At 38.1% G+C, this 135,116-nt stretch overlaps 1 protein-coding gene and 1 pseudogene across 1 annotated transcript; one reads left to right on the top strand and one right to left on the bottom strand.

Moving 5' to 3' along the window:
* Positions 1–5,559: 5,559 nt before the first annotated feature.
* Positions 5,560–9,087, bottom strand: LOC149187199 (1-aminocyclopropane-1-carboxylate synthase 7-like). The gene is made up of 4 exons (XM_089412760.1): positions 8,894–9,087; positions 8,463–8,594; positions 8,174–8,334; positions 5,560–6,766 (listed from the first exon to the last, which is right to left on the bottom strand). Exons 1-4 carry the CDS (start codon positions 9,080–9,082, stop codon positions 5,659–5,661), a joined length of 1,590 nt encoding a protein of 529 aa, XP_089268886.1. The 5' UTR covers positions 9,083–9,087; the 3' UTR covers positions 5,560–5,658.
* A 5,592-nt stretch (positions 9,088–14,679) lies between these two features.
* On the top strand, positions 14,680–81,816 carry LOC149187198 (E3 ubiquitin-protein ligase UPL7-like; annotated as a pseudogene).
* The last annotated feature ends 53,300 nt before the right edge of the window (positions 81,817–135,116 follow it).

Raw genomic sequence — 135,116 nt, 5'->3', positions numbered from 1 at the left:
GTTCTTTTGGAATTGATCTTCTTTAGAGAAGATTGTTTATCCTTGCCCCTTATCATATTGTTTCCAACATTGTGAATGGACTTATTGGGAGTGTCAACATAGATTTTTGGTGTAGCAGTGTTTCCAAACTCCTCTCGACTTTTGTCCTTGCTCTTTGCTAAGATTGGAGCTTTTAGGATTTTATTCAACTTCCTTTCTTGGTGACTTGGGATTTTCATATTCTTTGTATGAATTCTCACCCATATAACCAAGATTGGTCTTGTCATATGGTGGTCTTTGACAGCTAAGAATAACATCTAGGATTTGAGAGCTTTTCATGTTTTTGTTGAGATGATCTAGTTATTTCCTTAATGAGACAATTTCTGCTTCAAGCTTCCGAACAAATTTATTTCGTTTCTCTTAGTTGAAATTTCAACATTTCTTCCACTCTTTATGCTTCCTCTTTTTCAGTTCTGATGAAGATTATTTCCTTAGATAGTCTTTTTTTTCTTCTTCCTGAGGTTATTAATCTCTTTTAATGCATTGATGAGCTATGCTTCAAGATCCACTATACCTTCAATGCCTTCTTTTACATTTTCTTTTTTCTCTTTTGATTTGTTGATGTTGGATTCTTCATTTGTGCCTAGAAAAAAAAATTCTTCTATCATCATCAAAATCATATTCTTCTTCTTCAAATAAATCATTATCCTCTTTGGAGTAAAGAATTTTCTTTGTTGAATATTTTCCTTTGAAGACACTCTTTTTGGGTTCTTCCTCATTATCATTGTCTTCCCTAAAATGAAACTTTAGCAAAATGTCCTATCTTACCGCAATTGAAAGATATGAGAGGTAGCTTACCTTTGGATCTAAATCTTTTCTTTAGTTTTCTAACTAGTTGAGCCATTTCTATATCGGAGCAATCACCAAACTTGCATTTTCTTGACTTCCTAGATGCTTTAAATGTTGCTTCTTTATGTGATGATTTTCCCATCCTCATTTCATATGAAATGAGAATTTCATGAAACTCATCCATTTTTAGATTCTCCAAATCCTTTAATTCTTCTACGGAATAGACTTTAGCATCAAAAAATTTGAGGAATATACCTCAAAAACTTTTGAACAATTGTTGTTTCTTCAACTTTTTCATCGAGTTCCTTGAGAGAATTAACCACTTCATCTACTCAAAGAAAATAAGCGACAACATCTCCTTCATCATTCATTTTCAAGCTTTCAATTATCTCTGAAAAGTCTAAAGCTTTTCCTTATTTACTTTGTCATCTCCTTCATGGTTGCTTACAAGCTTGTCCCACATCTCTTTTTTTATTCACATTGCATAAATTTAACAAATTATGAATTTGATAGACCACTTAAAATGGATTTCACGGGTTTTACATTGGAGGCATGAGCCTTTCTCCCATCTTGATCAAATGGAGGAGAAGATGTAACATTATATCCATTTGTAACAGACTTCCAAACTTCAGCACCAAGAGACATCTAGTGGGTTTTCGTTATTATCTTCCAAAAGGCAAAATTTGTTCGATCGAAGAAAGGAATTTTGACTTATGCTTCTCGACTGGCCATGGCCCCTGTAAAATATTATTGTAGTTGTTAGACTATTCTTGAAGAGTCATTCTCTTATACCACTTGTTGTAAAATACACAGCGATACTGAAAGGGGGTGTGAATCAATATCACCCAGTTTTAAGTAATTTCACATTATTAATCTGAAAAATAAAATCTCATCACATAATCTATCATCAACACAATGCTTGAACACAAGAGTTAAAGTGAGAACCCAAAATTGAACAAGATATGCTCTTCAAATAGTCTTCAATTTATTACAACTAGTTCTGAGGACACTAATCTTTTGTAAGCACCAACATATAAAAATAGCAAGCTCCAACCCGTCAAGAAAATGAGGACACCGATCCTTAGTAAGTGCCAAATTAAAATTGTTTTACTATTCAAGAGACACTATGTAAGCTTATAACTTGTTGAAAAGAAGGTTTTCCCTCCTAGTAACTTGTACCTAACTCAAACTAAAATTTGGCCTCTACAAGGACTGTTACTCGGTCTCCAACAAAGCCTGGCATCCAACCAAAATAGTTCTACCATTCAACCTTTAACAAGGACTGCAACTTGGCCTCATACCAAGACTACAACTCGACATCCAACCATGATTGTAACTTAACCTCTAACCAAGACTACAACTCTGCCTCAAACTAGGACAAAAACTTAGCCCCAAACTAGAACACGTCCAATAGAACTCGGTCCAACAACCCCTGAAATTGGCCTCCTTAACAACAAAACTCAACCTCCTCAACAAAGCCTGAATTTGACCTCCTTAACAATAGAACTCGGCCTCCTTAACAACAGAACTTAACCTCAACAGACCTCAAACAAAATAGAAACCCTTCCCAATAATTATACCAAAAACCCTTACACAAAAATATTCTCCAACTCGACTTCACTTCACTTTTTGTTGGTTCATGAGGTATGAACCTCAAGCTTGCTCCTTTGCTCTCCTACAGATAGATCTGAATGCTTTAGTGGTGGCTAGAAATGTTCATTCTCATGCCTATTTATAATGCAAATAGGGTCTCAGGCAAGGCCAACTTGTCCACTGGCTGGGCCTACTTGTGCAACTGGAAGAATGTATAATGAATACTCAAAAAAACATTTATCCTCAACCATGAGGAGATAGATGGTGTGCCATATATCATTGGAAAAGTCTCAGAATAAGCTTTCCAATCATATATCTTATGATCCCATTTGAGCTATATAATTTGAGTAAAAAACCTTCAAATATAGGGTATCCAAATGGGGCCAACATGTACTTTGGTTGGGTCATCTTGACATAATATTGCATATGTCCTCATTCCTATGGAATTAGAGGGAGTGTCATATATTGTTGGAAAGGTCTCAAAATATGCTATTTGACTATATATCTTTCTCTTTCATTTGGACATTGTTTGACATCAATAACAAACATTTTCAACACTGGGCATCTGTTATTATTGTAAAAAATTGCAAAAAAGAAGACAACTTGCAGTCCAAGAACATAGATTTTGGTGGATCGGTTAATTCATTACGTTTTTCGATTATCTTAGCATTCCTCAAACTAACCTCGAGAGCAGTAGAAGGAACTAATTTCTGGACTTTGGATAGATTTAGTTTGACTGGATAGATTTAGTTTGACTCTAAAGTTCGGGCTTTTGAACTTCAACAGGAGTAAGAGACTCGTCTCCTTTCTTATTTTCCCTTAGAGTCTAGGAACACCACAAGGATGTTTATCTCATTATGCTCCTTTAGAGTCACACAAGGATGCAACACTAAGAAACAACCTTGGGAGATACAAGTGTACTACCCCAATTTGTGAAATTAGTACTTCAGTAATTGGATATCTAATTTGAGTTGCAAAACGTAGCCTTAATTGACTTTGAATTTGGTGGGAGAAATGCAGAAACCAAAAAATGTAGATATAAGGCCTCTTTAGGACACAATCAACTTTTTGCAAGAAGAAATATACACCCTGTAATTGAAGCACAATCAAGCAATTTTGAGCATAACATAAGTTATGGACATAACAATGGAGCACTAGTCTATGATTCAACGCTTGAAAATGAGATGACCAGTCCTTTTCAGCAAATTTAGAATCTCCACTCATCGCTAGCTAAAGGATTAACAAAACCAACATATTCAAGCAACGAGAAACCTACTATCATAAAACTACTTCAATATAAACCAAAATGAAAACAAGAAAGAAGATGGCTCCTCAAAATAAAACTTATTTATAAACTGATTTTGCAAGTTTCTTCATGTATTTATCCCTATAAACATAACAAAAAACCAAAAAAAAAATTATTAAATATTTAAGAAAAAAAGGCTCGTGCCATAAAATCTTTATCTAATCCAAATCTCAAATTTCGAATGATCCTCTAAATATAATAATTACATATAATATACCAATTTAAAATAACAAAAATTTAATTCTTATTTTTATTTTAAAAAATAAAACTAAAAAATAAAAACAAACTTTAAAAGCTAGAATTAAATTTAAACTTAAAATAATCATAAATTTTATAATTAAAATCAAAATTATACAAATATATAAACTTTCCCCTACTTCCCTTTACATTATATTATATATAATTTCCAAAATAATTTATATATCACTATAATTGTATATTCATTTGGCAATTACATTATATTTTATATTAGAATATGCTTCAAAATAATTTTAATAATTTTAATATTAAATTTCATATTATAATTCATTTTATTGATTTATTTTTTTGTATATTTTATTATGATAGGTTAATATTATAATCTATCTTATTAGTGTTTAGAGACATATTCTACAACCCAGTATGACCCCGATGTGTAAGTATGTCATGTCCTCAAAAACTAATAAAAATATTTTTTACTAATGTCGACCAAAACATTAGATTGAATCTTAAATTATATATAACATTTTAATCTTATTAATGGACTAAGATTAATTATTAAAATATTATCTATAACTTTTTAATCTTATTAATAGATTAAGATAAATTATTGATAAATTATTAAAATGTAACTATGTATTATTATATACGAGCTTAGATCCATCTTAAATTGGATCTTAAATTATATACAACATTTTAATCTTATTAATGGACTAAAATTAATTATTAAAATATAACTATGTATTAATATATACAAGCTTAGATCCATCGTTATCGTGCCCAGGGAGGAATCAAATCCCTGGAGGTGCAAACATTTCCTTAAGTTATACACTCCAAAAAGAATGTTCACACCTCGAGGGATTTGATCCCTCTCAGTGCATCATAGCTTTGGTGTTAAATGGATCTAAGCCGATTTAATTTGCATACTAAACCATTTCAATAAAAATAAAAATAAAAAATATTATATTAATGACATTGTCTCACAATTTTGATTTTGTTTGGATGGCTAGAAAGATTTCAAAAAGTGTTTGAATAATTTTTTGATAATGAAAATAGATTTAGCACCATCAAAAAAAATTATATTTTATCGAAATCCCGCCCCAATTTCCAATATTGTCCCAGGGAAATGGTGGCTAGTACACCTCTATTAATTTAATTTGAGCAATATACCAACCAATAAAAAAAAAATTGGTGAACCATACAATTATCATGGGAGTCGTCTATCGAGGCCGAGGAATTACCCGGATGGCCAAAAGTGGCCGGAATGCGGGCAAAAAAATTTCAAAAAATCTTGTAGTGGCAGTGTTTGAATCGTGTTTTTGATGGTGGAAATGGATTCAACACCATCAAAAACTTCTAGAACACCTAAAATTTTAAAGTTTAACAATTATAACTTGGATTTACAAAAATCCTTGCAAGGTTTTCTCTAAATATGACCCGAATCTCCATAACTTTTGAGACAATTTCTCCAACCAATTAGACTAAGGCATTATCATATAACCATTCCATTCCATTAATTTATTCATAGTACTCGGTACCCCTGCCAAATTTATTCATAGTACTGCTTATATTAATTTAATTTGAGTAATATACCATCCAATATAAAAAATTAATTTGAGTAATATACCATCCAATATAACCATTCCATCAATTTATTCATAGTACTGGGTACCCCTGCCAAATTTATTCATAGTACTGCGTACCCCTGCAAGACAGTTGCTACTTTACTCAGATCAGTTCTCACTATCAGACCATCCGGCCAAATCAACTAAAAAATGGTGAGCGTGCCCTGTCCTTATCGCGTGGGATACGGAACAAACAGCAACTTTCATGGCTGCTTCTGTAACATAGGATGTTAGAGACGCACACACACCGTTTGAATGCACGTCCATCGATCTCATGAACGAATCGTCAACGTCAATCACTGACTCTCTTTCACTGAAATCAGATTCTTCGTGACGACCATCTGCATGCAGGCGTATTTGCTGAGTCACTTTCCTGCTCTCCATGAAGAGCTGAATCCGATTCAACGATTCTTCCAGGGTCTGATCAGTCATATTAGCAAAACAGAACCTAAACCACCCAGGCTCACCACAGTGGCAAGAAGATCCTGGAGAAACATTCAACCCAATCTCTTTTAAAATTATCTTCCACAGTCCAATTTCTCCTTCCTGGTCAGGAGATTCTAGAAGATTTCTGAGATCCACCCAGCTGAACAAACCAGCGTTGCTATTCAGACAATTAATGCCAGCCACGCGCAGTCTGGAGACCAACATTTCGTGTCTGGTTCGCAGCCTCTTACTATTCTCTGCTAAATATTTTCTTACAAATTCTGTGTCAGAGAGCATCGCAGCAATCAGATGTTGTGTCTGTGAAGAAACCAAGGAAAAACTGGACATTCTTCTAGCGGCTGTAACCACTGTATCGTTGTAAGAATAAATGACTCCGACTCGAAAGCCCGGTAGTCCCAGATCTTTCGACAGACTGTAAACAATATGAACAAACTGGGTCTGAGATATTTTATTGGTGGCTAAAATTTCTGCAATGCTTGTGAATTTTGGAGATGAAAAGACTGATCCCGAGTAGATCTCGTCGCAGACAAGATGAATGTTCTTGTCAGACGCAAAGGCAAGTAGTTTTCTCAGAGTTGTGGCGTCCATGGTGGTTCCTAATGGATTTGAAGGGTTTGTTATCAAAAGGCCCTTCACTTTTATATTTTGAGACCTGGCCTGCTGATAGGCTGCTTCAAGGGCAGGTATCGTTATTTGAAAGTCATTAGAAATGCTGCACTGAACGGGTATGAGTTCCACTCCTGTGCGCCATTTGAGATCCCTATCAAAACTGCAGTGAAAATATTCAATTAATTATAAGTTTGAGATGTCATTTTAAGAGTAGATTAAGATAATCTAGTTAATACTATCATGCCTTTGGGATTCTAGCTAATAGAGATTAATCATTTTTGGGTAGGTCTGAACGGTGGGGATTTTAACATTAACTCATAAGTTATATGATTTACATGGTACATGGCATTTTTTTGGTTGGTTTGATGAGTGGGGATTTTAATATTAACTCATAGATTATAGGATTATTATGATATTAATTTATAATATGGTAATGGCCAATTGGACTGTTTTTATAAAGTAATGATTAATTATAATATATTATTATAATATGAGAAAGAAAAATAGTTAAGCATGGTAGATTCATTTTTATTTTAAAATTAAATTTTTTAATTATTTTGTATTTTGTATTTATTTAATATCATTATAAAATTAGTATAGCTATATAAATTAAATTGCTACATAAGTAGATAAGTTATAATCTATAAATCAAAATACTTATTTTATAATAAATTTCAAATTGATAAATTAAACAAATCATAAAACGAATAAAATTAGAACTTTATTTTAAATTTTTATTATTAATATGCAAGTTAAACATATATATATTTGAAAAAACATTCTTATTTGTGGAGATTTACTTCTATTTTATCGTGGAGATTTGTAATTTATAAAAAGGCTAAAATAGATTTTGTTAAAAAACCATGAGCCAAATGCCATAGCTTATTAATATGAGATTGCCAAAAAACATCGCATCTCATATGAAACTTGTTCAACCTTTAATTTGTGTACACTATTAAGAATACTTTAAAATATTTTAATTTGTGTACACTATTAAGAATACTTTAAAATATTTTATGGAGATTAAATCCCTACTATCAACCTAATAATTATTTATAACTAAATTAAACTTTTATAAAATCATATTCCAAAATAGACATGTCTATAGACATAATTACCATACAAATTATCAAATAAAAACTAGAATCAAAATATCAAATAAATATTACTATAAACATAATTACCAGACAAATTATCAAATAATAAATAGAATCAAATTATCAAATAAAAAAAATGAAAATTAACTGCATTTATTTACACTTATTAACACTAACCAATAAAAAATGACATCAAATTATCAAAATATCACATAACAAATTATGAACCTCTTATCAAAATATCACATAACAAATTAAGAACCTCTATAAGCCTATTTACTAACAAGAATCAACCTCTATCAACCTATTTACTAACAAGAATCAACCTCTGTCGACCACATATTATACCCACATTTACTAATAAAATCATCGGCGAATGTAATGTGATTGTTTTAATTATTGATAAGTTGACATCAGCCTGGCACTCCTAAAATCAGATTTTAAACAACAGTATACATAAATGAGTTTACCCTGGGTAATAAGGCGTTGGCACCAGAAAGGCTTCTCCTGGATCAGCTAGACAGAATATCAACAACTCGTTGGCTGCAGTTGCTCCTGCAGTGAGAACAATTCTATCGCTTTCAAACTTTGCCTTTCCTCCTCCAACTTCTTCCATAAACATTGCAATTGCCTGCATCAACAATTCACCATAGTCAATCAGCTTGAAATCCACATTGAGACTAGCACAGTATCCTTTAAGTGATTACCAGAAAAGAAAATCACCAGGTAGAGAAGATGTCAATAGTTACAAGTCTCTACCTTTCTGCAAGCAGGGAGGCCATGGTAATCTTGATAAAGAGCGATTTCCTTAAACCTTGACAGCCCTTCCTCTGCGCAAATCGATGCCTTCGGATGCGCAAGTAGCCAACTTTCCAGCAAATCAAATGACAGCTGCAAGTGATTTCAAACATTGTAAAATGTTATCCATCGCATATGTGTATATGAAATTACAGAATATGAATAGATATAATATAATTTTCTCTCTTGTATGGTTGCGAGATTAATTTTTGGAAGAGAATTGTGTTTTTGAATTTAATTTTGTTAATGTTTTGAATTTCATTTTATATATAATAATGATGGACATTTTCGATGATAAATAGAGTGTCCACTCAACTTTTAGAGTAACTAAATTCAAAAACACTTTTTTTTTTTTTTCAAAAATTCACCCAACAATATGTTATGATATTTACCTGATTCTCTGCCAAGCCCATTTGGATAATTCCAGAAGGGTTTTTTGCAGGATGGTAGGGATTAGCGTCATACTCCTTCCAGCCATCAAAATAAGGAGAGTCTTCACCATGGGCTTGAGACGTTGCCAACGATGAAAGGCGGGCTACTGTTGCAGGGAACTGACAAGTGGCTTCTTGATTCTGTTGCATTGTTGGCCCTTGTGATACCTTAATCTTGAAATGCTATTTTCTTTTGCTTTTATAGCTCTCCAGCTGTCCAGTGCGCAGCAGCGTCATTCATGACGATTGCATGACAAATAGAAATGTGAAGAGACTAAAAGTTGAACTCAACGGAGAGAGAGTTAGATTAAAAGAATGTAGCCCCGTTTAAACTTTTTCCGCTTCCATTTTTCTTTTCTTCTTATACCCTTGCGGCACACGGCATCGACTGGAAATTATTCGAGGTCCAAGCATACTTTTTTTTTAAGCTTCTCACTTTTCCGAACGTATAGACAAAATTTTTCGAAATGTTTAAATATTTTATGGTTCTTATCCGAGAAATTGAGGTTCATATTTAGAATCAAGCTCCATCCTAAAAGTGCGAACAGATTTATTTCCAAATCTCAGTGGGCCTCAAGTAGTAGCAACCCCTGATTTGCGTATTCAGGATTTGACATTTTGACCATACCCATGAGAAAAGGGTTTGCGTTATATCCGGAGGCGCCCAAAGTTTCTCTCTCATACCGCTATCTGCTCCTCAGGTACAAGACACCACAATCGTCGAGCAAATCGTCATTGTGTTGGTGTTTGACTACTGTTATTAATAATAACAAATTATATTTCGCCTTTGGCTACAGTTATTAATAACAAATGAGTACCTCTGTGCAGATATGGAAGGTTTTAGTCCCTCTAATGCATATCATGGGATCAGACCTCAAATTTTCTAAAAATAACGTATTCTCAATATTACCGTTTTTGCATTTTTGGGTATTTGTTCAATTTTGTTGGTCAATTTTGTTTTGTGTTGAATTTATTTATTCATTTATTTTAACATACATTTTAAATAATCAAAATATATAATATTATTAAAAAAACATATATCTATTTATTATAGAGTTTTAATGAGTGGGCTTAATGGTTAACATGTGTTTTCTCCTAAGAGCTTATAGGTTCAAAACCAGAGCGGGTAGAGTATGTATGCCTTCATAGACTTAGCAGTCCAATTGTTGGGCGAAAGTGGGTACCTTGTCCCATAAACAAGGGGGTCTCATTTGTTGGGCGAAGGTGGGTCCCTTGTCCCACAAACGAGGGGGTCTCATACACCAATTTAATGTTTTGTTTGTCATACACCAATTTGGTGTCTCACTTAGTGCGTGACCTTAAAATTAGATAATAATAATAATACTTTTTATCTGAAGTTTTATGCAAAATTATAATATTAATTTTATTTATACTTTATCTTTGAATTCTACTTTGTATTTTGATGATAATTAGATTCTCTATTGAGGGTCATCAAGTGTCATGAACTCCATGTGAGTGCCTTGATATGGGTGTGAATGAGTTAAGAAGGGATATAATATACTTTTAGGATGGTATGGTTGTGTGCTAGATGAAGGGGTTCACTCAAATAGTTGCTTGCTAGGTGAAGGGGTTCATTCAAATGGTCGCCTACGTGGTGAGTTATTGCGAGGTTTGATCCAGTATAAGGATTGAATTGCAAGAGGCCTTGGAAGGAAAGCCCAACTTACAATCCACCTTCAATCCCGCACTTAAAATCATTATGGTAGAGTTTACAAAGATTAGGAGAATCATTAACCAAGGTGGTGGGTGAAGCCAAAGACTTGGATCAAACTTGCACTTAAAATAACTATGACGAAGTTTACAGAGATTAGGAGAATCATTAACCAAGGTGGTGGGTGAAGCCAAAGATTTGTGTTGACAATATGAATTTGATGCAAGAGCATTCTTCAAGGTTTATAAGACCTAGGAGTCTTATCACGCATTTACTAAAGGGAGTGGGTTCCCTTAATTATTTATTTATTTTCCTAAGTTTATTTTGAGTTTTAAAGAGATTGGAACGTAATTTGATTAGTAGGGAATATCTTGTGAGTTGTAGAGATCTCAGGAATGAATGAGTAATCCTAGGAAGAACGAGGATTTTAGGGATTTGAAATATCTAATTTAGGATTTTGTTGAGGGAAAAATGGAGTTGAAAAGATACTTTAGTAGAAAGTGAGAGAATTGTGAGATCAGAACTAAAATGGTTCATGAATCCTTTACTTTTATATATTGTAAGCTTTAGAAACATTTAAGAGGTTTTTTTCAATAAGAGTTCTTCCTTTTGGGAAGAGAATTGGAGGTTAGCTATAGGTTAGAAAGAGTAGTAGAGGGATTTTATGGAAAAGAACTAAAACAGTGGAATGTGATGGTTTCCTTTGTAAATATTTTATAAATACCAAAACAGTGTGGATTTGTATATATCTGTGTGACAATCGGGGTTTCTTCTCTTGAATAGTTGAATTTGTGCACTGATAGCGAGAGTCTGTGATTATTAATTTCCTAATTGGTATCTTGTTGTATCTCTGTAATTTATACGCATGAATGGTCAAATTCCAAAGGTTTTAGATTCCCCGTGGAATGATTGAACTTTTGTTCCTTATGTTTTGAACTCACACGATTCTATGTTTGTTATGTTTTGATTATGTAATAATCCTTTTGGTGATAGAGGTTTATGTTGGTAACTACCCTTGGCTTGGTGGTTGGATGTTTTGTAAACTCATGTCTGGTTATTGATTAGCCGCAAAGGAATAATCGTGACAGTCTAAAATCTGGCAGATTGAAGATAATCGACAGAAATTGTGTGAATTCGGAGGAGTATTGTGGTTGCAGAGTGCAAACTGGAGTCAAGGTAAAAGTGGCGGATGAGAAAGAAATTTGGCAGACTGCTAAAATTGACAGAAATCGCGGGGAAGCGATGATCATCCGATCAGAGGAGATGGACGCATATCATGTCATAATATGCAAGCATGTTAACATTTTAAACAAACGCAATGTGGTTATTAAAAAGAGTTTAAGGTTCAGAGTGATCAAGCTGTTTGTTTAATGGGTGGTCGGACGCACATCGCTTTCGAAAGTGCACATAGGTTAACGTTAGAAATGGACGCAATAAGGTTTTATACAATGGGATTAAAACCTCATTGAGTTCCGGCCATCAAGACCGTTCATTGGTTGATTGATCGGACGATAATCACGCATGAACATGTGTGTGGTTAACGAACCTGTTGTGACACGATATGTTATCAAAGAGGATTAAATTTCATTTGAATTCAGGTCATACAAGTCAAATAATCATTTCATTCCGTCTGTGTTTAAGCATATTGCATGCGAGAGGAGTCACAGATTGTGTGAACTGCGATATGGAAAAGGATTTTTGTCAAGGAAACCATGGGTCACTGCAACGAAAGCATCTCGCGATAAAAATTAACCATACAATGGGGCCATAACCCACAGGTCGAGAAAGATGCGGCTTTGCTGCATCATTTTTGGTATCAGAGCTAGACTAATGCTCTATGGAGTTTGTTCAGAGATTGAATTTTATTCCCAGCAGGTATATAATTTGCATTATAATGGATCTGATATAGAGGGAGAACAGGACACAATGATTCATGCATAGAGGAAACCTGAGATGTTGCAGACAATGAGGACTTCAACATTTCATCAAAGACAGATTGTGGAAAAGATTTGAGAAAGACAGAATCAGGTAGAGGTTGTGCAGGTTTTAAAATTTCAATGATATATATGAGAATGCAAAGTAACAACAGATGTTCCAGCAAGTAGCTATGACAAAGAAGCGAATGAAGAAATTGCAGCAAATGAAGTGAATATGGATGTACTCAGCAAGAAAAGAAATTTAGTTGAAAGAAGAACTGAAGTGTAGACAGTGAAAAGAAAAGCAGCATGTGTATTTCCCAAGCCAGTGAAAGGTTAAAGAGATAGATCATTTGAATATCTCTTAGGTATGAGTTATATTTTGATGTCGGTTTCATTTGAATTGTTTTATAGGGAAGAGAGTGATAGCAGCAACACACAGTAGTAGACTGTGTAAAGAAAGAGAGGAGTTGTGTTAGTGGCAGTGAACCTAAATATTCCAGCTAAAAGTTGGACAGGGAGGATAGTTAAAGTGTTCTCAAGAGAGGTGAGTTGAGGATATAAGCCTAAAGAGAGCAGAAGAGAGTGCTCAAGAGGTTCCAGAGATAGAGAACCAGTGTTTACCAAAAGACCAAGTCCAGAGAGGGGATTGGTGAGGTAAATGACAGCAGGGAGGACTTGTTGTTGCAAGAGGCTTAGTGCAGCTCATAGTGAGTGAGGAACTCATAGAGTGAGATGAGAAAATGACTACTGATAGTCATAGCAGGGGTTCAGAGAGAAGCCACAACAGAAGAAAGAAAGGTGCCAAGGCAAATGGCATATGGAAGCAGTTGACTGATGAAGAATATGAGAGGGAGAAGGCTGAGATAATAGTCCATCTTGAAGTACTGATGGAACTATTACAGAGGAATGAGAAAGACCAAAGGTATGGTTGGACTATGAAAAGAAAGAAAATAAAATGGAAGCTGCTGCAGAGACAGATAAAGAGGAGAATGTACATCAGATTAAGTGAGGAACTCAGAGCAGCTGAGTTAGAGGTGAAAGATAGCTATTGTAGACTTGAGCAAGAGGTTTACCTTGTTGAGGAAGGAATCATTGATGATTTTCTGAACTATTGGACAAGTTCGAATCAACAGAGAGATGTAATGATTGAGACATCAAAGAAAGAGGAGCCTAGTGTTTTTGAAACTAATGATTTGTGTATGTATGCAGGTAGTGAACAACCTTTAGAAGATATGTTTATGCAGGTTGCTGAAGAAATGAAGCTGTTAGAAGAGATGGTTGTAATAGAACAGTTTTTAATTGAACATGTGTTCAAAGACACTAAAGATGGACAATTGTTGAAGACTAACATGGAAGTTGAAGATGATGAGTCCAGTAAGACTTGGCAAAAAGATGGCAGACAATCTGAAGACAAAAGAAAATTGCAGATTGCAAAAGGAGAAGTAGAAAAGAGGTATGAAGATAACCTTATGACAGGAGCAAACAAGAGTATATGTGCAGTACAAACACTTGAGGTAATGGGATTATCTCTTCAATTTTTATTCAAAAATTATGAACCTATATTGATAGTTAATGGGCAAGAAATTGTCTTGGGAGGATATAATGAAGCATTAATGGAAAGGACTCTTATTAAATATTGCACTATGGAAGATGACAAAACAAAAATTTATAAGGAGAATTCAGTCCAAGGAGGTACAGTTAATCCATTAAAGGTTGTGAAGAAGAAAGGAAAAGAGGACAATCAGGAACTTAAAGAGAGGTTGATAGAGATTGATGCACAACAAAAAATTGAAGACAATGTTATTTGTACAAATTGCAAAAAGAGTAAGGGTGAATGTAATCAACAACTTGGAAAGAGACAGGCAATCTCAGAGGATGAAGGCAAGGATGCTTTCGTGAACTATGCATTTGCAGTAAGCAGCAAAGGAGTTCAGTGGAATGTGATATTCATGGTGTTGACAGTAATTTTTACTGTTGTAAAAGGGACTTTACAGTGGAATGGAAAATTTGTTGTATATGGTGATTTTGCTTCCTGTATAGGAACAAAGAGAACTTTAGGTTCTAAAATCAGAGATTGGTAGATTTTGATTGAAAAGAAAGAGGAATGGAAAAGGAAACTTAGTGGCTTACAGATTTGTAAGGAAGAAACACGAAGAATGAAAAGGAGTGTGAAAGGAAGGAAGGCCAAAGAGAAGAGCAGAGAACATAATTCAGAAATTAGACAACATTCAGGGCAAAGTAAAAACAAAGAAGACTATTTCAAAATAAGACAATATGGAGGAGGATATGACAAGTTTGACATGTCATATGTGCATCAAGAGGATGACAAATCAGAGAAATTATGGAGCAGAATTAATGGAACATGTAATGTATTTTCTGATTTTGAATTATTAATTGTTGAATGTGGTTTTCAGGATGAAGGACAAATTGCTCTTGGAGATATGTTTATTTGTGCAAACATGAAGGAGTATGTAAGTTCCAGAATTGCAGAAAAACAGTTTTCCTTATGGACACAAGAAGATGGGAGAAAGCAACTAGTTGGCTCAAAAGCTTGGAATAGAGGAAGGAGAGTTGGCATAGCTCTTAAACAAGTCATTGCAGAAGAGAAAGAAGATTGCAAAAGATGTGAAATTACAGTCCATGAACAAATTTTGTTTTTGATACAAAGAAGATTTGAATGTCAAGAGTCTATCTTGAGTTTGCAATTGGAAAATTGGGTGAACAGTTCAGTTAAATTTAATATGAATATGGAGACAATTGAACAAGGTTCAATAACTAAATTATTTGCAGCTGGTGGACAATATGTGGTTGAAAGGTTATATGTTCTTGTATCAAACAAGAACCAATCTTCTTTTGAAATTGAGAGGGTTCTACTCAAGCTATTGGATAGGTGGATGATGAAAACTACAAAGGTGATGAGCATGAGAAATTGTCAAAGTCAGCAAGTCAAGGAAAGATGGAAGGATATACAGGACAACATAAAGGAAATGGTTTATAGACAAAAGAAGATGCTGGTGATTGAGTCAGAAATCAGAATATACAGTCAGGTACAAGACAATGGAAAATACATAAAGTTGGAGCTCAATTCTATTGAGATGATGACAAGACAGCAACAGACAAAGGAGCAAAAATTTATGTTGTTTGAGGAGTTGTTTATGCAGGATATCAGCATCAAAACACTATGCAGTGGAGATGCTCATGACAGCAGAGCACAAGGACATCCACAATACAGAGTTTGGCATCCAGGAGAAGGAGAGGATGCAGCAAAAACACCTGCAATTGGAAAAGGTCAGACAACCAATTGGAAGATGAAATCTGATGAAGTTTACAACAGAGGAAGTGGGAAGACTCATGAACAGGAGTCCATGAATTATTTCAACCTGGGGAGTCTGATGCAGGAGCATTCTTCAAGGTTTATAAGACCTAGGAGTCTTATCACACATTTACTAAAGGGAGTGGGTTCCCTTAATTATTTATTTATTTTCCTAAGTTTATTTTGAGTTTCAAAGAGATTGGGATTTAATTTGATTTTTAGGGAATATCTCATGAGTTGTAGAGATTTGAGGAATGAATGAGTAATCCTAGGAAGGTTGAGGATTTTAGGGATTTGAAATATTTAATTTAGGATTTTGTTGAGGGAAAAATGGAGTTGAAAAGATACTTTAGGAGAAAGTGAGAGAATTGTGGGATCAGAACTGAAATGGTTCATGAATCCTTTTCTTTTATATATTGTAAGCTTTAGAAACATTCAAGAGGTTTTTTTCAATAAAGAGTTCTTCCTTTTGGGAAGAGAATTGGAGGTTAGCTATAGGTTAGAAAGAGTAGTAGAGGGATTTTATGGAAAAGAACTGAAACAGTCGAATGTGATGGTTTCCTTTGTAAATATTTTATAAATACCAAAACAATGTGGATTTGTATATATCTGTGTGACAATCGGGGTTTCTTCTCTTAAATAGTTGAATTTGTGCACTGGTAGCAAGAGTCTGTGATTATTAATTTCCTAATTGGTATCTTGCTGCATCTCTATAATTTATACACATGAATGGTCAAATTCTGGAGGTTTTAGATTCCCTGTGAAATGATTGAACCTGTGTTCCTTATGTTTCGAACTCACATGATTCTGTGTTTGTTATGTTTTGATTCTGTAATAATCCTTTTGGTGATAGAGGTTTATGCTAGTAACTACCCTTGGCTTGGTGGTTGGATGTTCTGTAAACTCATGTCTGGTTATTGATTAGCCGTAAAGGAATAATCGTGACAGTCTAAAATCTGGCGGATTGAAGATAATCGACAGAAATTGTGTGAATTCGGAGGAGTATTGTGGCCGCAGAGTGCAGACTGGAGTCAAGGTAAAAGTGGCAGATGAGAAAGAAATTTGGCAGACTGCTAAAATTGACAAAAATCATGAAGAAGCGGTGATCGTTCGATCAGAGGAGATTGACGCATATCGCGTCAGAACATGCAAGCACGTTAACATTTTAAATGGATGCGATGTGGTTATTAAAAAGAGTTTAAGGTTCAAAGTGATTAGGTCATTTGTTTAATGGGTGATCGAATGCATATCGCTTCTGAAAGTGCGTGCAGGTTAACGTTAGAAATGGATGCGATAAGTTTTTATACAACGGGATTAAAACCTCATTGAGTTCTGGCCATCAAGACCATTCATTGGTTGATTGATCGGACAATAATCGCACATGAACATGTGCATGGGTTAATGAACCTGTTGTGACCCGATATGTTATCAAAGAGGATTAAATTTCATTTGAATTCTAGTCATACAAGTCAAATGATCATTTCATTTCGGTTGTGTTTAAGCATATTGCATGTGAGAGGAGTCACATGATTGTGTGAACTACGATATTGATAAGGATTTTTGTGAAGGAAACCATGGGCCACCCCAACGAAAGCATCTCACGATAAAAATTAACCATACAATGGGCCCATAAACCACAGGTCGAGAAAGATGCAGCTTTGCTGCATCGGAATTGGTGACTTACTCACTGGAAGCTATGGTATGACTAGTTGTTTATGAGCTTTCCATTAATTGAGCATTGGGTTATTTTCTTGATGTGGAGTTTCAAGTAGCAATGTTCGTGGTCTTTGGTTTACCTCTCCCTATATTTAAAAGTGAATATTCACATACTAGAATTCATTGGAACAAGGTCCAGGCTCCATGTGGGATTATGCTTTGATGAAGTATACCCCCTAGATGGTAGTCTCTAGGCATGAAGGTGTTCATTAGAATGGTTTTGTGCTAGATGAATGGGTTCAGTCGAATGGTTGCTTACTAGGTGAAGGGTTTCATTCAAATGGTCACAAGCTTGGTGAGTTCTTGTGAGGTTTGATCCATTATGAGGATTGAATTGTAATAGGCCCTGGAAGGAAAACCCAACTTACAATCCGCCTTCAAACCCACACTTAAAATAATTATGGTGAAGTTTATAGAGATTAGGAGAATCATGAACTAGGTGGTGGGTGAAGCCAAAGATTTGGGTTGGCTATATGAATTGGTCACTTACTCACTGGAAGTTATGGTATGACTGGTTGTTTATAAGCTTTCCATTAATTTTCTATCTTCCAAGTGTTTATCCTCTCCAAATTTATTGGTTCTTTTATTAGTGTTTCCTTATCTCTAAGTTGTGGGCGATTCTAAGCATTGGGTTATGGGCTTGATGTGGAGTTTCAAGTAACAATGCCCATACTCTTTGGTTTACCTCCGACTCTCTATTTAAAAGTTTTTACTCACATACTAGAATTCATTGGAACAAGGTCTAGGCTCCATGTGGGATTATGATTCAATGTGGTGGTAATCACTTTGTCTCTAGTTAATGTTTTTTAGGTTTACCAATTTTCCTTTTAAGTTTCTAGCCATGTTTTATCAATCGTTGGATTTTCTTCCTATTGCTTGGTCTCTTGCTGGTTATTGGCTTGGTATTTCTATTTTCTCCTTAGTCCCTCTCCTTCATTGGGGTAGTCGCATAGGTCTATGCATTTTATTTGGAATTTATTGAAGTTTTTCAAGTGGTTTGTCAAACTAGAGAACTGGGTCTCGATTCCTTGAATTGAGCTAGGTTTTTTCCTCCTATGTGTTTCATTCTCTTACTCTTGTCTCTTTTCTTATTCAATTTTATTTTATGGGTTCTTTCCTTTAGCATGACATTTCAAGTTCTTGTTTTTGTACCCTTTTCTCTATTTTCCCTTTTAGTATGGTGCATCACATAGTATCATCTAGTCGTAGAGGAGGTAGAAGGTGCATAACCACCCCTCAAATCCGTCTCAAAACACAAAAAACTTTGACCTTCAACCTCTCAGCCTCAGGCTCAGGCTATTGTTCATTGCTCCATGGCTTGTTTCATGGGAGTTATTCCAAAAGAAGTTCGCAAAACTATATTAGAGGTTAAGGAGGAGGTTCATTACAACCACAAATTCATTCCATATTATCATGTTGATAGGGAAATGACGAATTGGATTCCCACTTCAACCCAATCATGCCAAACTTCTTACATGCAAATTATCAATTTTATTGACATATAGAAACTCTTATGGGTAGGGCTCTCATAAAACGATTAAATACACATCAATAAATTTTAGTGTGCATTATAGAGATGATGGAAGTGAAGAAGTTAGACAAGAAGGTTTATGTTCTAGCCAAGAGGCTGGCAAACCTTACATTCACCCCATATGAAGATGATAGTGATCCTCCTCCATCAACCCAAGTGGACTTCCTACATGATGATATGCTTAGGTGAGCCACGCTTTATGTTATGGTTTTATGTTGTGACATTGTTTTAGTGATGGCAGTGAGTTTTTGGCAAAGCATTTCTGTTAGTTTTCTTCACAGTTTAAATAATAAAATTGTGCTCAATATGTAATGTATAAATTTTGAATTTTGACTATTGGTCTAGTTTCCAAAGTGGTAGACCAATAGCACATGAAAAAATACTATGCACTTCTTTTTAAAATTAATATCCAATGCCCCTTTCTCACACTCCAATTTATGCCAAAAAAAAAATTAAATCAACTAGTGTCATGTTATTAAATTCATTGTCTTCACTTATTTTATTAATAATTTGTTAATAAAATTAGTTTTAAAATCTAAATTTAAATTAAAAAATAATAGCATGAGTGATAGCTAGTTTTCTGAAATTACATTCACCAAAAATATATATATATATATATAAATTAACTTACAATCATTTAAATTTATAAAAATATATTAGATATACATTTAAATTTTAAATTTATATAAAATATGAAATCATTAAATAATATTTTTATTTTTTCATTTATTAAAAAATAATTTTATGAAAATAATTAAATAAAATGTAAAATACAAAATATAGGTCATTCATTATCCGCCACATTGTACCCAATACAAAATTTTGGGAGCTTTGAATACGCATTTGCTACATAAATATAAATATAATGTTAAGTGTAAAGGTTTTAGTAATATTCAACATATGAGAGCCATCATTTCTCGTTTGACCACCTTCGCATCGGTGTACTGGAAAGTTAATGAGTGATAATTGTTGCTTCACGTGATGCGAAAAGTTTAAGAATTTTCCCAACAGGACACCATTATAGGTAGTAGTTGGTACATAAAATGATATTTTTGACTTAATTATGTTATGGTCGTAGGTTTACTTACTTTAATGTATTAAAAAATAAAAAAAATAAATATAAATTAAGATTATTACTAAGTAATGGAAAAAAATATATGTTTTTTAATTAAAAATATCTATATTGTTTATTATTAATGCTATATATTATTATTATTATTAGGTGATTGAAATAAATTATATTTTTAATTAAAAAAATTTACTTTGCTTATTATTAGTAAGGAAATTTAACTTAATATAATAATAATCCCATATTATATTATTATAATTATATAGTTCGTTAAGGATTTCATGAAGTCTAATATGTCCTATTAAATTATTTTAAAAGTGAGAAGAATGTTAAATTATTTCAAAAGTGAGAAAAATATAGTGTATGTTGAAGGTGGATATAATGTATATATTAAATTATTTCATTGAATTGCGCTCTTCTATGAATCGTGCAATGTGAATGGATTGAAGACGACTGCTATCGGCATTGATGTCGAATCTCATCCGTGAATCGGGCGAACTTATCATCAGAGCAATTTTCCAACCCAACCCAACCCCGGTATCGCTACTCCTCCGGTATGCAAGTATATAAAAGATTGTATTGAGTAAATCGATTAGCCGGAGCTGGGCTCGGAATAGGTACGTCTTTGACTACTGAATCCTCTCGTTTTCAGTGTCCGTTGCCTCCCAATTCATGAGAAGAATATTAAATTATTTCATAATATAGTGTAGGTTGAAGGGTGGATATAATGTATATATTAAATTCAAATTATAATGTATGTTATTAATGTATGGATTTATTTGATAAGATAAGGTATGGTTATTAATGTATGGATTTATATTAAGTAAGGTGGATATTTTAATTTGATTTGTCAAATTTTAAGAGGCATTAAATTTTTTGAGGCACAAATATTTTAAGAGTAAAATAATTTGAGAAAAGATTTGTACTTCAATGGATTTCATTCATCTTTATGTTTAACATGTCTAAAGTTAAGATGGATTTATGAAGGTTCAATCAACAGTGGTCTCAAAATCGTACTACAAAAAATTCAATAGATTTTTTTTGTCATCGGTAACCTAAATAGTACTATCAATAATGTCTTTTCAAAAGTTACATGACAAATAAGGTACCATCAATAAATTTGTTATGTGTCATCTCTAACCTAAATAGTACTATCAATAATGTCATTTCAAAAGTTACAAGAAGTATAAGGTACATATTGGTATGCGTCATCTATAACCTAAATAGTACTGTCAATAATGTCATTTCAAAAGTTACATGAGGAATAAGGTTAATAGCGATCAAGGAATAGAATGCATACAATTAATATGAAGCAAATTACATAATGATGTTCTCAATCTATATTCTTGAAAGTTTATTATAGTAACATATGAACCTTTCCTATCTTTTGATATTAATCATATGAGAAATGAGATTCAAAATGGTGAGCATTCAAGCCTTTAACTTAACATGTTGTACTAAAGGTTGTATCCTACTTTACTTTCTTTTCAATAATAATAGTTGTTTTATTCCAACATACTGCACAAACCAATGAAATCAATTTTATCCATTGTACAAATATTGAAATCAATGCCGTATCAAATGCAATAAAAAACTTGCTAAAATTTTATTAATTTTACAAACATTGAAATATGTGCCATATAATGAAATCATCATAAAACATTGAAAACAAGTTTTCATCTAGTATACAAATACCAAGATACACTAAGAACAATGCAACAAACAACTTAGTCAATTGTACAAAAACTCAAGTCCATATGGATACCAACGATACAAACACTAAAACCAATGCACTATCAATTTCAAGCATTGTACATCTCAACATTAACCACATAGGCATCTTTGTTGGTCTCTAATTTTTATATTACTTATTTTTTTAATTTATGAAATAAATGCACTAAATCATTCTTCACAATATCATCACTAAAATCAATACATTGATAAAAAAGAATAAAAAAATATCAAACCAAGAGCTCTTACCCATTTTCACCAAAGGATTAATTTCCAATGATTCTTCCATCTTCATAGGAGTGATCTACACATAAATAGTACCAACAAGGGAGTTACAATTTTCTCCTTTACTCACCCTAATACTAAAGGTAATGTTATCTCTAAAATATAAGCTACCCTTCAACCTCTTTAGTGTACTTACAATGAATTCATTACATTAATCATATTAGATTGTATAAGCCATTTAGAAAATTTTGCTCTAGGATATGATTAATTTTCTTTATACGTTATGTGAAATTAAATGTTTCGATATATATTTACATCTCAATTTCTAGTTTGCTATTTTTTTTGCTTAAGAAATTTCTCTAATCTTATACACTCACATTTCCAGTAACTAGTGCACCTCTAAAAATATTTCCAATAGTTAAATTTGGTGATTGTCAAATGTCATTAGTCATATACGAGGCGAAAATCTTTAAAATTCTTCAAAGATGTAAATATCCATTGTAAGACATGTAACTGTATATTGAATATTATATAAGAATTGATATGAGATGATTACAAATTAGAATGAAGGCTTGCTTATATACCCTAGGGAGTTGCCATTTCATGAATGGTCTTATCTCTAAGACATGCCTCTTCATTGCTAACTAACTAACCATTAGATAATTAATTATTATTTATTATTTTTAATATGAATTATATTCATAACATTGTCTCTCTCTTCAAGAAGTTTTTCCCTCAAATCTTATTGAGAATATCTTCTCATCTCTGAACTTTGATCTTCGTTGATACAAGATGATATGATGCTCTAAGTGATAGAAAAAAATTTCATACTGAGAACGAATCGAACCATCCTAACTTAATTTTATGTGGAATCTTTTGATCTCTGGAAATTTGTGATTAATAGTTATCATAGGAATGGATTCTGCAAACTTTAGTATTCTTGGGAACATAAATTTGTCATTTATGTTATGAGTGATAATGGTACATAGATTGATTGGCAAGTCTGCTCTTGTAATTCAGATGTCGATAAATAGTTATCCTGATTGAACTTTCCCTTATCATGTTAGCGGTTGTTTCATGATTTCCTTCAGGCGTTGTTGTTGAGTTGGCTATTGAATCATCACTTGGAATGTCTATGTTTGAACTGAAACTTCTGCATGTGTCTTCACTTCAGTAGGTTTATCCTTTGCTTGAGTTACGATTTTGACTAGATCAGTATTTGTTTCTTTATCTGCAACTGGGATTAAAACGACTGGAGACTTTGATATTAATTCTTGAAGTTGTTCTAATTTGTCATTTGGTGATTTCGTGTCACTTTTATGCTTCTTTATTTGCGTAAGTAAGGCTTGGTTATGATTCCTTAGACGTGAAAGTTCACCATTTTCTGAATCATTGACTTTGTCCTTATTATCTTTCTCTTTATCTTTTAAATTTTTTATTTGCTCTAATAATTTTTTATTAAGGTTTTTAGGCACAAATTTTCTTTTTGTTTTTCTAATAGATTCTCCTTTAGTTCCTTATCAAAAATTTCATTTTCTTGTTTTAGTCTTTGTTTCTTAACCTTGGACCTTTTTTATTTGTGAAAGTAATTTCTCATTGTGTTCCCTTATATGCCAAATTTATTCGTTGCTTTCTGTTGATTTTTCATGAAACTGATCTTCGAGATCTTTATTTTTTTCTAATGCTTCATTCTTTTGTTGAAGCTTTGCAATTTCTTCGTTTAATCTTTTTATTTGTGTCTGAGTATTACCTTGATATTCTTCCAAAGTAAACAACCTTTGACATTTTGGACAAGGTATTGTGTGATTTTTAAAAATCGACAAATATTGATCTTCTGTTGGACAAAATGGACATCTTGTCCAAATTGTAGAGCTATGTATGGAATCTATAGTTTCTTTGTTCATCTTTGAATTAGACTACATTTATTTTTTTTCTTCAAAAATGGACTTCTTTTGTGTTCATCGATGAGCTTTGTGTTTAATGATAACCCCTTTTTCTTTAGTGAATTTGAACACATTTATGGATTCTAAAAAAAAAATCCATATCTTTTATTTTTATTTTTACTTTTTACTTATAATATTTTTATTTTTGGTTTTAGTTTTATTCTCAACATTTTTTTTCTTAAACTCTCTTCTTCTTTTTTTATAATTTTTTGTTAACTTTCTTTTTCTTTTTTTACTTTATTTTGTTTATTTATTTATTTTTATAAACTTTTGTTTCTCTATATATATTTATAATTTTTCTTTTCTTTTCTTTTTGAAAAGTTACAACCCTAGTGAAACGTGGCTATTCACGTCTTTGGGGTATAATATAAAATATATGTCTACTTATGTGCCTTTGACTTAGTTAATTTTCTCCACTTAAAAAGTCAAACTTAGCATTCACATAAAGGGATTTTGTATTCCTTTTGTTCTTCTTTTACCTTCAAAATACCATGGGAAATTACAATGGGTTGCTAAAACCACAAGCTTGTCAACCACTTAATGAAGAATCAAGTTAAACTTATCTACTCTTCCTTCTCTTACGTATAGTTTTACAGATATTTAGAAATATTCCCTTTTGACGTTATCATGAACTTTTATCAATAATGTAGAACCTTTTTATATATATGAATGTTCTCCTTCAAAATTTACATCGGACTATTTTTTTTTACTAGAATCATTGAAATGTCAACGACCAAAGGCCTTATTATTAATTAATTAATTTTTTTAAATATTTTATTTTATAATTAATTTTCATATATATATATGTGTGTGTGTGTGTGTGTGTGTGTGAGGGGGGGGGGGGGCAATGGCTTAATAAAAAATGGAGAAACTCCAACTCGTGTAGAAAAACGTGTGTGTGGGGGGGGGGGGGGGGGCAATGGCTTAATAAAAAATGGAGAAACTCCAACTCGTGTAGAAAAACGCTTTAGTTGTGACGACAAGTTAATGGCCAAAGGTTGGGATCGAAGAACATGGCTCTGATACCAATGCAACGACTAAAAGTCGTATATGCAACAAAAATATTTAAAATACTTCAAAGATGTAAATGTCCATTGTAAGACATGTAACTATATATTGAATATTGTATAAGAATTGATGTGAGATGATTACAAATGAGAATGAGGGCTTGCTTATATACCCTAGGAAGCTACCCTTTCATGAATGGTCATGTCTCTAAGACATGCCTCTTCATTACTAACTAACTAACCATTAGTTAATTAATTATTATTGTATTTATATTTATATTTATTATTTTTATATGGATTATATTCATAACAAAAATAGATATTTGATTCAACCAAACTAGATCTCAACCACATGGATTATTTAACTTAAATATTGATTAAAGTACAAAACATTGTCAGAATTATTTAACTTAACTATTGATTAAAGTACAAAACATTGCCAAATACATATAAAACATAATTTTTTTAGGGCCACTTCACATTGCTAATAAATTTAAATTATTGATGGACGTTATTTCTTGTTAAGTTCACTATCTAGTCTAGGTTATAGAGTTTTGTTTGTATTTCATGTTTGATTTGTGTTACATTATTTCCAAGGTCTATTGCTCATAATTTTCATTTTAGTCATTGACTTATTGTTTCCATGTCCATCGATCAACCAAAGATTTATGCTTTCTTACTTTCCATTTTTTTAAATAGGTTGGGGTCATGGACTTTTTTAGGTTTTAGATTGCTCCTTTCGTCATTTCCTAAATGAATGCATTGAATTATTTTCACTATATCATAATTAAAATCAGACATTGATTAAGAATAGTAATTAAAAAGTAAGAAGGATGGTCATGGACATCTTCACTAGAGAATTAATGGCCAAGCTTCTTTCATCCTCACAAATTTACACATCAATCTCACAAATTAGGGAGCTACACTTGTCTCCCTCACTATCCCTAAGGATAAAATGACACTATTACCCCTAAATCCTAAATGGCCTTCCAACCTTTTACCATACTTTCAATAATTTCATTATGTTAACTTCATACTTTTAATAGTTTCCCGGAAGGTGCCATCATAGATAAAATGCATGTTAAAATCATAGATGAAGGTACAAATGGAAGTTGTTAATAGAATATATATTATAAGAAGTTCTTATTGAGAAAAAAATATAATTGCAAATATAAGTTTGCACAACACTTCCCCAAGGGTTAGCTCAATTGGTTGAGTCTCAATTGTTAAAGTACCTTTGTTATTGAGAGGTCACGAGTTAAATTCCCTCGACACTCTTGCGGTTAGGCTTAATGGTTGAGCCAACATGAAGTGATCACTTTGTGTGGATCTACCTAGTATAAATATTATGTGGACGTAGCGATCACCAATCTTTGGAGTTGGTTAACCACATAGAAAAAAATAAGTTTGCACAACAACAACGAATAAATTATTATAATTGTAAAGGAAAGTTATGAAGAATTCTATTGCACAATCATATTTCAATCTTGTAATGATCAAATTGTTCGAGCCTTATGGATACTTTCCTGAGCAAGATGTTTACAAGCAATTCACTCACTATTCTCTGATAAAAATATGGTCAAAATAAAAACATGTATTTTGTCTTGCTAACCATTATCCAAATCTACCATAAGAAGAGTCATATCCAACATCACTCACATTCACTCCATAAACATACCCTCATATTTTCCAACACCTTTTTATAATGTAATAATCTAAATGTAGCTGTTTGAAGAGAACCCTCCAAAGGTCTTGGTCGTTTAGAAGTTGCATTTAGTGGTAGTTTTGATACATATTTCAAGAAGTTGTGCTTCAAAATCACCTTTTTTTCAAAGGTAGTTTTTCGACATCTTGAATTTTCTTAGTTATAAAGTATCAACATCTTTTCTTTAATTGTTACATTTTTAATTTATTTTTTTTATGTTTATTTTTCAATGACATTTTTTCTACTTTTTTCTTTGTTCCAATTTTCCTTTTTTTCTTAACTTAAAAAATTACAATATTAAATCTTTTAAGAATAATTCATCAGGAACAATATCTAATAAGGTTTTGTAAATGGTGTATCAGTCTATCTGGGCTTGATTGTGTGGAACACTCCATAGTTAATCACACTTAAGCCAAAGGAGTCTTGGGATATGTGACTCCCTAGGAAGTATTAGTTACAAGGTGCAAGCATTGAAGGTGATGATTGTTGTTATGTAATTCTTTTTTATAGTTTCATTTCCATTTTTTTCATCCCTATGGGCATCACCTGATATGAAACATGCTAAGTGGGTTACTCAAAATCATGAGAAATTTGTTAGTTGCAATTAATACACATGGATATCGATCATATATTATTGACTTGGTCTATACAAATAATCCCAAAAATGATACCTCATGTTTTGGACTGCTTAGATAAAAGAATGAAGGGAGCTCTTACTGAATAATTCAAAAGGCACAATACTTGCTAAATTTTTGGTAAATGGGGTAGCAAGCTAATTGGGCTCGATTGTGAGGAAAACTCTATAGTTAAGCACATTTGATCGAAAGGAGTCTTGGGATGGGGTAGCCTTTGAAGAAGTCTTGGTTATTGGGTGCAAGCTACAAAGGTGAATTTTTTTGTTAATGTGTTCATTTTGCTAGGTTCAATGCTACTCCTTCATCCCTTTGAGTATCATCCAAAATAATGTGTGCTATCCAAAATCATGATAAATTGGTCAAATGCAACTAACACTCATGGATATGGGTCATTAACCCCTTATTGCTTAAATAAAAGAGTGAATGGAGCTATAATAAATAACTCATACAACACAATATTTGATAAGGTTTTACAAATGGGGTGGCAATCTAAGTGGGCTTAACTATAGGGAAAACTCCATAGTTAAGTGTTATTGATATAGAAGAGTCTTGGGATGGGTGAGCTCCTGTGAAGTCTTGATTATCAAGTGCAAACTACACATGTGATAATTGATGCTATGGGATTCATTTTCCTAGTTTCAATCCCACTTTATTTTCAATATTAATAATTGTTGTATTCCAACATAATTCACAAAACAATGAAATAAATGTAGTAAAGGGAATTTTATCCATTGTACAGACTTTGAAATCAATGCTAGTATCAAATGCAACAAAAAACTTGGAAAAAAATATTAATTTTACAAACATTGAAATATGTGCAATATAATGAAATCAATCATACGAAGCATTGAAAGCAATTTTTCATAGTGTACAAATACCAAAATCAATGCACTATACTAAGAGTAATGCAACAAACAACTTAGTCCATTGTACAAGCACTCAATTCGATGTTGATATCCACAGTACAAACACTAAATCAATGCACTATCAATTTCATGCGTTGTACATCTAGCCATTAACCACATAGGTATCTTTGTTGGTTTCCAAGTTTTATATTGCTCAATTTCTAATTTATGAAATCAATGCACAAAATCATTCTTCACTATATCATCACTAAAATCAATGCATTAATAAAAAAGAGTAATAAAAGGAAAAATGAGGGTTGTTAGGCATTTTCACAAGAAGGATTAATGTCCAAGGCTTCTTCCATCTTCATAGGAGTGATTTACACATAGATATTACCAACTAGGGAGCTACACTTGTCTCCTTTAGTCTCCCTATTGCTATGTTAATATTATTTATAAAATATAAGCTACCCTTCAACCCCTTTAGTGTACTTACAATGATTTCATTACATTAATCATATTAAATTTTGCAGGCCTTTTACAAAATGTTGCTCTTGGATATGACTAATTTTCCTTAAATATATCATGTGAAATTAAATGTTTCTATACTAATCATAGCATGCCTGCCTCAAACCATCATACCAATCATAGCATGCGCATGGAAATCAATGCACACTATTGGGTACCAATGTCCCACAATGGCCCTACTCCTGAAGTGCTTTACCAACATATTGTTGCTTGTTCGAATTTCTTTCACTGCTGCTACTAATTCTTGCAATAGGTTTCAATCACCCAATTAGGCATTTTTGTGCTTGCTGTACCAAGAGCATAACTTCCATTATATTAAAATAAATTGAAATAACTTCAAATCATACCTCATTGGTAGCTCGTCAATAAGGTACACTTGCAATCCTATTTACTTCCTGTCACAACAATTCAAGCTAGCATCATTGACCAAATCATCATCTATAAATATATCACATCAGGTTAGCTCAAAGCACAACCATCATAGATCAAAATCATAAATCACATGTAACCATCTTAAACCAGAATCATAATTCACATGCATAATAAAACTGAAATAAAATGTTGATACTTATCCTATACTCAATCCTTAGCTTCTACCTTTTTCTTTATTCTGTACACACTCTGGATCGGTTTCCACACTCGACAAACACCTAGTGCCTTCTCCTCAACCATGTTCACATACACATAGTGTGCATCACACACATACAACCACACAAAACATACAACGCCATGCAATACATGCACCTATACCTGACATACAACACATACACCTACACCCAGTGTACAACACAACACAATACATACATCTACATATGGTGTACACTACAATATAATACATACACCTACACACTGTAGGTTTTAACCCCGTACATAAATTACCTGCATATGAATTCTAAGAACTAAAAATAAACAATGCAAGAGCATAACACATAAAACACATATACACAGAGATTTTCCCCTGGATCCCAAAACCAGGACTACCAGATTGATTTTTCATTATATTCCTTTCAATGTTACAATACATATATATATACATGCTGAAGGATCCAATACCATGGACCGAAAACTATCGCGCCCAAAACCAGGTGCGAAAACCATGCACAAAACTATAGGTAGGTTCGCCCCACCTAATATAGGGTCCAAAAAAAATTTCCCCAAGGCACTGCCCCGGACCCCATAGAGGGGGCCTAGTCATGGAAAGAATATAACATAACCCAACATTCTCCCACTTGTTGTTTTCTTTCCACTGGGGGCCACAGGAGAGCTTAGTCATTTATCCAGCCTTGCAATGCCCATTGTTTCTCTACACCAAGAGAACTTATCAAAGCTCACAGATTTTGTCAATGCATCTACAGTATGCATCTACACCTTTTTGTCTTCTATCGTATCCCTCACAAAGTGATACTGAACATCAATGTGCTTTGTCTTTGAATAATAAGCATGGTTCTTTTCCAAAAAAATTGCACTTTGGTTGTCACAGTCTATTCTTATAGCTCCCTGTACTAACCCCATACTTGAACACAATCTCTGCAACCAAACTACTTCCTTGCTTGCATGAGTAGCTGCCATGTATTTCGCCTCTATAGTTGATAGTGCCACTACAAATTATTTCTTACTCATCCCACTGACTGCACCTCCAAATAGGTTAAACATGTACCACTTGTAGATCTTCTCTGATCCAGATCTCCAGCCCAGTATGCATCAACAAAGCCACGAGTATCCAAAACTCTGTCCAATCCTAGTCTTCCTTGGTAGCACAAACCATAATCACTAATGCCACGCAAACACCTGAAAACCCACTTCACTGCTGCCCAATGCTCCTTCCATGGTTTTGACATAAACCTACTCAATACTCTTACTGCATGTGCAATGTCTAGTCTAGTATAGGCCATCGCATACACCAGACTACCGACTTCACTTGCATATGGAACACGGGACATGTCCTCTTCCTCTTCTTTTGTCTTGGGATACTATTCAGCAAATAACTTTACACCTACAGGAATAGGAACCTTCACTGGTTTACTATCTTGCATATTAAACCTTTGTAGTATTGTCTCAACATACTTCCTCTGGTTTAACCGGAGCTTTCTCTTTGCCTGATCTCTTTTAATTTCCATGCCCAAAATATAGTTTGTAGCACCAAGATATTTCATGTCGAATTTGGAGGACAATTGGGTCTTCAAATCCTGGATAATTTCTTTGTCATTTCCAACCAGCAAAATTGATGAGCCTCATCATTGGGTAATTATATGGGCCTTAATTAGCCTTAATTCACCTCCTAGCTTAGTCAAACCAACTATTCTCACAATTTATTGCATACTTTTGATTATATTTTGTTTATGAGATGAGTTAGAGTTGGATATTTTTCTTTGTGGTCTAATGTGCATGTAATGCAAGAATAAAGGATAAAAGCAAGGGAAAATGTAGGAATAAAGGATAAAAACAAGGAACTGTGGAAAAGACCTTGGTCAAAACTCGAATGGGACAAGGGAGAGGAATTATAGGAGTTAAATCTTCCTCATTTACTACCCCTCCATTCGAATATCCTCCATCATCTTGGAGTGCAAACAGCGAAATCATGAGGACTAAAAGACAACCGAGCAAGTGAAAGTGACAGAAACCAGTTTATCTTGAGTGGGGAGCCAAGCCTCCCTAATGGGAAGGAAGTCGTTGGATACTTCAGATGTATAAGTAGAGAGGCTTAGGACCTCAGTAGGATTGGGATTTTTATTGTAAAACTCTACTTTATTTTTGAGCTGCAAGACTTGTGACAATTTTTTTATGTAATCCATGGTTTTTATAATAAAGATGAGTTCTGTTTTGAGCCAGCACTGAGTTAACTCAGAGGGCTGAAGATCTTGGGTTAGGGCCCAACCCGAGCAGCCAAAGCTCCTCTTTATTGTACATGTATGCTAGCATAGATTTCTGGTTCTATTCATTTGCTTAAGTAGCTGCATTTCCATTACAGCAGTATAGCATAGATGATTCATGGTTTTCTGTTTATTTGCTTAAGTAGTTGCATTCCTCTTACAATAATGTCGATTAGATCGGTTGTGCTTTAGTTTACTTCCATTTGTTCCTTCTTTCAATTCACATGTTAGCTAAGAGAAAAATATCACCATAAGGTTGTCCGCAGGTGTCTCGGCCTCACCTCCTCCCTCTGGGACCATGACTTGAGGAAGGGACCCTTCAGCAACCCCAAAAACATAGGTTTCTAGTTCTTGCATGAGCTTTGGAGTTTGTTGTTTGACACAGTTACTTGTTTCATTTCACTGCCATCGTTTTCCATCACTCTCGGTCCACCCTCACCCTCACTGGTTTTTCTGTCATTTTCATTGAAACCTCCTTCAACACGTTCTTCATGCATAATCCCCTTACCACCCGATCCACAACAAACCTGCCCAATCGTCGTCTAATTCATTAGTTTATCCAACTGGCACCTCGCGTGAAGTCTTCCACCTACTTTATGCGCTTTAAATCCCCATCGTCGATCTTCCTCGCCTGATCCAATGGCTATTACATCACCTCAACACTTTATGTGCTTTAAACCCCCACCTTCGATCTGCCTTGCTTGATCAGACGACTATCATGCCACCCGATCGCCAACTAGCTTCACTGATATCCACCGTTGATCTGTCTAGCCTGATCTGATGGCTATTGTGCAATCTCGTGTGGATTCTTGCACGACTGTTATCTACCCGAGAGCACGCAAGAAAGGTGGTTTTCTCGTGCTACGTGTCGCTCAGTTAGGCTAATCGCGTGAAATTTAGAAATACATCTTACAACTTTAAGGGCGCGCGAGAAAGTGCTTACCACTTTCAAAACCCGCTCCATCATTTCCGCACATTTTCTTCCCGCAATATGATCTCTTCTGTCCATCCTCTAGTTAATCCTGTCCATCCATCTCTTGACTTAATCTCCGCAATAAGATCTCTGTCATTCATTTCCTGTTAACCCTGTTCGTTCATCCATTCACTTAATTCCTTGCGATAAGATCTTCGTCGTTCATTTGCTTCGTTACCCTGTTCGTCCATCCATTCACTCAATTCCTCACGATAAGATCTTCGCCGTTCATTTGCTTCGTTATCCTATTCATCCATCTATTCACTTAAGCCCCTGTGATAAGATCTCTGCCATCCATCTTCTGTTCGTTGATCGATCCAATGGTCCCTATGCACCACTCTGTCCTTACATCCTCCTTTCACCGATTTCGATCTCCGACCGCTCTTCTGCTTGAAAACAGATTTAGTTTAGTTCCTTTGCTTACACCTTAGTATAGTTTAATGCTCTTTACCTATGCAACTTAGATAGCAGAATTAGGTTAGTGTTGATTTAGCAATTTTGTTTAGCATAGTTGTTTAGATGGTTAGTTAGGTTATGGTGTGGTTTAGCATTACATGTTGTTTTCTTCATTATTGTAGTGGAGTAGATCTCTCTTAGAATAGATTTTCTCTTCTTCCATAAAAGAATTAAGCTTCTTCTAACCCTATAGAAGTCTAGCTTGGAACCCCTAGGGTCTCTTTCCAGACCAGTAGTGAGAACAGGCAAGACCTTCACTTTTACTTGTGCATATAGCACTGTCACCTCCAAGTTTGTACGAACCCCGGGTTGATAAGTAAAGTTGGTAGCCCTGGGAGTTGCAGCATTCTTGTTGCAATACCTAGGCTCATCACCTTTTGGCGCCATTGTCCGGAAGGTGTCTAAGTAGAATGTGATTACTGCTTTCTTCTATTTCTAGTCTCCAATTTTCTTCCATTAGTTTATTTCTACAAAAGTAATCTAGTTTCTTCCTTTCTTTCAGTTGTCATTATCTGCTTTCCTTTGCATTCTGCAAGTAGAATTTCAACTTAGCAAGTAGTTTCTTTGTTAATAGCTTCCTTTCTTTCATTTGTCATTATCTACTTTCCTTTTCATTCTGCAAGTAGAATTTCAAGTCAGCAAATAGTCTTTTTCTATCAGTAGTCTTCCTTCAATCAACAATTTCATTCTACAAGTAGTTTTTCTTGTTAGTGGTTTTTCATTCAATCAACAATTTCCTTTCTACAGAGTACTTTCTAGCTTAAAAATGAAAAAATATTACAAAAACCAACCCAAAAACATTTCCTTTCATGCCTCGTAGGAATAGGGACAATTCGGGGAAATTCTTGTCCAATACCCCCTCTGCATCCAACAGTCAACGTTCTCTCTTCTTCAGTGACAGTGAATTGGAAGACCCTTTAGGTGAGCAACCTTACATATTTGAGGAACCTATAGGGGAAGAAGAAGAGAAAGAACCCATTCCTACTGAACCAATGGCTGAAAACTGAAATGACAGAGGAAATAGAGAGAGAATTGAGGGTGCCTTCCCCATCAGGGAGACCAATGGGGACACTAAGATGAAGAATATAAGCCCCTCTACTCTACCTCATTTCCATGGCTTGATTACAGAGGGCCCTAACACTTTCCTATTTGAGTTTGTTGTTATATGTCGAACCTATGACTATACAGATGATGAGAAAAAGTTAAAATTGTTTCCATCTACCCTCAAGGATGCAACATTGCGCTGGTTCATGGGTTTACCTGGAGATAGCATCACAAATTGGGCTTAGATGCAACAGGATTTTAACAACAAATATAGGGACTACTGTAGGTCAAAGGACACTAAAGAAGAGATTTTCAGAATGACCATAGGCTAAGATGAATCCTTAGAATACTATGAAGAAAGATTCTAGCTCAGTTACAAAAGGGCCAGGTGCACACTTGACCCTGAGTCACTAAAGTTGGTCCTGCTTAGAGGAGTAAGGGAGGATCTTCTGGATAATTTACATATGATAGCAGGAGGAGATATCTACCAATTACCCTATGAGTATATTAAGACTGTCTTTAGAAACCATTCTAGGGTAACGAGGAAAAAGGGTAGGGGTAGTCAACCTATGGACAGTACATCATCCTCCAACTAATCCATCAAGGGTGAAATTGGAAATATGCTGGAAGATTTCAAAAGTGATATGTTGCAAACCCTTGCCTTGCAATTGGACACCATGAACATCAAAAGGAAGCAAGAGGAAGCAGAAAGAGCCCTAGCCATCTTTTTTCCTAGATGCACCAGGAGGCATCCTAGGAACGAATGTCCATTGAACTGTATTAAGATTTTCTCAGCCTATGAAGAAAACTACTCCACAGGCAAGTGCCCTTCTTTACCTGGACTCAAAGTTGTATATCAAGGAGCTGAAGGGGTCACTAAGCAGATTTGCTACATCAACCAAAGGAGACCTCCTGGGCCTAGACCATACCAGCAGGGTATGCAAGGGTCATCCCATGCATATTACAACCCCAACCAAACCACAACTATACCTTATTGGGGACCGCCTGCTCATCCTTCCTGGTCTACACCCTCTCCTTGGTCCTATACATCTCAGTATCATTCCCAGCCAGCCAACCAGTCATTTCAACCTTATGTTCAGCCACAACATCAGTGGAATACCCCACTCTAGGGGTGGAGGCCCCAATTCAACAATGTTCCAGCCCTATTGCCTCCACCACCTAACCAACCACAACTCCTGCACTCTGCTCCACCCAAGCAACCCAAGATGCCTGCCCAGCCAAATCCGAACCCAAACAATATGCAAGCTCAACAAGCCTATAGTGGAGAGACATCATACCCAGCTTATGATGTAGAAATCCAAGAGATCAAGCTAAGATCTAGGAGAATTCTCCCTGATAACCAACCTCCCTCTCCACATAGGGAGGTTGAGGAAGAAAGAGAGGAAAGAAACCTTAAAGTAAATCCACCCTTTCCTGGGAGATTAACCCAACCACTCTAGCCTACCCCAGAAGAAACTAAACTTCTAGGAGAATTGAAAAATATATGTGTAAAGATTTCCCTTCTCCGGGCAATCAAAGATGTTCCCATTTACAATAATTTGATTAAGGAGAAGTGCTTCAAGAATCCAAGAAGAAGAAAAAGGGATGCCCCTACCATTAATGCCATTGGGAAGTTATCTGAATTAATGTTGGGGCGGATAATGTGTCCAAAATAGTTGGACACTGGAAGGCCTGTAGTAGATGTGCACATCAATGGCACCATTATCCCACACACTTCGATTGATCTTAGGGCTGCCATTAATGTGATGACCAAGGACACCATGCTCAAGCTCAACCTCCAAGGGTCATTGAGGAAGACCACAATAGTTCTGCAACTTGTAGACCATTCCACATTCGCCCTTGAGGGAATTATGGAGGATGTGATGGTCTCCATTGACTCCTGGGAGTACCCTGTAGATTTCCTAGTTCTCCAGCCTAAGGTTAAGCTTATTGGTTACCCTCTCATCCTTGGGAGGCCATGGTTGGCCATAGTTGATGCTTACATTAGCTGCAGAGCTGGGAATATGACCATCAAGAATGGGCATATGTCCAAAAAGTTAGTCCTATACCCTCCTGCTCAACCTACCCTAGAGCATGATTTACCTTTATGGTTGGAGGAGGAGGAAGAAGATGAGGTTTATTCTGCCCAACTTTATGCTTTGGAAGAAACCATAGGAGGAGGACAACAAGATGAGGATGACTTAATTGAACACTTACTCCAAAGTCCAACTCCTAGTTCACTACCATTAGAAGAAGAAGTAAGGGAAACCCAGAACAATTATCCAATTGACTTATGCTTGGTCAATTCCAACCCACTCCGTGTCAAAACCATAGAATTCGGCCCAGAGAAAACTTTGAAAATTAATCCATCTCTGTCTACTCTTAAAGAGGAAGAGTTATGCAACATGTTGAGAGAAAACCTAGAAACCTTTGCTTGGAGTTACAATGAAATGAAGGGAGTACACTCCTCAGTGTGTACTCACCACATATACATCAAAGAAGGTTGCAAGCCAGTCAAGAAACCATAAAGGAGGATGAATCCAGCTCTTAAAGACATAGTCAAAGAGGAACTGCAAAAACTGCTAGATGCAAGATTCATTTACCCTATCTCTGACAGTGAGTGGGTCTCTCCTTTAGTGTTAGTTCCCAAGAAAAATGGTAAGTGGAGGATTTGTGTTGATTATAGGGAGTTGAACAAAGCCACAAAGAAGGATCATTTTCCCCTACCCTTCATTGACCAAGTGTTGGATGGCCTAGCAGGGAAGAAGTTTTTTTCCTTCCTAGATGGATTCAGTGGGTACAACCAAATCCAAATCTGCCCAGAAGACTAGGATAAGACCACATTCACCTGTCCTTGGGGTACTTTTGCCTATAGGGTCCTTCCTTTTGGCCTATGCAATGCTCCTGCCACTTTCCAAAGAGCAGTCTTGAGTATTTTTTCTAAATTAGTACATGATGCAGTGGAAATTTATATGGATGATTTTACACCTTATGGTTGTGATTTCCAAGAAGCCCTGACTAACCTAGGCAAGGTATTACACAAATGCATTGAAATGAATCTGTCTCTCAGCCCAGAAAAATGTGAATTCTTAATGACTGAAGGGATTGTGCTAGGTCATTCAATATCTCAGCAAGGACTGCAAGTGGACCCAAACAAAATAGCAATCATCCAAAGGGTCCCACCTCCACAAAAGCAGAGAGATGTCAGGAGTTTCTTAGGGTTAGCTGGATACTACTAAAGGTTCATAAAGGACTTCAGCAAGTTGGCCTCTCCTTTGTTTGGGTTGTTGGCCAAAGATTCTGAGTTTATATGGTCAAAAAGTTGTCAAGAGGCCTTAGACATTCTAAAGGGTAAGTTAACCACTGCACCAATTCTCAGAGGCCCAAACTAGGCCCTCCCTTTTCATATTCATGCTAATGCCTCACACAAAGCCATAGGAGCATCCTTAGGACAGGAAGAGGAGAAATTGCCCTATGTCATGTATTTTACCAGTAAGAACCTGTCAAACGCTGAGCTAAATTATACTGTGACCGAAAAGGAACTCCTAGCCGTTGTGCATTCATTAAAAAAATTTAGGAATTACATTACATGCTATCAAACATTTGTGAATATTGATCATGTTGCAATCAAATATTTAATGAACAAACTAGATGTAAATGCTAGAATTATAATATGGTTGCTTTTATTACAGCAGTTTGATCTAACTATTGGTGATAAGCCTGGTAAGGAAAATGTTGTTGCAGAATTTCTATCTAGGATGAATCTGCCTACAGGTGAAGAAGGAATGGTGGATGACCAGTTACCAGATGAGCATTTGTTTGCTATTTCAGTTCTCTCCCCATGGTTTGCTGATATAGAAAACTATTTGGTATCAGCACAATTTCCACCAAACTTGCCCTCCAAAGAAAAGAGCAAGATAGTTAGGAAGAGTGCCCCCTTCACCTGGATTAGGGGCAATCATTTCAAACTTGGCCCAGATCAAACCTTGAGAAGGTGTGTAAGGGAAGAGGAAGTCTTTGACATCCTTCTGACCTGTCATGATGGGCCTTGTGGAGGTCACTTTGCAGCAAAGAGGACAGCATTCAAAGTGTTTCAAGCAAGCTATTATTAGCCTACTCTTCATCAGGATATGAAAAAGTACATTAGTCAGTGTGATCGGTGTCAAAGGATGGGAAAGCCTACTCCAAGAGATGAAATGACCCTACAACCTCAAGTGAATTTCGAGCCATTTGACAAGTGAGTCATGGACTTTATTAGGCCTATCAACCCTTATTCAAAGCAAAAGAAGTACATTATTGTGTGCACTGATTATTTGACTAAGTGGGTTGAAACCAAGGTGATTAACGTAGCAACAAAGAGAAGGTGGCTGAGTTCCTAAGGGAGAATGTATTCTACAAATTTGGGTACCCTAGAGAGCTAGTCACAAACCAAGGCAGTCAGTTTACCTCAAGCATGATTGAAGAACTGCTCAGCCATCACAAAATCAAGCATAGGACCTCCACTCCTTATCATCCACAAGGTAATGGGCAAGTGGAGGTGACCAACAGGGCACTGGAGAACATCTTAACCAAGGTAGTGAGCAACAATAGGAAGGATTGGGCAGAGAGACTAGTTGAGGCCACCTAAGCCTATAATACAACATGGAAGACCACCACTAGATTTACACCCTATGAGCTGGTCTATGGGAAAAAGGCTTTGCTATCCATTGAGTTTGAATATAACACATTGAGGATGGCAGCCCAACTAGATTTGGATCTTAGTCATGCACAGAAAGAAATATTGTTCCATTTGAATGGCTTGGATGAATTTAGAATGCATGCCCTCCTACATACAGAGATAGTTCAGCTTCAGAGGAAGATCTGGCATGACAAACATATTAAGGAGAAGCAATTTTAAGAGGGAGATTGGGCATTGTTATATGATTCTAGTATAAAGACTTCAAGGGCAAGCTAAGGACAAGATGGCTCGGACCTTATGTGGTGGAAAGATGCCATGATAATGGTTCAGTGCAAATCATAACTATAGATGAAGAAGCCATTCCATTGCTTGTTAATGGACACCGATTGAAAATGTATAAGAGGCCTTTATTAAAACAAGAGTTCATTGACAATATCAATAAGACAGTGATGGTAGTGGAGCAAGTTCCAACTCCTCCCTCATCAGGGCACTAAAAAAGAGAAAAAGAATAATGATTCAGGTGAAAACCTCCATGAGGCGCTTGAGTCCCATCTTTGGGTTGAAAACCTCATAAGGAGGCCCAAGGATGAGAAAAAATGAAAAAGAGTAAGAAGATCTCTGGGTGAAAACCTTCCTTGAGGCGCCCAGGGAAGATATCTAGGGTGAAAACCTCTCTGAGGCAACCTAGGTGTTTTTCAAAAAAAAAATAATAATAAATGAAAAAAAAAATACATAATTGTTATTTGCAGTTGGGTGAGAAATACAATCAAGGAGCAAAGAGAAGATCTAAAGGGAACCCTGCCTCACATATATTCATCTCCCCCACTCCTTACCATGCATCCCTCCATTAATTCCATTGTTTTTTTACTTCATTGCTTCAATTTAAGGTGAAGATTGTGTTTTCTACAGGATCCCCTATACTCCTATAGGATCCCCTGAATGGTAGGCTGGTTAGGTCCCCAAAATTCATTCTATACATGATCTAACCCCTCACCTCATTCATTACCATCATCCCTGCACTCACACACACTCCTACTCCCTATGTCCATTTATTACAACATCCTCACAGCACCATCTAGCAACATGATCAAGAAATTCTAAGGGAGACACAAAACATTGCCAAGTGGTAATCTAGGAGCTACACAACAGTAGCAGCATCAGATCTGCAGTCATAGACCATCAAAAGATGGTAGAGGAGGAAGAAGAATGACCATGCAGCAAATGAACAACGCAACACCTCTGATCCTCGACAAATTGCAGCATGGCATCGATACCACTGGTAAGTATCCCACTCACTCACTCATATGCATCATTTGATCAAAAGTTGTAAAGGTTACGAGGTTGTTGTTTTGTAAGTGAAAAGGTGACTAGTTAACTTGGCCACCTTCGTTCAGTCATCACATACAAAGCAGGGTGCCCTCTCACACATGGCTGCAGTCAACTCAAAGAACAGAGGAGGAGTAGGACAAGAAGTGGTTAACTATGGATTTAACAACTGTGGGAGCTGATTAAAAGGAGTGGGAATGATGAGGTGGCATAAAGGGAAACAAAACATCATTTGCATACATTCATGCATTCCACCTCCTTGAAACTCCCTCACTCAAGTAGCTCTCATAACTCTGGCCACCCATTGGAAGCAAGGATCCATCGTTCTCCAAGATAATTCCTACAAGAATAGTCTACAGAAGCAGTCTACATGATACACAGGGGAAGTCTACAGGATAGGAAAAGAGGGGTTCAAGAGGGAATATCAAGAGAATTGTCCACTGCCACTATTCTAAAGAGGGAGGATCTAAAAATCCATCCCCATTTACAAGCAAATGAACTAGAAGTCCTCTAAAAAGCTAGTGGATTACATACACATGAAACTTTGTTTTCTCACTAATTTGCTCATTCCCTCACTCCATACAATAGAATCCATGCCACTATTATAGTTATAGGTCTCACTACAGATCTCACCCCAGAGTTCATCAGTAGGGTCACCACACTTTCCCTAGGAATTGCATGGAGAAAAGAAGACAAAGCAGATAGTCAAGTGGTAAAAAGGAAGTTCTTTTTAGAAGGTGAAGAACGCACGGAGGATAAAAATGGAGTAAGGAGGGACAGTCTACCATACCCATGGAGTGAGGTAGGCTACCAACTCATCAAATATATCTCATATGAGGATAGATACAGTGTTGTTTATGTCTACCATTTTAGGATGCTTGCAGAACTAAGATTTGGGGTAGAAACACTAGTTCACCAAAGACTCTACATACCATATTTCTTGATGCAATCACTCATATACTCCAGCAACAAAGTAAAGGAAGGTAATTCCCAACAGTTGGCTTACCATGGTTTGATCAGAATCCTCATTGAGGATGCCCTCCAAAACCTCAGGATCCCTATAAAATGGTCAGTCTTCAGAGACTTACCAGCAGAGGATGACATCAAAATCCTCATCTATGATGTTAGTCCTGCTGTCAAAGAGGAAGAAGGCATTGAAACAGAAGTGGGAAGAACACAAGGAGGAGTCACCCAGGGTGTCTCCAAAGGCCCCTGAGAGGACAGTTGTAGGAAAAGGAAAACCACCTAGCATGTATGGCTAGCCTCTCCTTGGAGGCTATCTAGTGTAGGATGCCAGCTAAATCCTATGCTCTTTACCTCAAAGAATAATGGCTACAATTTCAGATTAAAACACTAGCACAAAGGGTCACCATGCCATTTCAGGACTGCAGGCAGTTTATTGATCTTTGTTATCAAAGTGCACTAGAGGATAGGGCCAAAATGGTTGATTTTTACTTACACAACATGGACCTCACAGACATGAATATTTTGGATCGTAATGCAAAGCTAGGAGATCTACAATTAGTGGCTTTGGCATCATCGATGAACCATGAGAAGTCAAGGGCTCCAGAGATGAAAAGAATATTGGCCAAAGAGCAAAATGAACCTATTTTCATCAGAGTTGAACAATCAAATCCCATGGCCCTAATCAGCACCCATAATCTAATTACAAATGATCCTCAACTGGCACCTAGATATCTTACTGCCCAAGAGCAAGCAATTTCACATTTCGAGGATATGTTTAGGCTGCTAAGAGATGATAATATACATGCCTGCTAAAGGAGATGGAAAACACTGCCACAGAGCTTGAAGATCAGAGGATATCACTCTCCTCAAAGTTTTAGAGAGGCACTCAACAGGACACCTATGTATAAGCAATCAATGCAAAGGTTGAAGGTCAATTGGATAGGCCTAAAACTCAGTGAGGCAGTGGGAAGAAGTAGAAAGGAAAGCAAGCTTCTATAAACAAGAAGAAGAGACCACACCCGAAGCATGGGATGTCAGAGAGGCTACTAGATCCATGAAGGACATGGACATTGACTAAGTTGCTCAGAGGATGAGCAACACTTTCAGTAGGGAGGTGATAATGAGCCTCATCATTGGGTAATTATATGGGCCTTAATTGGCCTTAATTCACCTCCTAGCTTAGTCAAACCAAGTATTCTCACAACTTATTGCATACTTTTGATTATATTTTGTTTATGAGATGAGTTAGAGTTGGATATTTTGCTTCGTGGTCTAATGTGCATGTAATGTGGGAATAAAGGATAAAAACAAGGAAAAATGCAGGAATAAAGGATAAAAACAAGCAACTATGGCAAAGACCTTGGTCAAAACTTGAATGGGACAAGGGAGAGAAATTATAAGAGGTAAATCCTCCTCATTTACTACCCCTCCATTCGAATATTCCTCCATCAGCTTGGAGTGCAAACAACCAAATCATGAGGACTAAAAGACAGTCGAGCAAGTGAAAGTGATAGAACCCAGTTTATCTTGAGTGGGGAGCCAAGCCTCCCTAATGGGAAGGAAGTTGTTGGAGACTTCAGATGTATAAGTAGAGAGGCTTAGGACCTCAGTAGGATTCATATTTTATTGTAAAACTCTATTTTATTTCTGAGCTGCAAGACTTGTGACAGTTTTTCTATGTAATCCATGGTTTTTATAATAAAGATAAGTTATGTTTTGAGCCAGCACTGCGTTAACTCAGAGGGCTGAAGCTCTTGGGTTAGGGCCCAACCCGAGCAACCAAAGCACCTCTTTATTATACATGTATGCTAGCATAGATTTTTGGTTCTATTCATTTGCTTAAGTAGCTTTCTAGTTCTGTTCATTTGCTTAAGTAGCTACATTTCCATTACAGCAGTATAGCGTAGATGATTCATGGTTTTCTGTTTATTTGCTTAAGTAGCTGCATTCCACTTACAGTAGTGTAGAGTAGATCGGTTGTGCTTTAGTTTACTTCCATTTGTGCCTTCTTTCAGTTCACAAGTTAGCTAGGAGAAAAATATCACCATAAGGTTGTCCGCAGGTGTCTTGGCCTCACCTCCTCCCTCTGGGACCATGACTTGAGGAAGAGACCCTTCAGCAACCCCAAAAACATAGGTTTCTAGTTCTCACATGAGCTTTGGAGTTTTTTGTTTGACGCAGTTACTTGTTTCATTTCACTGTCATCGTTTTCCATCACTCCCGGTCCACCCTCACCCTTACTGGTTTTTCTGTCATTTTCATTGAAGCCTCCTTCAGCACGTTATTCATGCATAATCCCCTTACTGTCTAATCCACAACAAACCTACCCAATCGCTGTCTGATTCATTCATTTATCCAACTGCCACCTCGAGTGAATTCTTCCACCTACTTTATGTGCTTTAAATCCCCACCGTCGATCTGCCTTGCCTGATCCAATGGCTATCGCGTCACCTCAACACTTTATGCACTTTAAACCCCCACCGTTGATCTGCCTCGCTTAATCCGACGACTATCACATCACCCAATCGCCAACTAGCTTGGCTGATCTCCACCATTGATCTGTCTAGCCTGATCAGATGGCTATCGTGCAATCTCACACGGGTTCTTGAACGACCGTTATCCGCCCGAGAGCACGCGAGAAAAGTGGTTTTCACATGCTACGTGTCGCTCAGTTAGGCTAATCACGTGAAATTTAGAAATACAACTTACAACTTTAAGGGCGTATGAGAAATTGCTTACCGCTTTTGAAGCCTGCTCCATCATTTCCGCACGTTTTCTTCCCGCAATACAATCTCTGTCATCCATCCTTTGGTTAATCATGTCTGTCCATCTCTTGACTTAATCTCCACGATAAGATCTCTACCATTCATCTCTTGTTAACCCTATTCATTCATCCATTCACTTAATTCCTCGCGATAAGATCTCCACCATTCATTTGCTTCGTAACCCTGTTCATCCATCCTTTCACTGGATTCCTTGCGATAAGATCTCCAACGTTCATATGCTTCATTACCCCGTTCATCCATCTATTCACTTAAGCCCCCGCGATAAGATCTCTGTCGTCCATCTTCTATTCGTTGATCGATCCAATGGTCCCTATGCACTACTGCGTCCTTATGTCCTCCTTTCACCAATTTCGATCTTCGATCGCTCTTCCGCTTGAAAAAAGATTTAGTTTAGTTCCTTTGCTTACACCTTAGTATAGTTTAATGCTCTTTACCTCTGCAACTTAGATAGTAGCATTAGGTTAGTGTTGATTTAGCAATTTTGTTTAGCATAGTTGTTTAGATGGTTAGTTAGGTTATGGTGTGGTTTAGCATTACATGTTGTTTTCTTCATTACTGCAGTAGAGTAGCTCTCTCTTAGAACATATTTTCTCTTCTTCCATAAAAGAATTAAGCTTTTTCTTACCCTGTAGAAGTCTGGCTTGGAACCCCTAGGGTCTCTTTCCAGACGAGCAGTGATAACAGGCAGGACCTTCATTTTTACTTATGCATATAGCACTATCACCTCCAAGTTTGTATGAACCTCGAGTTGATAAGTAAAGCTGGTAGCCCTGGGAGTTGCAACATTCTTGTTGCAATACCTAGGCTCATCAAACATATCATCCACATACAAGACCAGATAAATAACATGGTCACCAATTAATTTAAAATAAACACAGTGATCTACTTTGCTTCTGGTGAAGCCAAGTCCCCATATAAATGTATCAAATTTCTGATACCACATCCTTGGTGATTGTTTTAGCCCATACAAAGACTTCTTTAACTTGCATACCAGTTCTTTCTTACCCTTCACCGCAAAACCTTCAGGTTGCTTCATGTAGATCTCTTCTTCCATATCCCTGTGAAGAAATGTTGTCTTCACATCCATCTGTTCTACCTCAAAATCAAAAGCAATAGCAACAGATAAAAGTAGTCTAATAGAAGCTACCTTGGTAACAGGAGAAAAAATATCACCAAAATCAATTCCCGACACCTAGGAATAACTTTTTTCTACCAACCGAGCTTTGTATTTCTCCACCTTTCCTTCTGCATTTTTCTTCTTCTTGAACACCCATTTGTTGCCAATGGGTTTCCTTCCAACCGACAACTCCACCAAATCCCAAGCCTCATTTTTTTGCAAAGATGCCATTTCATCAACCATGGCCTCTTTCCAAAGTTTTCCATCCTCTGAATATACTACTTCCTTCACAGTTTTGGGATCATCATTAATAGACAAAGAAAAATTTGAACAGAAAGCAAATGGACTATACCTTTTTGGCTGCCTTCTTTCTCGAATTGATCTTCTCACAACCGAAGTTTGTGGCTCTTCATCTTTTGATTCCTCTTCTGTTGTAGAGTCTGATTCTTCCTCCTTTAGCTCAAACTTTATCTTCTCAAATTCCTTTGATGGGACTTCATGTTTAATAACATTTTTCACCTCTCTGAACCCCACATCTCGGCTATACACAACCTTCCTTGTTACTGGGTTCCAAAGCTTATAACCCTTTAAACCATCCTTATACCCAATAAAGATGCACTTTTTAGATTTACTATCCAACTTTATTCTTTTCTCCTTTGGAACATGTACATATGCATCACATCCAAATACCCTCAGATGTGAAAGAGAGGTTTTCTTACCAGTCCATACCTCTTGTGGAGTCTTATCCTCCAATGCTGATGAAGGTGATCTGTTGACCAGGTAACATGTTGTATCCATCGCCTCTTCCTAGAATTCCTGTCCTAACCTGGCACCACTGAGCATGCTTCTTGCCCTTTCCATCAACGTCTTGTTCATTCTTTCTACAATTCCATTTTGCTCAGGTGTGTATGGAGTAGTCTTCTGTTGTGCTATACCACACTTCTTACAGAATTCTTCAAATTCGTTACTACAAAATTATCCACCGTTATCTGTCATCAACACCTTTATCTTCTTCTCTGTCTGGTTTTCCACCAGAGCCTTAAATTCTTTAAACCTATCAAAAACTTCATATTTCTTCTTGAGGAAATATATTCATGTATTCCTTGAGAAGTCATCTATAAATGATACATATACACAGACTTACCCAGTGATGGAACCTTCACAGGTCCAAACACATCACTATGCACAAACTCTAATATCTGTTTCGCCCTCTTACCACCAGAGGGGAAACTCACCCGATTCTACTTCCCATATACAAAATTTTCACAGAAATCAAAATCCAGAGAGCTACTAGTCATACCTTCTACCATACCTTTACCATGAAGTATTTGAAGGCCCTTCTCTCCAATATGTCCAAGAATTTGATGCCATAGCATGGTATTTTCTCCAGAGACCACTAGATTTTCTGCTCCACTTTCAGGAGCCACAAAACTGTTGCACCCATCAATAACAATGCTACCTTGTAGCTTGTATAGAGTTCCAATCTGAAATCCCTGCATCAATACCAATGTTCCCTGAACCATCTTGCATGTATCTTTCTCGAACACTGTTTTTACACCTGCATCATCCATCTTGCTTACAGAAATCATATTTCTGGCCAATGCAAGAATTTGCAGAACACCCGGAAGTGTTCTAACCCTTCCACCTTGCAACTTCAAATGTACTTTTCTGCAACCAACGATTCTAGCCTTCCTATCATCCCCTAAGAAGACATCACGACTATCATATTTCTCATAATTGCAGAACCACTCTCTTTGGGGAGTGAAGTGAAAGGATGCACCTGAGTCAATCAACCATGCCTCATGATCTACATGTGTACTTAAAGAAACCAAGTATACATTCCCAACTTCATCTGAGGTGTTTTTCGCCTCTGCAAAAGGAGCATTATCAGATCCCTTTCCTTTGTCAGGAGCTTTAGATTTAAAATCCCTTTTGTAGTTCCCTTCCTTTCCAAATTTCCAGCAAACCACCTTTACAGGTTTTCCTAGAGATTTAGATGTCCCTCTAGATTTGGATCTCCCACTCGATGACTTATTTTTTATTCTGTTGTGGGACTGTCCTCATATAGATAAGGCATCACCATTTTGGCTCTCCATATTTTTTCATCTCATCTCCTCCGTCAACAAGGATGAGACTATTTCATCAAACTGCAAGGCAGTTGCATTGCTACCTATTACAATAACCAGACTATCCCACGAATCTAGTAGAGAAAACAACAAACTAATGCACTTATCTTCATCTAAAATTTTAATATCAACAGACAATAACTAACTTACCACAATATTAAATGCATTCAGATGCTCTATCACTGAGTCTCCATCTTTCATCCTAAGGTTATACATCTTTTTCCATAGGAATAGTTTATTCACCAGAGACTTAGATTGGTACAAAGTCCCTAACTTTTCCCACAAAGCCTTCATCGTAGCTTCCCCTGATACATTCAACAATACTGAATCTGAGACACACAATCGTATTATGCTCTTTGCCTTATGATCCAACTTCTTCCATTCTTCATCAGACACTCTCGTTGGTTTAGTACCCAGATCTACCATGATCCACTAATCTTTGTCCACCAACAGATCCTCCATCTTGAGTTTCCACAACTCAAAACTCTGACCATTAAATTTCTTGATCTCTATGTTTCCACTGCTCGCCATCTTCTTTCACCACCAGAATCAATCCCGCAGATCTCCCACTGAACAGGGTCAACCATAGGCCTGAGCGAAACCCCTCAGGAACAAAGGCATCCCCTTGAAGCCAAAACAACTCTGATACCAAATGTAGGTTTTAACCCCGTACAGAAATTACCTGCATACGAATTCTAAAAACAAAAAATAAACAATGTGAGAGCATAACGCATAAAACACATATACACAGAGATTTTCCCTTGGATCCAAAAATCAGGACTACCAGATTGATTTTTCATTATATTCATTTCAATGTTACAATACATATATATACATGCCAAAGCATCCAATACCATGGACTGAAAACCATCACGCCCAAAACCATGTGTGAAAACGATGCACAAAACCATAGGTAGGTTCGCCCCACCTAATATAGGGTCCAAAAAAAATTTCCCGGGGCGCTGCCCTGAACCCCGTAAACGGGGTCTACCCTCCCCCCTCAAACCCCCTGTGACCCCCCCCCCCGCTGTACAATCGGCGCAATGAAGGGGGTGCTCCGTCCCCCCTCTAACCCCTCAGTTAACTAGGTGTTACAGGGAAAAGTGTCTATTTAGAACTGCTCTATCCCACTAAGGTGTGACAGCTGCCTTAGAAACAAACAGAGAAAAACTACTTTTGTATTTCCTTTATGAACTATAGATAGAGAGGAATAGAAAGAACCAACCTATATCTTGCGCTAGTCCTTTGATCCAATCCCTCTCTTATTTGACAGTCTCCAGCTACCTGCTCCCTTACTTGTCCAGCTTCGCAAAGTACCTGTAAGATCACAGAAGAAGAACACTATACAAAGACATGGATCTATATTCATAAACAACTTAGGATCAGATTTAAGTTAACCATACAAATGTAACAAGCATCAATGATACAAAAGCATGGAGGAAGAACTCAAATAGTTTTTATTGATAAACAAGAAAAGATCCAAGAGGAGTTACAACCGGTGGTTCCTGACCCAGCATCAACCTCCCAGCAAAGAAGCCCCTCTTCACCTCAAACAAAGCATAGATCACCCTATACTCTGATGTTTTGCCTCAAAAACCAACAGAAATTCCTTACAATATGCAAAATTCCAGCCTCTGGATCTCTGGGATGAGGGATCCATATATAGATATGTGCAAGGAGGATGAGTCAGCTTGTGATTTGATTAGTGTCTTCTCTCTGTCATTTCTTGCTTCCACTTGGAGACTGAGGGCCTCTTACTCATCCTTGGTCGAATTCAGTGAGGCAAGTGTCACAGGAGAAGATTCTGGAAGCTTCCATTGTCTCTCCACCTCGCGGAATGACACTGCCATTTGTCATTTCTCACCCATCGCACCCTACAGAAGGGAGTTTTGAAATGCAACGCACCCTCACAGTGTATTTAGGTGCAATGCAACGCACTTAGCTAGTGGAGCAGCTGAAATGATCCTGTTTTGACCAATTCTGAGCAGTTTCTGGTGGAGAACTTCTGGGAGAAGCTGTAATCTGTTGACCTTGTTCCTTTAGGGGTTAGAACAACACTTTTAGGGACTTAGGAGCCCTTGGTTTATGGACATTTCATGCTTGGAGTTGTAAGGCACAAAAATGTCTATAACAGTTGCCCCCTAAAGTATGAGGCCGTTAACCTTTTGGTGTCGGGTGAAATGCTTTATTATGAGGATCCGAAGTTCTTTCAATGCTGGGAGGAGACCTGTAATAAGATACAATACAATACATTATCTTCATACTGTTTTCGTGATCTAGCTGAGGTGGGCATTCCCATGCTCAGCTTTATAAATTCATTTCCATGTACATAGGATAGACAATCGTCTGAGGGTAGACTGATGATTCTGATAGAGCCATCATCCTTTTGGTAGGATGATTATCTGTGCTGCAATGTTGTACATTTGATGTCTTTATTTCCCTGAATATATATCGCAGCCCGGATGGATGAAACTAGATCCGGGGTCTTCAATCTCGTCTGATCTTCACTCGAAGTACAAGTCGATCCATGTGAGAAATGTTTTGAAGTCGAACATGGAAAGACATCGCTTGATTACCGGTCAATGATGTAAACCGTTAACAAGCGCGAGAGGAATCACCGATAATGATAATGACCCTCAAGGTACTGCAGTACAATTCACATGGTGTGAATAGAGGACTTGGCGTCGAACACCACATAAAATCTTTCGGTCGAAGGCCATTGATGTAAACCTGTCACCGGAAGTGAGAAACTTGACATTGAGGCATGCAAGCTTCAAAGTACTAAATGGGTTGTTCCTAGATCAACTTCTTGGATAATGAGCTGATGTCGACAAGAAGTGATCCATCACAGGAGGGCCTTAATGAATCCCACATGAATGACACGGAACGGAGCAAATGATTTTGATGGAGGTGAAAACGATCTGATGATATAATGTTCAGGGTGGCGGTCATGAAAGAATGGAGTATAATATATGGTAGTGGGTGAGACACAGGTGACTTCTCTGGATGACTTCTCTTGAACATATCGGCGACACTGATGTGATGGATTGGTAGCACTAACCCCAAATGTGGATGGTATGGTGTGACCATGGTGATGTGACCGGTGAATGAAACAACCCAACCCGACTCAGACACGGAGTGGAAGTCTCATGTTCAAGAGCGACTTGCTACCAATAAAGTTTCTTTGAGTTTTCTTCCCAATTTTCCCCAGTCATTGCTGACCAGTACCTCTTTATTTTTGTCAAGCTTGAGGAGGATAACATATGCTTGTTCTATAATTTGCCCTTCGGGAAAACCCATCGCTATGTTCTAACGAGCCTAGCGATAGTGAAACTCGTTCTCGTCTAAAGACAAGTTTGTCGCTATTAATCTTTTTAACGAGTTTAACAACAAAGATAACTCGATCCTTTTCATTTTTAGAGAGTCTGAAAAGGAACGTAAAGGTAACTCCAAAATTCCTTTTTCATCATCTAATCCCTTAAGTCCAAAAAAGTATAAAACAATACAGAAGGGATGAATTTTCGATAGTTTTAACGAGCCGAACAAAACAAGTGCTCGATCTTTTTGTGCAATAATCCCTCAAGTCCAAAAAGATTAAAATCTAGATGAGGGATAGCACTTCATGTCCCTTTAACGAGTTGGAAGGCCAAGGACTCGGCAATCTTTTCATATTTTACGAGTCAGTTGAAAAGAGCTTAAAGAAGACTCGTCTTTTGAGGAACGAGTGATAAAACGGGTAGCAGCTGATTCTAGGTAAGGTTTGGAATTTTCCAATCACGGCAGTGTCACAAGGATGGCTAGTGAAATCACTCTTCGCAGCTGTTCCTCAAAATGGGTAAACAATCAAATGGAGGTGAATGATCAGCCAATGAAAAAGTGGAGGTGACGATGCAAACACAACCAAGGCTTTAATGGCTGAAGTACTACATTCACGGTGGTTATTTACCGGAGAATAGTTCATTTTTTAACAAGCTTAAACGCGGGTGGAAACATTTGCTCATGTCTTATGTTTATTTTTTAACGAGCTTGAACTATGTGCTAAAACTGCTCGATGCGGGTTTATTTTTTAACAAGCTTGAACCTTGCGGTAACACTGCTCGATTAGATGGTCTTGTATTTTACCATAAATAGCTTTGTCCTTTCAAAGATCGTATTGTATTTTCAACTGCTTCATCAAACTAGTCAGAAATGAACAATATTTTCTTGAAAACGAGTTAAAACACTAATATTTTACTTTGAACTACGTAAAAGTAAAATACCACTGATGCAGTCGCAGTACATTGCACTCGATTTACCTTCTCCTACCGAACCACGTATGCAGAGATGGGTTGACCATATGTCTAGGCATGCTGGCCAGTCTCAGATTTCATTTTCTGATACCTTCTTCAGGTGGTTTGATCGTCAGGAGATGGTTTATTCTGAGTATCCATACGCTGGTATGGATTTCCGGGGTGATCCAGATTTAGTACTGTCGGATGGCGAGCAGTGGGGTGCCATTGGTAAAATCTTTGACCATATTCCTATTTATCATTTTTTTTTTTTATAATGTCCTCGTGCTTTATTCTATCAAGACTTTAATCAAACTCATGTGTACATGCAGATGTTGGTCCCGTTCGCCCAGTAGTTCACCTGAGAGTACCAGCTGCTGCCCCAGCAGGAGAGGCCGTCAGAAGGGCTATTCTTCGTGACCTCGATGTGGCTGAGACTCTCACAGCATTATAGGAGCAGGTTGAGGGCCTCACTCTCGGCATTCCAGATGTGAGGACCGACGAGCTACCTTTGCGGTTACAGCGGCATACTACTGGTGTGCCCAGTTGATGGACTCGTCTCTTACGCATGATCGCACAGGCTGTGACTTGCTATCACGAGCATCATTAGACTAGGGTGCCCCCTAGCATTTTGAGTTTTTGGGTCGTTTGACCGATTTTGTCTTGGTTACAAAACATTATGTGTAAACCATAAACAGTCATATATATTTTTGATTTTCGGAGTTTTATTTTGGTTGAGCTACATGATCCACATGCAAAACATTGATGATGTGTTTCTTTTTATAAATGTTGCAAATGTCTATCTAACACATAATTTGCTAATGAGTCAGTTAATGTGTTTAAGTTTCTGGAAATATGTTGATATTGAATAAGATCAAATTGTCTTTCCAAAATCTTAACCCTTAGGAACATGCGATAAATAGCTGGGTTTCGGACGGAATATATACCATTGAGTTGTAGTATTACGAGTTGTGAGTCTAGCCTGACAATTAGTCGGCGTATACCATGAGTGATGGCATCAGAGAGAAGTTCTATCAATGCACTATACTCAGCGATGTTATTCGTTGATCGACCAATACATACACCTCTGAAACTTACTAACTCGCCGCTTGGATCAAAAATGGCCCAGGCTGCGGAGGACAGGTTCCGCAAACTACGACTCGCTCCGTCGGCATATCCAGCACATGACTCCAATAGGTTTGACATCTGTAATAAATGTAAAAAGTGGATTACTTGACCAAAACAAACACTTTAGCGAAAACAAAAACATAACAAAAGCATACTGGTTACCATTACGCATAGTAACGCTTGAGGTACAACCCCTTACGAGGTTGAGCCAACGGAATTCCATCATAATCCATTAACTCGTAGGCTCCTTTTGCTAACACTTGTTTAACAATATAGGGGCCCATCCATAAATACTTAAATTTACCTGCTCCCAATTTATCGGATTCTTGGTCGTAAAGTAAGACCAAGTCACCTTCTGAGAAGACACGGGGTTTGACATTTTTGTCAAACTGCGCCTTGACTCGTTTCTTATGGGTTTCGTTAGCCAAAGCGGCGTCACGACGGGTTTCATCCAATTGGATTAATTCCAAGAAACGAGCCTCTTCTTCTGAAGTTCCAGGGAGGAGATCAATTGCAAGTTTGAGAGATGAGATTTCACACTGGATTGGTAAGACTGCTTCTAGGCCATATACCAGTTGGAAGGGTGTGAACCCGGTCGCATTCCTTACCGATGTTCGGTAAGCCCACAAAGCTGAGTACAGGACTAGGTGCCATCTTCTTTTGTGAACTCCGATCATCCTTTGCAGCATGCGTTTCAGGACCTTGTTGATTGCTTCAACTTGTCCGTTGGCTTGCGGATAATATGGAGTAGAGCTGTCGTGAGACAACCCTAGTTTGGCAGCTAATTCGACCATCATGTGATTGCGAAAATGCGATCCATGATCTGTGACTATAGCCTATGGTACGCCGAATCTGGCAACTACATGATTGAAAAAGAAGAGGGCAGCTGTTTCACCAGTATTATCTAATGTAGGCATCGCCTCGGCCCATTTGGTAAAATAGTCAACCGTGACTATGATATACCCATGCCCCCGGTCGAGGTGGGGTTACATGTCATGAAATCGATGCCCCATTTGGCAAATGGCCCAACAACAACTATTGGCTGCAGAGGTGCGGGTGGTCTTCTGGTTTTGCTATCAAAAATTTGACAAGCATGGCAACTTCTGACTGCGGTTATACAATCTTTGAACATTGTTGGCCAGAAGTATCCTGCTCGTAAAATTTTTTGTGCTGTAACATATCCAGATTGATGTCCCCCACACGCGCCTGAATGACAATCATTCAGGACTTTTTCGGCCTCCTCATGGGTGAGGCACCTCCTCAGAACTGTATCGATACCGCGACGGTAAAGTGTATCACCGACGATCATGTAGTCTTTTGCTTGGTATCAAATACGTTTTTGTTCAGAGTGGGAGGTGTTTGGCCTAAATTTTTGGGTTTGGAGATAAATGATTATATCCCCATACCACTCATTGCTTGTAGATATCAGAAACAAACTTTCATCCACGATTGATTCTTCGGATGTTTCATCGTTGGATGACGATGGGAGATCGCACAATAATTCTGCGAAAACTAGAGCTTTCTTTGACTTGGATTTTACAAATTCCAGATCAAACTCTTGTAGGATTGCTATCCATTTTGAATATTTGCCCCCCAGCAACTATCACAACAATATATAAGTCATGGGGTTGCAATCTGACAGAATGGTAGTTTTCCGAAAGAGGACATAGTGTCGAAATCTCTGTATCGCTTGAACAGCTGCAAGCGCTAGCTTTTCAACGTAAGAATATTTGCTTTCTGTATCATTTAAGTTTTTACTTAAATAATATATAGGATGCTCAATTCCATCGACTTCTTGAACTAAAACCATTGCGATGGTTGTATCCGCTGTAGCCAGATACAGGTTAAAATCTCTTTGATAATCAGGGGCGTACATTAATGATGCTTTCATTAGGGAATCTTTTAAAGCATCAAAGGAAGCTTGCGCAACCTGATCCCAGATAAAGGGTACCTCCTTTTTAAAAAGACGTGTATAACCTTTAGCAAGTTCGGCGTAATTTGGAATGAACCTCCTCAGAAAGTTCGCTTTCCCTTGGAGTTTCTGAATCTGAAGCAAATTCGAAGGTGGAGGCATATTTATGATTGCCTGGACCTTACATGGTTCGAGATGAATCCCGTCCTTGGAGACTACAAAGCCAAGTAAACGACCAGAACTGACGCAAAATACACATTTGTGTGGATTGAGTCGTATCTTGTAGTGTCGGCAACGTAGAAATATCGCTCTTAAATGCTATGGATGATCAGTCCGCTTTCGCGAATGAGCCGGAAGGTCGTCGAGGTACGGTTGAACGATGTTTTTGATGTCATGGAAGGCATAATTCATTGCCCTCTGAAACGTCACCCCTGCGTTCTTTAAACCAAAGGGTAATTTTCGATATGCGAATGTGCCCCACGGACAAATAAATGCAGTTTTTGACTGGTCCTGTGGGCGGATATTTATTTGATTATACCCGGAGAATCCATCCATGAACGAAAAGATTTCGCATCCGGCGCATTCATCAATTATCTGGTCAATGAAGGGTGTAGGGTAGTTGTCTATTAGACAAGCTTGATTTACATCCCTATAATCGACGCACACTCTAATTGTCCCTTGTTTTTTCATAACAGGGACAATATTCGATACCCAATCAGTTAGAGGAACCAGGTAGATGAAACCAGCGTGGAGAAGTTTTTCAACTTCTGCCTTAATGGCAGCGGCCTTATTGGGGTGCACCTGTCTTAGCCGTTGTCATACCGGTTTGACATCTGGATACATCTTAATTTCGTGTTCAACGATACTCGAGTCAATGCCTGGCATTTCACTGTATGACCAAGCAAAGACATCTCTGAATTCGCGAAAAAGAGCGTTATATATTTCCAGTTCTGAAGGAGAACAACATTTGCCAACATAAATATTCTCTACAACATCTGTTTTGGTCGAGATATTTATGGCTATAGTCTCTTCAATGTTGGACAAGTTTCGCTCGGAATCCACTGTATTTACAGTATTTGACAGAAAATCAAAGACTGAAGGATGATAAAGGTCATTTTGAGTATCTTCTCCATAATCCGGAAGAAGAGAACGATGGTGGGAATCATTCCATGGTGCTCCTTCAATTACCATAGATTGGACAATTCCTTCGTCGGTGACATGCACTTGCGACCAAGGATCTGAAGGAGTACCATATTCTCTAGACCTATCTATCCAAACGCTTGATGAGCGTTGATTTGGGTTTGCCTCCCATGCTAGGAAAATTGATTGCTATAATATTTCCGTTGGGCTTGGGGGAAAAACCACTGCATGATCCATGTCGATATCGTTTTCTGAGATCTTTGTAGAAGATATCATGTTGCAGGTTCCTATCGACGCTACTTCCGCCAGATTGATTGGAGGTGGAAGAGTGAAAGTTCCCATTAGTATAGGATCTTTTAGTAGGCCTACTCCGATATTCTGAAGCGAATGGGGGCTTCCATGGATCATGGGAATGCTTCCAGTAACTTGAGAACCATTGGGGAGGAAGTTTTGTTGATCGATGATTGTAATCCCTCCTTGAAAGGGAAATGCAATCTTTCTAAAATAGGTCGACACAATAGCTGCCATGGCATATATCCATGGTCTTCCTAGTAGGATGTTGTAATCAAGATTCCCATCGATGACTTCAACATCTATTTCTACCGTTTTCCCTCCTAGTTCAACTTTCAAGTTACTTAGGATACCATATGGGGTATATGTCCTTCCGTCGAATGCTTTTAATGTCGTCGAAGATCGCGACAAGGTTGGAGATCCTAAAGTTTTCCAGCAACTCATCGACATAATGCATGTAGATGCCCCTTCATCAATAATCGTTCGATGAACAGTTTTGTTGAGGGCTTTCACTTGAACAAGGAAAGCTAGTTGAGCTGGTAATTGAGGATCGTATCCTTTATGATCGAAAGATACAAGATTGGAATCCTTTGGGTCAATCCCACCGATGGCCGATAATAAAGCCTGCCTTTGGGATGGGCAATTTTGTAGTACTTCAAGAGTCAACATAGCGGATGGCGATTGGGCCAAATCTTCCACTATGTTATAATGCTGTGCCGCTCTAGCGCGGGGATTAAATGTCGACTTGTGTACTACTCCCTTTGGCAGTTTTATCGTCAATTCAGGAATGGTGGGTGGCACAACTTCTGTCGAAGTCGTTGTCGAACTACTTGGTTGATCTTTATCCTTGTTGTTCGACAGCTGTGGATTCCCATAATCTTTGTTCCTTGTCGATATCAAAGCATCATTTTGCTGTTTTGAAACCGACAACATTAGCACTTGAGACGGGGAAGCATTTCCACTCTCAACCAGATTTGTCCCTGGATTTGGAAACGGATCAGTTAACACTGCGGAGGTTTTCGAATTCTTGAAGAATTTCTTAAGCTCAGCTCTGTGTGGACAATCTGAGGTCCAATGATCCTCATCGCATATAAAGCATGGATTTTTTGGTTTCCTATTTCCAGGAGGGTTTGAAGAAGATTTTTCAGGTGATGATTCCTCCTGTTTCTTCTTCTTCCCTTTGCCTTTCTTCTTGCTTCCTGGTTGTTTGGTTTCTTTGCCTTTGTCTGTCGATACGGCATTTACTTCCGAAGCAAGAAGTTCGTCTTTTGCATTTTGACCTGAAATCTTACGGGCCTTTTTGGATGTAGCCTTTGTCGATTTCGTGTCTGTCGTGCCAATCACGCCATCGCCAGCATGAGAGTCATTGTTTGATTTAGGAGGAGGAGGAATTGAGAATTCCGGTCTAGGGGCGTCAGGTATTTTGTCGTAGAGCGTGCCGGACTGAGTGTAAATCAAGTCCAGATATTGCGCACGAGCGATAACTTGCTCTTCTGTTACGACTCCCCCCTTTGCCACATCTTCCGTGATGGAAGGCAGTAATGACTTGATAAACTCTTTTAGCTTCGTCTAAGAAGGGACAACGGTGGACGGCATGATCGCCTTCGCACAATTTACAAGGGAATCTACATTTCCCTTTTTGTCCTGGGGCTTCACTTTCACTAGTTGACGGTGTGCTTTCAACATGATCATCAGAGGTTGACGACACCGGGGTGTGCAAACGAGGAGACTAGTCCCTTAAGATCCGAGGGATGATAGGACAATCTCTGTGAAAGTGGTCTCCTTTACAAATGACACATGGCGATTTAGGCCTGGTCGGTGCAGTGTGTGGATTTTCGTTAGACGACACTCGTTTGCCCCCGTTCGCTTTTGGCTCCTTCTTCTTCTTCTCTTTCTTCTTCTTTTCCTTCTTCTCCTTAGGAACTTGACTTTTGGCTTTACCAGCCCCATCAAGCGAAGAGGAAGGAGGAGAGGAAGAATTAGAGGAAGTAGAAGGTTGGTGGGCTACTCTGGACTCGTCTAATTGTTGATTCGATTGTTCAGGAATAGTGGTGTTCTGAACGACAGAGGTTGAGAAGAGCCATACAGGCAAACCAATTGTCAGTCGTGGAAGCGACAATGTGGCCATATGGGGCGCACCAACATCTCCCCAAGAGGAGAAAGGACTAGGATTTCCTCCAAGGGGAATTCCTTGGTTGGTTGACTCCATTTTCTCAATCCAAGATCAACGTAGGAAAGGGGTAATGAATATTCCGTTTAAAATAAATTTTAATACACTTTGACACAACTTGTTTTTTCAGTTTTTAAGAGTCGAGAAAAAACAAAAGATGACTCTAGTCGCCTTCGATTTTTAATGAGCCTGAAGTGACAAGTGCTCAGATGGACCTTTTCCGTTAAGGAGTCTGAAAAGGAACGAAAGGGACTGCTCTAGAGGTCAAGGTAGAGGGAGTACCAAACCAATCGCAAAACTGCTGAATACATTTTACGGTACGGCAGTCAATCTTCCCGAATGCTGTGTTCAGTGCATTGCGATTGATAAGGCGACAGACACGGCTTCCTAAGGATAAAGGATTTAAGCCTATAGGGGTCTCCCAAAATATACTCGATGGTACGTGGGAGCACAAGTCCGTACTGGCACTTATCATCTCAAAGTGGAGGAATCACCCAACCATCAGTGAGGACAACAGTTACCAGGTTTTACGACGGCAGAATACGTCTCTAGCCTAGACCTCTAAATGTTGTGCGTTAAGTTCCAAAGCGTTGTTAGATTCATTGAATTTATTTTAAGTTGATCTTGCTTATGAAGTTTGCCTTTTGGGTTCACCACGAGATGTAGATGTAATTCCTAAAATGCAATCTAAAGATGATAAACAAACTTTTATCTCTTTTGTGCAATGAAAATCCTAGCTACTAGAGGAAAAGAAAGACACAATCTTTTCACAAAGACCAAAGAGCACACTGTAAATGCACTTTCCTAAATCAAGCCAAACAGACTGTCTATATGCAAATGCACATGCATGTATTTGTTTTTGACTTTCTTAGTATTGATGCTAAAAAGAAAGTTGATGTACAAATCTGAATTTCTTTTCAAGCGACAAATATAAACAAGCTCTTTTTTTCGAAATCAAAAACAGAGATGGTTACGACACCTTGCGATTTTGAAATGAACACTTGTTCTTGACACTAGAAAATCACAAATTCAGACCAAAGGCAATAGTAACAGTATAATCGACCATCAACAGCAATCAAACTTTCTCCTATGATCGAAATCGACACTTGCGACAGATTCAAATCAAAGGACGACAGTACGACTATTCTACTTTTGCAATGGAAAACTGTAAATGACTCAACAAACACACAAAAACATCTACAGTTCTTTTGTACAAAGGAGGCGGAATAACAGCAAGGAAAAGGGGTTTTAAACAGACATATACTGATCACAGGCAGCAAAATTCAGAGACAGAACTGGAAAGAATGAAGCACAAGAACCACAGCTGCACAGGGCTAGTCTGATCAGCGCACCTGTAACACAGAGAAACTAAAATGCAGCACAGGTTGCCCTTTCGGGAAGTGCGCTGAAATTCAGGATCTCTTAACAGTACCTGTGCTGGGCCAGAAACGAGAATCTGTCCAGGTTCCGGGTCACAGTTTGCAGTTCAGTCTTTGGTTTTTGGTCGAGTAAAAGCAATCAATAATGCACAATCAGGGGTAGATCTAAGGAGGATCTAAGAGCTATCACAAGGGCAATCAGATAGTTTGTGAATCAGTTGTTCAAATCATAAACAGATCCAGTGAATGGATTGAAGCAACAGATGTCTACTTTGCATTTGTTATGGCAAATGCAGTTCGAAAGCTATTGATAATTTTATGAAACAAACAACAAAGAGATACACAAACAAACTAATTAGACATTCCCCAGTGGAGTCGCCATTTTGTTACAGGGAAAAGTGTCTATTTAGAACTGCTCTATCCCACTAAGGTGTGACAGCTGCCTTAGAAACAAACAGAGAAAAACTACTTTTTTATTTCCTTTATGAACTATAGATAGAGAGGAATAGAAAGAACCAACCTGTGTCTTGCGCTAGTCCTTTGATCCAATCCCTCTCTTCTTTGACAGTCTCCAGCTACCTGCTCCCTTACTTGCCCAGCTTCACAAAGTACCTGTAAGATCACAGAAGAAGAACACTATGCAAAGACACGGATCTATATTCATAAACAACTTAGGATCAGATTTAAGTTAACCATACAAATGTAACAAGCATCAACGATACAAAAGCATGGAGGAAAAACTCAAATAGTTTTTATTGATAAACAAGAAAAGATCCAGGAGGAGTTACATGTGTCTCACCCACTACCATACATTATACTCCATTCTTTCATGACCGCCACCCTGAACATTATATCATCAGATCGTTTTCACCTCCATCAAAATCATTTGCTCCGTTCCGTGTCATTGATGTGGGATTCATTAAGGCCCTCCTATGACGGATCACTTCTTGTCGACATCAACTCATTATCCAAGAAGTTGATCTAGGAACAACCCATTCAGTACTTTGAAGCTTGCATGCCTCAATGGCAAGTTTCTCACTTCCGGCGACAGGTTTACATCAATGGCCTTCGACCGAAAGATTTTGCGTGGTGTTCGACGCCAAGTCCTCTATCCACACCATGTGAATTGTACTACAGTACCTTGAGGGTCATTATCATTATCGATGATTCCTCTCGCGCTTGTTAACGGTTTACATCATTGACCGGTAATCAAGCGATGTCTTTCCATGTTCGACTTCAAAACATTTCTCACATGGATCGACTTGTGCTTCGAGTGAAGATCAGACGAGATTGAAGACCCCGGATCTAGTTTCATCCATCCGGGCTGCGATATATATTCAGGGAAATAAAGACATCAAATGTACAGCATTGCAGCACAGATAATCATCCTACCAAAAGGATGATGGCTCTATCAGAATCATCAGTCTACCCTCAGACGATTGTTTGTCCTATGTACATGGAAATGAATTTATAAAGCTGAGCATGGGAATGCCCGCCTTAGCTAGATCATGAAAACAGTATGAAGATAATGTATTTTATTGTATCTTATTACAGGTCTCCTCCCAGCATTGAAAGAACTTCGGATCCTCATAATAAAGCATTTCACCCGACACCAAAAGGTTAACGGCCTCATACTTTAGGGGGCAACTGTTATAGACATTTTTGTGCCTTACAACTCCAAGCATGAAATGTCCATAAACCAAGGGCTCCTAAGTCCCTAAAAGTGTTTTTCTAACCCCTAAAGGAACAAGGTCAACAGATTACAGCTTCTCCCAGAAGTTCTCCACCAGAAACTGCTCAGAATTGGTCAAAACAGGATCATTTCAGCTGCTCCACTAGCTAAGTGCGTTGCATTGCACCTAAATACACTGTGAGGGTGCATTGCATTTCAAAACTCCCTTCTGTAGGGTGCGATGGGTGAGAAATGACAAATGGCAGTGTCATTCCGCGAGGTGGAGAGACAATGGAAGCTTCCAGAATCTTCTCTTGTGACACTTGCCTCATTGAATTCGACCAAGGATGAGTAAGAGGCCCTCAGTCTCCAAGTGGAAGCAAGAACTGACAGAGAGAAGACACTAATCAAATCACAAGCTGACTCATCCTCCTTGCACATATCTGTTGGCATTATGTTTTCTGGTATGGCTGTATGTTACAGATGTTGTACTTGATGGCAACTCCCGTGGCAAGGCTCTCAGTTTGTTGGAAATTAAGAAGGACGCAGGAAACCAGTTCAGAAGGTGCGTACCCGCAGGTACACCATACAGGGTCCGCGTCCAAAGACGCAGGCCAGCCGTTCAGGGGGTGCGTCCACCCAGTGCACACATTTCAAGGCAGAGAAAAGCACGTGGGGGTTTCTTGTGTGGTATCTAGCTGACGGTTTTGTGTTTCTATGGTGTCGGCTCATGGTATTGTTCCATGTTTTGAGGAGGAGCTTGCCTATATAAAGCAAAGGAGATCATTTGGTTTTTGGCAATGTCTTTGGTTGAATATCTTATGGGGTGAGATCTGGTCTAGATTTAAAAGGCGAATCTACTGAAGGACTGAGATCTCTTTGGCGCAAGATCAGATCTGTAGATCTGACTGTTTGGGTTTCACTTAAAGTCTTGAAATCATTCATATCTCAAGGGACGCAGGCACAGTGAAAGGCAAGGGCGCCAGGACACAATTCAGTAGGAGGAGATCTGCGTGGGGACGCAGGGTAGACGAAGTTCAGGTGCGTCTAGGACGCCGATCAGTAACTGGAAGATCTGCGTGGGGACGCAGGGCGACCAAGGTTCAGGTGCGTCCCTGAAGCAGCAGGACGCGGCGCGATAGTATTTTTGGGTGCGTCCCTGCAGCAACAGGACGCGACGCGATAGTGTTTTTGGGTGCGTCCCTGAAGCAACAGGACGCAGAGCAGTTGAAGGAACAGTGCGTGGGCACGCAGCGCAGCAGAAGGATATCTGCGGGTGGTCGCAGGAAAGCAGAAGGTGAACTGCGTCTGTACGCAGGCCACAGAAGGGAAAACTGCGTCTCTGTCTTAAGATGTTCTGTTGATTATATTTTTCTGTTGATAAGGTGTTCTGGGTTAATTCTGTTATTTCTGATCTGATAACTGTAGTAGACAGTAACTGTTATGTGCTTGATGATCATTTGATGCTTTATGAAAAGAAGTAGGGGGTTGTAGCTCCCTTCCAGGAAAGACTGGAAAACGAGAAAGAGAGAGAGAGTTGTAGCTCTCTGCAGGTTGCAGCCTGCGTACTGGTAAAGGACTGCACCAGTACAAAATCATTGTAAAAGGAGTTTCTAATTTGAAAGAAGATAGAGACATATTGCAGCAGGTGGTTTTCACCCACATTGGGTTTCCACCTTACATCTTGTGTTCTTTGGTGTGACTATCTGTTTTCTTTGCTCATGATTTTATGGTACTGACATGAAAAATAATTCAAAGATCAAATAAGGAAGATTTATTTAATTGCTAGATAATACTGATTCACCCCCCCTCTCAGTATTATTTCCAACAATTGGTATCAGAGCAGGTCCTTCAGAGAAGCTTGATCGCTTGAAGGTAGATCGTTCATCATGAGCAACTACGAGAGAGAAGCATCAATCAGGCCACCGGTTTTTGATGGGACAAACTTCAATTATTGGAAGGTAAGAGTTACAGCATATCTTCAATCTCTTGGTACAGAAGTTTGGGACATTGTAGAAACAGGCTATGCTTTTCCTTCAGCTACTCCTACAAATCCAGCTGAGAAAAAGAAGTATGAAACAAATGCAAAAGCAGTCAGTACTCTGTTAGCATGTATATCCCAAACGGAATTCATGAAGGTAATGCACTACAAATCCGCAAAAGAAATATGGGACAAAATTGTCACAAGCTATGAAGAAGATGAACAAGGTAATGAATATAAGTTGTTAATGGCATTTGAAGATGATGATTATATGGATGCTGTAGATGTGGATAACCTTTATGATGAAATTACTAGACTCAAGAGATGTATAGAAGAAAAGAACATGATCATTGATACTCTACAATTTCAAATTGATGAAAAGGAAAAACATCTTGAAAAATTAGAAGGTGAAATTGTTGGTCTTAGAAAAGAGATTGAGAAAACAAAAGCTATTAATCTCAAGTTTGTCAAAGGATCTGAAACTTTGGATGAGATTATCAATGTGCAGCGATCTCCTCTAAACAAGACAGGTCTGGGCTATAATGGAGAAACTTCTCAAGCATCCACCTCAAAAAGTTATCTTGATGCAGCAAGAAGAAATGAGCAAAAGCAAAATGAAGATCATCAGGTAAAGCAGGGACGAACTACAAACATAAACTATCAGGGGCAATCCATCTTAAAGGTGAACAAAAGCTACAACCAGCCACAGGTAAAATCTTCTCAATTTGGTTCAAGAATGGATGACAATAGAAATTACAATCATTTTGCCGGTAGATCTGATAACCGCAGAAGTTTCTTCAATGGACAATGCTTTTCTTGCCATAACTTTGGTCACAAAGCAGCTCAATGTGTTGCATATAAAACAATCATGACTAGGGAAGCTCAAAAATGAAGAAGTATGACAGGGATTACAAAAAGGACCTATAACAACTTTTCGGTTCTTGAAAATGAAGTTGAATGTTCTATTTGCAATAACTTTGGTCATGAAGACTCTGAATGCAGGAGCAGGTTCCAGTAGAAAAAGGAACAAGCCTCAAGCACCAAAACATGGAGAATAAAGGAACCTCAAACAGAAAGATGTGGGATAGCATTTTATGCAGAGGGACAGGAAAATCTATGGTACATTGACATTGGATGTTCGAATCATATGACAGGTGATAAAGAAAAACTTGAATCTTATTCTGCTCTAGAAAAGGGAAAGAAAGTCTCTTTTGGAAATGATACTCCTGCGACTATAAAAGGAAAAGGCATTGCTCAGTTAAAAGAAAAGGTCAAGGCTGGAAATGTTTTGTATGTTGATGGATTAAAACATAATCTTCTAAGTGTCAGTCAGATGTGTGATCAAAGAACCGAGGTTATATTCAGATCGAATGGATGTCTTGTTCGTGATCTTGATACAGGTAAAACAGTGCTCAAAGGCAAAAGAACTCCAAATAATTTGTACATATTTGAAGAAGGACAACAACAATGCTATCTGAGCAAGGATGAAGAGCACTGGTTATGGCATCGGAGGTTGGGACATCTAAGATTCTCACAAATAAGGAAAGCATGCAAATATCAGGCAGTCCACGATCTTCCAGATATTAAAATTCCTGACAACACCATATGCAAATCATGTCAGTTTGGAAAACAAACCAGAACTAACTTTCCAGAGAAAGAAGGATCAGCTAGCATGCCTCTTGAGCTAGTACATACAGATACATGCGGTCCCTTCAGAAAAAGGACACCTCGAGGAGAAGAATACTTGATATTATTCATTGACGATTTCTCCAGGTTTGTCTGGTTAGGACTTATGAAGCACAAAGATGAAGCATTCGAAAAATTCAAATCCTTCAAAGCCTTGGTTGAAAATGAATCAGGTCACAAAATCAAGTGCCTCAGATCCGAGAGAGGTGGGGAATTTACTTCAAATGAATTTTTCGATTTCTGTGATGAACATGGGATAAGGAGAGAATTCTCTACAGCTAGAACTCCTCAGCAAAATGGAGTTGTGGAAAGAATGAACAGAACAATCCAACAAATGGCTCGTGCTATGCTTGATGAATCAGGAACTCCCGCAACTTTCTGGGGTGAAGCTGCACATGCTGCGGTTGTTATTCTCAACAAAACAAATGTCCGGGTGAACAGCACTCAAACTCCTCATGAGCTTTGGAGTGGTAGGACTCCTTCGGTAAAGCACTTCAAAATATTTGGGAGCAAATGCTATATCAAGAATACTGATGAGCAGCTTGGCAAACTTGAACCCAGGGCAGATGAAGGCATTCTTCTTGGTTACTCTCCATATAGCAAAGCATACAAGTGCTACAATAAAAGACTTGGCAGAATTGTTGACAGTATTGATGTAGTGGTTGATGAGAAGGGATACATTCCTAGGCAAGTACATCATGAAGACATAGAAGAAGATGAAGGCTACCCTCAAAGACAGAATGATGAAGAAGAAGAACCTCAAGCAGAACCTCAAGAAGAACCAGAGGAGCAGACAAGAATAGAAGAGAAAACCCCATCCAGATATGTTCAGAAAAATCATCCAGAATCTCAGATTGTAGGGCAGAAAGAAGCAGGTGTACAAACAAGAAGAACAGTTGCAGAAGCCTCAAGCTATTTGGCATTACTCTCCTCTACTGAACCATAAAATGTGAAAGAAGCATGCAAAGATGAATGTTGGGTGAAAGCAATGGATGAAGAACTTGAGCAAATCGAAAAGAACAACACTTGGGAGCTGGTTCCTAGACCAAAGGATAAGAATGTAATCGGAACAAAATGGGTCTTCAAAAATAAATTGAATGAAAATGGAGAAGTAATTAGAAACAAAGCCAGACTTGTTTGTAAAGGATATGCGCAGCAAGAAGGAATAGACTTTGAAGAAACCTTTGCTCCTGTTGCAAGACTTGAGGCCATCCGAATGTTCCTTGCTCTCTCAAGCTTTCAAAACTTCAAAGTATTTCAAATGGACGTGAAATCAGCCTTTCTGAATGGAGACTTGGAAGAAGAAGTGTACATTGAACAGCCAGATGGGTTCATTCTTGGAAATGATCCAAATCTTGTATGCAGGTTGAAAAAGGCTCTCTATGGTCTCAAACAAGCTCCAAGGGCTTGGTACTATCGTTTGGACAAATATCTTCATCAACAAGGTTTTTCAAAAGGTTCAGCAGACAACAATCTTTATATGAAAGTTGAAAATGACAAATTGCTAATACTTGTTGTGTATGTAGATGACATTATTTTTGGCAGCAATGAAGAAGCTATGAGTCAAAGCTTTGCCTCGGTCATGAAAAAAGAATTTGAAATGTCCTTGCTAGGAGAACTGACATATTTCCTTGGTTTGCAAATCCAACAAAAAGAAGGAGGAATCTTTTTATCTCAAACCAAGTATCTCAAACAGATTTTGAAGAAATATGGCATGGAAGATGCAAAACCAGTATGTACACCCATGGTCACAGGATGTAGTCTCAGTGCAAATGATGAATCTGCAGCAGTACATCAACCAACCTACAGATCTATGATTGGAAGTTTACTATACTTGACAGGTACCCGACCGGACATCATGCATGCAATTGGAATAGTTGAAAGATTTCAGGCAAATCCGAAGGAGACTCATCTTCAGGCAGTGAAGAGAATTTTCAAATATCTTCAAGGGACTCAAAATTATGGCTTATGGTATCCTAGAGATATAGATCTTACTCTTCATGCTTATACAGATGCAGATTGGGCCGGAAGCGTGGATGACAGGAAAAGCACAAGTGGTGGTGCGTTCTTTATGGGTTCCAGACTGGTATCTTGGTTTAGCAAAAAACAGAGTTCGATTGCCTTGTCTACAGCTGAAGCGGAATATGTTGCTGCTGCATCTTGTTGCACCCAACTTCTTTGGATGATGCAGACTTTGCAGGATTTTCAAATCACTTGTACACCACCTATCCCCATCTTATGTGATAACACAAGTGCAATCAGCATCTCAAAGAATCTGGTTATGCATTCAAAAACCAAGCACATACCAATCAAGTATCATTTTCTCCGGGAACAAGTGCTTGAACAGAAGGTCAAGTTGGAGTATGTTCCTTCTAAGGAACAAGTTGCTGATATTTTCACCAAACCTTTGCCCAGGGACACTTTTGAATACCTCAGGCAAAAGCTGGGGGTTGTTGATGCATCATCTTATTGTTGAATCTTTTCTGATTGATGGTACAGGTTCAGGGGGAGCATGATCTTAGGGGGAGCATACCCCTTTGCCCTTGATGTCAAAGGGGGAGAATGGTGCTAAAGTTTGTGAGGTTGCCATCAAGTCCAAAGGGGGAGATTGTTGGCATTATGTTTTCTGGTATGGCTATATGTTACAGATGTTGTACTTGATGGCAACTCCCGTGGCAAGGCTCTCAGTTTGTTGGAAATTAAGAAGGACGCAGGAAACCAGTTCAGAGAGGAATAGAAAGAACCAACCTGTATCTTGCGCTAGTCCTTTGATCCAATCCCTCTCTTCTTTGACAGTCTCCAGCTACCTGCTCCCTTACTTGCCCAGCTTCGCAAAGTACCTGTAAGATCACAGAAGAAGAACACTATACAAAGACATGGATCTATATTCATAAACAACTTAGGATCAGATTTAAGTTAACCATACAAATGTAACAAGCATCAATGATACAAAAGCATGGAGGAAAAACTCAAATAGTTTTTATTGATAAACAAGAAAAGATCCAGGAGGAGTTACAACCGGTGGTTCCTGACCCAGCATCAACCTCCCAGCAAAGAAGCCCCTCTTCACCTCAAACAAAGCATAGATCACCCAATACTCTGATGTTTTGCCTCAAAAACCAACAGCAATTCCTTACAATATGCAAAATTCCAGCCTCTGGATCTCTGGGATGAGGGATCCATATATAGATATGTGCAAGGAGGATGAGTCAGCTTGTGATTTGATTAGTGTCTTCTCTCTGTCAGTTCTTGCTTCCACTTGGAGACTGAGGGCCTCTTACTCATCCTTGGTCGAATTCAGTGAGGCAAGTGTCACAGGAGAAGATTTTGGAAGCTTCCATTGTCTCTCCACCTCGCGGAATGACACTGCCATTTGTCATTTCTCACCCATCGCACCCTACAGAAGGGAGTTTTGAAATGCAACACACCCTCACAGTGTATTTAGGTGCAATGCAACGCACTTAGCTAGTGGAGCAGCTGCAATGATCCTGTGTTGACCAATTCTGAGCAGTTTCTGGTGGAGAACTTCTGGGAGAAGCTGTAATCTGTTGACCTTGTTCCTTTAGGGGTTAGAACAACACTTTTAGGGACTTAGGAGCCCTTGGTTTATGCACATTTCATGCTTGGAGTTGTAAGGCACAAAAATGTCTATAACACTAGGGGGGCTAGTCGTGGAAAGAATATAGCACAACCCAACACACACGATGTACAACAAAATACATATACATACACAAAGTACAACACAATGAATACACATGTCATGATACCACGACTACACCATGCACATACATAATACCGTATGTACAAAAAACAACATGTACGACATGCACATAATACCACATGTACACAATACCACCTACACACAGCACCACCTGCATAATGTGTACACAACATGACATGTACATGGCACCACTTGTTCAATGTGTACACAATGCCACATGTACATTGTACTACTTGTACAACATGTACAAAATTCCACATGTACACAACACCACATGCACAGCATATAATGACACCACATGTACACATCACCACCTATACACAACACCATATGTACAACATGTACAGAGCGCCACATGCTCACAACACCACTTGTACAATCCTGCACACAACACCATATGTACGTAGGACCAGATGTACAACATGCACACAACACCAGATGTACATAGCACTACATATCCAACATGTACATAACATCATTTTGTACACAACCCTGCATATCCAACATGCACACAACACTATATGCACACAATGTCACATATCCAACATGTACATAGCACCATCTATGCCCAACACTGCATATGAAATATTCACACAACACCATTTGTACCACCTTGTACATAAAATTGCATAACAAAATGTACACACACTATACATAGATAACACCACATACACACAACATCACATATGCAACATGTACAACATATACATGCACAATAGTAGTACCACACATCCAAAACCACACTGTCTCGACCAAGCAACCTTTCTTCCAGTGTCTCTTTGCCATCCATGTTTATCCTATCATGTCGTGCATCATGTTATTTTCATTTCATTGATGTATCCTTCAGCGTTACCTGTCATAACATAAACATAGGTATAATACAAGCATATAATATTAATTCATAACCACATAATAATGACCTCATATATTTTTCATGACTACTCTTCCCACTTGATTCCTCATAAACCAGGAATCTCTTCATGTCATTCACTTGCATAAGCAATCATTCCTCCACAAGAACGATTCCTGATGACCCTGACAGACAATGGTATAGATAATACATAAATACATATATATAACATTAGCACAAAATAGTCATGATATTGTCAGAAAACAACATACCTACATACATACATGTATAGATATATATATTGACACAATCATGATCACAACATAATTACCATATATCATAAGGTCAAGGTTGAGATAACTTATTTTATCCATGAAACACATGTACAACATCGATAACAACAATTCCCAACATAGATAAGGCATATGACACCTCAAATATATTTACTTTACCTTTCCTGATTACTTTTCTCATGATTATCCCACCATTGTCCATTTACACCAATGGACCCAACCAATACAACTAGTTGTTGTACGGTTGCCTTCAGTTGCCCTTATACATGCACTGAACTTCATATAGGCCTTACATCACCTGTTAGGTTTCATTCAACTCTCTCTGGGCTCCATTAACTTTCCTCTTCCCAACCAATTCCCCAAACCCCAAACATAAAAGGCAAGGCAAGAAACAAACAAGAAGAAAACCATGAAAATCAATAACCATATGGCACCACAACCAAAGTGGCATGGCCATGAAAAAGACACAAAAAAAACCTCAATTAAGCACAACAAATCACCAAAATACCAAAAGCACAAGACCGACAATAGACACCATGACTCAATCCCCATGGTTCCTAGTGCTTCTAAGGGAAATCTCAACTTGAGCCTTCTTCAAGATTCCATGGAAATTTCTTTTCCATGCAATCCCTTGGATCATACTACCATCAACACATAATTGTCAGTGCTTAAATAAACATAACAATACATTGGTTACCTTACCTTGTTATGCCAAGCACGTTGCTTCCAACTGAACACATCCATGCCATCTCTCAAGGGACTCCAATTCCCTTGACAGATCCACCTGTAACTAGAGACTAGCTAATATACATGTCAAATACAAGTTCATGAATCTAGCACATATCCACATAATGTCAGACAAGATTAAGGTTAATAATACTTCTTGTATGAAAATCACTCATTCATTTGGAATTAGGGTTTCCAAACATAGCCAAAATAATTATTTCCCAATTCCTTTCTTTGACATTTTCCTTGCTGCAATTGAGTGTTACTATGCACTGTCACATCACCCAATTGTTAGTTATATAAACAAATCAACTATTACCTTCTTATACTAATGCCAAGCATGTTTCTTGCATTGTTTACACATGTCAAACACATGTTCCAAATATCAAGACAATCATATCTATCAATTTGAAATCAACCTTTACCAAGACTAGCAATCATGTCATAATTCATAGTCAACTCATAGTCATTAGACATAATACTACAACTGTCACCTATTACACTCAAGTACATGTCAGCTATCTCAACACATATGTGTTAGTACAATCATCTTAAAACAAGATCGTTCATTCAGGCAATCTTACAGACACATACTCATATCATGCAAGTAATCAAACATTCAGACAACAAATAGGTGGCATAATAGACACCAACACTCAAACACCAATTAAACAACATAATCAAACATTCAAGCACAAAGTAGATGACATAAGCAAGCTCATACCTTAATGTATCTCAAGGGAGGCTATCTTGTCTACACAATCAATCCATATTAGCATGATATAACTTCACGACATATCAACTCAAAAATAAATAAGGTCATGATATCCATAATAGTCACTAGCTAACATGTTCACATCATAAACTCATAAACATTTTTCATTTATGCATAGCAATCACATTAGTCTATATTAGTACAACACAATGTCACAAATAAGTCGACTCATACCTGAATGTCATAACCCTAACCATCTTCATAGGCCAATCCAATTTAGTATGATACATATAACATCAAGATCTTAATGTAATAACCCTAATCATCAAGTTACTAGCATATAACAACAAGAAGTTATATGTCATGCTCATAAGCAACATATAACCTAATCATCAAGCTAACTATCATATAACAACAACAAGTTAACCTATAACATACTCATCAACATCATATAACATAATCATCAAGCTATCTAACATAAAACTACAATAGTAGTGCATAACCACAGGTTACTGCCATTCATGACTATCTGACACATGTGCATGAATACACTAATAAACTAGCACCTATCATGTGTGTAATCATAACATCAATAGAATTAAAGGCATACACATAACCATAATGCATATAACAATCCTTAACCTACATACCTGCATGCCCAACATACAAACGTGACTGACGACATGCTCTGTCCCAAGGTCTAAAGTCGCAACCTCATTCTGATGATCTACATCTACTACTCTATCTTAGCCAACACATTAGCCTCATAACATATCAACAGCATCATGATGACATAATTGTATATAATGACCTGATGCACAACAACCTTCACCATGACCATGCATGCATAACAACATATAAACACCGAGATGCATAACAAATGCATATACAACCATACACTCATGTCGACACATCCCATAATAACACCATCAACCTTCACATGGCAACATCACTACAACCATGATCAACACCAAGCAAATGCAACAAGCACATGGACTACATGCATAAGGAACACATATGCAACCGACATGAATGCATGAGCAACACACAACCCATCCAGTCCGAAGGGTGAACCATGCTATGATACCACTTTGCGGTATCAAATATGACCCAAAGGGAGCGCAACCCGCTCTGATACCACTATGTACACCCTCCTCCCATATCTACCCAAGTAACTAGCCAACAGGGGTAAACATGAGATGAGAGGCTACTGTGATATGATTCAACCTCCTAGGTATCCTTAAGGTAGTGGAATCGATGGAAACCCATCAAACATACCTTCCACATCAACAAAAACACTCCAAGGAGCCATCCCAACCACACAATTATCATGCCCCTGGGTCCCACTAAGTTTTTAAGCTATTAAACCTTTGGACACTCCCATGATATGGGCATGACAGTGTCCAGAGATCTCTAGACACTCCCACAAGTTTTCATGCCTGCATCCAGGGACTATTTCCAGCAAACCTGTGCTAGAGTCTGCGGGATTTAAGGTACTTTTCAAGCACAAAATTCTAGCCACTGCCCAAAACTTGTTGTAACTTCTGGAGTCCATTAAACAAATGATGAAAAAACTAATAAACCAAAACTAACTCTGGGACTAGGCCTGACCATTCCCAACTGGGATTGGCATTCTTTCAAAGACTTGGAATCGATACAATATACATGGTTTAGGATACAAGATAGAGCATGAATGACTAAAAACTCTTATGAGACATGAAAAGAAGGATCGACACCTTCTCCCTTGAGTTGTTATGACATCAATTAGGTCTTGCATCCATCATTTTAACAATTACAAGTAAATACATGAAATAACCATGACATGAACCAATCAATTAACCATGATTATAACCAACATAAAACCATGGAAATAACAGTGAGATAACAACCATTAAATCCACATATAAACAAGTACAAAAGTAAGAGAACTTAGCTTTTATTAAACATAGGAAAATCCGACCAGGTTCGGGACTTTCATGTACCACCCAACCGTATACATGGTTGAACCAAATATTTCTTTCAGCCAGTCATCATCGTGCCATATTCCAAGCATGAATGTAGGATCTCATGGACAAACCAATCCAAAATAAACCAAGAAAATCTAGAGGTTAAACCACCTCCACCCTCACACAACCGTGATCACTCCAAAATCAGTGCTCCGATCACAAAACTGAACCGAACTTGGAATGCCATCTGGAATCCATCACTATCCTTGAGGAATTTTCTGTCTTCTTATCTCTTAAGATTTACCACAATCCAATCCCGGATCACTAGGCCCCAAACTGAGACACCTCCCTCAAGCTTTACTGTGTATCCTGCCAAAACTGGTCAAGGGATTCCTAGGCCTTTGGGAATGAACCTTGAGACCACCTCCACCCCAGATTCTGAAATCCATCCAACAATTCCAAAGCTCAAAACTAGATCAACATCCCAACACACCATGGCATCCTGAAAAAGGCAAGGCTAGGCTGAAAACCACTATGATAACTTGACAAAACCATGCCACCGACAACAAGAGAACCATAAATCAACATGCAAAGCCATGCTTGTCAAACCAGCTAGGAAATCACACATGCAATATGTTACCTGCAAGTATTCCTGCTAATGTTGTTTGATCTTGATCTTCCTTGCTTTCCTTCCTTTCCATTTGCTTGCTTTTCCTTCCTTTCTCCAAAGCTATAATGCTCCAAGAAAATTCTAAGTGTCCAAGAGTGAGAGAGAGAGAGAGAGAGAGAGAGAGAGAATAAAAAGAAGGCTTCAAAACTGAACTAAGAAAAAGTTACACTAACCAAGTCTAAGCAAAATCTTCCCAACTGATCCTCATAAGCCTTTTTATCAACGAAGCCTTTATTTTCTTCAATTTTCATTATTTTATTTCAATTTCCTCGTCACATGCAACCTGAGACCTTTCACCTTCCTTTTCTCCTAATTTCCTTTCTTTTCATAAAATGTGCCAAAAATTCTTTTTTTCCTCTTTAATGCCTTTTCCTTTGCCTTTGCCTATTTCCTTTAACCATAAACACATCTAGTGATGCTCACTAGGATATCTTTGCCCAACATTCAACTTAGAATAAGTGTCCCTTAACCATGGTCTTATTTTTCCTTTATTAACTTTTATTACATGAAATTTTCACCAGGGATGTTACAACAATGACTTTGGGTTGAGATTATTTTATACTAGTCATAATTTTCCTTAGCATAGACTTTGCGCGACAGTCTTGTAAAAATTCAATCCTACCTGGATTGATAATTAAATGTAGGAGCGATTCGACCAACATTAAAATGCAAAAATATATATAATTAATAAAGTTAACAATGTTTCTTATTCAAATCATTGTGAGATACATGCATTAATATTTTTTATTAACTTTTATGTCTTCACGAACATACATTGGTACAAAATTAATGGAAGAAGCATTCAAGTAATCCTAATTTCTTTTTTCCAACAATTCATACCATATCTTAAACACATTAATGATATTGAGATAGGTAAATCGTATTAACACAAATAATACTGAAACATTTCAAAGTTTAGCCTATAAGAATCATGATCTTTAAATATGGATTGCAAATAATTCTAAGAATTTATAAGTCTTGGTCATTAATATCATTGTATACAACAATGTCATCCAGTGTATCGTTGTCAAAGTTCATATGATCTTTCAAGTAGTTAATATTATCATCATCCTTGTCTTGGCTTGCATCATCTTCATCATCATTGAAATCTAGTTGTATACCATCCATATTGTTACTAGATGTATTTGGATCATCATTTTCTATACCATCCATATTGTTGTCTTTCATAACATCACGTAACTATGTATTGTTGTCTTCTTGTGCCTGAACATAACCATCTTTAGCATCATCATGGATGTCATTTTCTTTGATGTTCTCTAATCCTTCTCTCTCATTTTTTTGGCCATGATTATTTTTCTTAGTACCCACTAATGCATCATCAAATACATGCCTTAATCTTGGATCATAATGTATGACAAATAAGCATTTCGGGTCTAGAATATCTTCATAGAAAAATACCTACACATGAACGAGTACATACATATATTAGACATATGTTATAAAAAAATTATTGATTAATAAACCCATGTATACATTCATAATAAACAATGTAGTAATAGATTCTTGATCACTACCGCTTCTTCTTTGAGTTAAATAAATACCTGCTCATAATGAATTGGTAGAACATAAGGCTCCTTATCCTTCAGTAGAAACATTTAGGAATCTAAAGAAAACAATCCACTATGGGTATCATGTCTTCATGTCCTCTCAAATGCTTCATATCATATAGACTTAAAAATAAAACATTTAAAAGAGTGGTAATCCAACTCAATAAGTTCTTCTCTTTTCCCAACATATTGTAGATTTTTTAGGCCCCGGAATTGTTGTATCTAATGCATCTTTTTTCCCTTTTGATGCCTCACTTATTCCCTTGTTTTACTAGTTTATGAACCTTTATGTTGCACTTATATATTCTTTTGATGCAATAGCAAAGATTTACATTTGGTTTTCATTTTATACCTTCTCTATATGCATTTCTTAGGTTTGATGTTCGTTAATGTTGTTAATGCAGGTCCTGCACTCCATAGAGATCCTACACCAAAATGGAGGTATATGTCAGCTACTTCATCATTCAAGATTTCCACGGAGGAAAATGCTAGCTGGTAGTTTAAACACACATCTGGAATTATCTTGGATCCTTTTTTACAGTCATAGGTGCACGTATCTTTCATTGACCTATTCCTGCACTAGAGAGCCACCAATTTGGAGCTTCGACATCTCAACATGCTCCTGGGGAAAATCGAGGAAGGTTTTTGTTAAAAATGATGTTCTAACACCTTCCCATAAGTTGGATTGCACCTAGGCTGCACATGTGGGTCTCTAGAAGAAAATCAACAAATCTGCCCAAAATTCGCACAGTTTCTAAACTTCCAAATTTGACCTTGATTTGCATGCAGCTGGAGGTGAATCTCGAAAATTTGAGAAAATTGGTTTTTTCCCAGTATAACAAATTATCTAGAATCAAAACTGTTTCAAAATATTTGCACTGGTCTAAAATTTACATAAGGATCTTTGAGGCAGTTTTATAAAACAAGACTATTTTTCTAGAATTTTAGGATCTTAGATTTCACAAGTATCCAAACAGTCAGCTTCGGGCACGATTTATGAGGCAATGGAGCTGAACAAGAAAATTATGAGAAAGGTTATTGTTTTCAACATAACAAAATAGGTTCCTCCAAATAACTTTCCCAGATTCGTAATGGTTAAGAAGATACGAAGTGTTCTTTGGAGGCAATTTGTTAAAAATGCCAATTTTTCCAGAATTCTAGAATATGACAAGAAATGGAAAATTCGTATCAAATCCATTTTCTCAATGGGACAATGGTTGTATTGGTCTCCTATTTATGGGAAGCAGTTGGGATTCAATCCCTCACCTTTTTTGCAAAGGTTTGGCATGTTCAAAGCCTATCATTTAATTGTAAATTATATAAAAGCCATATCATGGTTCTATAGAGTAGGCAGAAAACCAGTTATTGCACTTCCATGATATTGGATCAAATTTAGGGGGATCTTCCCCCTCCCCTATGATCAGTTGGAGGCTGGATTCGAAGCTTTGATGTATAATTGCAGTAAACATTCAAGCTAATCTAAGGAGCTATGTTGGTTTATCAATTTATGAGTTTAAATCTTATGTGAATGAGGTGTTTGTGTATTTGATTTCCTAGATTTTATAAAGGGAAATGAGTTGGTTGGCTAGGGCCCAGCCAACCTAGCTCGTTCTCCCTCTTTCGTAATATGTGTTAGACGTATTTTTTGTCTGCAAGGTTTGAGCAAGAAGTATTTCATTTCTTTTATGTAGGTAACAAATCTTCGCTTTCTTCATAAATTGTGTGACTCAGATCTAGGGTGTGAAGGTATTGGTGTGTTCATTTACCAAAGATTGAATAACATTTCTTTTCTTTGATGAGTGGTCTCTTTTCTACGAAAAGCTTATTTTAGTTTTCTTGCACCAGTGTGCTTTATTTCTGCAAGTGAGGGTTGCTTTTGCCAGCTTGTTTATTTCTGCAAGTGGATTTATTCTTCTTATGAAAATGTGTTTCATTCCTTATTATGCAAATGTGTTTTATGCAAGTGTGTTTCCTTTAACTTAGGTTTGATTTACTTGCATCTTCCTAAGCGTTAATGAAATTTTGTTTATATAATAAGGATCTGTGTTTATGCTTAGTCTCTTGTGGGAATAGTTCAGTTCAAGACTGGAATTTGGTGAATGGACCTATGGACTGAAACTTCTATTCGATAAAAGTGCAGATCTGGTTAATTTCATGACAGTCATCTAAGAAAGAAGGGATGTTTTATATTTAGAGTAAATGATTACTTTCACATGAAGAAGTTTCTGTTGCAGTAATTATTTCCTTTGGCTTTCAAAGTACTTTTCACTTTCGAATGAATGATTAGATAAGGAATCTTTCGATTACATGCGTTTATTTCTCTGTTATGGTTTTCTTTGAAAGTTCATTTTTAGTTAGCATACTTTAAATTTCATGTAAGTGGTTTGGAAGCTCGGTACAGGAATACAAACTTCTTAGTACATGAATCTTTGTTTTGGTACAGGAATCGATACCCTGGTACAGGAACAGAGTACTCTCGTATAGGAACCAAGAATTCTTGTATGAAATCCACAATACTCAATGCAAGTGTTAGAGTCAGTCCTTTGGCCTTCCTTTAGTGATCAAAGTGGGCTCTTACTATATCTTCTTTTCAAAGATTTTTTGCACATTATTTTCAGTGAAAAACATGTCATAAGTGTGTCCATCAGAAGTAGCTCGGAAATAGCTTTCCAATGATATATCACACTCCAAAAACCGGCTCCCGGATAAGAAGATATGACTGAATGAATGGTTGACTCAAAATATCCCATGCAGCAATTCATGTATTGAATGATCCAAAGGAAGCTAGGAGATGTCAGTGGCTGGTTTTGTGGCTAGATTGTGATAGTGAAGGAGAGAACATAGCCTTTGAGGTTTATTGCCGTGTTGCTAATCCTCATCTAAACATATGGCGAGCTCATTCTGTTTTTATTGAAAGAGATATCTATGAATCTGTGAAGAGGACATTGCACATTGCTGACAATGATATTGCAGGTGAAAGGTCTCACTAAGGGGAGCAAGTGTGAAGAAGATAACTAGAGATGCTTTATTGGAGAAAGCTACACATGAAAGGGAAATTTGTAATCATGCCAAAATGCTACTGCTATAGCATTATTCATTTAGAGGGTCTAGAGAGGACACTGTGCGACTAGAAATATTGCAGAACAGTTTCTATATCAGTGGGATGCACATTTAACTCAGTCAGAAGATATTTCTTTGAATGCAAAACAGATATCAGAAGATATTGTAAGACCCTTTCTTTTCTTCATATGTCAGCCAGCCAAACGATATCAGAAGGTTGATGGAAGAGGTGATGATCAATGCATGGTGATGTGCTTCAGAATATTTTTGCAAAGAATTAATTGTGCTGATCCAAAGAAAAAATTTTGCTCACTAGCATTTGGCTCTGCTGAAGAGCGTACCAGATGGTTTTACCAAGCTCATAAATTATTTTCAATTTTCTCCTCTACTCTGGCCAAATATAGATCTCTATCTTCTAATGTGGGAGGTGCAACAGCTTTGGCTATCGCCCTAGCAATGCGTTTAATGGTTGCCCTAACTGACATAAACACTTGGAAGAACTTTTTAAAAGAATGCATGGGAGATGGAAGGCTTGTTGTATGGAATTTGATAAACTAGATAGCAAATAGAAATGTCGGCCTTTATTCTTCAGTTTGTCAATACATTATGACATGCAATAGTGCAATGAATAGGAAAAACAAGGTTGTTGTACAGACAGATGAAACTTTTATCATTACTGCAAGTGCTATAACCATGGTCCTTTGTCCTTTCCATTCCATGCCATCAGATATATGTGAAAGTGTCTTTTCTATATCAAATCAAACAAATTGTCTCAAAGGTTATGATGCTAGAATTAAAAGTGCAGCAGAACAGTTTTGTGTGTATATACTTACAATTTCTTATCTCACACAGAGGCTTCCTATTGCAGTGTTACCTGCTCTTCAACATTCATCGAATTTCTCTCCATGTTTGAGAACAATGGTGGTAATGGCATATTTCAAAGGAAGTTATCTTCTTGGAAATGACAAATTTGGATCTACAGAAGCGGATGGAGATTCCAAGTTCTGCTTGGGCTCTAACAAATGTTGTTAATTTGGCATTAGGTTCTATTGAGAGCCCTAAAGATTCTGGACAACTTGTGGAGGGCTTATGTTGTAGAGAATATGTGTTCGCTCTTTCCTGTGTTTTAGAGAATTTAATGCCATGGATTGAGAAAAAATGGCGATCAAAGTGGAAAGTAGATGAGGATGAGGAAGAATATGATGACCATAGTTCTAGTGTTCCCAAGAACCATTTTTTTTAGTGGTACAGAAAATGGGGATGGATTTACTAAATTGACTTCATCGCTCATCGAGTATTTGAGGCCAGTCCATCATCAGTGGCATCTGCACCAGCTTCTAGCTACAATGAAAAAGGAGGGTTCTTCTGTGCATGAAGTATATCTGGGTCATGGGGGCTTAAAGACAAAATTGGAACTGCAAGATGTTGCCCAATTGTATTCATACCTACTCGCTACCTTTTCTTCCTTGAATTCCTTTGGTGGACCTTTGCCTATTCTTAATTTATTAGCTTTCACTCAGGGATTTTTGTCACAGTTGTGGGAGTGGTTAGAGAGATTTCTTATTTTCAAGAAAGATGGATTTACAAGGGTTTAGAAGCAATTCCAGACCAGTCTAAGTATTGGTGACAACCGAATTCATGATATAGTTGGCAGAAAAGAGGAAATCTTGATCAGAAATGTAAGCAATAAATGGGTCTCTGCCTTTCTAAGAACGAAAGGGAAGTCTTCAAATGGAGATAGTAGTACTGATATATGTAAAGATAACTCTCTTCAGCAATATACTGATAAATATGATGCATGCACAGTATGGGACTTGGAACCTATGAAGAAGGGTCCTCAGGGCATTCCAAAGATACTTCAACAATGTTACTTCAATATAGCCCTGCCAGACCAGAGAGGGATCTCTCTTTGCCAACAAAATGTGGCTGTGATAACTAAAATCTTAGGCTAGCTATGGAGTGCAGGGATTTGTTTGAAAGGTTTTTGGGTCGAAAACAACAAGAGAAAGGACCATTGGGCTATGGGGTCGATGCTAGTTTCTGCCGGCAAACTTGGGGCAAAGTAAGTGCAATGTTTAGCCAAATAAAATATTGCAAATGTGAGAAGAATAGGGGAGAAAGCCCGCTGCCCTACAGGCATCAAACAAAGGATGGATCTGCAGTAGTAGCTTTAGACGAAAGAGGAACACGGGTTGCTCAACAGAGCATCTAGCAAAGGATGAATTCTGCAAAGACAACCATTACATCTAATAGCAAAATCATCATGAAAGGAGCATCATGTACAGATGAATTCCTAACACATCTCTTAGATAATGCTGTAACAAGGTAGAAAAACAAAATATGTAAGTGAATTACAGGAAAAACATACTAGACATTAACACCATGATGGATCCCAGGTCCAAAAGGCAAAAACTGCTTTATTAAAATAATATTCAGGAGAAACTTTTCACAGTCCCAAGCAGCCTCTCTCTACTGCAAAAATCGAACCTCTAATTGCTGCAGCAGCTAGAGCAAATGAAGCTGTGTCAACTTTCTTGAAGTTGGGAGACTCATTTGTGCCTTCAACGATGGGTTCTTTGGTCACAACTACTCCACATGTGTTTCCTTTTGAAGAAAGGGTACAGATGTTCCATGAGTTTGTCAAAGCTAATAAATTGGCTCGAAGAATGACAGGGGAGGTTGTTGGACCTAGGCCAGGATCAATTGAGATAGCAGTGTGTCGTGACCATATAGTGGAGGATGGATTTGCACAATTGAATTCCCTTGGGTCAAAATTGAAGTCCTGTGTTAATGTTTCATTTGTTAATGAGTGTGGCCTTCCAGAGGCAGGGTTGGATTACGGAGGTCTCTTTAAGGAATTTCTCATGGATTTGGTGAAGTCTGCTTTTGACCCTCGGTATGGACTTTTCCTGCAAACTTCAACAGATGAGAGACTGCTATTTCCACACCCATCAACAAGAATCCTTGCAAATGGGGTGCAGATGATTGAGTTCCTTGACAGAATTGTTGGCAAAGCTGTGTATGATGGAATTTTACTAGATTACTATTTCTCTCATGTTTTTGTCGGGAAACTGTTAAGCAGATATAGCTTCCTTGATGAGCTTTCTGGCCTTGATCCAGAATTGCATCGAAATCTTGTGTACCTGAAGTATTATGAAGGGGATCTTAGAGACTGTGCTTTAGATTTCATAGTAACAGAGGAGGTTTTTGGAAATCTAGTAGTTATTGAGCTTAGACCGAGTGGTGCTAATATGACTGTTACAAAGGAAAATAGGTTACATTATGTACATCCAATGGCAGACTATAAACTTAATCAGCAGATCTAGCCACTAATAAATGCATTCAATAGAGGATTATCAGATTTGATTTCACCATCGTGGCTGAGCTTATTTAATGCTAGGGAGTTCAATCAACTGCTTTCTGGGGGTGAGCATGACTTTGATGTTGATGACCTAAGAAACTACACTCGGTATACAGGTGGTTACTCTGAGAGCAGTCGAACTGTTAAATTATTTTGGGGAGGATAAGTTGCGGCCTAGTTTTGAAAGAAACCTTGCATATTGGTTCCAAGGATTCTTGTTTGTTTTGTCATGCTTACGATGAGAGCCGAAGGCCCAGCTCAGTCCCTGCGTCCACAACACACACAAGGTCAAGAAATCAAAAGCCAAGCCAATCTAGCTGTGGCGCTGCGCTTCTGGAGTGTGGCCCTACGCATAGTGCTTACACCTGGGAAACAAACAGAACAGCAGGTCGATCAAACAACTCCAAAATTCGTGCAGGCAGGTGCAAGGTGGTAGTCAAAAGGAAGATTTTGTGGAATATGGTTCCACACCTGAAGGAGCAGATATAGTAATATTAATCCACTTGGAAAACCTTCACATAATTTGGGTTTTCAAAAACTATTTCTCATGGTTCTCGAGATAGTTTGGGATTTTAGTTGCAAATTAGTTTATAATAGAGTTTTATGATAGGATTTTATTTTTTATTTTTTATTTCCTATGTTGAGGAAATAAAAATAGATTTGTAATTTAGTATATATAGGATTATTTTTAAAAGATAGAGGTTGGATTTTTGTAGCAAAGTGAGGCTGCCATTGGACTGTGTAAAGTTTTCCTTGAATATTATTTTAATGAAGTTTTTTCTGCTCTTTAAATTTGGGATTCATCACGGTGTTTAATGTGAAACATGTTTTTCTTGTAAATTCATTTCCATGCTTTGTTTTTTCTGCTAATTTGGTTACAACATTCTCTAAGGGAAGTGTTAGGAATCCATCCATGCACGATGCTCCTTTCACAATGATTATGTTGTTTGATGTAGTGGTTATCTTTTCAGAATCCATCCTTTGTTAGATGCTCTGTTGAGTAACCCTGTGCTTCTCTTTCTTCTAAAGTTGCCACTGTAGATCCATCCCCTGATTGATGCCTGCAGGGTAGCGGTCTTTTCCCTCTTTTCTTCTCTCATTATATCTTTAATCTGGTTGTACATTGTGCTTACTTTGCCCCAAGTTTGCTGGCAGAAACTAGCCCCAAATCCATAGCCCAAGAGTCTCTTGTTGTTTTCAACCCACAATTTTCAACCAAATCCTTATTCTTCATAGCTAGCCTAAGATTCAGTTATCACAGCCACATTTTATTGGCAAAGAGAGAGCCCTCCCTGGTCTGGCAGGGCTAGATGCCAGATCAAAAGCTTGGTCTGTGGTTACCTCAGAATTGCCTCTTCTTAGCCTTGAGGTTCATTCTGAGTGCTAACAGCAGGAACATAACATACTTCTAGTATAGGAACATCGTTTTAGTACAGGAATATTGTTCCAGTGCAGGAACTTTGTTCCAATACAGGAACATTGTTGTGGTGCAGGAACGCAAATTCAGTCCAGGAAGGAAAATTTGTACTAGAGACAAATGTACCTAAAAGTTTGATTATTTTTGTTGTCTCATAACTGCACTGATACTCAGTCACAAAAGATTTTCTTTATTTTCTTTATTTACCAGAATTTTTTATGTTGATTCAAGTTCCTTTCATTGAGTTCTAGTGTGAGAACGAGACTCATTTCGGTACAAACACGTGGTTGCTCTAGTATAGGAATGGGATATCTTTAGTAAAGTACATAGGTTTATAACTATAATAGAAGATAATCCTTTCTGTTCTTTTTAAAGCACTAGAATCTTGATTATAGGAACATATTTCATTTTCCGGCATTATTTTCAAGGCATGATTTAATTTTTCTGTCAAAGTTTGTGACAAGTATTTTTCTTGAGTGAATCCAGTTTCCAGAATGGTGTGGTGTCATTGTATTAATTAGTGGAGGTTGTTGAAGTCATTCTCGGGCATTTCCAGTGTTGCGCCTCTAAGTTTACGAACTCCTGGATTGATAATTAAATGTTAGGTTGTTTATTATGCCCAACATTTTTGCGCCGTTGTTGGGGAGGCACTCAAGGGATTGACCTTGGTGACCTATTGCATTTAGTTTTCTTTTTCACCTACTTTTTCTTGCAAGGTTTTGTTTCCTTTTCTGCAAATGAATTTTTAGTGTGGCTTTCTTGCTTGCTGAAGCATACTGGATGGTATTACTATCATAAGCCCAGTTTGTTTTCTTTCCTACAAATTATTTTTTTAGTGTGGTTTTATTACTTGTTGAAGCATACTAGATGATATTTCCAGAGAGCTCACAAGCCTGGTTTGTTTCCTTTCCTGCAAATTAGTTTTTAGGTTTTTTGGGTGCTGTAAGAACCCCCCCATGTGCTAATCCATGTGTTAACAAGATCTTCTAGCTAGCAAAAGAAAAATGATCAAATGCTTGACAAGAGATGCACTTCAGGAGCTTTCTCAAATCTTGGCAGCAGTTGGCATCTCTACTTTTCCCACGAGGAACAGATATTGGTAGAATTCAAGAGTAGATCCATCTTTTTAGATGTGATAAAGGAACAAAATACCCATGAGCTATCCCTTCAAGAAGGTCGAGAATCTTTCTTTGAATATATTTGTCAATCTAATGAGGAAATTGAAGAATCATGGATCAGACCGGATGAGGAGGAAGAGCCATTGGAAACAGAGATTGAAGAGTTCTTGACATTTCTATCACAAGATCCAACCTACACTAAAGAAAACAATCAGAAATCTTGGGAAGACCAACATGATATGCCAGAAGAGGGGACGCCACCAATTACTAATGAATCAGAAGACCAAGAATATGTGAACTCCATTGAAAATTGGTTCCAAACAATTTTCAGTACACATTATTCCTCCATCATTCAACAACTCTTGGTACCATCTCAATTAAAGAAATTGGTTTCTCATACTCTAGTATGTGTTGAAGTTTATTCTTTAAAATTGAGTGTGAGTATATTTAGCATTCTATTACGCACATGGCTACATTGGAAGTACTCCTACACTTGAAGGAGACCTTCCTTTCTTTAAATTAGGGTAGGATAGTATAAGGGAAATGAATAAAAATTTCATTTGAAATAAAATTGTTAAAACAACACTCTTGAAACTACAATTCTTAAGGCACAACTTTTAGAATTTCTATCATTAAGCACTCTTGTGGTAAGACTTGTCAGAAGAAATTCACTCTTAATGCCTCATATCCTATAAAGTGACTTTAATTGTTGGTTGAGATTAATCATTAGGTCAGTTAGGGGGATTGTTATTGCTATGTTAATACTTGCCATTCATAAGCTTAAAAACTTACTTTTGACCTATTCATTATAACAAACTGCCATCAAAGAAATCATTTCAAGTATCTCTTTGAACGTATTGATGAAAAGCCACCTATGGTGGACCACTCCTATAAAACCCTAATGAGCTCTCATGAGAACCCTAACACAATCAAGTTAAGGAATCTTTCAATCATTATTCGAGATTTTTTCTTTAAAATGAGTCTTTAGGGTAGAAGGACCAATCGGTAAAGATTAGTAATTAAAAACTTTTCACGCCATCCCGTTCTCTTAAGGAGAAGATTTTCTTCCTCACCTATTAAGTAACTTATTTGAGGTTAATTATAATCAGTGTTTCTTTTAAAAACATATTAATTGAGGTATAAGAGGTCTCATTACGAGTAGACCTACCATGATCATGGGTTCTCACAAGAATGACATTACCACTACTAGTCACCAAGCCAGGGCAATGGCTTTCAGCTAAAAAGCTGGAAGACAAGAGGTCTCATCATGAGTCGGCTTGTTCATTCTTATTAGTTCTTGTGAATGGCACTATCATTATCTGGTTACCAAGCCAGGACAATGACCTTTAATTAATTTCTAAACAAATATAAATTCTTTCAATTGACTCTGAATTTATATCTAATAGATGGGACACATGCATTTCATGGGGTTAAAAGGCATCCATGTCAAGGCTATAGACACCTGCTAGCAGCAGGGCCATGCTTGTGGTATTAAAGTTAATTTTACACTATGATTTACTTGGTTGTTTTTGTCTTTCCCTGAACTCATTATCATATCTCTTTGAGAATGGCTTTAAGATCATTCCGGTAATGTTCTTTGGATTTCTATCTTTCAGAAATATGAAGGTTTTCATGGATGTGGGACCCTTAGTGAAGGTGATTCACTTTTCTTGAACAAGAGGAGATTCAACTATACACTTGGGTAATGGTAAGATGGTCATCCTGGGAAGGTATCATTTTTTCATATTTCTTTTTCCCTATTTCCATCCATTTTAATGCCTTGGCTTCCAAATAATGTCACTTTTATTTATAATAATGAGGCTATTAAAAGTGAAGACCTACTGACTAAGGCTGCTCTTGAGATGCTTTGAGGAAGTTTTGATTGTTGACTATTTCATGATAACATTATTCTTGCAGTAATGACATTGTTAGCATTCCTATGGTATCCCTAGCATTTTATTTTCTTTTGATAAGTATTAATTAATAAAGATGGACCAACAGGCATTTTTCTGTCAGAACAATCAAATCTAGCAAGGAACAATATTATGAGTGCAGGAACATTTATGTTTCAATTATGGTTTTTTGCAAGGGAAAATCAATATAGAAGTTGATTCTCTTGCATGAGGACATGCAAGATGATCAGCATGGGTGTTATCAGGAAATCTAATGTCTATGCAGAGCTGCTAGTCTCACTAAGGCTGGTAGCTACCTTAGAAACAAACAAACTAAAACTACTTTCATTTTCCTTTATGAGAAATAGATAAGAGGGGAATAAAGAGACCAACCTTTGTCTTGCGCTTGGTTCCTCGCTCGATTCCTCTCCCTTCTGATAGATCTTTCCCACTTGCTTCCTCGTCTACCTGGCTTCAAAGAGCACCTGTAGAATCAAAGCAGCATAACACTATCCAAGAACATAGATCTATTATCATAAACAATATAGGACCAGATATATATTGACCACACAAATGCATATAACATCAATCATACAAAAATGTGGAGGAAAAATTGAATAGCTTTATTGATAATCAAGAAAGAGAAAACAGGATTACAACCAATTGTTCTGACCCAGCATCATCCTCTCAGCAAGAAATCCCTTCTTCACCTCATGAAAAGCTTAGATCACCCAACACTATGATATTGCACCAAGAAACCAGCAGCACTTCCTTACAAGATACAAAATTCCAGCCTCTGGATCTCTGGAATGAGGGATCCATATATAGATGTTTGTAAGGGGGGTGAGTCAGCTTTTGAGAGTTGATTAGTGTCCTCTCTCTAATAGTTCTTGATTCCACTTGGAGATTGATGATCTCTTACTCATCCCTGGGCGAATGCAGAGAGGCAAGTGTCACAGGAGAAGTTTCTAGAAGATTCCATGATCCTCCACCTTGCAGATTGACCCTGCCATTTGTCCACACTCGCCCATCGCACCCCATAGAAGGGCTTTTCAAGAAGCATCACACCTCCTATGTGTATTTAGGTGGGATGCAGCGCACTTTGACCATGGAGCAGGTGAGATGGTCCAGTTTTGACCAGTTCTGAGCAATATTTCATGGAGAACTTCTGGGAGAAGATGTAATCAATTGACCTTGTTCTTTTAGAGGTTGGAACAACACTTTTAGGGACTTAAGAGCCCTTGGTTTATGGACATTTATGATTGGGGTTGCAGTGCCCAAAAATGTCTATAACAGTTTCCCCCTAAAGCATGAGGTCGTTAATCTGTTGATGTCGGGTGAAATGCTTTATCATGAGGATCTGAAGTTCTTTCAAGCTGGAAGGTGACCTGTAATAAGATACAATACAATACATTATCTTCATAATATTTTCATGATCTAGCTGAGGCGGGCATTCCCATGCTCAGCTTTATAAATTCATTTTCATGTACATAAGATAGACAACCGTCTGAGTGTAGACTGATGATTCTGGTAGAGCCATCATCCCTTAGGTTGGATGATTATCTGTGCAGTAATGATGTACATTTGATGTCTTTATTTTCCTGAATATATATCGCAGCCCAGATGGATGAAACTAGATCTGGGGTCTTCAATCTCGTTCGATCTTCACTCAAAGTACAAGTCGATCCATGTGAGAGATGTTCTGGAGTCGAACATGGAAAGACATCTCCTGATTACAAGCCAATTATGTAAGTTGTTAACAGGCGCGAGAGGAATCACCGATAATGATGATGACCCTCAAGGTACTACAGTATAATTCATGTGGCGTGAATAAGGGACTTGGTTTTGAACACCACACAAAAGCTTTCGGTCGAAGGCCATTGACGTAAACATGTCGCCAGAAGTGAGAAACTTGCCATTGAGTCATGCAAGCTTCAAAGTACTGAAAGGGGTGTTCCTAGATCGACTTCTTGGATAATGAGCTGATGTCGACAAGAAGTGATCCGTCATAGTAGGGCCTTAGTGAATCCCACATCAATGACATGGAACGGAGCAAATGATTTTAATGGAGTGAAAACAATCTGGTGATATAAGGTTCAGGGTGGCGGTCATGAAAGAATGGAGCGTAAATGTATTGCAGTGGGTGAGACATAGGCGAATTCTCTGAGCGACTGCTCTTGAACATATCGGCGACACTGACATGATGGATCGATAGCATTAACCCCAAATATGGATGGTGTGATGGAACCATGGTGATGTGACCAGTGAATGGAACAACCCAACCCGACTCGGATGCGTAGTGAAAGTGTCATGTTCAAGAGCAACTTGCTATAGATAAAGTTTCTTCAAGTTTTCTTCCCAATTTTTCCCCAGTCATTGCTGACCAGTACCTCTTTATTTTTGTCAAGCTTGAGGAGGATAACATATGCTTGTTCTATAATTTTCCCTTCGGGCAAACCCATTGCTATGTTTTAACGAGCCTAGCGATAGTGAAACTCGTTCTTGTCTGTATGGACAAGTTTGTCACTATTTCGGTTTTAACGAGTTTAACGACAAGGATAACTCAGTCCTTTTCAATTTTAGAGAGTCTAAAAAAGGGACATAAAGAAAACTCCAATAGTCCTTTTTTGTCATATAATCCCTTGAGCCCGAAAAAGTATAAAACAATACAAAAGGGATGAATTTTCAGTACTTTTAACAATCCGAAAAAGACAAGCGCTCGATATTTTTATGTAATAATCCCTCAAGTCCAAAAAGATTAAAATCTAAAGGAGGGATAGCACTTCTAGTCCCTTTAACGAGCTGGAGAGGCCAATCGCTAGGCAACCTTTTCATTTTTTACGAGTCAGTTGAAAAGAGCTTAAAGGAGACTCGTTTTTTCAGGAATGAGTGATAAATTCGGGTAGCAACTGATTCCAGGTAAGGTTTGGAATTTTCCAATCACAGCAGTGTCACAAGGATGGCTAGCAGGATCACTCTTCGCAGCTGTTCCTCAAAAATGGTAAACAATCAAATGGAGGTGAATGATCGGCCAAAACAAAGTGGAGGTGATGATGAGAACATGACCAAGGATTCAAAGGCTAATGGTAATACATTCACAATGGTTATTTACCGGGAAATGGTTCATTTTTTAATGAGCTTAAACTCTGGGGGAACATTTGCTCATTGCTTATGTTTATTTTTTAACGAGCTTGAATTCCGCGATAAAACTGCTCGATTAATCCAGTCGTATAATAAGGATGTCTCATATATAAACGACATCTTTTCAAAGCTTTTCCCCGCATCCTTTCTTTATGCAAGTTAGGAAACGACCAATCCTACGAGTTTAAAGGGTTAGAGGACATACAAATTTAAAAAATAAATGGTCACTATTCGCTTGCACGCCAAAAGGTTTGCATGCCCCCAGGTATAGTGAAGTAGAGTTTCCAGGTTACCCCTCAATTTACAAACAAAACATTTGTTTTATCGGGAAAGGCCTACCTTTTCCAGGTTACCCCTCAATTTGCAGACAAAACATTTGTTTTACCGGGAAAGGCCTACCTTAACAAAGGTATCTTATTCCAGTCTAATCCCATTTTCCAAAATGGACGGGTATGTCAGGCCAGTCATATACTCTCTGCGGAAACCCACCCTATACCCAAGGTTTTCCTGTCGAAACAGGCCAGGGTGCATGCCCCCTAGGTTTTAGTCATATCCTCCGAATCACTCGTGCTCATCAGGAGGACGGACTGGGGATTGATGAGACATTCCTTGCGTGAAAAGACCATTCAAGGTTGGTATATGACTATTCGCTATGTGTGAACCGGGGAATGAAAGCTGGTCTACGAGCTTGACCACTCTTCCTTCGTGCGGAAAACACATTACTCTAAAGAGTGAGGAGACAATGGCTCCCATGCAATAAATATAGTCGCGTCCAAGGAGTAGATTATAATCCAGGGGTCCTTGGACTACCATTACGTTCATGTGAATGGTTTTCCTTCTCAATGTTATCGACACATTGGGAAGGATCCCTAATGGTCGACTGGTTCCTTTGTCGAAGCCTGTTAGATTTCTCATCTCAGGCAAAAGTGATGGCGAACCAAGCGCTTTCCAAGCAATTGAGGAAAGGATACTCACAGAAGCCCCTTCATCTATGATGGTACCGGCCATGACCATTCTGTATATTTGAGCAATGATTCGAAATGGTACACTAGCCGGTAAACGGGGTCTGTCTAGTAGATTCCAATCGAAGGAAACAACCAGGTTGCTTGGAGGTGGGACCAAATAGATGGCCGAATATGACTCTGACGAACTTCCTTCCTGCGGTAAAGGAACGGGTAGACTACCCCAATGTTCATCGGAGTCTGTGCTTACGAAGAGAATTTGAACGGTGTCGTTCTTGTTTTCTTCGGTGACTGTATCATCTGAAGATTGATCCTCTGAAGGCAAGACCGGGTCAACTGCCGCCTCGACCTTTTGACTTTCGTCTGGTGTGGATTCATATGGTTTATCTTCAATGATAGACGCTTCGGCCGACCACAAGGGCGTGTCAGCCGGATTTTCAACTAGTGATGGACTTGGAAAGAGCTTCTTATATCCAAGAGGAAGCCGTAACGGTGAAACCGGACAGTCGTCCAAAACTCTTTTAGCCTCCTCTAAGAAGGGACAACAGTGGACGGCGTGATCGCCTTCACACAATTTACAAGGAAATTTACATCTTCCTTTTTGTCCAAGGGCTTCACTTTCACTAGTCGACGGTGTATTTTCAACATGATCATCAGAGGTTGACGACACCGGATTGTGCAAACGAGGAGACTAGTCCCTTAATATCTGAGGGATGCAAGGACAATCTCGATGATAGTGGTCTCCTTTGCAAATGACACATGGCGATTTAGGCCTGGTCGGTGCAGTGTGTGGATTTTCGCTAGACGATGCTTGGTTGCCCCTTTTCACCTTTGGCTCCTTCTTCTTCTTCTCTTTCTTCTTCTTCTTCTTCTTCTTCTCAGTTACTTGATTTTTGGCTTTACCAGCTTCATCAAGCGAAGAGGAAGGAGGAGAGGAAGAATTGGATGAAGTAGAGGGTTGGGGGGTAACTCTGGTATCGTTTAGTTGCTGACTTGATTGTTCAGGAATCACGGTGTTCTAAACGACAGAGGTTGAGAAGAGCCATACGGGCAAGCCGATTGTCAATCCTGGAAGTGACAATGTGGCCATATGGGGTGCACCAACATCTCCCCAAGAGGAGAAAGGACTAGGATTTCCCCCAAGGGGAACTCCTTGGTTGGTGGACTCCATTTTTCTCAACCTAAGACCAACGTAAGAAAGGTGATATTTATTCCGATTAAAATAAATTTTAGACGCTTTGACACAACTTGTTTTTTCAATTTTTAAGAGTCGAGAAAAAACAAAAGATGACTCTAGTTGCCTTCGATTTTTAATGAGCCTGAAGTGACAAGTGCTCAGATGGACCTTTTCCTTTAAGGAGTCTGAAAAGGAACGAAAGAGACTACTCTAGAAATCTAGACAGAGGGATTACCAAACCAATCGCAAAACTGCAGAATACTTTTTACGGTACGGCAGTCAATCTTCCCGAATGCTGTGTTCAGTGCATTGCGATCGATAGGGCGGCAGACACGGCTTCCTATGGATAAAGGATAAAGCCTATTGTGGTCTCCCAATATATACTCGGTGGTACATGGGAGCACAAGTCCGTACTGGCACTTATCATCTCAAATTGGAGGAATCACCCAACCATCGATGAGAACAACAGTTACCAGGCTTTACAACGTCGGAATACGTCTCTAGCCTAGACTTCTAAATGTTGTGCGTTAGGTTCCAAAGCGTTTTTAGATTCATTAAATTTATTTTATAGTTGATCTTGCTTAAGAAATTTTCCTTTTAGGTTCACCGCGTGATGTAGATGTACAATTCCTAAAATGCAATCTAAGATGATAAACAATCGTTTAATCTTCTTTTTGCAATGAAAATCCTAGCTACTAAGAAAAGAGAGATGACGTTCTTTCAACATAGAGCAGAGAGCACACACTATATGCATTGTCCTAAATCAAACCAACAAAAAATCTAAATGTGAATGCACATGCATGTATTTGTTTTCAGCCTTCTTAATGTGTGAATGATAAAAAGAAAGCTAAGCATAAATCTGAATTATTTTTCAAAGCAACATTACTAGCAAGTTTCTTTTCAAAACAAAATGAGGACAATGACAACACTTTGCGATTTGGAATTGAAAACTTGTTTTTGACACTTGAAAAACTACTAATTCAAATCAAATACAAGAGTAACAGTGTAATCGACCAACAAGAACAATCGGATTCTCTTCTATGACTAAAAACGACACTTGCGACACTTTCAAATCAAGAAACGACAGTACAATTACGCTACTTCTTTGTAAAAGAGAACTGAAAATGGCTTAAAATAGATAAAAACATTCACAGTTCTTTGCACAATGGAGGCGGAATAATGGCAAGGAAGGGGGTTTCAACAGAGGTGTACTAACTACAGGCAGCAAAACTCTTGAATAGAGCTGAAAAGAGTGAACACAGAAACCAAAATCTAGGAGCAGGAAAGGCCTTGTCTGATCAGCGCACCTGTAACACAGTGAAAAAGAGATGCAGCACACCTACTACACTCGAGAAGTGCGATGCATCCGGAATTCATAGAAGAGGCAGTGCGCTGGACCAGGGACGAGACTTTAATTGGGTTCCGAGTCACAGTTTGCAGCTCAGTTCAGGGATTTAGGCCGAGCAAGTGGTAATCAGTAAATCAATCACAGGGGTATATCTAAAGAGGTTACTAGAGCCACCACAAGGGCAATTAGAGAGCTTGTAAATTAGTTGTTCAGTTCATAAACAAAACCCGGAGATAGACTGAAGCAACATTGATCTACTTTGCACTTGCATAGCAAATGTAGTTTGAAGGCTAGCTGGCTTAACTTCAGGCTCCATCTGTAAGTTTATAAAGCAAAAAAATGTAGATAAACAAACAATCTATTTGGTCCCCAGTGGAGTCGCCATTTTGTTATCGGAAATCTAGTGTCTATGTAGAGCTGCTAGTCCCACTAAGGTTGGTAGCTACCTTAGAAACAAACAAACTAAAACTACTTTCGTTTTCCTTTATGAGAAATAGATAAGAGGGGAATAAAGAGACCAACCTTTGTCTTGCGCTTGGTTCCTCGCTCAATTCCTCTCCCTTCTGATAGATCTTTCCCACTCGCTTCCTCGTCTACCCGGCTTCAAAGAGCACCTGTAGGATCAAAGCATCATAACACTATCCAAGAACATAGATCTATTATCATAAACAATATAGGACCAGATATATATTGACCACACAAATGCATATAACATCAATCATACAAAAATGTGGAGGAAAACTTGAATAGCTTTATTGATAATCAAGAAAGAGCAAAGAGGATTACAACCAATTGTTCTGACCCAACATCATCCTCTCAGCAAGAAATCCCTTCTTCACCTCATGAAAAGCTTAGATCACCCAACACTATGATATTGCACCAAGAAACCAGCAGCACTTCCTTACAAGATACAAAATTCCAGCCTCTGGATCTCTGGGATGAGGGATCCATATATAGATGTTTGCAAGGGGGGTGAGTCAGCTTTTGAGAGTTGATTAGTGTCCTCTCTCTAATAATTCTTGATTCCACTTGGAGATTGATGATCTCTTGCTCATCCCTGGGCGAATGCAAAAAGGCAAGTGTCACAGGAGAAGTTTCTAGAAGATTCCATGATCCTCCACCTTGCAGATTGACCCTGCCATTTGTCCACTCTCGCCCATTGCACCCCATAGAAGGGATTTTCAAGATGCATCGAACCTCCTATGTGTATTTAGGTGGGATGCAGTGCACTTTGACCATGGAGCAGGTGAGATGGTCCAGTTTTGACTAGTTCTGAGCAGTATTTCATGGAGAACTTCTGGGAGAAGATGTAATCAGTTGACCTTGTTCTTTTAGAGGTTGGAACAACACTTTTAGGGACTTAAGAGCCCTTGGTTTATGGACATTTATGATTGGGGTTGCAGTGCCCAAAAATGTCTATAACAATGGGGGAATGTTAGGCCCCATAATTGTTGTATCTAATGGATCTTTTCCCCATTTGATGCCTCACTTATTCCCTTGTTTTACTAGTTTATGAACCTTTATGTTGCACTTATATATTATTTTGATGCAATAGCAAATATTTACATTTGGTATGTATTTATACCTTATTTATATGCATTTATTAGGTTAGATGTTTGTTAATGTTGTTAATGCAGGTCATGCACTCCATAGAGATCCTGCACCAAAATGGAGGTACACTTCGACTACTTCATCATTCAAGATTTCCACGAAGGAAAATGCTAGTTGATAGTTTAAACACGTCTCTAGAATTATCTTGGATCCTTTTTCATAGTCATAGGTGCACGTGTCTTTCATTGACATGTTCTTGCACTAAAGAGCAACATTCATGCACTAGAGAGCAACCAATTTGGAGCTTCGACATCTCGGCATGCTTCCGGGGAAAACAGAGGAAGGTTTTTGTTAACAATGATGTTCTAACACCTTCCCATGAGTTGGATTGCACCCAGATTGCACATGTGGGTCTCTAGAAGAAAATCAACAAATCTGCTCAAAATCCGCACAGTTTCCAAACTGCCAAGTTTGACTTTGATTTGAGTGCAGCTGGAGGCGAATCTCAAAAATCCGAGAAAATGGGTTTTTTTTCCAATATAACAAATTATCTAGAACCAAAACCATTTCCCAAGATTCACAATGGTATAAAAGTTACATAAGGGTCTTTGAGGCAGTTTTATAAAAAAAGATTGTTTTTCCAGAATTTTAGGATCTCAAATTTCACAAGTATCCAAACAGTCAGCTTTAGGCATGATTTCTGACGCAATGCAACTGAACCAGAAAATTATGAGAAATTTTATTGTTTTCAACATAACAAACTAGGTTTCCTCCAAACAAATTTCCCAAATTCGTAATGGTTAAGAAGATACGAAGTGTTCTTTGGAGACAGTTTGTTACAAATTCCAACTTTTCCAGAATTCATAATTTGCCCAGAAATGGAAAATTCGTATTAGATCTGCATTTTCTCAATGGGACAATGGTTGTATTGGTATCCTATTGATGGGAAGTAGTTGGGATTCAATCCCTCACCTTGTTTGCAAAGGTTTGGCATGTTCAAAGCCTATCATGTAATTGTAAATTATATAAAAGCCAAATCATGGCTCTGTAGAGGAGGAGGGAGAAAACTAGTTATTGCACTTCCATGTTGTTGGATCAAGTTTAGGGGGCTCTTCCCCCTTCCCTATGATCAGTTGGAGGTTGGATTCGAAGATTTGATGTATAATTGCAGCAAACATTCAAGCTAATCTAAGGAGCTATGCCGGTTTATCAATTTCTGAGTTTAAATCTTATGTGAATGAGTTGTTTGTGTATTTGATTTCCCAGATTTCATAAAGGGAAACGAGCTAGTTGGCTAGGGCCCAACCAACCCAACTCATTCTCCCTCTTTCGTAAGGTGTGTTAGATGTATTTTTTATGTGCAAGGTTTGAGCAAGAAGTATTTCATTTCTTTTATGTAGCTAACAAATCTTCACTTTCTTCATAAATTGTGTGACTCAGATCTGGGGTGTGAAGGTGTGGGTGTGTTCATTTACCGAAGATTGAATAGCATTTATTTTCTTTGATGAGTGGTCTCTTTTCTGCAAAAAGTGTGTTTCAGTTTGCTTGCACCAATGTTCTTTATTTCTGCAAGTGAGGGTTGCTTCTGTGGACGTGTTTATTTCTGCAAGTGGATTTATTCTTCTTATGCAAATGTGTTTCATTCCTTAGTATGCAAATGTGTTTTATGCAAGTGCATTTCCTTTAACTTAGGGTTGATTTACTTTCATCTTCCTAATCATTAATGAAATGTTGTTTATATAATAAGGATCTATGTTTATGCTTAGTCTCTTGTGGGAATAGTTCAGTTCAAGACTGGAATTTGGTGAAGGGACCTTTGGACTAAAACCTTTATTCGATAAAAGTGCAGATCTGGTTAATTTCATGATAGTCATCTAAGAAAGAAGGGATGCTTTGTATTTAGAGTAAATGATTACTTTCACATGAAGAATTTTATGTTGCAATAATGATTTCCTTTGGCTTTCAAAGTACTTTTCACTTTCGAATGAATGATTAGATAAGGAATCTTTCGATTACATGCATTTATTTCTCTGCTTTGGTTTTCTTTGCAAGTTCATTTCTAGTTAGTACACTTTACATTTCATGCAAGTGGTTTGGAAGCTCAGTATAGGAATACAGACTTCTTAGTACATGAATCTTTGTTTTATACAGGAATCGATACCCTGGTACAGGAAGAGAGTACTTTGGTACAAGAACCCAGAATTCTTGTATGAAAGCCAAAATAATCAGTGCAGGACCAAAACATACTTCCAGTACAAGAACATCATTTTAGTACAGGAATATTGTTCCACTGCAGGAAATATGTTCCAGTACATGAACGTTGTTGCGATGCAGGAACGCAGATTTAGTCCAGAAAGGAAAATTTGTACTAGAGACAAATGTGCCTAAAATTTTGATAATTTCACTTCTCATAACTACATTAATACTCAATCACGAAAGATTTTCTTTATTTTCTTTATTTACCAAAATTGTTTATGCTGATTCAAGTTCCTTTCATTAAGTTCTAGTGCAGGAACAAGACTCATTTCAGTACAGGCACATGGTTGCTCTAGTACAGGAATGAGATATCTTTAGTAAAGGACATGGATTTATAACTATAATAGAAGATCATCCCTTCTGTTCTTTTTAAAGCACTGGAATCTTGATTATAGGAACATATTTCATTTTCTGACATTATTTTCAAGGCATGATTTAATTTTTCTGTCAAAGTTTGTGACAAGTATTTTTCTTGAGTGAATCCAGTTTCCAGAATGGTGTGGTGTCATTGTATTAATTAGTGTAGGTTACTGAATTCCTTCTCTAGCATTTCCAATGTTGCGCCTCTATTTTTACGAATTCTCGGATTAACAATTAAATGTTAGGTTGTTTATTACGCCCAACAAGATTCACTTCAATAATATTCTTATCTTTTGAGCTTCATCAACTAGATTTCTTGAAGTCAACCATGATGCCACAATAGAAGGATTGTTTCTTTACATTTACACGTTCTACACAATAATGTTGACCATATGCCCACATTCCTAGATATTTCCTTTCTTGTGAAAGACCATTTATTTCAGTTAAAAAAAATATAATGACGAATATTAAAATAGTTAATAGTGTCAAAACTGCAAGGAAACAACATTCTGTAAAATTCCAACTGTACCTTTCTTTCACATCCTCTAGACATGTTGATTTCATATTATGTTATGTTTGAATTTATACCTGCATCTTCTATTTGATTTTGAATTTGTTCAGTAACCCATTATAGTGTGCAATATTTGCCCCATTCCCCTTGCAGATCAATAGGAAATGGGGTATTCCTTGGGTTCGATCTCTTAAATTGTCTACTTGCTTCTAAGAATTCTTCTCTCTTTTTATCATACAAATCGATCCATTTGTTCATAAATTTCATGTGGTACATAATTAACTTGTCGAGTATAGCACTTCCATCTACACCTATTACATGTCAACATGCTTATTTCAAACTCCAAAGGCCATGTTGTTAATTTGAAAATTAAATTACAAAGTAAATTAATGATCGCAATAATGTGAAAATTTCACCACTGAAACCTATTGTAGCAATTGAAATTATTTCTTCTAACTGTAAATTAATTTAACAGTTTATTTTCTATGACAAATTTCGAATAAATTACACTGCAATCTTCGTAAATAAAATATTGCGTATAGTAATAGCGCCGGAAACTACTAAATATGCTAGCACACACACATAAAATTAACACACTTATTTTTGAACAAATGTCCCCGGAAAAACCCAACTTGGGAAAACCGATGTAGCAGTTGAGGGTTTTTATTATTAAGTAGTAGTGAAATTTTGAGTACAATATATGGATACTCAATTGGCAATCCAAGTAGCAAAATAAACTGGTTAAAATATCTATGAGGCAAATACCTCAACACCGTGCCTGATCCTGCTTCATCAACTGACCAAACTAGCTAGTCGTACAACCTCTGTGTAGTTCTTGCGTAGACCCCAACTCACTTAGCCCAGAACTGCAAGAAAAATGATGTCATCTCTAACTCTGCCTATAGGATAAATTTTCTTGACCTATTAGAGAATTTCCGAACCAACAACAACTGAATTTTTCTTCCCTTTAGCAAAATCGATCTCCCTTTGAATCCTTTTGCGTTGCCTCTGTGTAGCTCCTCCAGGAAATATGGCCCTTATGTTGCCAACTCTCCAGATCTGGAAAAAAATTCCTCTGGAATCACTGTCCCTGCCCCTCTCTGTCTTTTCTTCCCTTCTCTGTCCCGAACTCTTCCAGCAATTATTGATGCTCTATGAAAATCAAATTTCCCAAGGAAATCGATCTCAAGTGTGTGTTCTCCATCTACCATTTGACTTATTTTTATAATCTTTTGTTGGGACTCCAACGACTAAGATTAAAACTAAATCAAGGGCTAATATCATATCTAGGTCGATCCGTGTGATTTTCTAGATGATTCACACCTTAACTCAATTAATATTGATTAATTAACCCCTTTCAGTAAGTTTAGACTTATGAAATATTTTAAAATAGGTTAATAATATAAATGAGACACTTCTAGGTGGAATTTCCACAAACGATTTTTGGATTATGGATAACTCCTGTTTTTTAGCCTCTCCACAAATTTTTAATACTAGAACACCATTGATGCTACAAAAAATAACACTCCCTCTTAGTGTGGAAGGCGTTCTAGTGGTTCACTACTGCTACAACACGTTGTCTCTATATCACCCTCTATCACGCTATTGATGTCTGGCCACTGTGACTGCCTGCCACTACCCACCAACTACTGTGAAACTCTAATGTTGCATCTCTTGCAACTCCCTCTCATCTATTGTTGTTGCGCTGAGCTGACAAATAATCATTTCAGGTTCAGAATATCTTCATAGAAAAATACCTACACATGAATGAGTACATACACATGAAGCCTTTTGCGCAGCTCCTCTAGGAAATACAACCCTTCTTCTATTGACTCTCTGGATCTGGAAAAACATTCTTTCAAACTCACTATCCCTGCCCCTCTTTGTCTCTTCTTCCCTTCTCTGGCTCAAATTCTTCTAGAAACTACTGCTACTCTCTGGAAATCAAACTGTCTAAGGAAATTGATCTTAAGTGTGTTTTCTCCATCTACCCATCAAATTCTTCTTATAATCTTATGTTGGGACTCCAATGGCCAAGAATAAAACTTAATCAAGGGCTAAGATCATATCTAGGTCGATCCCTGTGATTTTCTAGATGATTCACACCTTATCCCAATTAACACTGATTAATTAACCCCTTTTCCTAAGTTTAGACTTCGGAAATATTTAAAAATAGGTTAATAATCTAATTGAGAAACTTTTGTGTGGAATTTCGAGAAACAATTTATGGGTTATGAATAAGTCTTTTTTTTTAGCCTCTCCAAAGATTTTCAAGACTAGAACACCTCTGATGCTACAAAAACTAACAAATAAAAAAACCACAATGATCATGAGTTTACTTACTAATTTCTAATTGAACATCATTATATTGTGTTTTTTCTCCATCAATAATATCTAATGCTCATTCTTCATCCCATAAGCATGACCCATCTTTGAAATATTTACCAAGGAATTCACATGGGGGGGGGAATGCTTCATTCAATACATACCCTTTAATCATGCAACCCTCTGGATGTATCTTTTGTCGGACATATATTTTTGGAGTTTTCATATACCTCTCAAAGAAAAATATCCACCTTGTTGATACGACACGTGCTAATTCCATGTCAATGACTAGGTGTATAAGTAAATGGACTTGTAGGTCCATGAAACTTGTAGGGAGCTCCTTCTCAAATACACATACAATTTATGCAATTTCTTTCTTCCATTTTGGCACTTCACATTCGCGGATCTCCTTGGATGCAACCCACCTAATATAAGAATACTAAATTAATATGAACCTTTAGGAAAAAATTAAAATGCAATACAATATCTCTATGTCAATCACACATGAACATTCCATACCACATACCTTGCAAATGTTGAAAATCAACTTATGGCATTTGTCAAGTCCACGGTAAGACATGTTTTTCCCCTAATTGGAAATGGCATGATATGCTATCAAACACATATCAAAGATCACCATTAGTTATTTTTGTCACACAATAGAATATCAAAATATATTTAGTACCTAATCAATTTTACTAATAAATGTTAAATGATGATATATAATAGCTTCATAAAGTTATGAAAACCATGTGTTTTAAATCCTGTGATATGTCCATTAACTGTAAAAGCTTTATTTAATGATTACACATAGCTAGTAGGTGTCCTTATTGAACGTATGACATTTTTTAGTTGGTCGAGCTCTTTCTTTTTCAAAATCCATTGAGTTTCTTCATATTTTTAATTTTCCCTGTTTGGCTACAAATGTTTTCTATCAAATTTGGTACGTGAAAGAGCAATATCTCTCCTCGAAGACAAGGTGTCCTTCTCTTTTCCTATTGTATGTCGAAAAATTGAATCTGGGACATTTTTGTAGATGTACATGGGATCTAATATGTGATATATCAATAGATCCTTCCAATATGCAAGCTCATAAAATGCGGATTTCCTTTTCATCCCTTCTGGCATTTGTTCTAGTTCTTCAATAGACTCACCCCCATCAAAAAAATCATGCCAAGCTTTCATTTCAACATCTTCATACTTCTTAAGCCAATCAACTGGACCCATAATCATGGGATGACCTCTATTTTCAAGTTTTCCACCAAATTGATTCTTCTGTCAGTTTCTAAACCCATGATTTGGTGGTAAAAAGACCTTGTTGTTTGCATAAATAAATTTATCAAGATCTTTAGAATACTGCCCTTGAAATTGTTCTGCACATCTTGGACATGCAAATATCACCTTTGTTTGAAGCCTTGCAATTCAATAAGGTTAATAACATCAAAATAATACTATAAAACTAAGTATGAAAGTTGGGATAACAATAAATTATGTGTAAATAGGTTAAAAAAATTACCTTGCCGAAACAAAAACCGAGTCCTAGGAAATCATGAATAGTCCAACATAGCACACCATATAACATTAAGGACCTATTTGATGGAGGACATGATATGTCATTCATTCCTATGCCCTTTTTTAGGAAATTATATATCACAGAGAAATGGTACACACAAAATATTGCGGAAACACGAACACAAAAACACATAAGACAAGAGAGACACAACCATATGTGGTTCACCTAATTTGGGCTACATCCATGGAGAAACAACCAATCCTTCCTTTATATTATCTAGCAAAATGAAGAGATACAACCTACAACAAATCCATTGTAATTTCCTCTTTTCTCTCACACAATCTCCTCTCTCTTTCTCGCTAAGAATAATAATACACAGTTGTAATACAATTCCATCATATAAACCGAGGGTTGCCTTTTAGGGAAAAAAAAACCCTAAATTAACTTAACTTATACCGTTAGATCATTCACCTAATGAACAACCCAGATTGACTACGAAATTACAATATTTTACAAGGAAAATTTCATCTATTTTTAGCTTCAAGGATGCTACCCCCTAACCCCTACCAGGGGGGAGATCCAAACATGTAGCCACACCCACCACCCCCTCAGACCCCCCATGCAAAAATAGTGGGGGGGCAAGCCCCCCCACACCACCCCGTCGAGGATTGGGATCAACACCTTTCCATAGCAATTGCTTCTCATCAATAAAATGCCCAAGATAAACATCCATGTTTTAAGTTGATGTTTTCTTGGAATAATGAGAGTTAACATAAGGTGCTCAATTCTAACACTCATCCATGGGTGAATATTGTATACTATCAATATAAATGGCTAAACACTATAATTTGAGCTCATGAAAGAGAATGGGCACACTCCATCAATTGTAAGACCAAACCTGATACTACGGGGTTCATCTTTGAATTTTGTTGGCCATTTTTCCTTTATGTTTTGCAATGATTTAGAGTCGGCCAGAATTCACATGAATCCATCTTTACTCCTATTCTTTGGATGCCAGTCCATCAATTGTGCAAGTGACTTGCAACAAAATATTTGTTGAAGTCTAGGTATAATTGGCATGTGACATAAAACCTTCTTTGGAACTGTAGAACCTTGTACATTTGTACGATATCTCTTCTCTTTGTATACAGGGAATTCTACCTTGTCTTGATAGTCATCTTTGTATAAAATGAAATCATTTTTACATTAATTAATTTTCTTATATTCATCCCCAATTCAACCAACCACTGACACACCTCTCTACAAGTTGATGGAAACACATTCTCTTTAGGAAATATTTTAGTTTTTAGTGCCCTGTAAGATTGCCAAAGATTAGATCAATTGAATGTTTGACTTATGATGAACATGTTTGATATGTAAATCTATATTATGACTATTCATATACAATATATGGTTTTAAAATCTCCTTAAATAAATATAAATGAAGTTTATGAATGTTTACAAATTATGTACACCAATTGACAATGCATTGTAAGAAATAGATTTCAACTCACTTCAGTAGGGTGGTGAATCCTTTGTCTAACCAACCAAATAGTGACTTGATTTCTAATAATATTAATGTGCATTCCATTTTTGAGGTTCTACTTGCACCCGATTTGAACACAGGTGTCTTTGCTGCTTGCTTGATGGAGTCTTTCAGCAGGTTGTTATCATCAACATTACGTTGGTGGTAATTACCCCTATTTTCATCGTTACTATCAACCATATGATCATTATTTTCATCATTGTTTCCATCCCCAAAGAAACCTGTAAGAATTTCATTCAATCCTTCTTCATGCACTACATTTTCATTGTCATGATCATCATCATTAAGGCCACTAGGTAGCATGTCATCAGTGTATGCAAATCTCATCAATTGTTCAAATTTCTTAGGTGGTAGAGTTCTCTTTAAATATGCTCTTTTCACCCTGGTATGGTTTAAAGGATGGTTTGGATCATCCCGTCCAAATATTAATAACCCATTTGGATCAGCTTGGGTATTAGTAGTCGTTCTTTCATCATCATCTTCTACCTATCGACAAACGCAACCATTATTTAATGTTTGGCAAGAATTGGATAAATCATAAATGTATCAATGTCAAATAAATCAAATGTCGCTTAACAAATCCCATCCCATGTACTATATTCTTGACCAACCTCTTCTTCAGTGCAATTATTTGTTGTGTCTGAAGTATCCATTGTCATATCCTCTTCCACCCACTGTGTTCTTTGTGATTTAACAGTTTTAGGTCCACGCCCACGTACATATGTTTTTTTATCTTTTGCTAGTTAAATGATTAGGTTGTGCACTTATTCCAATATCCATCTGAAATATCAACAGCATGCATTAATTTATTTCAAGATTGGATAATACACTATAAATTCTAATAATAATGTGAAAAAGGATGGACATATCACAAAATGCTTCCTAAGTTAAGTCAAAATTTGATTACCCGATGTCTTGCGACATCTGTTGTGTCCTTATTTGATATTTCATGATACGTTTCCATGGTCTCCGCTTTCCCCTATAATACATAAAATATTCAATGATGTTTAGTACACCAATTATATCATTTCAAATAATATTCTATCCAACATAAAACCTCACTTTACTCATATATTTGACATATCGATATCATGTTTTGGATTTGAAAAAAGCAACAACATATTTTATATAAATTTATCTCATCTATGTTGTAGAATTTGTGAATTCATAAACACCATCCTCCTTTGGTTGAGGTTGCTTTGTCTTCTTACCTTTATTGTATTTGCAGATTTTGTATTTGATTCTATGGCCACCCACTTTCCTCTCATTGATTTAGTAGGTCTACATTGTCCACGTCCTTTGTCCATGGCCTCCTCTAGATCCTGTAATATACAACAATGACATTAGTCACATAAAATATATGCACTTCGTTGTTGCTCCATCAAATTTTCTAAATGTATAATCAATTTAAGCTCAACTAGTTTTCATTGCACCTTTCTAACTAAAATGCCCCTATTTTCAATATATACCTTTTTTTTAATTTCTACTCCCAATATGGTGACATGACACAACTCTTATAAATATTAGATGAGGATTATGAAAACTAATGGACTACTTTTTCTTTTTTTCATATTTTCATTTAACTTAATTCAAACCCTTCATCCATAATTTCAAACTACCAAATATTTGTATTTTTGTATATTTAAAAAAAATCCTTTAACCCTATATGTTAGAGAATATACTATTTTCAAATTTTGATTTTTAAGTCTTCGAAATGAACTCAATGTATAATATAATAATTATTATAAGTTAACTTGTGGATGAGATATATTTTCAGCACCACCATCCACCCTATAAAGGAGTAAAGAGTGAGCGGCGGGATCGAAAATGTTTGTGTCACATGTATACATAATCACTAAGCAACACAACCTCTAAAGGTGAAAATTTTTATATGTGACTATAGCTAGTGGATTGTTACATTATGTGTCATTGGCTATTAAAATAAAATCATAAAGTTTGAAATCACGCCAAATTCATTAGTGGGCTAGGAAAATATGACATAAAACACCCTTCATTGGAGGGTTAAAAAACCATTTATAGGGCTTTACATCAACCAATATTTTAGCTTATCCCATGTGCCTATGCACATTTCACATCCAATATTGGTATTCAAACCTCATAAAAAATGACAATAACATGGAAGCCTCCCACATTGACATTGCAAAGTGAAAAGATGACAATGAATACAAATTAGACCAAATCAAAAAATTTATAAAAAAAAAACCATCAATCTATAATTCGTGTGCACAATGGATAAATCTATTTTGTATCCAAACTATTCAACCAAAAAAATGTAATACATTCACCATATTTCGATTCACATACTCACCAATTTCAAATCTAGGGAGCTTAGAAGTTCTACACGGAGTTGGAGCGGACCACGGTTGGAGCAATGCGTTGAGGCTATGAAAGAAAATAACTAATTAATTGGATTTTTTTTTATGGTGAGCAGAGATATTGATGGACCCCTCCTCCCCTATTGTGGATTTCAATCAAACAAATTTGATTTTTGGGTGTGATTCACCCTCTAGCAGTCACAAAACCAATTTGTGCATCTCATTCACCCCCTACCAGAGACTAAAATAAAACCCCTGTCAATTCATTTTGCACTACTATTGTTTAAAATAGTTACAGGGAAGGGAGAAAAACACAGGGATCAAAGACAGGGGATTTTCCATAGTCTGGAGGAAAAACATCACCCTAGGATGCCAAAAAATGTCAAGCAGCAATAGAGGGAAATGAGAAAAGGGATCTGATTCTTACGAGAATGAGGTATTTCATACTCAATTTATAGATTTGTACATGTTTCCATTGCTTGTTTGAATTGTGTTTTTAGTTTTTAGTTTCAAAATTATAAAAGAAGAAATTAGGGTTTATCTTTTTATTTCTAATTTTAAAATAAAAATTTCATTGTACATATATAGGGACATGACAGTGAGAAACTGAAAGAGGCAATGGATTCTATATTAGGGGTAGAAGAAATGAAAAAACTAGAAGGTATGGACTTGTCCATGCTTGTCAAATATGTGGAAGAACGTACTAAAGAAACTGAAATAGACCAACCAAATAAACCCTATCAAAGTGAATCAATTGATTCCCCATCAACTCTTGGATCGAGAAAAATATCTAGGAAAAAATAAATCGCAATAACCTATAAGAATGTGGAATAGGGAACAGAGATGTCCATTGTCCCACCCACTCCTGAGACACATATTTCTTCCACCACCAGTACGGGTACTTATGCATCTTTCATTGGTACATACGAAACTGAGGTAGAATATGATGTTGTCTCTGGGGATATTAGAATGACAGATGTCGGGAAAGTGTTCAATCGTAGGTTGAAGGAATCATGCCTTCAATGCTTCAAAGAGCATCTACATCTTCCATTATCGAATATACCCATGCACCTTCAAAAGGCAGTCATCCATGACATGCAAACTGAATTTGGGACAGGTTGGTCAGTAAAGCAAGTAAAAAAACACAAATGACTCAAAACTACAAGAGATTTCATTGCAACTAAAAAAAAAAAAAAAATCCTCCCAAGCTAAGGGAAAAAAGAAGGCCAATTTATGTAAGTGTGAATGTATGGAAAGAGATTGTGAAATCATATGATAAAGCAGATGCACAGAGGAAGTCTGGCGAGGAGAGCATACATGTATTTAAATTTGGTCATAATATTATTTCAAATTCATTAAATGATTTTTATATTTTACTGGTGCATAATTAAATTGAATTAGTGTATGTTTCAAGACAAGGCCTCGAAGGTCAAGCTTGTTAAATATTGTGCCACACATCACAGTGGCCAAACATGTTTAGAAGCCTTAACATGCAAATTGGTAAGTATATTTAATATCTGAAATTATATTTTATTTAATTTTGTATAAAATATTAAATGTCTCGATATTAATTACTTTAACTTGTGCATCTACCATGTTTTGACAGGAGCAACAACATGGCCATTATCCATCACAATTGGAATTTTATATGATACAAGACAAAAAGTGGTCTGATTTTGTTATATGGATGGAGAATAAGGTATCATTAGTTGAATTTCAATAACTTAGTTGGATATTGTTATGTTAATATGTCAATTTGCATTTCTTGTGTTGATTTGTTTATTTATGTGTATCTTGAGTTCTTTTGTGCTCCCATCGGTCATAGCACCCTTATAAATCACCAACCTTTCACTATGATCAAGTCCTTAGAAATCAATATCTAATCATGGCTTTATCAAGTCCTTTGCCAAAAACCCTAGGCCAAAGGAGGGATGCAAGACCATGTAATACATAACCCATAGAAAAAAAAGTAGATTACATGGGATTGATTATGGATCCAAGATACATGTGTTAAGGAGCATGGGATGATTGTCTTAGAAAGCAAGAAGCCTTGTGATGAAGATCACTTGACACTTGCAACCCTTGCTTAGAGAGTGAACCACATGAGGAGAGAACAATTCTCTTGGAGACCTTATCTTGTTCATTAAATTAAATTTCTTATGTAACTAGTCCAGTTTATCAATGTTGGCCTCCCTCACCTACTTTTCATAGAGGGAAGAGAATGTCTTTTTCTACACTATACGCATTATTCTATCTATATAATTGTCATGGAGAGTTCTTATGCTTGTATGATGGAGTAGAGGAAGACCTAGAGTTTGTGACTTAAACCCTAGAGAAGAAAGGAAGATGAATCCTAGCACTAGGGATGATCTTGAGTCTTAACACTTTTCTTAGAAATTATTTTCCATATGGTAGGATGAAGGGTGTATTGAGGTCTAAAACATTTTTTTTTTAGTGATATATATATATATATACACACTAAATGAATTAAGCAAATATATAGGTACATGGCTATTAGAATAGGAACATTTACGATGTAGTCATGTGTTGGATCGTGTTTGAAATTTGAAGGCTTGGTTTGAAAGAAAGGACCTGAAACTCTATAGGACACTTCCCTTTCTAGTCCTATGGGGACTATGGTTAGCACACAACTTGGTGATTTTTCAAAACATAATTCTTCCTGCATTCTAGAATACGACACAAGTCTACTCACTATTACAGCTCTATAACACCCTTATTAATCCTAAAACAATCATACAAGTGGGAAAGAATATAACACAACCCAACATTCTCCCACGTGTTGTTTTATTTCCACAGGGGGCCACAGGAGGGCTTAGTCATTGATCCAACCCTGCAATGTCCGTTGTTTCTCTACACCAAGAGAACTTTTCAAAGCTCACAAATTTTGTCAATGCATCTACAGTATTCTTCAAAGTGTCCACCTTTACCAGCAACACCTTTTTGTTTTCTACCATATCCCTCACAAAGTGATACTGAACATCAATGTGCTTTGTCTTTGAATGATAAGCAGGGTTCTTTGCTAAGAAAATTGCACTTTGGTTGTCACAATCTATCCTTATAGCATGTTGTACTAACCCCATACTTGAACAAAATCTCTGCAACCAAACTGCTTCCTTGCTTGCATGAGTGGTTGCAATGTATTCTGCCTCCGTAATTGACAGTTCCACTACGGATTGTCTCTTACTCATCCAACTGACTACACCTCCAAATATGTTAAACACATACCCACTTGTAGATCTTCTCTGATCCATATCTCCAGCCCAGTCTACATCAACAAAGCCATGAATTTCCAAAACTCTGTCCAATCCTGGTCTTCCTTGGTAGCACAAACCATAATCACTAGTGTTGAGAAAATACCTGAAAACCCACTTCATTGTTGTCCAATGATCCTTCCCTACTTTTGACATAAACCTGCTCAATACTCCCACTGCATGTGCAATGTATAGTCTAGTACAGACCATCGCAGACATCAAGCTACTGACTACACTTGCATATGGAACACGCGACATGTCCTCTTCCTCTTCTTGTGTCTTGGGACACTATTTAGCAAATAACTTTACACCTACAGGAATATGAACATTCACTGGTTTACTATCCTGCATATTAAACCTCTGAAGTATTGTCTCGACATACTTCCTCTAGTTTTACCAGAGCTTCCTCTTTGCCCAATCTTGTTTAATTTCCATGCCCTAAATATGGTTTTCAACACCAACATCTTTCATGTCGAATTTGGAGGACAATTGGGTCTTCAAATCCTGGATAATTTCTTTGTCATTTCCAACCAGCAACATATCATCCACATACAAGATCAGATAAATAACACAGTCACCAATTATTTAAAATACACATAGTGATTTGCTTTGCTTCTGGTGAAGCCAAGTCCCCATATAAATGTATAAAATTTCTGATACCACATCCTTAGTGATTGTTTTAACCCATACAAAGACTTTTTTAACTTGCATACCAATTATTTCTTACCCTTCACTGCAAAGCCTTCAGGTTGCTTCATGTAGATCTCTTCTTCCACATCCCGATGAAGAAATGTTGTCTTCGCATCCATCTATTCTACCTCAAAATCAAAAGTAACAACAATAGATAAAAGTAATCTAATAGAAGCTATCTTGGCAACAGGAGAAAAAATATCACCAAAATCAATTCCCAACACCTGGGAATAACCTTTTGCTACCAACCAAGCTTTGTATTTCTCCACCTTGCCTTCTGCATTCATCTTCTTCTTAAACACCCATTTGTTGCCAATGGGTTTCCTTCTAGCTGGTAACTCCACCAGATCCCAAGCCTCATTTTTGTGCAAAGATGCCATTTCATCAACCATGGCCTCTTTCTAGATTTTTCCATCCTCTGAATCTACTGCTTCCCTCAAAGTTTTGGGATCATCATCAGTAATAGATAAAGCAAAATTTGAACAGAAAGAAGATGGACTATACCTTTCTAGCTGCCTTCTTTCTCGAACTGATCTTCTCACAGCTGGATTTTGTGGCTCTTCATCTTCTGATTCCTCTTCTGTTATAGAGTCTGATTCTTCCTCCTTTAGATGATCAAACTTTATCTTCTTAGGTTCCTTTGGTAGGACTTCATGTTTAATAACATATTTCACCTCTCTAAACATCACATCTCGGTTGTACATAACCTTCCTTTTTTCTGGGTTCCAAAACTTATAACCTTTTAAACCATCCTTATACCCAATGAAAATGAACTTTTTAGATTTACTATCCAACATTTTTCTTTTCTCCTTTGGAACATGTACATATGCATCACATCCAAATACTCTCAGATATGAAAGAGAAGGTTTATTACCAGTCCATACCTCTTTTGGAGTCTTATCTTCCAATGCTAATGAAGGTGATATGTTGACCAAGTAACATGCAATCTCCACCACCTATGCCTAGAATTCATGTCCTAACTCGACACCACTAAGCATGCTTCTTGTCCTTTCCATCAACGTCTTGTTCATTCTTTTTGAAACTCCATTTTTCTTAGGTGTGTATGGAGTAGTCTTCCGTTGTGCTATGCCGTACTTCTTACAGAACTCTTCAAATTCCTTCTTGCAAAACTTCTCCACTGTTATCTGTCCTCGACACCTTTATATTCTTCTCTGTTTGGTTTTCCACCAGAGCCTTAAATTCTTTGAACCTATCAAAGACTTCAGATTTATTCCTGAAGAAATATATCCATGTATTCCTTGAGAATTCATATATAAATGATACATAGTACATAGACTTACCCAGTGATGGAACTGACACAGGTCCAAACACATCACTGTGCACAAGCTCTAATATATGTTTTGCCCTCTTAGCACCAGAGGGGAAACTCACTTGATTCTGCTTCCCATATACACACCTTTCACATAAATCAAAATCCAAACAGAAATTAGACATACCTTCTATCATACCATTACCATGAATTATTCGAAGGCCCTTCTCTCCAATATGTCCAAGCCTTTGATTCCATAGAATGGTCTTTTCTCTATAGACCACTAGATTTTTTGCTCCACTTTCAGGAACCACATAACTGTTGCACCCATCAATAACAATGCTACCTTGAAGCTTGAACAAAGTTCCACTCTGAACTCCCCGCGTCAATACCAGTGCTCCCCAAACCATCTTGCAGGTATCTTTCTCGAACACTGTTTTTACACCTGCATCATCTAGCTTGCTTACAGAAATTAGATTTTTGGCAAATGCAGGAGTATACAGAACACCCGGAAGTGTTCTAATCCTTCCACCTTGCAACTTCAACTTGACTTTTCCGCAGCCAATGATTCTAGTCTTCCTGTCATCCCCTAAGAAGACATCACCACCATCATATTTCTCATACTCGCAGAACCACACTCTATTGGGAGTGAACTGAAAGGATGCACCTGATTCAATCAACCATGCCTCATGATCTACATGTGTACTTGAAGAAGAAGCCAAGTACACATACCCACCTTCATCTGAGGTGGTTTTCACCTCTGCAAAAGGAGCATCATCAAATCCCTTTCCTTTCTCAGGAGCTTTAGACTTACAGTCCCTTTTGAAGTGCCCTTCCTTTCTGCATTTCCAGCACACCTTTACAAGTTTTCCTGGAGATTTAGATCTCCCACTAAAGGACTTATTTTTGTTTCTGTTTTGGGACTGTTCTTGTATAGACAAGGCATCACCATTCTGGCCCTCCATATTTTTCCATCTCATCTCCTACGATAGTAAGGATGAGACTATTTCATAAAACTGCAAGGGAGTTGTATTGCTACCTATTGCAACAACCAGACTATCCCACAAATATGGTAGAGAAAACAACAAACTAATGCACTTATATTCATCTGAAATGTTAATATCAACAGATAATAAATGGCTTACCATAGTATTTAATGTGCTCAGATGCTCTGTCACCGAGTCTCCATCTTTCAACGACAGGTTATACATCTTTTTCCATAGGAATAGTTTATTCACCAGAGACTTAGATTGGTGCAAAGTCCCTAACTTATCCCACAAAGCCTTTGCCGAAGCTTCCCCTGATACATTCAGCAATACTGAATCTAAGACACACAATCGTATTGTGCTCTTTTCCTTCCAAACTAGCTTTGCCCAGTCTTCAGGTGACATTTTTGTTGGTTTAGTACCTATATCTACCGTGATCCACTGATGTTTATCCACCAGCAGATCCTCCATCTTGAGTTTCCACAACTCCAAACTTTTACCATTAAATTTCTCGATCTCTATCTTTCCACTACTCGCCATCATACCCAAAACCATGTGTGAAATCCATGCACAAAACCATAGGTAGGTTCGCCCACCTAATATAGGGTCCAAAAAAATTTCCCAAGGCATTGCCCCGAACCTTGTGCAGGGGGGCTACCGCGCCACAGCATACCCCCCGACAGGGGGGTAACCACCCCCCCTGTGACCCCCCGGCAGCTCCCGGCACAATGTACAGAGGCACCCCACCCCCCCGTGCAAGGGGTAGTTGTGGAAAGAATATAACACAACCCAACAACAAAAACGAATTTCTTCTATGATTTAGTTCATGTAATACTTTCATCAATTCTCTCTCACTCATCTACACAAATATATAACATTAATAGAAATATCATAACATCATGCTCAAACAACTCTAAACAATGACCAGTAGCAAACATGCAAACTATGGCTTTAATATAATCTTCCATATCAAATCCTTCGCATACAACTGACTCAAAACACCTCATTACTATAAAAAAATGTATATAAAACATAGTAGGATATACAAAGCTCCTCTAGCACCATCAATGTCCAATCTCCTGCAACCACAAATTTGTATCCATCAATCACTACACAAAGATGATTTGTTATAGGTCTGCACTGTACACTTTGTCTCTTTTAAATCTGTGAATGGTTTGCTACAGCTATTGACTTATAGATATCTTCTCCTTGGCTCATCATGCATACTAACTCACTCTCACACAATAGAACCAATTAAATTAAGCTTCAAGTCATCTCCTATTTAAAATTACTTGAAAATGGTTAAGACAACTATTTCCTTAGGAGATGGAGTCTCTAGACATTGTTTCACACCCTTAGATTCATTTGGATCAGTCATTTTGACTTGATCAATCCACTCCCTTCATTTAATGCTTGACATTTTCAACTTCAAGAATCTTCTAGAGGTTTATTAACTTAATTGAATTTATTATACGAACCGAGTGAAATTATTTCAAGAAATACATCAAATGCATGAGGAATCTTGAGCTTCAATATTAGTTGCACGCATAAATTTGCCAAAATTTGGTTGCAACCACATGCACAACTTGGCTTGCATGCAATTGAAGGCCTTCAACTGCACACACAAAACTTATTTTTTGTAGTTGGGGTAAAACATAGGGAGGACCTTCTCCTCTAGCCACCAAACTTCCAAAACCTAATCAATCATATCTTCAAACACTTTTTGAGCCTGTTGAACCCCCACAAAACATACCAAGTGATTGCTAACATGATAAATATCTTCACACAAGATCAATATCCCTATGCAAGTATCAGGTCATCTTCATCTATTGAATCAGCCACTGAAGTAGACAAGTCACAACATCACAATATTTGACCATTCCACACAACTCCATTATACTTGCAAGACCAACCAACCATATGAAACAAGTGTCACAAACAAACAAATACATCCACACACAAGCCAAGTTACTTCGCAACCATCTATCACATAAGTTACCAAATTGATATCAATGTCAACCATCAAACACATCAACCATAAAATCCATCCAAGCAACATTAAAGCACCTGCAACACAAAAATTTACCATATCAACCATACACAATCCAATATCATCAAACAATCAAGCATATGGATACCATCAACCATATAAGCGTAGGTTGACATAATGCTAACCATCAAACACTGCAACACAACATCAATGCCAACAATCTCTTCCTTTAGCATTGATGGCAACCATAGTTGAACCACCCAAAAAACCTCTTGAAGAACTAAACTCCTCATTTTCTCCCCATTTGACATTAATATGAAAGGGGCAAACTCAACAATGCCAACATGTGAGGATTGAAAGAAGCACTCCCCCTGTCAAATTGAACATCATGTCAATACAAAGTTGATACAAGCCAATGAACCATTGCTAGGTTGAACAAGCTCCCCCTAAACACAAAAAGGGGCTACAAAAAAATTTCTCAAATTGTTGAACATGTTATCTCTGCTTCTACTAGTGCCTCTTTGTCATATGCAAAAAAAATTCTCCTCATATATCAATGCTTTGACCAACTTTCACCCAGTGATAAACAATTATTTACATGGCATAATACATGGCTAAGTGAATGATAATACAATTTTGTACAATTCCTACAACTAGTTGAACTATGACTCCTCTCTCATGCATGAAAGACACACACATGACTCAACCATGACTCATAAGAAGGACATGATAGTACATTGCTACTCAAGGACTCCAAGAATCCATACATGCATGAAATGCATGACACCAAACAACCCAAACATGGTTGTAACAATTATAATCTTTCATCATTCTCTCATCAGCACATGCTTGACATGACCCATGAATCTTGTTCCAATATATGTCTAACACAAATACAAATCCATGGTATGTAGAACAATGATTATAGTGCTTTATAGGACCAATACATGACTATAACATTGAGAGTGTATACTTATTATATGTCACTATGGAAAGAGACAACTCCCATCAATGCCTTCTATGCACTAAGTCCAACATTGTACAATCTAAAAATGAGACATAAGGTTGTAGTTGTTGATTTGTGTAGCTTGGGAGGTACTCCAAGCCCCAAGGTTTAGTATTTGGAGGGAAAAGCACCACAAGGGCAGCTTGTGGGCTTGGAACCCAAGTATGGGGTTTTGGCACCCATTGAGATTTGGGAAAAAAACATTGATAGATTTATGACATGTGATGGATAAGGATGATAGTGCTTGGAAATATGATTCCAACGCAATGAAAATTTTCTGAATCTGAGTTGTCCTTAGAGATCTATGAATTTTGAATTTGATGTAAACATAATCCAAAAGAAGTGTCACTTCAAATGTGACGTTTTGGAACCATTTTATTTGGTATAAATATAAGGTGATGTGAGTGTTATTTCACTCATCCAAAAGAGAAATAAAAGGCAACGTAGAAGGAGATAACTCTCTAATTTGGCCATAACAAGGAATGGGACAAACCAACGAAGGAAAATATTGTTTTAGAGTCATCGTGTAGAGGCCAAGTTATTGTATGGAGGGCAGAGGAGCCTCCCTAGAGGACTGAGGAAGAGCAAGTTTGTTCTAGGTTGTTTGTGAAGGTTTTGGTGGCTGGAATTACCTTTTTTTGGGCAGCGTAAGCTACAAGTTTGTGTGCACAAAGGCATAGCCCTAAACTGAGGGTTTTTGGGTGAGTATTGGGTTGATATTAGCCCTATAATCCATCATTTGACAACAGCAAGGAAAGGAGACTATGTTGCAGCTGTAGGAGGCTTGTTGAGGGCGATTGAGTGGGCTGACAAGTGGTTGTTGGAATCCGTAACTAGACAGCCTCATCACAACAATTCACTAGTGTTTGGAATAGTAGTCAAAAGGTCTGTTTAACTAAGTTTTGCCTTGTATTGGATCCTAGTATTGGATCAGTTTGGATGGGATACTTGTTGCAGCCTGTTGGAGCCAATTGGAGGTCATTCTAAGGTGGTGTAATGTCTTCCTAGGAGCAAATTCAGCAGTGAAGTATTGGGTGTCATGGAGCTAGTTAGAGGGCAGTAATTTGACTACCCAAAGTATCCCTAGATGAGCTATATTGAAGGACAAAGAGCAGCTGAAGGTTGGGTGAAGATAGGTGTCGAAGTGCAACACTTTGATGGACTAAAGTTGTTTCTAGCATGGAAGATTAGAGTTCGGGAATTGGCCAACCTAGAGAGGAATTGATGAGCTTGTGTTCATTGTAGTAGACGTTGTAGAAATTTTGAATAATATGACACTTATTCATAGAGATTATCCTGATTATCCACTATTGCAAAATACATGCATAATACATAACCTCCTCTATGTTGATCATCAATTTTGCGGAATTAAAAACAATGAAACATCAATCGCATGTGCACATTAACACAGTATGTAACCCGGGGAAAGCATACAGCTGAAAACCCCACACTATCTGTATATTATAATGATTGATAACATGTAACAATACATAGTACAATACTCCTCACAAGTACTCAGTACTATCTCCACCTGTTACACACAAACTAGCTCAGATCTGATGCCTCAAATCTCCTCCACTGTTTGCCTGCCTCTACTGCACAATCCTGCATGAGAATAATGATGAATGGCTGAAGCAAATTCATATTTCCTTGGCTGAACCACGCAATCCTCATTGGCATTACTCAATCCATTAATTGCGCAAGATCTCATGCACAACTATAGTCACAACTGAGAGCAATCTCAACCTCTAACACCTGTCTCCACTGAACTGTCCATGCACTGAGTTAACTAATGTATTCTTTAGTTGCTTTATGAGTTAATAATTAGTGAATTAATTAACAATTAATTCACATCACTCATCACTAGTGTATTCTGCAGTTAGACTAAATACAACTAGTTTAACCAAGTCAAACTGAACACAACTCCATCAACTCCTCAATCAACTCCACCAAAACTCAACCACTTGAGTTCTAACTAAAGTCCACCATGCAATAGCTCAATTAACTCATTAGAAAAGCGTATTTCCTTCTGACAGTTGCATGTGCCACATCTGTAGCTCAAACTGAAGTGCTCTAAGAGGATAAGATAATGTTTATAGTCCAAATATTATTATGAGCTAATAATATTCGACTGTTCTATTTTTAGTCTGGAAGTCTAAAAATAGAAACTGCCCATATGTCTAAAAATAGAATTCCATCTATTTTTACCAACATGACCAATCATCCACAAATAGAACCCTGCAACTCATAGACCATGATCCATATGTCTAAAAATAGACTTTGCGCCAAAAATAGCCTGCATGCCCACTTAGTGAAGGCGACTTCTTTCCACTAGGCTCCATCAACTTGTTGCATTCTCAACACTCCCTCTCAACAAGATATGGATTATCAGCAACCCCTATCCTACCTCGGTGGTATTCGAATTTTCTCCTAGTGAGCGCCTTCGTCAAGATATCAGCATCCTGATCCTCCGTTGGAATGTATGAAAGTAACATGATTCTCCACTGCACACAATCTCTGATATGATGGTACCTGATGTCAATGTGCTTAGATCTATCATGAAATACTGGATTAGCCGAGAGTTTAATGCAACTCTGGTTATCACAATAAATCACAATAGGCTCCAAGTATGAACCGAACAACCCGACCAGGATCTTCCTCATCCATATAGCCTCACATGCAGCCAAACTTGCTACCATATACTCGACCTCTGCTGAACTGAGTACCACGAATCTCTGCTTCCTGTTGTACCAAGAAACTGTTGTCGACCTGATACTGAAGACCCCTCCAGATGTTCTCTTTCTGTCCGTTGGGCTCCCTGCCCAATCTGCATCCGTGAAGCCACATAGCTTCACCTCATCCTCCTGTCTGTACCACAATTCATATCCCGATGTGCCTCTGAGATAACGCAATACATGCTTGCCTGCCTTCCAGAAGAGCTTGGTTGGCTTAACCATAGCTTGTGAAAGCTGGTTAACAGCATAGCATATATCAGGTCGTGTATTGACCAAATACATAAGTGACCCCACCAACTATCGAAAAACAGTGGCATCCACTACCTCTGCCGAAGTAGCATCCTCCTTCCTCCAACCTCCAGGAAGAGGAGTATCAACAGGCTTGCAGCCATGCATGTTGAACTTCTCCAGTATCTCCCGAGCATACTTACCCTAAGAAACAAATAGTCCATCACTGCGCTGCCAAATTTCCAATCCCAGGAAATAATGAAGGAGGCCCAAGTCCTTCATCTCAAACTCCTTAGCAAGATCATCCTTGCATGAAAGTATCAACAGCTCATCACCTGTTAGAATCAAATCATCTACATAAAGTACAATGATAAGAAACTTACCCTCCACCACAATTTGGTATAGGTTAGATCGGCCTCACTCTTGGAGAATCCAAGTCCGGTGAAATAACTGTCTATCTGTGTGTACCAAGCACGTGGTGCTTGTTTCAACCCATACAACTCTCTCTTGAGCCTACACACATGCGACTCGCTGCTGAAGATCTCGAAACCTTCGGGCTGCTCTATGTACACCTCCTCCTTAATGACTCCGTTGAGGAACGCAGTCTTCACATCCATCTGATGAATGTGCCACCCCATCTGCACTGAGAGAGCAAGAATCGTCCGTATGGAAGAATACCTTGCGACAGGTGCAAAGGTCTCCTCATAATCGATCCCCTCTATCTGTGAGAAGCCTCGGGCAAAAAATCTTGCCTTGTACTTCTCCACACCCCCGTCAGCTGCCTGCTTCACTTTGTAGATCCATCTCGAACCCACCACTGATTTCCCTTCCGGTCTTGGGACAATCTCCCATACACTGTTTCTGACAATTGAATCATACTCTTCCACCATGGCATCTACCCATGCGGGATCCTCCACAGCTTCCTCGAAAGAGGATGGCTCAGTCACAACACATTTGCTCACAAGAGCCATGTATCCAGTGTACCAATCAGGTGATTGTCTCTGTCTACGTTGAGCTGTAGGTGGCCCTACAACCTTCTCTCCATCTTGAGCGAGTCGCTTAGTTTCTGTAATGCGCTTTTGCCCTCTGATTGTTGGCGCTGCATGAGTGGTTTCTTCCACTCCATGAACTTCATCCTGTGGCTGATCCATGTCCTGAAGCTCATCCTTAGGAATTAATAGCTCCTCATCTGCATGTAAGTGTGGCTCCCTCTCAAGTGAACACTTCATGGCTTTCTCCTCCTGAAATTTTATATCCCGTCGCACAACAGTCTTGCCACTGTCTGGCAAATACACACGATAGTTGTGGGGCATATCAGTGTACCCCACAAATATCCCAACCTCTGCGGTCGGCTCCAGCTTCTTCCTGGCATGCTTCGTCACATGCATGTAAACGTTAGAACCAAAAATCCTCAAATGAGAAATATCAGGTCTCTTACCAGAATAAGCCTCCTTGGGTGTACTCATGCTAAGTATCCTGTGAGGACAACGGTTCTGCACATATACTGCAATATTTCATACTTCTGCCCACAAGTGAAGGGGTAGGCCCTGATCATGCAACATCGCCCGTGCAGCACCCACGATCGTTCTGTTCTTCCGCTCAGCAACCCCATTCTGCTGTGGGTTATGGGGAGCTATGAGCTCTCTTCGAATCCCTCCTGCACTGCAGAAATCCTTGAACTCGCCAGAGATGAATTCACCACCATTTTCACTCCTAAGAGCCTTCACCTTCTTCCCCGACTCCTTCTCGACCAGTGATTTGAACTCACAGAACTTTGAGTATGTCTCACTCTTCTTCTGCATGAAGAAGATCCAGCACTTTCAAGAGAAATCATCAACAAAGATCACATAATACCTGTGCTTTGCTGTCGAAGCTACTGAGAAAGGTCCACACACATCTGTGTGAATTCTCTCAAGGATCATCGTGGCACGACTATCGTTCTCGTGAAAGGTGGCTTTCACAAATTTTCCCAAAGTACACCCCTTGCACTGATATGACTGCGCAAGAGTGCCTTTAGGAAGCCCAGTAGTGATCTGCTGCAGTATCTTCAAGGCTCCATGGTGAAGGTGGCCCAATCTCCTGTGCCACAGCTCGCCATCATCTCGGCTCACCAATCCTTCTGCCTTGCATGCCATTGTTGCGCAGCCATCTACATGCAACTGATAAAGGTTCCTGACTCGAACCCCTATCTTCTGGGTTTCTCCAGTTGTCTTACTGCACAGGAAAGCCTTTCCCTCGCTGAAAACAACATCATATCCCTTGTCTTCTAACATCGCCACAAAGATAAGATTCTTCTTTAATCCTAGAACATGCATCACTTCCTTCAATACGAAGGGTTTACCAGACTCCCTCTCAAAGGAAATGGTATCGATACCGGTCGCGCTATATCTACCATCATCGCCCATCTCGATGTGCACTCCAAGATCTTTCTCCTCCAGATCAGAAAACAAATCTCAATCTCTTGTCATGTGAAAAGATGCACCACTGTCCAAGAACCATACCGATCCCATCACACTTGATACCAAGCATGCGATCAACAAAAAATCAAGCTCAAACTGCGAGGCTAAGGCCTCTCCTGCTGCAGATCCAGCAGCTTGCTTATTTTTCTTCTTCTGCGGACAATTTGTGGCATAGTGTCCGTGTTGGTGACAGTGAAAGCACTTCACCTTGGACATGTCCTGCTTCTTGCCTTTCACACTGGAATGAGAAGCTTTCTTATTCTTCCGCTTCTTTACTTTGGCAGCCAAAGCGCAATTTTCTTCATCAGGTGCCTTTGATGAAGATCCATCCCTGGTATTCTGCCTGATCTCCTCCTACACAAGATCTAACCAAAGTCTCTCCCATCCTGGCAATTTCTCCCAACCATTGACAGAGTCCTGATAGGAATTCCAACTCTTTGGAAGACCAAGGAGAGCCAAGCTCACCAAGTCCTCATCATCGATAGTTACCCCCACACTTCCCAGCTCATCCCTGCATTGAGTGAACTTCGTGAGATAATTGGGCATGTTGTCTCCCTTCTCGCACTTAATGTTTCTGAGTTTATCCTTGAGCGCCAACTTCCTCTGATCGCTCTTGCTTTGGAATAGATCTGTCAATGCTTTCCACATCAAGTATGGACAAGCCTTTCCATGCAAGCTGGACACAATGTGATCCTTCACGCCCTCCAACAGAATCCTTCAACACTTTGCTGTCTTCTTTTGCCAAGCCTCAATGTGAGCAGCATCAGTAGGCTTTGGGACCTCAGCCTCTATGAACTCCTTCAGCCCATTATCATCTAACACCACCTCCATCCTGTCTTTCCATGCAATATAATTCGAGTTTCCCTCAAGAGCATACTCCAATCACAATCCGTTGAAAGACATTTCAACTTTGACACCAAGAGAACACTGCTGCAAATTCGAATTTCATCAGCTCAAAACTCAACCGCTTCTGATCTAAAATTCATGACAACAAAGTATTTCTCGTACAGAGATTGACTGTATGGGCTTTTACCAAATATCTCACCTTCCAAAGGAAGGATGAATCCAGAGGCTACCTGGCCCGATTATAAACTCTGCCTGAAGAAATAAAATGTAAACACTTTCTAAATAATAGATCTGATGATCAACCGCTCTGATACCATGTAGAAATTTTGAATAATATGACACTTATTCACAGAGATTATCCCGATTATACACTATTGTGGAATACATGCATAATACATAACCTCCTCTACGTTGATCATCAATTTTGCGGAATTAAAAATAATGAAACATCAATCGCATGCGCACATTAACACAGTATGTAACCCGGGGAAAGCATACAGCTGAAAACCCCACACTATCTGTATATTATAATGATTGAGAACATGTAACAATACATAGTACAATACTCCTCACAAGTACTCAGTACTATCTCCACCTGTTACACACAATCTAGCTCAGATCTGATGCCTCAAATCTCCTCCACTGTTTGCCTGCCTCTACTGCGCAATCCTACATGAGAATAATGATGAATGGCTAAAGAAAACTTGTATTTCCTTGGCTGAACCATGCAATCCTCATTAGCATTACTCAATCCATTGATTGTGCAAGATCTCATGCACAACTATAGTCACAACTGATAGCAATCTCAACCTCTAACACCTGTCTCCACTGAACTGTCCATGCACTGAGTTAATTGATGTATTCTTTAGTTGCTTTATGAGTTAATAATTAGTGAATTAATTAACAATTAATTCAAATCACTCATCACTAGTGTATTCTGCAGTTAGACTAAATACAACTAGTTTAACCAAGTCAAACTGAACACAACTCCATCAACTCCTCAATCAACTCCACCAAAACTCAACCACTTGAGTTCTAACTAAAGTCCACCATGCAATAGCTCAACTGACTCATAAGAAAAGTGTATTTCCTTCGTACAGCTGCATGTGCCACATATGTAGCTCAAATTGAAGTGCTCCAAGAGGATAAGATAATGTTTATAGTCCAAATATTATTATGAGCTAATAATATTCGACTGTTCTATTTTTAGCCTGGCAGTCTAAAAATAGAAACCGCCCATATGTCTAAAAATAGAAGTCCATCTATTTTTACCAACATGACCAATCATCCACAAATAGCATCCTGCAACTCATGGACCACGATCCATATGTATAAAAATAGACTTTGCGCCAAAAATAGCCTGCGGGCCCATTTAGTGAAGGAGACTTCTTTCCACTAAGCTCCATCATCTTGTTGCATTCTCAACAGATGTGAGTTGCAGCAGTTATAGGAGGCAACCCTCATGGTGTCTCAATGTGTAGTGGCCTTGATGGACTAAGGCACTACTAGTGAGCAGTACGGGTGTGACAGAATGGCAGGACAAGATACGACATATAAGTGTTGCACCCAAGCTTGTCGTTGTATCTTCTAACCATAGAATGTTGTATTTATTAGATTTGGATTAATATAACGAAGGTTGGTGATTGTACATTATCATATAATTTTGTTGAAAATTGTGTATATTGTGCATATATGATTTATTGCTTTATATTTCCATTGTGCAAAGTAGTTTATGGTTGAGATTCTTGGTTTGGTAGCATCATTGATTTTAAGACTCTAACCTAGACCCAAGGTTGTGGAAATCCAACATGGTATTAGAGCGTGTCTGAGCTACTTTGGAAGTAAGTAAATCATAGTTGTGTGCAACGAGGTACAGAGTGAGAGGGATTTGGTCACATTGTAAGTGAAGGGTTCACTACATGTCGAAGTTGCAGGCAAGTATGCGATATGAGGACAGGTTGGAAGGGTTGTCCAGCTATAGTCCATGGAAGGAAAGGATCAAGTTGATCTTGAAGGTCAACAAGATCTAGTATTTTTCCAAGAAAGAGATCAAGAGTTCAGCTAACCCTTAGGAGTTGGAAATATGGAAGATTTGGATGCGAAGGCGAGATTGATGATCCTAGATGGTGTGAGGGATTCCTTAATACCTCATTTGTCTGGGAAGAAAAATGCACATGAGATGTGGGTTTCTCTTCAAAATTTGTTCCAGAATAAGAATTAGAATCAGGTATTGGTATTTGAGGATAAGTTGAAGTCCACCAAGATGTTAAAGGGTGAAAGTTTGACCTCGTATCTGACGAGATTGGCTTAGGTCAAAGATGAGCTTATTACCATCAGTGTGACTCTCTTAGATAGGGATATGGTAAGGATTACCTTGAAAGGGCTCACTGAGGAATGGAAGCCCTTCATCAAAGGGATCATTGCCAGGGAGAAGCTACCATACTCAGATAGGTTATGGGATGAATTCATTCAAGAAGAGTTGTGAGACAAGGATCTTCCACCGAAGAAAAAAGCTTCAGATGATGATGTGGCACTTGCATCATGAATAAAGGGTAAGCACAAGAAGGATTTGAGTAATGTCAAGTGTTTCAACTATGGCAATATGGGTCATTTTCCATCGAAATTTCCGAAGAAAAAGGGAGATGATGAGAAAATAAAAGGGTAGCAGGTCGCCCTTATTGCCAATAAAGCAAAGATGGATGAGCTCGCTAAAATATTGGAAGACGAAGAGGAGGATTTTTCTATGATTTCTCATTTCTCACAGAGTACTATCAAAGGGGATGGATGTTACGTGGATAGTGGTGTGCCGAAGCATATGACAGGCTCACGGGAGGTTTTTGAGACTCTAGCTGGATGGGACTTGAATTTTCACATGGTGTTGGGTGACAAGATTCAGTTGGAGATCTGAGGATTGGGTGTTGTTCCATTCAAGATGGAGATAGGATGTATGATGCAGGTTCAGGATCTATTGTTTGTACCAGGATTCAGATATAATGTGCTCTCTGTATCGATGATGGAGAAGAAGGCGTTTGAGGTAGTTTTCCAGGATGGAAAGGAAAGACTCAAGCTCAGAGGCTCTAAGTCTGATGGGATTGTACTTGGAGTTAGAGAACATGGTCTCTACAAGTTGACTGCCAAGCCTAAGGATCATTGAAAGAAGCAAGGACAAGTGCATGTTCCATAGAAGCATGAGCAAGTGTAGGTGCAGGTGCAGGTTTGGAAGGAGAAGGTATAGGTTCCTGAGAGGAAGGTACACTTTCCGAAGAAGGTCCAAGTTCCAAAGACTCAGAGGGATTCTAGTTCAAGAGGGAGCTTATAGATTCAAAGGGAGACTCTGCAACCCGAGAAGAGTGTGTGGTCAGTGGTGAGAAAGGGTGCTCCTACAACTGCCAAGAAGGAATCATAGAAAGAGTGGAAGACATTACAAAATAAGAATAAGAAGTAGGTTGCTTCTAATAGTGACAATGACACTTCCGAGGAGGGTGTAGTTCATTGTACAAGGATTGTTGCAATTGTGAGTGCCAAGAGTTGGGCAAGTGTTCCGAGAAGTGAAGATGATGACAAGATACTTCCTAGTCTTGAAAGTACCTTCCTCACTAAGAGGGAGTGTTTATTTGTAGCTTGGGAGGTACTCCAAGACTCAGGGTTCATTATTTGGAGGGAAAAGCACCACAAGGGTAGCTTGTGGGCTTGGAACCCAAGTATGGGTTTTTGCACCCATCGAGATTTGGGGAAAAACATTGATATATTTATGACATGTGATGGATGAGGATGATAGTGCTTGGAAAGATAATTCCAACGCAATGAAAATCGTCTAAATCCAAGTTGTCGTTAGAGAGATATGAATTTTTGAAGTTGACAAATTAATTGGGTTGTCAAGTAGGCTGATTTGATGTAAACACAATCCAAAAGAAGTGTCACTTCAAATGTGACATTTTGGAGCCATTGTATTTGGTATAAATATAATGTGATGTGAGTGTTATTCCACTCATCCAAAAGAGAAATACAAGGTAGGGTAGAAGGAGATAACTCTCTGATTTGGCCGCAGCAAGGAAAGGGACAGACCAGCGAAGGAAAATATTGTTTTAGGGTCATCGTGTGGAGGCCAAGTTGTTGTTTGGAGGGTCGAGGAGCATCCCTAGAGGTTCGAGGAAGAGTAGGTCTGCTATGGGTTGTTGGTGAAGGTTTTGGTGGCTAGAATTACCTTTGTTTTGGCAGCGTAAGCTACAGGTTTGTGTGCACAAAGGCCTAGCCCTAAACAGAGGGTTGTTGGGTGAGTATTGGGTTGATTTTATCCCTATAATCCAGCGTTTGATAGCAACAAGGAAAGGAGACTATGCCGCAGCTATAGGAGGCTTGTTGAGGGTGATTGAGTGGACTGACAAGTGGTTGTTGGAAGCCCTAACCAAGAAAACTCATCACAGCAGTTCACTATTTTTGGAACAGTAGTCAAAAGGTATGTTTGACTGAGTTTTTCCTTGTATTGGATCCTAGAATTGGATCAATTTGGATGGCATACTTGTTGCAACCTATTGGAGCCAGTTGGAGGACATTCTGAGGTGGTGTAATGTCTTCCTAGGAGCAAATTCAATAGTGAAGTATTGGGTGTCATAGAGCTGGTTGGAGGGTAGCAATTTGGCAACCCAAAGTATCCCTAGATGAGTTATCTTGAAGGATGAAGAGCAGCTGAAGGTTGGCTGAGATAGGTGTGGAAGTGCAACACTTTGATGGACTAAAGTTGTTACTAGCATGGCAGATTGGAGCTCGGGAATTGGCCAACCTAGAGAGAAATTGATGAGCCTATGTTCATTGTAGCAGATGTGACTTGTAGCAGTGATAGGAGGCAACCCTCATGGTGTCTCAATGTATAGTGGCCTTGATGGACTAAGGTACTACTAGTAAGTAGTATGGGTGTGACAGACTGGCAGGACAAGATACAACATAGAAGTGTTGCAGCCAAGTTTTTCATTGTATCTTGTAACCATATACTGTTGTATTTATCATATTTGGATTAATATAACAAATATTAGTGATTTTACATTATTGTACAATTTTGGTTAAAATTTTGCATATTGTGCATGTATGATTTACTGCTTTATATTTCCATTGTGCAAAGTATTTTATGGTTGAGATTCTTGGTTTGGTAGAGTCATTGATTTTAAGACTCTAACCTATACCCAAGGTCGTGGAAATTCAACATGGTATTAGAGCATGTCTGAGCTACTTTGGAAGTAAGTAAATCAAAGTTGTGCACAACGAAGTATAGAGTGAGAGGGAGTTGGTCACATTGTAAGTGAAGGGTTCACTACAATGTCGAAGTTGCAAGAAGGTATCTGATATGAGGACAAGTTGGATTGGTTGTCCAACTATAGTCCATGGAAGGAAAGGAACAAGTTGATCTTGCAGGTCAACAAGATCTGGGGTTTTGCCGAGAAATAGATCAAGAAGACAACCGACCCTAAGGAGCTAGAAATATGGGAAGATTTGGATGCGAGGGTGAGACTGATCATCCTAGATGGTGTGAGGGATTCCCTAATACCTCATTTGTCTAGGAAGAAAACCACACATGAGATGTTGGTGTCTCTTCAAAATTTGTTTCAGAATAAGAATGAGAATTAGGTAATGGTATTGGAGGATAAGTTGAAGTCCACCAAGATGTTAAAGGGTGAAAGTGTGACCTCGCATCTGACAAGATTATCTCAGGTCAAAGATGAGCTTGCTGCCATCAGTGTGACTATCTCAAATGGAGATATGGTAAGGATTTCCTTGAAAGGGTTCACCGAGGAATGGAAGCCCTTTGTCAAAGGGATCATTCTAGGGAGAAGTTACCGGACTGGGATAGGTTGTGGGATCACTTCAGTCAGGAAGAGTTGTGAGACGAGGATCTTCCGCCGAAGAAGAAATCTTCAGATGATGACGTGGAACTTGCATCACGAATGAAGGGTAAGCACAAGAAGGAGTTGATTAAAGTCAAGTTTTTCAATTATGGCGAGATGGGTCATTTTCCCTCGAACTATCCAAATAAAAAGGGAGATGATGAGAAAAGAAAAGGGCAGCAAGCTTCCCTTATTACTAATAAAGTAGAGATGGATGAGCTCTCTATAATATTGGAAGATGAAGAGGAGGATTTTGCTATGATTTAAAATTTCTTGCTGAGTACTATCAAATAGGATGGATGGTACATGGACAGTGGTGTGATGAAGCATATGACAAGGTTAGAGGAGGTTTTTGAGACTCTAGCTAGATGGGACTCAAAGTTGCACATGGTGTTGGGTGACAAGAGTCAGTTGGAGATCTGAGGATCGAGTGTTGTGCCATTTAGGATGGAGACAGGATGTACGATGCAGATTTGGGATGTACTATTTGTACCAGGACTTAATTATAATGTGCTCTCTATATTGATGATGGAGAAGAAGGGGTTTGAGGTCTTATTCCAGGATGGAAAGGTAAGACACAGGCTCAGAGGCCCTAAGTCCAATGGGATTGTACTCAGAGTTAGATAAGATGGTCTCTATAAGTTGACTTCCAAGCCTAAGGATCATGGAAAGAAGCAGGGACAAGTGCAGGTTCCAGAGAAGCAGGAGCAAGCGTAGGTGCAGGTGCAGGTTTTGAAGGAGAAGGTATAGGTTCTCGAGAAGAAGGTACACTTTCCCAAGAAGGTGCAGGTTTCAAAGGAGAAGGTATAGGTTCCCGAGAAGAAGGTACACTTTCCCAAGAAGGTCCAAGTTGCAGAGACTTAGAGGGAGTCTAGTTCGAGAGGGAGCTTGTAGATTCAGAGGGAGACTCTGCAACGCAAGAAGAGCGTGTGGTCAGTGGTGAGCAAGGGTGCTCCTACAACTACTAAGAAGGAATCATGGAAAGAGTGGAAGACATTACAGAATAAGAAGAAGAAGCAAGTTGCTTCCAATAGTGACAACAAGACTTCCAAGGAGGGTGTAGTTCATTGTACAAGGATTGTTGCAATTGTGAGTGCCAAGAGTTGGGAAAGTGTTCCGAGTAGTGATGATGATGATGAGATACTTCTTAGTCTTGGAAATGCCTCCATCGCTAAGAGGGGGTGTTTATTTTTGTATCCTGGGAGGTACTCCAAGCCCCAGGGTTTAGGGTTTGGACAAAAAAGCATCACAAGGGCAGCTTGTGGGCTTGGAACCCAAGTATGGGATTTTGGAACCTATTAGGTTCCTATACCAATAGGAGTCATAATTTTTGAATGGCTGAGATTAAACCTGTAATATGTACATACCTTTTCTTTCTGCAAATGTTTTCCATATTCAAAAAATTAAAAAATGTAAAGAGGGTGTGTCCTAAAAGAAAAATTAAAGGACAAAAAGAGTAAAAAAAGGTAAAAAATATGAAAAATATGAACCCCAAGAAAAGAAAAGACCATGAAAGTGTGAAAGTCAAAATGCCACTACTATTTACTTTTTTGTGTAGAATAAATGATTGTGTGCAGTTTGTAACCTATGCCAGAATCCATGAGAGTCAAAATGTTTAAACTTGGTTATTTCATGTTTCAATTTCATGTTTATAGATAGAGAAATAAAATCTGACCAAACAGTGTAATCTTGGCAGATAAGTAGATTAGGTAGAGTAAATGAAAAGGAGTTCAACTATTTAATTTGAGCCCTTGGATGTAATAAGGTTAGACTTAGTTAGATTACTATTGTAAAATAAAAGAAAAATGTTTTGATAAGGGTTTGCCAGCTTAAGTGCACCCTAATAAAGAGAAGTAAAAATGGTAGGATGAGTAGATGGGTAAGTAGTAGAAAGGTTGCAGAATTGTGATGATTGTTAGACAAAAGCATATTTATCACCCTCATCATGAAAGTTCTAAGTATGGATGAGAAATTGGACATGCATCAAGTTCACAAAGTCAATTGATTAATTTCCCCTCACTCATTTCACCTTTTACTTAACTAATTTCCCAAAATAAGTTTCAAGTACCCAAAATCTTAAAGTTAAAGGGGCTTAGAGCATTTCTTTGACTTTTGGAGGGACCGGACCCTCGGCCCAATGACTTATAGATCTTAAGTACTAAAAATCCCCTCATAAACATTCACCCCCTTCAATTCATTCATTTCCCCCTAATAAATCCATTTTCCTAAGGTTAAAACACCATTTTCCTAAGGAAAATCAATCACCCCCATGGATACCCCTTTTATGAAAAACCCACAAAAACGAACTTAGCCTAAGTTATAATGTTCTATGTAAAAAGCAATGAATTACAAAAAGGCATTATGCTTAGCGCAATCCATCTCCCACAATTTTCATATTAATTTTTAACATTATTTATATGTTAATTCCTGAAAAAAACCTCGTTCCCGTATATTTTATTAAACCCCTTTAATATTAATATCCCTACCCCTATGTTTGAAATATAAACTTTATATTACGCAATCCTGAAAAACTACATAATTAATCGATCTGTGATTAATTAAAGTCAACCCATTAACCAATCAAATCTCATTTGATATTTTAATCCCTGCCTTAACCCCTCATTAAACTAAAACCACCTGCATTAAATGCTCGTTGGGCCCCTCCATTACCCTCGGTGCAACTCCCACGCCCAACCATCGTACGATCTCCCCCCTCCCCATCCGATGACCCACATTGATTTCAGAAGGGCCCAAAATCCGAACAATAACCACCCGAAATGGGTTGTTTTCTATTGGGCCCCCAAGGCGACGTGGCGCTTGATGAGTGGAATCGAGTGGCCTCCCCCCAATACCACCAAGCCCACAAAAGTGGTGCGAAATAAACCACTTACCACTGCCCGCTACATGACAAACTGTCTACTATTCACTTTGCGCCAAAATTCAAACAAATCAAACATTTACCCGTTTAAACACAAAAACCCCAATGTTGCTCATTTTCGCTTGTTTGTGCAGTAAAACCCTGTGTAACCCTTCTGCACCACTTGAAGCCTCTGCTAACCAATTCAAACATGGTTTACCTCCAGAAATCACTTTGGACTCACTCCATAGACCTATAAAGCTCGATAAAGCCATTAATCACCCTCCCTGTCAACCCAATGTTTTCCTAACAATTTGTTTTGTTTTATAAGCGATCAAAAGACCGCATCCTTGGATAAACAGTCTTAATACTAGTCATAAGACTTGTTTACTTCGAGATTGTTATCAAATCTATTCAAACAAAGATGGAAAATAAAACAGTAAAAGACAAGTAGAGGAAACATGAAATTAAATGATTTATTGTTGAAATAAACAGTAAAAACCTAAAATATACAGTGAAGGTAAAAGGACATAGTAAAGAATAGTCAAAGTGTATCAGGGTTAAAGAGTATCAGATTGAAGACCAAATCAAGTAAAGCAACTAGCATGAAGACAAATAGCAGGGAAAACAATTACAAAGCACATAGATTCATGTCAAAGTGAAGATAGATGAAAAAATAGAGCGGTAAAAGTAAACATGGAGGCAGTAAGGTTTAAACAGAGATGAAAGCACTTTCACCAGCAACAATGAAGTTTATCCAAAGTAAAAGTGAAAAATAGTTAAAATAAATTTAAGCTTAAAAGATGAAATCAGAGCAGAAATGGTACATTCTTCAGAAATTTCATCTTTAAGTCATGGTTTTGCAGAAACTATTGTGGCCAATACAAGATGAATTTAGAGAAACAGAAGGAGGTTTGTGTTCCTAATAGGCTAATCTACAAAAACCTATCTCACTTTTTAAACAGGTATTACCAAAAGTGAGATAAGTGCATGTCTTCACAGCCTATTTTTCGGACTGTGCAAAGTCCTGTTTTTTACATCTTTTTGTAGAGAATATTGTGAACATTTGGAGCTGATGTTTGGGAAAATGAGAGAGGTTTATCTCAAAAACATACTTATCTACAATAACCGCTTTCACTTTTTACATATATATCTCGTATTGAGATATAAAAAGGCATCAATGGACCCTGATAGCACCTAAATCTGCCTTAGGTTGAAGGAAGGAAAAAATTAGGGTAACCACAAACCATGCTCAGTCTAGTAGCTAGCCCTACCAGAGCAGGAGAGGGCTCTCTCCGAGTCACACTCAGTGAATAGATAATCAAAAACGGTCTGAGATGACTTACAATGAAATATTTACCTTAGGCTAGTAAGTGAATAGGGATTCTGGAAATAATTTTCATGAATGACCGAGCTTCTGGGATGTTATGGGACCGACGCTCAGCAAAGAACAGAGAATTTAATACAAAGGCACAGATTATTCCGTGAGGCAAGGTAGGCAGAAAATGTAACAAGTTATTTTGAGGTACCGTGGCACGAATAGATTGTCGAAGAAAGTGAAAAGGGCATAGTGACATGAATCCTTTTAAACAGAAGAATAACACTAAACATGAAATTTTCCCACAGGCAGAGCGATAAAATTGAATTCTACCTAATCTCACTTAGAAAATTTCACTGGAAATGAACATGAATCAAATTATGAAACATAACGAAATACATATGAAAACACATCGAGACACATTTGCTACACTCACAACCACAAGAATCTCATGAAACAGAGCCGCTGCCTTTCATTAATTCTTTGTCAAAAATACACAGTGAAGAAACAAAGTTTCTTTCCCACAGTCTCCCAGAAGTTACAAGCCAACCAACCCTTTGCAAATAACTTGCATACAATATGTAGAATGTGTGACGAAGAGGTAGAACACCCAGGGGTTGGGAAGTTACTCGAATCATTACAAAATGGAGATGGAGAGCCAACCATCAGCTACAGGTGCAGCGCTGCAAACATGACATTTGGCATTGGGTGACCGTTTGCCTTCCTTCGCCACTTGGATAGAAGCCAATATGGAGAAAAAACTCTTTAAATTCCACCTTTGGTGCCAAAAAACCGAAGTGTAGATGACCGGGCCCACTTGGAGAAGTCGCGAACCGAAATTTCGTGAAACGAAAGAAAATTTGCAATTTTTCCTATGTGCGTCGCACTACTTTGGGGCCTATTTTGGGGCACTTGCAGGTGTCCAAAATGTGCCCAAGTGGGCTTGTTGGAAATCCTGTCCTATCTACTTTCTAACCCCACTAGAATTTTCAAATTTGGTGCTCATTTTCCCCTCCAAATATTCATTCTCCCAAGACTACTTTCTATGTGTCAAAAAAGTGGCAGAGAGGCCATTTTTGGGTGTTTTTTGACCTTTAGGAGACCCAGACCTTGCCCAAATCTCTTGCCCGGACACCAGTAGTCGTAATTTTTGATGCTAAATCCAAATATGCAAGCCGTTTCTCCATTGGAGCCCTATAATTTTAGCGTCGCGCCAGTGGCGCGGCGCACAGGGAGAAAATCCCTGTTTTTTGCCCAAAAAATTTCCCTGTGACCAAAATTTGCCCAAATTTTTTGAAATTTGGGCTGGAAGTTCTCTATGGGGTGCCATGCTGAGCCAAGGAAGCCTCAGCCAAGATTCTAAGCCTATCTTGCTCTTTTGCCCGTTTTTCCCTTCTTGTTGCTTTCCTTAATTTTGCTTTTAAACTCCTTATCCGGGCCTGTGCACTCATGTTTCGCACCCTGTAACGGAAAGCCATATGTCTCAATAGAGCAAGGTCCTGGTCGGATTTGTCCAGCAGCCTCTCCAACTGCATGTTCCTGATCTCGAGATAGGCCTCCCGATCTTCATTGATCGCCTGTTCCAGTGATGTGGGTTGAACTCTTCTCCTTTGAGCAGCTTGGCGATGCTCACGAATGTTTTGAAGCTCCATAATCATCTGCTGGTCCTCCAGCTGCTTGTTTCTCTGCTCCAGGTAGTTCATGTTCCATTTTTCCCTCTCCAATTCAAGGGACAAGGAGTCAATCACTAACTGCTGCTCCTGGATGATCTCTGTGAGCTCCTCATTTGTTGGTTCAGCATCTATCTCATCATCCTGGAGGAGAACAAACTTGGTCTCTCGCTCACCTGATGGTCCTTCCTCCTGCACTGGCTCCTTACCCTTACCCTGCTCCTGTGGTGTTGATGTCGGAAGCGAGGCCCCTTCCACCCCGTGTGGAGATAACACTCGCTTTGCTGCTGCGAATAAGGGTCTAATGCCTTTCTGATAGGTGATGTATACTGGCATAGTGGCAGTCTCATGTCGCTCATACTGATGAGATGGGCCCCCTACCTCATGCTCTGCCTCTGAAACTACCTGTGGAGTGCTGAAAAAGTCACGGGAGATGAAGTCCTCCCAAGCAATACCCTGCAATCCCAACTGATGGTCTACCAAAATCCGGATAAGGGCAAAGTGATACACACTGTTGAGCTGCTGTCGAGGGGTCTTGTGCTGCATGAAGTTCCTCATCCTCTCTATGTTCCCGTAGATGAAAAATGGGAGGTTCATCATCCGCACCCTGGTAAAGTGCATGAGCAACCTGATGTGATAGGCATAGAGGCGAGAAAACCTCCCTCGCAACTGAAGTACTTCATGATCAATTTCATGAGTGGGGCATACTCATCTTTCATAAATCTGAATGGAAAAACTCTCGTGAGTTGGCTCAAACAGCTGTCTTTGATGTAAGGCTCATAATGATGCCTCTCCACCTTTTTCTTTTTGTGCCACTGCTCTCCAATGTTGGGTATGCCTGTCGCCACTGATATGGTCTCGGGTGTCAATGTGAAAGTGACCCCAGCCAAGATAGACTGTCCTCCATGTAGGTGAAGTGAAAAAAGTCGGGCCAACTCATGATGAACTCTGACATTTGCCACCCTCTGACAAAATTTGAAACATGCTAAGTGCTGGAAGCAAGACATAGCAAGAGGGCATGCCTACAACTCGGTGAGGGTGTTTGGCTCGTCTCTAAGATGTCGGCCACTCCGGTGATGTCTCCTTTGGGCCCTTTCTCCCAAATTTGTGTCACTGTGGGTCTCCTCCTCATACTCTGATGAAACTTCGGATGCCATTACTGTTGTTTGTACCCTGAGTTTTATGCTGCCCTTGAATTCCAATGAAGCTGGTAGTTGCCCTGAAAATCTGCCACCAAGGGGACAATAAAACAGGGAGTATTAGGAGGGGAATGATGAAATAGGGATAGGGGTTTAAAGGGAGAGATTTAACATGGATTTGGGAGTAGTTTGGGTATAGGGTTGATGGGGTAGGTTTTGAACATATTGGCAGCTTTGTCACTGTAGCATAAACCCTAGGATCAATGATTTCTTTGTTCCCCTTTTGTTTGCTTTACAAAAAAAATTTGCGTTTGATTTCTACCCCTACAATCATGCTATCCCTTTCAATTTTGGTGCAAGGATGGATGTAGGTGGCCTACCCTTCAAAATTGGTGAGCATCCAAAAGTTTTTATGCAGATTGGATAGTTTCTGGGCCTTGTATTTCTGTGTGCCGCGCGCTCTGCCCAGTGCGCCACGCGCCGGGTATGCGTCGCGCCAGTGTTATGTTTACACAGTGGGCAGGCCCTGTGTGCACTACGCACCATGAGTGTGCCGCGCTCTTTGGTGTGTGCGCCACGCGCTACGAAAACACCTTAAGCCACTCCTTATAGTTTGACTTTCTGATTCTTCGGCCACACACCCCTCTCCCACGGCTTTGCTTGCCCTATAAGCTGGTCCTATGGTGATTTTGCATTAACCAAATAGTGGAGGAATAGGGGGAGGGTATGGTAGTGACTTAGGGCAGGGGTTTAGGAAAAATGACAAGGGAGGATGGGGAAAAAATGATAGGTGAGGGGAATAAGTGGGTGGAGTGAAACCTTGGCAATATCAACACAAATTTATAACCTCAGCCTTCGTTTTCTTGTTGATTTTCTCATGGGTGACATTATGCATTTTGGGTGACATTCTAACCTCTTCACAAACACCATATCCTTGACACAATTTGATGAGCAGGTGATGTTATAAGGCTTACCTCTCAATTTGATAGCCTTCCCCAAGGTTTACAATGATTTGGCACCGTTTCTTGGCCGTTGGATTGTGTGCGCCGCGTGCAATTCCCAGTGCGACGCGTGCCTTGTATGCGCTGCGCCCGTGTATTCTTTCAACGGCGGGCTAGCTGCGTGTGCGTCGCGCCCGGTGAGTGTGCCGTGCCCCTGGTTATATGCGCCGCGCGCTCCCAAAACCTGCCTCTAATCACTCAAACTCCCCAATCTCACCTTCACAGCTTTGAATTGCTTTCTCCAAGTCTTGCAAGAGCACAATGCTTTTGATTTGGGTCAAAACATGTATTTATAGCCTTGGAGGAGATGGGTTTGATTTTTGTCTCTTTGAAAACCCCTTTTCTAATGTTGAGTTTTGCACTTTTTCATTGACCTTTAGACACACTGATTTTCACTTTCCCTTTGACATTTTGGCTCAAATGATGAAATTTTAGGCACCTCTTTGCAGGGACTATACGACAGAGCATTGGGCCATGTAAATCATAACTGCATCTGAAAAATCAGCTGGTGATTTTTTGAAAAAAATTTGTCATAATTGACCTTGTTTGACTTTTCTTCAAAACAGAGTTTTGAAGAAGAGTCGATGTCTCTCCAGGTGATGATGAAGCTTTCTAAACCATAGCTGTGTAAGGCCTCCCTCTGGCCTGCATGGCTTGTTCTGGACATGTT

This window comes from Pinus tabuliformis, chromosome 3_1 (genome assembly GCF_031772625.1).
Source record: "Pinus tabuliformis cultivar Carrire ecotype Pingquan chromosome 3_1, CPIR1, whole genome shotgun sequence".
NCBI lineage: Eukaryota > Viridiplantae > Streptophyta > Pinopsida > Pinales > Pinaceae > Pinus > Pinus tabuliformis.
This window is presented reverse-complemented; position numbering and strand designations above follow the sequence as displayed.

What these genes read in the sequence shown, in the direction of transcription:
- LOC149187199 (XM_089412760.1), bottom strand. Translation starts at nt 9,082, where the DNA reads ATGCAACAGAATCAAGAAGCCACTTGTCAGTTCCCTGCAACAGTAGCC. An exon ending in GCCTCCCTGCTTGCAGAAAG is followed by an intron (nt 8,335 to 8,462) that starts GTAGAGACTTGT and finishes TTGTTGATGCAG; the next exon opens with GCAATTGCAATGTTTATGGA. An exon ending in CCAACGCCTTATTACCCAGG is followed by an intron (nt 6,767 to 8,173) that starts GTAAACTCATTT and finishes TTTTCACTGCAG; the next exon opens with TTTTGATAGGGATCTCAAAT.